At 39.8% G+C, this 144,179-nt stretch overlaps 3 protein-coding genes across 5 annotated transcripts; 1 reads left to right on the top strand and 2 right to left on the bottom strand.

Moving 5' to 3' along the window:
- Positions 1–1,115: 1,115 nt before the first annotated feature.
- On the bottom strand, positions 1,116–76,332 carry tars3 (threonyl-tRNA synthetase 3). The gene is made up of 19 exons (XM_057834327.1): positions 75,990–76,332; positions 67,306–67,377; positions 67,019–67,206; positions 59,265–59,388; positions 59,019–59,143; positions 58,811–58,928; positions 58,507–58,571; positions 58,353–58,431; positions 58,121–58,267; positions 53,731–53,829; positions 41,034–41,200; positions 40,796–40,958; positions 40,287–40,424; positions 29,382–29,459; positions 29,211–29,311; positions 27,267–27,371; positions 17,486–17,558; positions 10,550–10,664; positions 1,116–1,552 (listed from the first exon to the last, which is right to left on the bottom strand). Exons 1-19 carry the CDS (start codon positions 76,305–76,307, stop codon positions 1,404–1,406), a joined length of 2,424 nt encoding a protein of 807 aa, XP_057690310.1. The 5' UTR covers positions 76,308–76,332; the 3' UTR covers positions 1,116–1,403.
- Positions 76,333–77,914: 1,582 nt separating this feature from the next.
- On the top strand, positions 77,915–121,480 carry ulk3 (unc-51 like kinase 3). Of its 3 annotated transcripts, none has more exons than XM_057851283.1 (17): positions 77,916–78,414; positions 80,317–80,422; positions 80,494–80,634; positions 80,741–80,861; positions 80,939–81,034; positions 87,737–87,880; positions 90,692–90,774; positions 91,012–91,167; positions 91,231–91,336; positions 91,435–91,475; positions 93,930–94,032; positions 97,606–97,670; positions 97,826–97,904; positions 102,943–102,983; positions 107,161–107,208; positions 111,234–111,297; positions 115,904–121,480. In XM_057851283.1, the coding sequence occupies exons 2-17, from the start codon at positions 80,318–80,320 to the stop codon at positions 115,918–115,920; spliced, it is 1,410 nt and encodes a 469-aa protein (XP_057707266.1). In that variant the 5' UTR covers positions 77,916–78,414; position 80,317; the 3' UTR covers positions 115,921–121,480. The 3 variants fall into 3 exon arrangements, with proteins under 3 accessions (XP_057707267.1, XP_057707266.1, XP_057707265.1); XM_057851282.1 differs by having other exon boundaries at positions 77,923–78,414; positions 80,299–80,422; XM_057851284.1 differs by lacking the exon at positions 91,012–91,167 and having other exon boundaries at positions 77,915–78,414; positions 80,299–80,422.
- A 14,837-nt stretch (positions 121,481–136,317) lies between these two features.
- On the bottom strand, positions 136,318–141,626 carry si:ch1073-459b3.2 (growth arrest-specific protein 1). Its single transcript, XM_057854854.1, has 2 exons — positions 141,387–141,626; positions 136,318–141,257 (listed from the first exon to the last, which is right to left on the bottom strand). Exon 2 carries the CDS (start codon positions 141,199–141,201, stop codon positions 140,443–140,445), a length of 759 nt encoding a protein of 252 aa, XP_057710837.1. The 5' UTR covers positions 141,202–141,257; positions 141,387–141,626; the 3' UTR covers positions 136,318–140,442.
- Positions 141,627–144,179: the final 2,553 nt, after the last annotated feature.

A 144,179-nucleotide genomic window follows, 5' to 3' on the forward strand; every position in this document is an offset into this window, starting at 1 on the left:
TTATATTAATCTGATACTCAAACCCCTCTTAATGTTCTTGTTTTTATAAAATTTGAAAAATTAGTTTAACTAGTAGGTCACCATTGTTATTGACGACACACTGCAATCCACTCTGGGCGGTGACGTCATTGGGCAGCGATGGTTTGGGTTTACTAGCAACGAAGGGTTATACAAACTATCAAATGGCAGCAAGTCAGTATCTTGGAAATCCGCCTAGGATCATTTTAAAGACACTGCTGATGAGCTGGAATTGGATGCCGGTATGACGTTGGGAACTCATCACACAGCTCTGTAACAAAACAATCTGACCAGCAGCAGTATGTGACAACATCATGCCAGTCATCATACTAACTTCACTTGCTAGCTAGCACAGCTATTCTCCCTGTCTAGGTCAACTGCGTCATCACCCCGAGCGTGCAATGCACGCGTAAAACATGACGCCCTCCGTAGGTCCAAACATGTACGAAATATTAGATTTTTAAGTCAAGGGCAATAATATATGTGTTTCTCATAACATATTTTAGTAAAGGAGAACAATTGTGGCTTATTAGACCCTACAAGTCTTTAAATCCAAGGTTCACTTTAAGGTTACCATACAGTCAATCTCACCTTTTAACCCACACCAATTTAAAGGGATTATACAGGATTTTTGGAGTAAATTTAAAATGTTTCTACTCCACACATGCTCCACCAATGCCCTGACGTTTTAACAGAGACTACCCAAAAAAATGCCCTTTTATTTACATTCAATGGACTTCAGGCTGACCACTCTGGGCAAACATGCGCTCATGCACGTCCACGAATGCAGCAGTACTGTCTTTGCTTGGCAAAACCACTTTTTTAAATCACGTGAGATTTGCTACTAACAGCAAACGTGACATTTTCCATTTCTGGTGCTGATGATGGGCCAAATGCTCGTTGATTTATGTTCGAGCATAACACAGGCTGCAGATAAATTTTAGGTGGTAGTTGCGAGTAAAAAAAATTCCTTTAACAAATGACCTAATAGGAATTATCAAAATAACAAGTTCAGGGGAAAAAAAGCTAAATGAATGTAGGAAACAATGTAAATATTTCATGATGGAAATGCTAGGTGAATGTGGTTCTGACGTTTTCAAACACTCATTTATTAATTTTGTCTACATAAATCAAAAGAGCTGCACTTGAACGTGTTTTATTTTCTTTCCAAGAAAAGACAGGCCAATTACATCATCAGTCTTCATGATAACAATCGACGCACGTTCCTTCAAACCCTCAACCCTCTCTAATCAATCATAGTAAAAATTTGCACCTTTAACAACACATCCTCAGCACCAACTTTGATGAAATGAAAGTCCATGAAATATGGACCACTGTCATCTGGAGAAGACTGAATTACTCCAACATCCTCACGAAGCATTTTATCAGAACTCCTCTTCTGCATTTCTACAACGAGCCTGCTTGAGAAGACTCAGCCGCGCCAACGTCTCGGCCACTGATAGTTCGCCGTGAACTTTGTTGTCCCTGGTGCGCACGTTGACGCTGCTGGTCATCTTCTCCTTCTCACCGACCACTGCAGAGTCATGACAAGACCAACACCCGTTCATGTCAAATGAGGCAAATACCAATATCACTCATAGAAATAAATACATCTGTGAAAATTATTTACATGATCAGTTTACCTAAATTAATCCATAATGGCTCAACTCAAATACAGTGGGGCAAATAAGTATTTAGTCAACCACCAATTGTGCAAGTTCTCCTACTAGAAAAGATGAGAGAGGCCTGTAATTGTCAACATGGGTAAACCTCAACCATGAGACACAGAATGTGGAAAAAGAAATCACATTGTTTGATTTTTAAAGAATTTATTTCCAAATTAGAATGGAGAATAAGTATTTGGTCACCTACAAACAAGCAAGATTTCTGGCTGTCAAAGAGGTCTAACGTCTTCTAACGAGGTCTAACGAGGCTCCACTCGTTACCTGTATTAATGGCACTTGTCCAATGAACTGGACGAAACACTTAAATGTCACACTCCATCTCCATTTATAAGAAAAAAAAATGAACCTCCTTGCAATGTATGCTTAATATGCTGAGTCTTTGAAAGACATTAGTAAGGTATCACATGACAAATCCGAAGTAATCAGAATGTTGAAATTTTCCCAGAGTTAATTGTATGTATGTGTATGGGTGTGTGTACAGTGGGGCAAATAAGTATTTAGTCAACCACTAATTGTGCAAGTTCTCCCACTTGAAAATATTAGAGAGGCCTGTAATTGTCAACATGGGTAAACCTCAACCATGAGAGACAGAATGTGGGGGGAAAAAAAACAGAAAATAAAATCACATTGTTTGATTTTTAAAGAATTTATTTGCAAATCTTGGTGGAAAATACGTATTTGGTCAATATCAAAAGTTCATCTCAATACTTTGTTATGTACCCTTTGTTGGCAATAACGGAGGCCAAACATTTTCTGTAACTCTTCACAAGTTTTTCACACACTGTTGCTGGTATTTTGGCCCATTCCTCCATGCAGATGTCCTCTAGAGCAGTGATGTTTTGGGGCTGTCGTTGGGCAACACGGACTTTCAACTCCCTCCACAGATTTTCTATGGGGTTGAGATCTGGAGACTGGCTAGGCCATTCCAGGACCTTGAAATGCTTCTTACGAAGCCACTCCTTTGTTGCCCTGGCTGTGTGTTTGGGATCACTGTCATGCTGAAAGACCCAGCCACGTCTCATCTTCAATGCCCTTGCTGATGGAAGGGGATTTTCACTCAAAATTTCTCATTAGATGGCCTCATTCATTCTGTCATCCTGGTCCCTTTGCAGAAAAACAGCCCCAAAGCATGATGTTTCCACCCCCGTGCTTCACAGTGGGTATAGTGTTCTTCGGATGCAATTCAGTATTCTTTCTCCTCCAAACACAAGAACCTGTGTTTCTACCAAAAAGTTCTATTTTGGTTTCATCCGAACATAACACATTCTCCCAGTCCTCATCTGGATCATCCAAATGCTCTCTAGCGAACCGCAGACGGGCCTGGACGTGTTCTTTCTTCAGCAGGGGGACACGTCTGGCAGTGCAGGATTCGAGTCCCTGGCGGCACATTGTGTTACTGATAGTAGCCTTTGTTACTGTGGTCCCAGCTCTCTGTAGGTCATTCACTATGTCCCCCTGTGTGGATCTGGGATTTTTGCTCACCGTTCTTGTTATCATTTTGACGCCACGGGGTGATATCTTGCATGGAGCCCCAGATTGAGGGAGATTATCAGTGGTCTTGTATGTCTTCCATTTTGTAATAATTGCTCCCACAGTTGATTTCTTTACACCAAGCGTTTTACCCTTTGCAGATTCAGTCTTCCCAGCCTGGTGCAGGTCTACAATTTTGTCTCTGGTCTCCTTCGACAGCTCTTTGGTCTTGGCCATAGTGGAGTTTGGAGAGTGACTGACTGAGCCTGTGGACAGGTGTCTTTTATACCGATAATGAGTTAAATCAGGTGTCATTAATACAGGTCACGAGTGGAGCCTCGTTAGACCTCATTAGAAGAAGTTAGACCTCTTTGACAGCCAGAAATCTTTGTAGGTGACCAAATACTTATTTTCCACTCTAATTTGGAAATAAATTCTTTAAAAATCGAACAATGTGATTTTCTGTGTTTTTTTTTTCACATTCTGTCTCTCGTGGTTGAGGTTTACCCATGTTGACAAATACAGGCCTCTCTAACCTTTTCAAGAAGGAATACTTGCACAATTGGTGGTTGACTAAATACTTATTTGCCCCACTGTACACACACCCATGCACATACATACAGTTAACTCTGGAAAATTTCAACATTCTGAGTCATGTGAAACCTTAGTAATGTCATTCAAAGACTCAACATATTAAGCATACATTGCAAGGAGGTGAGTTTTCAGTTTTTTTTCTTAAAAATGGAGCTGGAGTGTGATTTTTTAAGTGTTTCGTCCAGTTCATTCCAGATCTGTGGTCCTCTGCACACAATAGCAAAACTTGTAAACTTTAGCCTTCTGTTTTTCCTAGTGATGTGATTTTTTTTTCTTCTGGAAGTCTATGTGTGTTGAGGAGTACAGCTTGGGATGAGATCACTTAATTTATGGTGTAGTTTATGGATGACCTGATACATTATGCAAGCATTTTGATAGTAGTTGTGTTCTTTTAGCCTCAGAAGGTGGTGGTGGTGGTGGTGAAATAGTAATTTAGTTGGAGCATTGAACCCGGACCATGTTATGACACGTATAACTTTTTTCTGTAGTGTTTCAAGTTTTTTAGATGAGTTGCAAATGTGTTGCACCATATGATATTACAATATTGTAAATGTCGTTCAAATAAAGATTGATACAGGGTGAGAAGTGCAGATAGTGGGATATGATGCCGAAGTTGAAAAAACAGAGCAGCATATTTCGACAGTTTATTTGTGAGCTCATCAAGATGTTTTTTTTTTTTTTTAATTGAAGTACTCATCAATATGGACCCCCAGGAATTTTGTAGAGCAGACTCTTTCAATGGTTTCTCCATTTATGTTTAAGCAGATTTGTTTGATGGGCTGTTTTTTATAGGAGCAAAACAATGTTATTTGTTTTACTGATATTTAGAGAGAGTTTATTACATTTAAACCATGTGTCTATTTTCTTTAGTTCACTATTTATGATTTGCTCAAGTGCAGAGGGATGTTCATGGGAAAAGAATGAATTTGTATCAACAAAACGGATGAGGAATTAACTAAGTCATTAATGTACAGGATGAAGAGGAGCGGCCCTAAGATGGAGCCCTGGGGGACTCCATGACTGATGATTTTGTATGATGATTCTGAGTTATTAATGTTGACATACTGATGTCTTCCAGATAGCTAGCTATGGAACCACTCTAGCGCTAGGACTCTAATCCCATAATGTTGTTAGTTTTTTAATTAGTATATCTGTCTTAATGGTGTCAAATGCTTTGGATAGGTCCAAAAAAATGCCGACTCCGTAGTCACCTTTGTCAATTGTATCGTGGATTTTTCCCGTTAGGTCAAGTACTGCCATATATGTCCTATTTTTCTTTCTGAATCCATACTGCAATGATACAATGTTGTCTAGCTTGTCTAGGTAGCTTGTCTAGGTAGTGATTGAGTTTGTTGCAGACTACTCTTTCCAATACCTTGGAAAGGGTAGGCAGAATAGATAAGTATTTGAACTTCTATCAGCTAGAATTGTGAGCCTCAAAAACCTTTTAGTCGCCTTTAAAAAGTCCACCTCCACTCCACTTATACTCACAAGTAAGTGGAGTGGAGGTGGACTTTTTGACCTGTTTGAGCCGTTTAGCTGCATATAAACACCTGCCCACCCCATACATCCCGAAGAGCTGTCCAAAGACACGATAGACAGAAGTGTAGATCTCTACAAGGCTGGAAAGAGTTACGGGGCAATTGCCAAGCAGCTTGATGATATACAGTCAAGTGAAAAAATTAGGACACCCCATGAAATATTCAGTTCTTTATTAAGAAATGTTCACTTATAAATGATCTTGTTTTTCTTTATCCCTGGAAAAGAAAATGATTTAATTGCAGGTAAACAACAAAAACTAACATTGTTTTACTCATTAAACCAAACATATCAACAAAAATGCATATTCTAACTGAGGAAAAGGTTAGGACACCCTACCACCTAATAGCTAGTGCTACCATCTTACTTCAGTGAGATGCTTTTTGTAGCCATTTACCAGTGTTTGACATTGGTCTGAAGAAAGTTTGCCCCACCCTTCAACGCAGAATTCTTTCAGTTGTGAGATGTTTGAGGGGTTTCTTGCGTGTACAGCCCGATTCAAGTTACCGAACAACATCTGAATGGGATTATTATCTGGTCTTTGACTCGGCCATTCCAGGACTCGCCATATCTTCCTTTTCAGCTAATCCTTGGTAGATTTACTGATATGTTTTGGTTCATTGTCATGTTGCAGGGTCCTGTTTCACTTCAGCTTTAATTTTTCAACAGATGATCTAACATGTTCCTCAAGCACTCTCTGATACACGACAGAATTCATGGTGGATTCTATGATGGTAAGCTGGCCAGGTCCTGCTGCAGCAAAAAATCCACAAACCATGACACTTTCACCACCATGCTTCACAGTTGGTATGAGGTTCTTTTCTTGGAATGCTGTATTGGGTTTACGCCAAACATGTCCTCTGTTTTGGTGTCCAAATTCAATTTTAGATTCATCTGTCCAAAGAACATTATTCCAGAAGTCCTCGTCTTTGTCTACATTCACTCTAGCAAACATCAGTCTGGCCTTCATGTTCTTCTTGAAGAGCAAAGATTTCCTCCTTGCACACCTCCCATGAAGATTAAACTTGTGAAGTCTCTTTCTGATTGTAGAGGCATGCACTTTCACATCAACAGTAGCAAGAGCCTGCTGCAGGTCCCGTCATGACATTTTAGGGTTTCTGGAGACTTCTTTTAGCATCTTGCGGTCTGCTCTCGGGGTGAACTTGCTTGGACGGCCTGACCTGGGCATGTTGGCAGTTGTTTTGAATGTCATCCACTTGAAGACTATTTTCCGGACAGTGGAATGGCTGATTTTATATTCTTTGGAGATCTTTTGAAATCCCTTACCAGACTCATAAGCGCCTACAATCTTCTTGCTGAAGGCCTCAGACAGCTCCTTTGATCTCACCATGGTGTTTTCTCTCACTTCAACAGTCAGGGGCACACCAAACAAAATAAAGGTTTAAATAAGGCAAGCCTCTTTCAAAACAGTGGGTAATGATGCTGTAATCATGTGCACCTGATGTGATACCCCTGTGTGTGATTTTAGTCATTTTAAGTGGGATTGAATGTGGGGGTGTCCTAATTTATTCCGCAACAGAAATTACATTTATTCAAAATGTAACAGAAAGTTATTAAAAAATATATATATTTTTTTTCAGTTTTAATTGTTTAGTTCTATTACTTGAATCCCTCAAGATTGTTAAAATTGATATTAAATATCCATACGACCAAATATTTTAGAATACACACAGGCTTTCATAGGGTGAAGTAATTTTTTCACATAACTGTAAGATCCACCATTGAAGCAAATATTAGAAAATGGAAGAAGCTAAACATGACTGTCAATCTCCCTCGGACTGGGGCTCCACGCAAGATCTACCTTGGAGGGTCTCAATGATCCTAAAAATGGAGAGGAATCAGCCAAGAACTACACAGGGGTAGCTGGGGAATGATCTGAAAGGAGTTGTGACCCCATTTCCAAGGTTACTGTTGGTAATGCACTAAAACGTCATGGTTTAAAATCATGCATGGCACGGAAGGTTCCTCTGCTTAAACCAGCACATGTCCAAGCCTGTTTTAAGTTTGCCAATGACCATTTGGATGATCCAGAGGAGTCATGGGAGAAAGTCATGTGGTTGTATAAAATCAAAATTGATCTTTTGGTCTTAATTCCACTCATAGTGTTTGGAGGAATTACCATCCCAAGAACACCATCCCTATTGTGAAGCATGGAGATGGTAGCAGAGGCGTAGCAAGGGTCCCCGGGGGCCCTAGGCAACAAGCAACATGGGGCCCCTCGAGTGTGTGCAAGTAAGGGGGACAGTTGGACTTCGAGCAATAGCAGATTTAATAAAAGTCAAATAACTTGTGACGTAGGACAATAACAGGACTGGTTGCTATGGGAACGTACGCATACCCAAGGAACCTTGCTAAAAAGAGTTAAAATTGCTAATAAAATCGTTTAGGATTATTTTAGATGCATATATGTTATATTGGCGGCACGGTGGCTGAGTGGTTAGCACGTCTGCCTCACAGTTCTGAGATCAAGGGTTCAATACCGGGCTTCGGCCTTCCTGTGTGGAGTTTGCATGTTCTCCCCGTGCCTGCGTGGGTTTCCTCCGGGAACTCCGGTTTCCTCCCACGTCCCAAAAACATGCGTAGTAGGCTGATTGAACACTCTAAATTGTCCGTAGGTATGAGTGTGTGAGTGGATGATTGTATGTCTCCTTGTGCCCTGCGAGTGGCTAGCAACCAGTTCAGGGTGTCCCCTGCCTACTGCCCGTAGTTAGCTGGGATACGCTCCAGCACCTCCGCGACCCTCGTGAGGAAAAGCGGCATGGAAAATGAATGAATGAATATGTTATATTTTTCTTATGGATTATTCGACGAGGAATACGATAGACCCATTAATAGACTTTTTCGGAAAAATCACAATTTCTTTAAGTGGTCACATGAATAATGAAGTGGCCTGTGAAAATCAACGTAAAACAACCCGCCAAGGACTTTCCAGAGAGTCACTCTTTAAACAATCATGTGTTATTAATACCTGATTGGACTTTCTTAAATGAAACATGTATAATCTACGTGACATGGTTAGTGCTGATTGGGTTTGATATAGAGCAGGGCGGTAAACCGAAAATTTACCGTCACCGAAATTCTTAACGATGACCGACGTAATTTTGACCATGTCGGTAAATTCGGTAAATTAATAAAACAAGAAAATATAGTCTTTTCATCCCGCTTTGATTCTGTGTTGTTCGTTTATGTTCATTCCCCTTTAAGAAAGCAGTCAATGGGCTTACGTAGAGAGTCACGTGATCATCAAGAAGCCAATCAAACAAAAGCCTGGTAAGCTAACGCTAGCAGCTAACGCTACAAGTAAAACGTGATGGAGTGTGGCTTAAGGGAGGTTCACCAAACTTTCACCCGACATTTAGTAGACTCATGGTGGCATCCAGACGGGCTTTCACCCGCTGTCCTCCCTTGTTCTCACGATTTCCAGAGATGGTGCTTTCAGTGCTTTCTACTGGTAGCCAGGCTAACGCTAGCTAGCGGCTAACGCTACAAATGAACGTGATGGAGTCGGATAGCGGCTCTAACTTTGTCGAAACGGCTGAATTTAATGAGTGGATTGGGCACGGACAGCATCTAGCAACTACTATGTGGCGTTATTTTGTATCTGTCTGTGTGTGATTCCTCTGATAGCTTTTGTGATGGTAAAGCATTCAGCATAAAGTACAATCCAACGGCGAAACTTATAATGACCGAGAAATGGCCCCAGCTATTTTTCTGTATGTGCTTATTTCTGTGTCATTATTGCTATCATAAAATCTTTATATAGCTTTAATTTGTGTGTGAGTGTCTCTGTTTGTTTGGGGGTTCATTTGTGCGTGCATTTATTAAAAAATGAACTGGGGGGGGGGGGCCCTGAAACCATAAAGTAAACACTTGTATTTAATAATTATGTCACAGCAGCCATTAACAATAAGTTGTCTTTTTTAAGTGTACTGTTCAAGCTGCAAGTCATTTGTGTTACAATGACATGTTTGCACAGGCATATTGATTTTGATAATGTACATTGTTCAAGTCATACACGCTGTTATAAATGTTCATACTTGAATTCTTATTGCTTACAATACATTTTTATAAACTTAATGTTTAGACTGCATGTACATTTGTTAAATACAGTATATGAAATTGAATGCCGGTAAATAAATCAACAACAAACAGTTAATCTGTATTTCATGCATTGATTCAGATTTTCAAATTATATAACAGTATGCTTGGGCGAATTTATCATCATTTATCGTTATCGAGATAAATCTGCTCAATTTATCGTGATACATGTTTAAGGCCATATCGCCCAGCCCTAGTTTGATAACAGAATAGTTAGATTATCTGCCAAATAATTACATGGTATTGACTGCACATGGGACTGGACAACTGCATTGTATTAAGGAGAGGCTGACCAGGGCCATGTATGCGAGATTTTGGGGAATAACATCCTCCCCTCACTTAGAGCATTGAAAATGGGTCGCGACTGGGTCTTCCAACATGACAACGGCCCGAAGCAGACAGCCAGAATAAACAAAGAGTGGCTTCATAAAAAGCAATCAAGGTCTCAGCAGTCTCCAGAACCTAACCCCAATAAGAAAATCTTTGAAGGAAGCGCAAACTCAGTTTTTGTCTGTGACAGCCCAGAAACCTGATTGATCTAGAGAAGATCTATGTAGAGCAGTGGTGCAAAACCTCCTGCGGCACTCTGTGCAAACCCGGTGAGAAGTTACAGGAAACGTTTGACCTCTGTAATTGTAAACAAAGGCTACTGTACCAAATATTGACTCGATTTTCTCAGGTGTTCAAATACGTATTTGCAGCATTAAAAAAATACACTAGGATTTCTGGATTTTTTTTAGAATGTCTTTCACATTGGACAAGCATACCTCCATCATTTTTAAGCGGGAGAACTTGCAAAATTGCAGGGTGTTCAAATACCTATTTTTTCTCACTGTATTTGGTGACAAATAAACAGGTCTTACCCAAACAAGATATAATTGCTATAAATGTGGGTTAAGTGGAACCCAAAAATAAAAAAATCAAACCAAAGAATTATAATCTTTGTTGATGTACAGTACAGTATTATTTTCCCATTTCCCAACTAATTAAGCTATTATAAAACAAACAAAATACACATTTTGTCAGTTGTCAAGGTAGAACTAGCACATCTGATTGAATAGCAATTAAATAGCAACAGATACACACAAATGAGAGTAAAAATCACAAAAAAAACCCCTCCTTACCCAGAATAAAGTTATATTGGGCTAGTTGAGCATTGCGGATTTTCTTATTCAAAAGGCACCCAGAGTCGAGGTCAGCGTCCGCCATCATGCCTGCATCTGTAAACTGCTTGCATACCTGAAAGCGAAGAAGGATGCTCAAGTGTTTTGACAGGAAGTGACTCCAAAATGCCTCAAAATCAACTAGGCGGATCTATCTATCTATCTATAACAGAGTGGTGTCCTAACAACTAGCGCAAATGTAGCACAAACAAATGGCACCCCTTCGGATCCATTTTGCAGTAAATGGGGGGCATGAGATATTAAAGCGGACGTTCAGAATTTTTGACATCAGTTAATCTTCAAGTTAGCAGGAGTTAAATTAGTCGCTGGAGTTTATTTCAACAAATTCCGTACAGTTTGTCAGTTATTTATTAATTTCAGGGGTCCGGAGTTGCTAAGCTAGCATGAGTCAATGGTCCCTTCCTAGCATGCCAATAAAAAAACGATATTAACAGCTCTAACAGTCAAATAAATTCAAAATGCAGATCGTTGTTCAAAATACCCCTGCGGCCAAAACAATGTCACACCAAACTGCCATAATTTATTAATTCCTGCAGGCTAATTTTTTAGATGCGTAACGCGACCACAATAGAGAGGACTGCTTCGGCCACCCGTGCTCATGCTGCATTCAAGGTAGGTGGGAAGTCAGACTTATCCCACTCAGATGGTACCAGTTGCGACCTCAAAGCATTCCAAGCATTTTTTATTTTGGCCATCAAAAGACATGTTGACTTCCAGCAAACATGGCTTATCGTAAGCCAGGGGTGTCCAAACTTTTTGCAAAGGGGGCCAGATTTGGTGTGGTAAAAATGTGGGGGGCCGACCTTGCCTGACGCCCAGAGGTTGCGCTAGACTTTTTCGTTGTCTGTCATTTTGACTGACAGGGTCATAAAAATCCGGTCATAATCTACTTTTACCCGTCACTTAAATTTTTAAAATGATAATAATGACATTGTGGTGACCCTTTGTTTGGCATATTTCACCTTCCGTACTTGTGTGTCCATTTGGCCGAGCGCATTACCGGCTACGACACAGTCACGTGACAGAGACACTTAAGAGCCGCGCGCGTTCCGGCTTGAATAGAGACTTCACAGAGAGCAGCAGAGCTACAGCGGCTGGACACAGCAATTCGAGCTAACAAGACTCTTAACATTGCATACCGCTTCAAAATATTCAATAGTATTTAGTTTTCATTCATTTTAAATTAATATTCTGTCCGAACAAGCTTAAAAGAGAATCCATACCGTGCCATCACACATCAAGCAGATGAATATGTAACTTTCTCCGCAGTGACAAAAACAGCTGACTGTGGCCCCAGTAGGTAGGCTACATATGGAACAATGAAATTAACAGTTCACCTGCTGTGGCCTGAACGCATTCTCACACCTTCCTCCTGGTGCGCATGGACTTGAATTGCATGCCCGCTTGTACAGTCCCTCTTTTATCAACACCATCGTCGTTTTGGGGCTTTTTGATGAAACTTCGGACACTCAGTTGCCTTGACATTTTTCCGAGTAAGGCCAACGACGTCATGCATCAAGAGAGACAATAACTAATTAATATGCTCACTCGCCACCCTGTGGTCTGGGGTGTGAATTGCAACCTGTCAAAATGACAGATGGACTTGTTTTTTCTGTCACCATTTTTAAAAATCGGTCAACGATGGAAAATATTCAGTTAACGCGACCCCTGCTGACGCCCTATACGTAGAACAATATATTTAAGCAAATTTTAGCAAGCCATTCTGTGTGTCACATTTGCTTTATTATTTATTAATTTATTTATTAATAATTTCAAGAATCTCGCAATTAGCCTTTGTGGCGTTCGACTCTTGAGATATTGCTTCTGTGAAATTAAACTAGCTTCAAGTTGCTTTAATTTCTCGCTGCGTATCTTCCCTGGAATCTTGTCGTACATGTCAGCGTGTCTTGTTTGGTAATATCGCCTCACATTGAACTCTTTAAAAACAGCGACTGTCTCTTTGCAAATGAGGCAGACACAGTTGTTGTGTATTTTAGTGAAGAAATAGTCCAATTTCCACCTATCCTCGCAGTCAACTTTTATTTTTTTGTTGATTGCTGCCATTTTAGAAAATTGGAAGTCTAGGCGTCACACGGGGTAACGTTGCTTAGAGTGCTGCTGCCTTTTAGTGGGTAAATGAGGAGCAGCATTTAATGTGTAAGCCACTTCATATGTTGGTAGCAGTACTGCTGACCAATTTATCAAGTCTGTGTGCGGGCCAGACGTTATTGATCTTATGACAGAGGCTGGGGGCCGGATGAAATTTGACCACGGGCCGCATTTGGCCCCCGGGCCACACTTTGGACATGTCTGTCGTAAACGATCAAATTGGAGGGAAAACGACAGCTAACGTAAATAGACCACACTGTAAACTGCCTTCTTTAATTTGACTATTGATGGTCTGCTTTTCGACAGGCAGCGCATTTTGTCAAGTGATGTCTAAAGTCGGGGTATTTCTTTTCCCGAACTGGCGACTAAGGCCTCCCATTTCGAGTGGCGTTCCAGCGATATTTTTGCTGGTCGGAGGTTTGAAAACTCAAACTTCCCACCTTCATCGAATGTAGCATCAGTCTATAGAGCAGGGGTGTCCAAACTTTTTGCAAAGGGGGCCAGATTTGGTGTGGTAAAAATGTGGGGGGCCGACCTTGGCTGACGTCCTTTACGTAGAACAATATATTCAAGCAAATTTTAGCAAGTGATTCTGTCCGTCACATTTGCTTTATTATTTTTTCAAATTAATAATTTCAATAATCTCGCAACTAGCCTTTGTGGCGTTCTTTCGACTCGGGCTCTTGCGAAATACTGCTGCAATAAATATTTAACTAGCTTCAAGTTGCTTCAATTTCTCACAACGTATCTTCCCTGTAATCTTGTCGTACATATCAGCATGTTTTGTTTGGTAATATTGCCTCACATTGAACTCTTTACAAAACAGTGACTGTCTCTTTGCAAATGACGCGGACACAGTTGTTGCGTATTTTAGTGAAGAAATAGTCCAATAGGGAATGGGACGTACTACGTCATTGTTTGGACGCGCCTCCATGCTGGCAATATGATTCACTTCCGGGTCGGCAGACTCAATGCGGATTGTAACGTGTGGTCGTGCTAAGCTAACTCTTTCGGTGTTTTAGAAAGAAATTATGGGTGTGTATTGTTGTGTTACCGGGTGCAACAGCTTCTCCTACGACTAAAAAAAGGGCGAGGAAAACTGGACTCACTTTTCACCGTTTTCCTGCATGGAGGACCAAATATCAGATCACGAAGGCACGACGGATGGCTGGGGCGCAGCGGTTCGTTGGAAAAGCATTTCTCTTGATCATATTTCTGCTGGAATGAGAGTGTATTCCCCTCATCTCTACTCTTGTAAGTTGAACGATTTATCCGTTTTGGTTTCAATACGTTTTTTTTTTGGTTTTTTTTACTGTTGTGTAAATCTGCCTCGGTAGCAATGCTAACCTTCTCCTCCTCCTCACCTACCTGTTGTGTTACTAGGAAAACCTGCATATGAAATGCTGACAACACATCCCGATTGGTCACCATATCTCTTCTTGGGTTATTCTGAGGTCAAGCGCACCACATCGGAGCGTTATGAGAGGTTGGAAAGGCGAAGAGTGCACGCTGAAACTTCAGTTTGCTCTGCTCTTACAAAGTGTTGTTGTGAAAAGTCAATAAAATATGAATACCAAAACATGACTTGAACAACTTCTTGACAAACTGTAACTGCTTGTTGTTTACTTCAGGTCTTCATAATAAACAGGTGTAATAATTACAAAGTCAGGTGACTTAATTTTGTTATTCTATTTGGAATATGCATTGACAATTTTTGGACAGTGTTGTAGACAAGAACTGGGACTGATAAGTTGCAATAGATTTATTTCAAGTAATGCAATTTCTCCAATACGATATTTGAATTGACAGTTTAAAATCTTTAAATTAGTGCAAACAAGGCCCACCCTCTGACGGTGGCAGCAAATATTATATAATTATAAGTAATACACAAATACAAGATCACAATAAACGTGTCTTTGTCAAAGCAGTTTAAAACACTATTTACTGGCCTTGGGTAAATTGCCAGACAGGATAAATATGTGCTTTAAAGTTCTTGCATTTCCATTTTAAGTATTGCAAGTACTAGTCTCCAACACAGTATTTGAACTGACAGTTTAAAATCCTTTTAGTACAAAATGGCCCACACTCTGGCAGGGGGCAGCAAATATTATAATACATAATAAATTATAAAAAGCTATATACTATATAAATACAAGATCACAACAAAACTTGTATTTTTTCAAAGCAGTTAAAAAACATCCAGTGGCCTTAGGTAAATAAAGGTGTATAAATATGTACTTTACAGTTCTTGCATTTCTATTTTAGGTATTGCAACTTTTCCAACACTATTTGAATTGACAGTCTAAAGTCTCCATAAGTGCAAATAAGAATATTATAATTTAAAAATAATAATAGAATATATAAATTCAACATTACAATGAAACGTGTCTTTGTCAAAGTGGTTAAAAAAAAAATATATATAATAATACGTCACTGGCCATAGTTAAATAGCCCGGCAGAATAAATATGTGCATTAAAGTTCTTGCATTTTCACAAGTTAAAAGCCCGCAGTTCATCGACGAGAAGGGCAGACCCAGATGGCGTCTGCTGCAGGGGCTTGTTTGAGTTCGACACAGGACAAATGGAACCACTCCATTGAACAAATTTTCTTTGTCAAATGATCCAAGAAGAGAGAGATGGTGACCAATCGGGATGTGTTGTCAGCAGGTTTACCTAGGAACACAACAGGTAGGTGAGTCGTAGTAGGCGAGCATTGCTACCGAGGCAGATTTACACAACGGTGTAAAAAAACAAAAACGTATTGAAACCAAAAGTGGATAAAGCGTTCAACTTACAAGAGTAGAGATGACAGGAACACACTCTCATTCCAGCAGAAATATGATCATAAATGCTTTTCCGACGAACCGCTGCAATCCAGCCATCCGTCGTACCTTCGTGATCTGATATTTAGTCCTCCATGCAGGAAAACGGTGAAAAGTGAGTTCATTTTTCCTAACCCCTTTTTTTGTCGTAGGAGACGCTGTTGCACCCGGTAACGCAACAATAAGCACCCATATTTTCTTTCTAAAACACCGAAAGAGTTAGCTTAGCACTACCACACGTAACAATCCGCATTGACTCTGCCGGCCCGGAAGTGAATCATATTGCCAGCATGGAGGCGCGTCCAAACAATGACGTAGTACGTCCCATTCCCTATTTCCACCTATCCTTGAAGCGTTGGCCAACGCAGTCAACTTTCTTTTTTTTTTGTTGCTTATCGCCATTTTAGAAAATTGGAAGGGTCATACGGGGTAATATTGCTTAGAGTGCTGCTGCCTTTTAGTGGGTAAATGAGGAGTATCATTTAGTGTGTAAGCTACTTCATATGCTGGTAGCAGTACTGCTGACCAATTTATTAAGTCTGTGTGCGGGCCAGCGTAATTGATTTTATGACAGAGGCGGGGGGCCGAATGAAATTTGTTCACGGGCCGCATTTGGCCCCCGGGCCGGACTTTGGACATGTCTGCTATAGAGTCTTGACTGATGAACAGCAACATAGTGAAACGCGCATTTAGAGACTGTGGAAACAGACAGAAGAAATGGGCAAATGACAGTTTCCAAATATTCCCTATGAAGAACGAGGAACAATACAAACTGTGGCTACTTGCTGCTGGCTACGACATTAACACACCTGTGGAAAAAATATCACTCCGCTCTGCAACCTGTTACCTACAGAGCTACTGGATTACAAATGTTGTTGTTCGTCCTGCAGTTATTGGCATGCATTGATAAGTTTTAATAACGTCATCCTGAAGTAGCCAATACTATTGATTGCATGGGTCATCGGTGATTTTCATGCGTGCATACGTTTTTTTTTTTTTATTGGCATGCTAGGTCGGGCTCATTGACTTGCGCTAGCTTAGCCACTCGGGAGCCCTCAAACTAATAAATTACTAACTGCACGGAATTTGTTAAAAATAAACCCCACCGACTAATTAAACCCTGCTAACTCAAAGATTAAGCTTAATGTAAAAAATTCTGAACTTCCCCTTTAATTTTGAGTGATAACATGACTCATAGCCCCAAGACAAATGACGAGTCAAATTTTCCGTCCAATGTCGAAAGGATTATATGTCGAGGTACTACTGTATTACTCCAATATTTTTTACACTTATTTTAAAAGGGTGAAAGATGGATGGCGTTCCAAAAGTTATACATTCAATTTTGCCATCGTTCAGGTGCACTTTAGTGCCACCCACTGCTCCATATCAGAGATGCAGTCCAATAATTCAGTAAGAGCAGTTCGTTCATCGGGAATCAAGGGAAAATAGATGAAAAAAGATTGTGTTTTTTTTTTTGTAAACAACCCCAAACGTAACAGGTGCAAACAGAACAAGCCCTAAAAGTGAACCTTGTGGAACCCCAGAAGAGAGAGATATCGGTGAGGAGCAAAATTCTCCAATCATTACCGAGAAGGTCCTGTGTTCCAGATACAACTTAAAACATGGCGAATCGAGGAAATGAATCGTACTTTTGACCAAACTTCAGAAATTTCAATAAGAACCGTTTTGCACTCCGACACTGTATTCAAGCAGATAGTCTGTAGCTCCCGCTTCATTCTCCTGATTGGCTAGAACATCAAATAACCAGGGAAGTGGCTGGAAAGTTGAGGTTTACAAGACAGTATTGTATGATGAATCCAGTACAGTCTCGCTGGAAAAGCTAATATTTTAATGTCATCCTAATATTCTTGAGAACATTCGGAAAGTTTTTTCTTTCTCCTTCAAATGTCAAACTCCCCTTTTGAAACGAAACGAAGGGGCTCACCTTCCTAGCATATTCCTCGCAGGTCGGGTTGACAGGCACCACCATCACCTGTCTGGGAGAGATCCAAAGAGGCCTGGTGATATGGAGGAATATCATAAAAAGTGTTAATATTGTGCTTTTTAAAAAAAATTTTTTTTACTACAGTTCGTGAAATGCAACTGGGTCATTTTTTTGAATAGGGTGCCATTTGAACGTAACAGAGTGGACACGAAAGTTAGCCCTCAACCTAGCTGTGCTAGCATAATATACAACATGACTTTGGATACTTGATGAGAAGTCTATAATTTTACAAATAAACTTTGTGGAATGATTCAATTCATTTCTTGGAAAAATGGTTTTAACACAGAGTGGACACAGTATGGTCAACCACTACTTCATAAAATGGCAAAGTCTGATTTTTAAAGCAACGCTAGGTAACTTTTCAATCTTTATATAGTATTTTCATAACATTTGTGATAATATGTCGACTGACAACCTTGTTTGTGTTTTGAGGGGGTCTGTATTGCTTTCACCGGCACTTCTTCAGGCAGTCATCTTTGTAAATCTCACTGGAACAGCACCAAACAAAAGTTCCAGCATCATCACCTTGTCCAATGCAGATTCTTGCCTCTTGACACGTTGTCCAATGCAGATTCTTGACTTGAAAAGGTGATTATGCTGGAACTTTGGTTTGGTGCTGTTCCAGTGAGATTTACAAAGATGACTGCCTGAAGAAAACATCAAAATTCCCTCAGTCCTTGATGATATGGGGCTACATGTCAGGCAAAGGCATTGGGGGGGATGGCTGTGGTTAAATCTTTAATAAATGCACAAGTTTACATTGAAATTTTAGATAGCTTTCTTATCCCTTCAATTGAAAATATGTTTTCATTTTCCAAGACGACAATGCATCATGCCACAGAGCTAAAACTGTTAAAGCAGTCCTTGGAGAAATAGCCCAGATCTCAACCCTATTGAAAACCTGTGGTCGAAATTGGAAATGGAAAAAAGTGGTCCACAGCATGGCTCCAACCTGTAGGGATGATCTGGCAACTGCAATCAAAGAAAGTTGGCACCAAAATTGATGATGAATACTCATCAAGTCCATGCCTCAGAGACTGCAAGCTATCATAAAAGCCAGAGGCAGTGCTACTAAAGATGTGTTTTGATTGTTATTTCTAAAGAGTTGCTAAAGAGTTGCACTTTTGAACTAATTATTTTTTCAAGCGTTTTATCTGAGTTTGTTCTACATAAAATGTCTGAGTGAGTGCTCGTCCGAGACTGGTGATTCCATACTTTTTGCTAGGGGTTGTAGCATTTATTTTACGTAAATATGTTGAAGTACGATGCTAGTCGGTCAGTCAATGTGGCAGCCACCATATGTAAACAGAGCTTTTCTAGTGAAAATTTTTGTGAAAAAAATACTTAAATCCCTGAATTCTTTATAGATTTGGACGTAAAACAGTCTAAATCTTGGTTAAAAGCAAAAAGCAAACAAACATGCAGTTAGCATTTATTTTACATAAATATGTCAAAGAATCATGCTAGTCTGTTAAAAATTGTGGCGGCAGCCTTATAACAGAGAGCTTTTTAAGTTGAAAAGTCTTGTGAAAAAACGAAAAATATCACTACCTTGAATCCTCGAACATATCACTCCTGAGACAATCCTTCCTGTTTTTATGCAGTACAGCTTTCGTACTTTTTCAACATAAATTCGGCGTCGGATCGCTGCATATGTCGCTGCGACCGACTTTGAATAACTGAAGCGGATTGGATGATGGTGTCCTACTTGAAGGCATGGCGCAGTGAAGGTCGAATCTTACCCGTCAATATCATTATGAAGTCTATGGTTATGGTATTATGAGTACATCACACATGTACATATAAAGACTAGGGCTGTCAAAATTATCGCGTTAACGGGCGCTAATTTTTAAATTAATCACGTGAAAATATTTGACGCAATTAACGCAGATACCCCGCTCAGACAGATTTAAATGACAGTACAGTGAAACGCTCACTTGTGTTTTATGGAGTTTTGCCGCCCTCTGCTGGCGCTTGGGTGCGACTGATTTTATAGGCTTCAGCACCCATGAGCATTGTGTAAGTAATTATTGACATCAACAATGGCGGGCTACTAGTTTATTTTTTTGATTGAAAATTTTACAAATTCTATTAAAACGAAAACATTAAGAGGGGTTTTAAATTTATAAAATTTCTATAACTTGTACTAACATTTTTCTTTTAAGAACTACAAGTCCCTCTATCCATTGATCGCTTTAACAGAATGTTAATGATGTTAATGCCATCTTGTTGATTTATTGTTATAATAAACAAATACAGTCCTTATGTACCATATGTTGAATGTATATATCCGTCTTGTGTCTTATCTTTCCATTCCAACAATAATTTACAGAAAAATATGGCATTTTTTATAGATGATTTGAATTGCGATTAATTCCGATTAATTACGATTAATTAATTTTTAAGCTGTAAATAACTCGATTAAAAGTTAATCGTTTGACAGCCCTAATAAAGACCAATAGCATGTCATTCTTTTTCATTGCAGCTACTGCTCACAATAAAACATTTGGACAACACGATTCCATTTCTTGTTTTATTTAAAACGATTGGTGCATGTGCAAGCAGGTCAATAAGTCACAATTTATAAAATTATCAGAAAAATATTAATGAAGGCGGAGCATAAATCCAGCCTCCCATGATCATCAAGGTAGGATGCATGTAGTCTCGATATACTGTATGTCAATCAACATAACTGTTGTTGTGAGGCACATCAAGTTCTCTTCCCTCGCCTAACAGTGTTTTCCACCTGTAAATAAACGAACAAAAAACGTGTAACACTTGCATTTATGAAATTAGGGTAAAAAGCCTGTGTATTACTTGTTGTAGATGAGTGTTTGTTTTCCATTTCTTTATTGTTGAATAGCTACAATTAGCAAAGCTAATGATGTCTCAGCTGCGACGAAACGCACAGAATTATAGTCAAATTAAACATAATTGTACCTGTTATTGCTTTTTAGTGGCGCTGTCTTGGTTCCCCATCTGCCTTCATGAACACAAAATTCCCATATTCATGTATAAGGACACAATTAAACTGGATGCTTCGGAGATTTTCAGGTCCCTGATTGTGTTTCCATCCACTGCCATTAAAGCAATAAAATGCAAAGATATTTTGGTTGTGGCAACTCTTAGATATTTCTTCATGTTGTCCTCAGATGTCGTGATGTCAGATGGATGCAGCATTTCCAAATGGTCTTTTTTGAGGTATTTTGACAAGTAATGCCACTCCAGCTCCATTGTTGTTTTGGTTAGAGAATGTGTAAAACAGAAGTCACGAGCAGAAATGCAGAAGAAAAGCGGAAGAACCTCGGAAACTTATGTCTATACAGAATAAACATTTGCCCGGCTTTTACTCGCTGGCATGACTCCCCGCCCCAATGAGTTCGGGTGGAATGGGGGGGCTAAGCCACACTAAGCTACACGGTTGCTAACAGTCATATGCTATTGTTTAGCCACAACCAGATTCATTACCTTATTATTATTCATCCCCCACACACCCGCTGGAAACAGAAATGTTGTTTATTCCATCTGCAAGCGACCAGGAGATCATGATTTTACGACACTGTGCGGGTGTGCGCTGGTCCTCATGGGAAACGCAATCTTCACTAAGGCAAAACACTACCGCATTTGTCCACCAGCGTTGCTGAAATTGACTAAAACTGAAAAGCTACCAAGTGTTGCTTTAAAAGACGTAAAAATTGCTTACCACAGTTGAATTTCCCACCTTTGGTGTGACCTTTTCCCAGAAGTCAATTAAATTAAAAATAGAATTTACAAGCCTATACTAGGAATTAGGGATGCAACTATTGATTATTTTAGTAGTCGATTAATCGATGAACTATTTAGTTCGAATAATTGAGTAAGCGGATAAGGAACATAAAAAATACCTGAGCTGAGCCTCAAACTGTATAAAAAAAAAAAAAAAAAAACAAAATGAGGATCAATGTACATTAAAACAACAATTGGCTAACTTAAATAGCAAAAGTCCGCTAGCTTAAATGCTATATAATGCTAACTTTTTTTTTTTTTTTACAATCCTCTTAACAAATGGTTCAGACACATATTCCAACAAAAAAACGGCTAAATAGACCTATAAACTAAAATACGAATGCATTTAAAAAACTTTAGCACAAACAAAAACTTAGCTTAGGTTGGTCTTAACAGGGAGCAGCTGGATTCAGCTATGTGAAATTAGGCAGACTAGAGGGCAGTGTATCCACCCAAATCAATAAAGCTAAATGCAAACATTTCCAAAACAAACCATTACAACGCCACTCTAATTAAACGAATACTCGAAGCAGCAAAATTTGAATATTTTTTTCCTAATCGAATACTCAATCGATTAATAATTGCACCACTACTAGGAATGTCCCGATCTGATCACGTGATCAGAAATTGGGCTGATCGCGCCATTTTTCAGAGGATTGGAATGGGGTGAAAAGGATCGGGTTTGTAATCAAAAAAATATATTAATGTTCTTCTGCTTCATGCTCGTACAGCACCACAACCGCTCACCCTCCCTCCTGCTAATCAGTGCGGCCAAACTGTCCAGCTTGCGTTTGGTACTTAAAGAGCAGCTGAAGAGCTTTTTGGATTTCGGTGTAATTTTACGAATATAGACTTTATACGAGTTTGTCAGAACAACCAAGTCATTTTTAACATGTAACTGCAAGGATGATTTGCATTTTTTTTTAGGTTTGTTTTGTGCACTCTGTTAATAGTACCTTCCCAAACTCGGAAGTGTGACGTAAATTCCCCAATGCAACAGAAGACTATCCTCAGCGAGCATAGCAGCAACAAAGATATCAGTGATATTTCCACCAAACGTAACCATTAAGGATCGCTCTTTCGTGACGCTAACAATGGTAAAGGCTCCCAGGAAAGATGATCTACAATTAATCCCTACATGTTTGAATCTGAGGCGTCAGATGACGACGATTTATTCTGCACAGCAGACGCTGGTGATGACGCCGGTTGGAAGCTCGACACTCACTCATCAAGAAAGAGTGATAGGCATCTAGCACCGTGATTTCTCTCTGAACCTTTCATTCCCCAGTCATTGTGTGACTTAATTATCAGTAATTGCAAAAAAAAAAAAAGAGTAGTTATATAGATCTAGTAAATATATCAAATTGACATGAATAGACAACCTGTCAGCTGTCTTATGACAGGCAAGCAACAACAACAACAACAAAAAAGGTCGCCATCAAGTAATAAATGTATCAAGTTGTCAGTAAGGGTTTACTTATGTTGTATCCTCCTAGACTAGTCTGTTAGGTCTCCCTGATTGCAGGCTGGAGGGCAAATGGGGGAACGAGGACAGCTGCTACCTATCACAATCAGCTGCCTTCATAAAGACAGCAAATGATGCATTCAGGCCAATTTAAAAGAGTAAAACGCTCATCCGAAAAGCTCTTCAGCTGCCCTTTAATGTCGATTGACAGGTTTGTAGCTTTGATCATGCCAGAGAAGTTTGGTAGTAGGGCTGCAACTAATGATTATTTTTAGGGTTGCTCCGATCATGTTTTTTTGCTCCCGATCTGAACCCTATCGTTTTAGTTTGAGTATCTGCCGATCCTGATATTTCCCGATCCGATTGCTTTTTTTTTGCTCCCAATTCCAATCATTCCCGATCATTTTTCCCGATCATATACATTTTGGCAATGCATTAAGTAAAAAATGAATAAAACTCGGACGAATATATACATTCAAAATACAGTACATAAGTACTGTATTTGTTTATTATGACAATAAATCCTCAAGATGGCATTTACATTATTAACATTCTTTCTGTGAGAGGGATCCACGGATAGAAAGACTTGTAATTCTTAAAGGACAAATGTGACTTTGTATATTGTGACTAAATATTGCCATCTAGTGTATTTGTTGAGCTTTTAGTAAATGATACTGTAGCCATGCCCAAATGCATGATGGGAAGTACAACCATGACTGTACGTAGTGCTACCAATTGATATATCTTCTCTGTGTTGGTAAATAACATAGGGTGTTAAGATAAAGATCAATTACTACCTCGCTTCCCCACATTGCTTCCCACGATATTTCTAATTGTAGGGAGAGGGATTGTAATGCTTTAGCCAATTAAAAAAGGCTCCAAAAGCTGCCAAAATTCACTCTACTTATTTTACGCTGCCTTTTAGCTCTCTATATAGGTAAAACGGCGGCATTTCAGATTAAGCGCAACAATGCGTGAATGGGTCGTGCAGGGCATGCATTAATTGAGTTAAATATTTTGACGTGATACATTTTTTAAAAAATTAATTACCGCCGTTATCGGGATAAATTTGATAACCCTACTTTAAGCCAAAACTAAAGACTCTGGATGAGTGTAACATATTATGTCTGTAACGTTAAATACAATTAGAAAACAATTTAATTAAAAAGTATATATATATATATATATATATATATTTAAAAAAGGTATGTCCGATATATTTTTGCCGATTCAGATACTTGGAAAATGACGTGATCGGACCCAATCAATCGGGATGCCGATCGATCGGGACATCTCTAATTATTTTCCTAATGGCTGGACGATTAAGTATTTGATTAGCCGGATAAATGTCACTTTTTTCAATTACCTTCACAATTTACCTTGAAATTGTTTTAGGTATGTTGTAAGTAACAATGAAGACAAAATGGATGACCATTTCCTTCAAAAATGATATTACAGCTTTCTGACTTAACTGCAGTCTTCAAATGTATCGATTATGAAATTCGTTGGCAACTAATGTAATAATCGATTTAACCGATTAGTTGTTGCAGCCTTATTAATAAGCTAGTTTAGACAGTAAGATGTCTGAAAATTGGCAAAAATGTGAATTGTTTTCCAAAGTAAAGGCAGATTTTTCTTCATGTCCTACTTGGACTTAATGAAAATATAATGAAGAAATCTGATAATATTTATAACTGAGACGTTGGATGTTATAATTTCAAGAAGTTTAAGGTGAACAAGGTCCTAAACGATTAATCGGTTATCAAAATAGTTGTCGATTAATTTGTTAATCGATTCGTTGACGATTTATCGATTAATTTTTGCACTTCCACTTGGTAGCTCTACGATCAAAGACATGAATGTGTCAATCATCGTTAAACTTGCCTAAGTGTTCTGTGGCAACTCATTATGGAAGTTAGAGGCTGTTCTCTGCAGCGTGAGTATTTTATAAAGCATTTAATAAAGACAAGCATGTTTCGACGTTATTCTGGTTTAAAAATAATCCACATTATGAAGGCGGCACAGTGGGACAGTAGCATGTTTGGCATTTTTGTTAAAAAAAAACAAAAACAAAAAACTTTTTTCGGATAAGGATTCGGCAGGGTTTCTCCTTCACATAAAAGATTGTGGCACACCGCCACACCAAAATAAAAGCCGCCACGCCTTGAAAATGAGATTTTTTTTTTTTAAAGGTCATTTCAAACTAGTGGCAGCCTAGTGTGGATGGTTCAGCAGCAACCTATTCATTGTGTATCCTAATGTCCGTTACTAAGCGCGACCCCCTTAAGAAACGATCGGAAAGGGGAGCTGTGATGTAGGGGTAAGCGAGTAGGAAGAATGGGAGAAGGGGCGAGATAGCGGTTGCTTGTCACGGCAGCCCGCTGTTATTTTGTTATTGTTTTTCTTGATTATTGTTGCCATAATAAAGTAGGTAAGCCAATACTGACCCCTTTCCTTCCCCCTATCCGGGGCATTACAGTATTTTGGATCAGACTTTTCGGTGAAAGTGAGCGGTGGACGGCCGTCTTGGACGGAACGGCAAGTTTGAATAATTTTGCGCTGAGAGGTGGAGCCCACAATAGAACCTTGCTCCGTTTTCAGTCAACAAGGTCAACAATGCATCCAATAGCAGAGGGGCAGGCAGGCGTACTTATATCTGTGCTATCAGGCTGTTACCGAGGACGGATATACGTAATCATGGCCGACAAAACCTTGATGAATGCGCTTATTTTCCAAGTTTCGCGATCTCTGGGACACTCGAGAAAGCCTGTTCGGTATAGGCAGATTATCAAAATCAGGTGACTCAGACTCTGATTCGGGCTAAAAAATATGCGATTGGGACATCCGTAACTGGCACCCTTGAATTTATAATCGATAAAATAATATATGTTGAATGACTACTTGTTCAACTTCAGTGAAAATATAACTTCATTTTATACTGGGGACACAAATGGCACTAAGAGTGTGACAATATCTCGATTCAGCGATATATCGCAATATTTTGCAACCCGGTTATCGATTAGCTCCCGCCAAGTATCGATACTTTTATTTAACATATTGGCCATACAATGGCGTATGGATGCTGTAAACTGCTCAATGTTTGTTGAGCAATTCCTTGGCGGTCCTCTAGGGGCGCTCAAGAGTGGCGGTGAAGGTAAAGTGCGCACAAGTCGTCTAGAGAAGAAGAGAGGAAGCTCCAAGTGGGTTGAAAAATTAAAGTTCGTGAGAACGGTGAAGGAAAAAATGAGAAAAACATTGCTACAAATCACACATGGGGACACACTTTAGATTTTACACAAACAAGAAAGGAAGTAAGGTGAACAAGAACTTTGCTGTATGCAAGAATTGTCTAACAAAAATAAGGTTCACTGGCAGCTGGTGACGAAGTGCACACCGGATTTCTTCACTGCTTCGCTTTCATCACTTGAGGTAAGAAAGTTTTGCAATGTAATTGATTTTTGATTTACACGTATTATTTTGACGACATTTGGTGTTGAATGATATAAAATAAACCAGGACCCTAAACTGGATGAAAATGAATATCGAACAAGCCCACATGAATTTACCGATTTATTTGATATTATTTGAGAACCACTTTTTATCTAGTTTACCACACAAACTGTAATTACTGCCATTTTGATACAATAAGCTATAAAAATGGTTTGAATAGCTTCCAAGATATATAAAGTGATGTGCATGATAATTAATGTAGCCTACATATTAAAAATAGGTAATTATTGCATTTTTCATTTCTATACATTCAATTCATATTTTTTTTAATTCACTCAAAAAAAAATCAGGATTTCAACTCAAAAGCTATTAAGTAGCTAATATTTTTTGTTTTATTTTGCTGTTTTTAAGGTGAGGAAGACTGTGACTGACCAAGTCTGACATCTCAAATGCTGAAGCAGATAGTGGAAGTGCTGAAACCAACGCTTTTGGCAACATAGGTCATATACGGCGAAAAGACCCACCAATTTTATCATTGCCCCACTCCAAGCTCAACTGCTGACACCTACAGCACAGTTTTTTTTTTAAAGATTTAAAACTTTAAAGAAATTATGGGTGCCATTCATCATGATCTCTCCAAGAGATATCAGTGGTTGTGGTTTGTTTCCTCTATATGTGCAGGTGCACAATTTGCAGTAGATTTATATTTTACAGCAATGTTGCACAGAAAAGGTGTCACTGTTTAATAAATGACTTAAACAGTATTTTTTTCTATTTTGAAATATTTTTTTCCCCGTAGAATATCATGTATCCAATTTCTGACCAATATATCGATAATCGCTGTATCGTGATATCGTGAGATAATCGTTATTGCGAGCCTTGTATCGCGAATCGTATCATATCGTGAGGTGACCTGAGGTTCCCACTCCTAGATGGCAAGGCAAGGCAAGGCAAGGCAAATTTATTTATATAGCACAATTCAACAAGGCAATTCAAAGTGCCCCCATTTAAAAAAAAAAAAAAAAAATGGACCCAACTTACCATTTCCCGGCGTAGTTTTCCGTCAGAATAGCAATCATTCGCTCTACGGAGCCCAAGATGGCACGATGGATGATAACTGGGCGAGCTTTATCATCACCATCCTTTCTGTGAAAAAGAATAAAGGTCTTAAGTCGCTTCCATACCTTCTAGTTCAAATGAATTGGACGTCTATCGCTTTCAATGGCAGCCAGTAAATTCATGTGGAAGAACTAGACTACCCTGCCAGCAGTAGGGATCCGTCTCCCGTTAAAAAAGTGAAAATATTACAAATGCAACCTGGATTCTTGAGCAACTGAAGCCGTACATCGAGCAAGAATGGGAGTCATTTATTCAGTGAGACTGTAATGAAGCCAATTATTGAATCAGAACGTCAGTCTGTCACTGAAGCGTTAATGGAGCTGATCAATCTTTTATCACAAATTACTCTGTAATTTGCGCTAGACATGTAGACGAGGAGTGTCAAACTCATTTTGGTTCGTGGGCCACATTAATGGCAATTTTATCTCATGTGGGCTGGACAAATTTATGTTTTGCCAAATAATCTTTATCATAGACGGGAGTTGCTGCCCCCGCTAGTCCAAATGGACTTGACATCTAGCGCCGTCAATGGCACTGAAATATGAGCATTTACAACCAGTCCTCCCAGCTCAAGTCAATTGGACGTCTATCATTGTCAGTGGAAGCCAAAGAGTTAATTTTGGGTCACTTCCTTGTAATTTTAGGGTACGTACGGGTCACTTCCTGTACATTTTGGGGTATCTAAGGCTACGTTCATACTACAGGTCTTAATGCACAAATCCGATTTTTTGTCATATCTGTTTTTTTGGCATGCCCGTTCAGACTGCCTTTGTCCATTGAGACCGTTCAAGTATTACACATGCGCACTAATTCGCAGTCCGACACGTGCTGAGCAAGACGACCCGCATGCGCAGAAGCATCAAAACAAATGACACACGTCTTCCGTCATTCCAGGGATATCATATTTTGCTTTTCAAAAGGAGGACACAAATAACAGACATAAATAATCCCCGTTTAGGCTTATATTCAAAGTTTATATGGATCGATAGCATGCACGCGCAGTCCGTGCACGTCACACACACATACGGGCAGTTTGCCCCGACTCTCGGCCGTGTAGGCAATGTTGAAATATTGCTCACTTGGAGCAGAGAGAAAACTGAGTATTCTCAGGCTTATCCTCAACCCATTTTTATTTTTTATGACTGTTGTCAAGCCCAGCCCTTCCCCAAAAGCCGTGTTCACTGCAAGCTAGGCGCTAATAACGCACAGCGGCACCGCTACGGTAAGCGTCTCTCTCGCTATTTGATGACTTAATTGCTGCATGAAATCCGATTTGGGAGAGTGGACAGTACAGACTGCCGCAACAGTCTGGAAAATTGTGGCCCAGATCGGATTTGAACCACATACGAAAGTGACCCACATCGGATTTGAAATGGTCCAGTTCTATGCGACTTGTCACGTTCAGACCGTCAAGTTAATGCCTCACTCGAGTCGGAAAAACACGAAAAAATCGGATTCGTGCATTAAGACCTGTAGTATGAACGTAGCCTAAGTGTCACCACCTGCTCATTTCAGGACATTTTCTCTTAATTTTAGGGCATTTCCAGGCCACTTCCTTTTCATTGGTCACTTCCTGTTGATATTGGGGCATTTCCGGGTTAATTCCTTTTGATTTCGGGGCATTTTCAGTCACTTCTTTGTTAATTGAGTGTCAAAATAAAAGCACGTGTTTCTGTATTTACAGTATGAATGAGCTACAACTTGCCTGTCAGGCAGAACAAGCCCCAGAGCTAAATTGGACCGTACGTTTGGTTAACGATGTTTGTGTACACCTTTTTTTCTTACGCGAGTAGATTTAAAGCTAACCCTCGCATTCAGTAAATCAAAGCATAAATGCCTTGACAGTGTTTCGATTACACGTCTTACCCCACAAAGGTCAGGTCGAAGCGGAGGGGAAGCTGAAAGTCCAGTTGAATGGTAGCACACTGGTGGTAACGACCTATGGCGTCCTTGATCTTAATGTCAATCTATAACGGCACATAAGGTGTAAGTGTATAATATCCAGATACATTTTTACCAACTGGTGCGTGAGCTGACCTTGGGTCCGTAGAAAGCGCCATCTCCGGGGTTGAGTTTCCACGGCTCGCCGAACTCAATGAGGCTGTTCTCCAATTGCTGGCAAAAATGAGTCAGCATTACACAATTTAAAAAGTGTCAGAGGAACGCTATGTGAAGACACCATAAACACGTTGATTTTAAGACTTAGGGCCCTTTTTACTAAATTCCCACAAGCGGGTGTTGTGAAAGTGTCATTCTCCGACTTAACTCCAGACATTCTAACCTCGGTTCTCACTGTGAATGTCCTTCTTCGTCCTAATTCCAATCATATTAGCCTCGACCAGTTGGAGCTGCGACTCCAGACTAAGTAACCATATCGTCATGGCACAATCCATCATAACTACAGTAACTGAGGCTGTAGATTTGGGATAAAATATAGTTTGGCGATATATCGCGATACAAAAGATCACGATGCACTTCAAGTTTTTCAAAAAATGTATCGCAATTTACTAACTCAGCAACTTTACCATGAGTAGCTACAAGTAGTGCTGCAACGATTACTAGAAAAAAGCTTCGAAAAGCTTTTGCTGCTTTGAGTATTCATTTATTTAGAGCGGCGTTCCAATGGTTTGTTTTGAAAGTGTTTGCATTTCGTTCTGTTGATTTGGGTGGATACACTGCCCTCTATTATAGGGTGACCAAACGTCCTCTTTTGCCCGCACAAGTCCTACTTTCACGTAGTATCCTCGTCGTCCGGGCGGGTTTTATAAATTCATAAAAATGTCCGGTTTTTATGATTTTTCACGGGACCAATTTGAAGAGAATCCCTCCGGGGCTGGGTGGCAGCGCCTGCCTGCGATGACGTGGCTCCTTGTAGTAGGGAGGGAAGGAGTAGTTCTTCTTGTTTTTGTTGGCAGTTTACCCCTATCATGAGGCATTACCACCATCTACTGAGTTGACGATTTGGCCACAACGCCTGCCCAGCTGTTAAGTTTTTTACGATAAATACGTATATAATGGCAACTGTTGACTTCTGTCGGAGCTTTGACTGTAAAATCCAGTTTGGTGTCGCATCGTTGCGCTGCCGATGATTGTAAACTTTTATCGCAAAGTTTTGCCTTAGCTAGCTATCAGTAAGCTAAACCACGCTAGGCATTATGGGAAACATAGTTTTGAAATTCTACGTTTGGAAACATGATGGTTGAATAGTTTGTCAGTTTATTTCAGTTATTGTTTGTGTGCAATCTAGAACATTGAATGAGAATATCAATTGAATGGGCATAACAATTCGTCAAGGACAATTGTCGTGATAGTAATTTATAAAAATGTTTAGTTGGCACATAGCCTACTGTGTGTATGTGTATTGACTGGACTACATTTCCATGGGTCTGCATTATATATTTATATATATATATATATTTTTTTTCCAAACTGCATTTTTCCATCCAGAGTGAGGGGGCACACTTTAAATATATTAAAGTGATATAGGCATCTTTGAGTGAACTTCGAGTAAAATTCAACTATCTTGAGGCCGGGCTGAGTGTCCACTTTTTTGGAAATCAAAATATGGTCACCCTACTCTATTAGCGACAGTGAGTATGATATCTCATTTAACATAGCTGAATCCAGCTGCTCACTATTAAGACCAACATAGTTTTTGTTTGAGCTAATATGTTTTTTTTTGTTTTTTTTTTAACAAATTCCTAATTTATTTTGTAGGTATATTTAGATGTTTTTTGCGGGAATATGTGTTTGAACGATTTGTTAAGAGCACGGTAAAAAAAAGTTAGCATTTAATAGCATTTATGCTAGTGGATGTTTGCTATGGAAATTAGCCATTTGCTCATTTGTTGTACTTAGATGCTCATTTATAATAATTTTGTAATACCGTTTGAGGCTAAACTGTGGTATTTTATATGTACTTTTAAACAAAAGTGCAATTCTGCATAGTTTGAAAGAACACAGGAATTTTATTCAAACTAACTGGTTGATAGATTGATTACTAATATAATCGATAGCTGCAGCCCTAGCTACACGCAAGCAAGGCAGATCAATTCCTGCTTATAATGTCTGAGAAGAAGAACTGGCCTTCTTGAACATGGACAAGCAACACGTCATTAAATCAAAGGTTATTCAGACCCACGGTTTCTAAACAAAACTAAAATGATCACATAACAACAAACTAAATAGCATAACTAGCAATTAATGAAACAACTGGAACAGTAACTGAAGAAATAATTAGCACAGAACATGAAGTTTCAATGTTATTTAATATGTGTAGCGCTGCAATGCATGCTGGGAGGTATAGGGCATGTTGATCCTGTCATGCTCTTTTCATCGTTTGCCTCTGTTTCAGGTCGTTCATGATGGAAGAGGTTAAATTGGAAGAACAAATGTAAAAGGGGGGGGGGGGTGTTGTCCGGTGTGTGTGTGTTGGTGGGGGAGGGCGGGGGGGGGGGGCACATAGATATTTTAAAACACTATATTACACGTCATTACAGCTCCGCGGATCATCTTATCATTCTGTTTGACCCTCGCCCACTTTACGCCCACAAACTGGGCCCCTTAGAGGCCTGGGCCTGGGTGCGGGCACACCCCCAGCCACCCCCCCGTTCCACCCCTGAGTTAGCTGCCTGTTTGTCAACAAAGCTTCAATAATACATTCAAAGACAACTTTTGTTTTCACCGGACAATGCTTTGTAAATGAAAATTGCCAAAATAATGGTGGTTTTAAGGAATCACATCATGTGACTAAATGGACCAATTACAAGACTAGATCTCTGCGGCATTTTGCGCGTAGCGGAGGTGGGTAAAAAAAAAAAAAAAAAGTTCAAAATAATATTACTAAAGTAAAAGTCGTCATCCTAAAACTTTTCAGAAGTACAAGTAAAAAAACATTCGGTGAAAAAAATACTCAATATGTACCAGCTTACAATAGCCACGTTTACATGCTGACTTTTATTCATACCGATTCAAATCATTCCGAATGGAAATTTCTCATCAGCTGTTTACATGTCACTTCATCTATTCCGATCCAGCGTTTACATGTGACTGCCTTTATTCCGAAAGGACGTTTGACAACTGCCGTCTGACATGCGCAGATTAATCAAAACAAAGCGTCACGTTGCAAAACATGGAGATCGATCGTCAGATCAGCTGGTGTTTTAACTTTCCGAGTGGAAACAAAACTTCAGAATGATACGCCGTTCATTTAAAAAGTTGTGTGGGTGCGCTGTGCGTGTGCTTGGAAGCCATGTTGCAAGTGACGTTACTTACGTCACCGACTGACGTCACCACGTCAGTACGGAGCATGCGCAGAAAGAATGCAACCAGACACCATTCCGCTTCCCTGTTTACATGATATAATTTTACTTCTAATCGGTTTGGGAAAAGGAATATTCCACCCCTGTGAATCGGAATGAAATTCCATTCGGTTTGGGCCTGTTCATTCTGAATGAGGTGTTTATATGGAACACATTTATTCGGTTTGAACAAATATTCCGATTGTAATTGGAATATTTGGCTCCATGTAAACGTGGCAACTGTTGTCTTTTTAAAAAAATAAATAAAAAAAAAAAAAAACAATTGTATATTTTTTTTCCTCAGCGCAACATCGTCTATATGAATGCTTATTATCATTGGTACTATAACGTATTACATGGCCATATTACACCCCCACACCCCCCAAAAAAATTTTTCCAACTAGCAAAATCTACAGAAACGAAACATCATTCGTCCAGAGAGCATTCGTGGCCTCTGGTGGAGAAAACATTCAATTAAAACAAACATATCTCCGGTTCAAACATAAACTCAAGTATAATGCAACTCCATACTGTAAATGTAACACGTTACTACCCACATCTGGCGTGTAGTGACAATTTGTGCTGTGTGTGTTCAAAGTGTTGCAAAGAGGCTTTAAGTAAATATCAGGTACTTTTGTCACATAGAAAAGTGCACTCTAGAGCTGTGAAGCACCAACGGAATAAAAGTGATGGCACTCCATTGAGTGCTATCGTAAATGAGTGGAACTATAACGTGACAATGGTTGACAACAACATCATTAAGCAATGGCGATGAGTCAGATTTCTAATACAACAAATTACATTGCAGGGTGCCCCCTCCTTCACAGAGCATAGAATCAAAGTTAACCATACCCTTTTCACCCACAGTAAATAAAGTAAAAGTACAATGTCAATATTTTGTCTCGGGATTATGTAATTGCTTATGTTGTATGTGGGACGCTTACTAACCCGAATGAGAACTCTGTACACATCTGTATTGTACGAAATGTTCCATACTAGGGGTCGGCAACCTGCAGCTTTCTGACCCTGTTCAGTTGTTTTTTTAAAGTGCCTGTGACACGAAAAAGCATGTTTATTTCATAATACACGCAGAATCTTATGCTCCTGAATGATATGGACCACTTGGATGTGTGAAGAAGCGATGGATATATTTATTCAATTTTTTTAAACCCGCGCTACGAAAATGACAGCTTCCGGCTTCGGTCTTGGCGCTGTGACGTGTACGGGAGAAGGAGTTCTCTTCACTATACAGCCGTACTGTTGTATGAGAAGGACTAAGGATTCAGCTGATTTTGCGGATTAATTTGTTTATTTTTCGCATCGTGCCAGCCAAACGGCTGCAGAAAAATCTTGCTGTAGGAGGGAGAGGCGTGTGCGCCTTTTTGGGGTTTCAAAAGGTTCCCATTCTCCGGTGGATATTGGCCATTACAAGCCCTACTACTGTGGGACCACTGGACTTACGAGAAAGTGAGTAAACATCGTGTTTTGTATTATGTTTAATACTGGGATCATTTTAATATGTAGGTGGCTTGCATTTTTTGGCTGACATGCTCCTTGTCCCTTCGGCCGACGACCGGCGGCTTGTCGCACATCCCTGTCGCACATCCCCCCGACGGAAGAGCACTACTAGTATACTCGACTTATTCCCCTCTTCAAGTGCCCGGTGTTCTGTCAAATTTTCCGACCGATCAGAAATTGCAACTTTGTGTTAAAAATAGCCGCGAATACAGCGATTACAAAGTAAACACTACAGACTTTCTTTAATTAAATAAAGGACTACTTACGTTTGATCATGGACGAGCATGTAAAAAGCTCTCCTCATACACATATTGTCATGTTAGCTGCATAACAACTGCAGCCGCCCTCCTATGAGTCTCTTGCTGTTTACGATTTCGCCGTGTTGTAAAGCATTATTTTGCCATATTCGTGTTAACCATTTGGCAGCTACGCGCTCCTCCTACATTGGCCGGTTTGTCCGGCGGTCATTGTCCAGCCGCTTCCCAGCAAACGAGCCCTCTGCCCTCAGCAGGGGAATGACGAGCTCAAACTTGTTCGCCGCCGGGCGGGTTCCTGATCGGCGAAGACAATCGACAACCCAGTCGTCATGTGAAATGATCCGGGCTATTTATGTGTGATTTTCCGCTTCGAAGACTTTGAAACACCACTCGGTTAGGCTTAGCATGTCGGCTAGCTGTCACGCCTCTTGGTTTGTTTACATTCTCCTAAGCCGGGGAAGGGAAATGACATAAGACTTAGTTGGCATAAAATATTGTTCGGGAGGTGCGACCGTAAAGGTGAAGTCGACAGTTTTGATCATTATGGAATAATTTTGCCATGTCGTCCTGAATAAATGCATTTTTATTATTTCATATTCCATTTAGCACAAGACTGTCATTTGTCATGACCATGCCATTCATTTAGCTATTGGGGAAAAACACTTGGATAAAAAGAATATCCTGTAAAAATATTGGAGTAGAGCGACTGAAACAATGACATTTTGCGTCTCTCTTTTTCGTGTTTTCCTCGTTCTGGATAATTCCCCCTCAATGGGCTGAATAAACCGATGAGCCCATTCGCCTGCTGACGTTATCCATCTGTTGGGGACGCTAGAGCCCTATAATGGTAGGCGTGGCTAACCGGCAGAATAAAAGACTAATCTCTTGTCATCTGAACTTTGCTAAATTGTTGTATATAGTCGAATCGTCTCAAAATATGATTCTAATTCACATAATAATGCTATTTAAGACTTTTTTTCTCCTGTCGTACACACTTTAAATAAATGAACCTTTGATTATTTTATTCTGGTGCTTGTGAGATTTAACAAAGACAATTAACTTCCCTTTAGTAGGCAGATCAAATGAGGCTCATTGTGTGTTTGTTAACAGAACACTCACGAATGTATGTTAAGTCACAGTCGTCACACGGATGGTGTACCCACAAGACGATATACAAGAAAGCCTGCCCGTCTCATCAGACCATTGGATATGGTTCCAGTAATCCATGTGCTTTGTTGACATGTCGTCAGCAAACTGTTTGCGGGCTTTCTTGTGTAACGTCTTCAGAAGAGGCTTCCTCCTGGGGTAACAGCCATGCACACCAATTTGATGTAGAGTGCGTCGTATGGTCTGAGCACTAACAGGCTGACCCCCCGCCTCTTCAATCTCTGCAGCAATGCTGACAGCACTCCTGTAATGAGTCACGTGACATTTTAGAGGGGAAATGACAAGCAGTACTCAATTTGGAAATTTAGGAATGTACGTTTTTTCAAAGGGATATTAGATATTAATGACTATATTTTGAGTTATTTTGAGGGGAAAATAAATCAATTCTATTATATAAGCTGCTGCACACACACTACTTTTCATTGTGTCAAAGTGTCATTTTGTCAGTGTTGTCCCATGAAAAGATATACTTAAATATCTCCAGAAATGCGAGGGTGTACTCACTTTTGTGATAGAGTGTAAGTTAGGGTGACCAAACATCCTCTTTTGCCCGGACAAGTCCTCTTATTACGTGCTCTCCGGAGCGTCCGGCCGGGTTTCATAAATTCATGAAAATGTCCGGTTTTTATGATTTTTCACGGGACCAATTTGAAGAGAATCCCTCCGGCCGCTAGGAGGCAGCGCCTGCCTGCGTTGACATGGCTCCGACTATTCGGGGCGGGAGAAGGAGTAGATCTTTTTGTTTTTTTGTTGGCAGTCTACCCTTTGTTTCATGGGGAATTACCACCATCTAATGACGGTTGACAGTTTGGCGAGAGATCGGACTACAGTAAGGACTTTTAAGACGTGGCTCCATACACCTTTCCGTAAGTTACTCTCCTGTTAATGTCGATCACGTGTCTTCTGTTCAGGGGTCGCGTTAACCGGATATTTTCCGTCGTTGACCGGTTTTTTAAAACGGTAACGGAAAAAACTGAAATCCGTCCGTCATTTTGACAGGTTGCAATTCACACCCCAGACCACAGGGTGGCGAGTCAGCATATTAGCTATTGTCTCTCTTAATGCATGACGTCGTTGGCTCTTCTGTCAGAATATTGTAGCGTCACCGGGGTCTGGCGGCGGCACCGTGATTGACACATCAACGCGAGGTTGTTATTGGTGCACCCGGTGTGCCAGTGCGTCATCCAATCACCCAATCACATGACGTCACAACTCCGCCCCCCTGACCGGAGCCGCCATATTGTGTGTCAGCTCGTCATATTTACACATTACCGCTACGTACATGCCTCCTATTACGCCGTGTTTTTCTGCTCGTTAATATTAATAATCAAAATGGTGAAGATGAGAGCGAGATGGACTGCTGTAATTCGACAAGAAGTCTGGGCACCAAACGATCACCACAGATTATATAGTAGTCTTTTTATATCTGGTAAGATGCATTTAATATATATTTAGAAGATTTTGGGCTGACAACCACAATTAAGATCATTGTGTGACGTTGGTGATTGGGGTCTATATCGTTGCCTCTTTTTCTCTGGGGGCGGAGTTGTTGGTAAGCAGAGTAAAAAGGGAGAAAAATACCACGACTTCCGTGTTTAATTTTTCGCCGCCAAGCAAGTGTTACAATATTAATTAAAAATGAATGAAAACTAAATACAGTGGTACCTCTACATACGATCACTTCGACACACGATCTTTTCGACATCCGACGTAAAATTTGAGCCGCCATTTGTTTCTACATCCGACGAGTTGCTCGAAATACAACGACATGACAGCACTGCAAACGAACGCACGGTGGATTTTCTTGTGTGAGAAATCAACACAGTTTTCAAAAAAAGTTGATAAAGTTGGAGAAACAAGGAAAAAAGTGATGCTTACCTTTGAAATGAAGATGCAAGTTATAGAAAAATATGAGCTTGGGGTGCGCGTCCCTGAACTGGCTCAACAATACAGCTCCATTGTCCTCTTCCGACCACCGTTCGCCACTATTTATAAGTTAAGGTGACAATTATTATTGTGGTAACATTGCCAAGGAAATCGCCAGCTTCGTCACGTTTTTATCATTTATTTAAGAACTTATCCAACACAAAACGCCCATTGTCTTAAGCAGTTGACTGCTCTCAAGAAAACGAAAGTATTATCTCTACCGCACCGACCTATCTCACTGAGACGTCAGCATTCGCGGTGCGTTCAGGGACAGTAAAAAGTGTCCGCCATATTAGAATCCGATTCGTTACATTATTTACAGGAATAATTATTAATTCTTCTTATTATTATTATATTATTCTGAATTATTTATTTATAACTTATTTGTTTTTCTATGTTTAATTGCCATTTGTAACAGTGCCAGCAGTATTTATTAAGAATTTAGTGTATGTTTTTAGGCTTTGGAACGAATTAATGGAATTATAATGTATTCCTATGGGAAAATCCTGCTCGACATACGACCAGTTCGACTTACAAACAAGGTCCTGGAACGAATTAAATTCGTATGTAGAGGTACCACTGTACTATTGAATATGTCATCATTATCATTTAAAAAATTTAAGTGACGGGTAAAAATAGACTATGACCGGATTTTTATGACCCTGTCAGTCAAAATGACAGACAACGAAAATGTCTAGCGCAACCTCTGCTTCTGTTGTATATTGTGTTATATGTGTACACAGAGATGCAGTATATTGTATTAAGTCTTGTATTAATTGTTCTGCGTTCGTGTATTTGGTTGAATGTTAGTATTATATTTTAAGTAAGAGCACCTGCCCAGTTAAGAGTTTTTTACGATAAATTTGTATATAATGGCAACTGTTAACTTTTGTCAGAGATTTGTACTGGCGTAATCTGTAAAATCCTGTTTGGTGTGGCATCGTTGTACTGCCGATGATTGTAAACTTCTATAGCAAATTTTTTGATTTTGTCTCGGGTCCCAGTACTCGCTAATAGGGTGGCTATCAGTGCAGCATTATGGGCAATGTAGTTTTGAACTGCTGCGTTTGGAAACAGGCTGGTTGAATACCTTGTCAGTTTATTTCGGTTATTGTTTGTGTACAATCTAGAACATTTAATCAGAATAAAAATTGAGTGGGAATGACAATTTGTCAACAACAATTGTCGTGATAGTAATATAAAATAATGTTGAGTTGGCACATAGCCTACTGTCTGTGTGTATTGACTGGACTACATTTCCATGGGTCTGCATTATATTCATTTTTTTTAAGCATTATTCATCTTTTTTTAAGGTTTGATTATTTTTTTAGGAAGAATAAAGCCTGTTGAGTAACCATTTAAGTAAAAAAATATTTCCATATAGTGTAGAATACATACTATACGGCAATAGGCTTTTCTTTTTTTAATAAAACTGAATTTTTCTATCCAGACGGAGGAGGCACACTTTAAATATATTAAAGTGATATAGGCATCTTTGAGTGAACTTTGAGTAAAATTCAAGTATCTCGAGCCCGGGCCGAGTGTCCTCTTTTTTGGAAATCAAAATATGGTCACCCTACTGTAAGTGTTAAAGGTTGCCGACTAAAACATTCTTAATAGTAATAGACCTTACTCACCTACGTCACAAAATGACGTGTCGCTGTATCCGGCCACCATATTGTCCGTATTTTTTAGACCTATTCTCATTGTTTTCAATTAGTCGTGCAAGTTATAGAGCAATTCATGGAAGCCCCGGTGTTATCTGACGCCGTAAACTCATTGGATGCGTTGCATAAAAGGCGTTATGTGGAAAGGCTTCAGTTTATCCATTCGCCAGATCCATATTTGATGCCTAAATCGATGTTTTTCGACCCGCTGTCTTCGCCTGACCCTGATATTTACAACTATCTTGACCACATAAAATCAGCCTATTCTCACGAAAGTTTGAAAAACTTTAAGCGCTTGGAGGCTTATAAATGCTACGTTGCTGGTTGGGTGAAACAGGTCCTCGTACACGAAAATTCGGCAGGAATCTTGTGCTCGGAAGGTGACTTACGAAATTTTCAATTCAATATCTTTTGTTCTTGCTAACATCCACTGTCAAGTCTAATGTATTTCATGTCATTCGTCAATGGAGCTAGGGCTTTTAATGTTTATATGATTTAGCGATAGCACTCTCACTACATACATATATAATATGTAATAAATATGAAGTGCGATAGCACTACTCCAGATTGTCCCTAGTTGAATTTATTTTTTAGCTTTTGACCTCAATAGTGAAATTGTAAATTAATTGTATGACAACTGTCTTATTATCCCCTTATAATTATATATTTTCAGGTAGTTCATTCACAACGTCTGAGTGTATGTTGTCGGCGATTAGCCTAGCAATGATCTTAATTGTGGTTGTCAGCCCAAAACCCTCTAAATATATATTAAATGCATCTTACCAGATATAAAATGACTACTACATAATCTGTGGTAGTCGTTTGGAGCCCAGTTTTCTCGTCGAATTGCAGCAGTCAATCTCGCTCTCCTCTCCGGGTCTCTCGGAATACGGTAAAACTTCAAGTCTCTCCGTCTATCTTCTCTGTTTTTGCAACCGACCGCCACACACGACTTCACCATTTTGATTATTAATGTTAACGAGCAGAAAAACACGCCATAATAGGAGGAATTTACGAAGCTCTAATGCATTAACATGACGAGTATACGGACAACATGGCGCGGGGGCGTGGCTGTGACGTCACGTGAGTAGGGTCTATACATGGTACCTTCTCAGCTTGGTTCCACACAGCAATGTCACCCAGGTACTTCTCAGGTCGAGTGGAGAGATGAAGCTGGAAGGAGAAACCGAACACACTGTACACACAGCGCAGGAAATCCAAGCAGCCCTTCATCTCAGTCTCGATCTGAGGGGAAAACATTGGAAATCAATCCAATTCAGTCAGACTGTGACATTTTGTACCAACTGATTAATATAGAAGCTGAGTGATAAAAGTTCTATGAAATAATACAACTTTTTTCAAATGATAGCAGCCCCTATTTTGGACTCAAATCTATTGAAAAAAAAGTGATAAAAAAGGCTTAATCATGAAATTAGATCCTACTGTACAGCCAGAATGAGCTGCAGATGCTAGCATGCTATCCATAAGCTTTCTATGCTCTTGTTGCCATTTTGTCAACATGTACTAGCTAGCACATCACTAGAAGGCTAGCCATGATCATCAGTTCTGGTTGCTAGTAAGTTCAAACAACTTTTTTTTGTCCCCCGTCAGTGTACCTGATCCATGGTACAAAAAATATGAGCATCATCCTGCTGGAAACGTCGCACTCTGGTCAACCCAGTGAGCGTTCCAGACAGCTCGTTACGGTGGAGGACCCCGAAGTCAGCCAACCTGAGGGGTAGTTCCCTCCACGAGCGAGGCCGGTGGCCAAACATCAAACTGGGGCGCGAGAACAAAGCAGAGAAAACAAATTAATCAAAAACGAAACCAAGAAAACCAAGTCGTCCCTCTTACCAGTGCCCGGGGCAGTTCATGGGTTTCAATGCGAAGGTCTCCTCTTCCACAGGGAACGAGAACATGTTTTCACTGTAGTGCTGCCAGTGGCCAGATGTCTCCCACAGCTTGCTGTTATAGATGTTGGGAGATGCCACTTCTTGGAAGCCTCTTCTCCAATACTCTTCCTTTAGGAGAAACACAGAAATATCATAGACTGACTGACTAGAAACTGCAATTTCTTGGGAAATAGCGATGGTAGCTTTGCTGTGATGGTGAATACAGCCATTGGAAATCAATAGGAAATTTTGGCCATTTGAAATGAGTAGGAAAGATTTTAGGAAATATTGGCAGAACTGTACGCTTTTTGGCAAAATCTGTGTACAGCTTTTGTGTCCCCTAGCTTACTGATTTTTTTTGATGAGTAAATTATGTGAATTGTACAAAAACTAAAAGTACCGTTTGGAAACTTCACCCCCCCCCCCCAAAAAAAACCTGCATTTTTTGGCAAACTAACTTTTCAACAAGATTTTCTTTCAAAACGGCTGACTATTCTTTTGCGTGAAAATAAGAATAACGACTTTATGAAAATGGGTTTCCAACACCCCTTGCCAACATCTACTGATGACATGTGCCTTGCAGGGGAAGTGATAAAAATGGTGGAAATGACGCACTCTCACACTGCGACAGACCGAAGCCTTGTGAGAATGATGACAGGAACGCCAGACCTTCTTGGCCTCATCTGGTGTCCTCATTTGGGCTGTGAAAGTTGTTAAGGAGAAGAAATATGGCAGGGACATGTTCTACTGACTGATGTGATTGGAAGTTTTGCAAGTCAGAAAGCCATTTCGCAATTGGGTACACTTGGAAAAAAAAAAAAAAAGCTTCGCAAAAAGTAGTGCTAACTTAAAATATTAAGTCAGCACAACTCATTCAATTTCTCGTCATTAACTTGTTATTTAGAGTATCGGTAACTCATCATTTAACACCACTTTGATAAAATGAGTTGTGCTAACTTGAATTTACCATCATGCTTCAGGCAAAACCTACTTTTCAGAAAAACAAATCCAGAAATCGCAGTTTATGATTTTTTTCCCACAATTTATTTGTATTCTACTGCTACAAATAAGTATTTGAACACCTGTCTATTAGCTAGACTTGATAGCCTGAAGGACCTGTAAGTCGCATTTAAAAAGTCCAATGAATAAGTGGAGTGGAGGTGTGTCTGACTTTTTGACCGGTTTGAGGCAGTTAGCGGCATATAAACACCTGTCCACCCCGTACAATCAGCAAGACTCTTATTCCTAAGATGGTCAAGACCAGACATGTCCAAAGTCCGGCCCGGGGGCCAAATGCGGCTCGTGGTCAAATTTCATCCGGCCCCCAGCCTCTGTCATAAAATCAATAACGTCCAGCCCGCACACAGACTTAATAAATTGAATGAAGTGGCTTATACACGAAATGTTGCTCCTCATTTAGCACTTTAACCATTTATTGCCAAATGTATCACATTTGATACACCTAAAATTTCATGATTTTGAGACTAATTTCGAATTTTGACATTTCTTTTTAAAAAAAAAAAAAATGGATGCAAGTCAACACATGCATCTGCAGGTTCCATGAGAAAAAAAACATGATTTAGCATGGGTTATAGATATTAGAGTGCTTATTACACATATTCATTTTGACTTTTCTTTTTACAAATTTGAAAAAAATGTTTCATTAGGACCTTATTTTTCAAATTTAGGGATTCTCTGATAATTGCTTCATGTTGCAGGTATTTAAGTGCTAAGCGACATTACCCCGTTTGACCCATTACTTCCATTTTCCTAAATTGGTCACACACAATCAACAAACAAAAAAAAGAAAGTTGACTGTGACGGCCGACGCTTCAAAAGATAGGTGGAAATTGGACTATTTCTTCACTAAAATAAGCAAAACCTGTGTCTGCCTCATTTGCAAAGAGACAGTCGCTGTTTTTAAAGATTTCAATGTGAAGCGATATTACCAAACAAGACACGCTGACATGTATAACAAGATTACAGGGAAGATACGCAGCGAGAAATTGAACCAACTTCAAACTAGTTTAATTTCACAGCAGCAGTATTTCACAAGAGCCCGAGAGTCGAAAGAGAACGCCACAAAGGCTAGTTGTGAGATTGTTGAAATTATTAATTGACTAACCCCATTAAAAAAATAATAATAAAGCAAATGTGACACACTGAATGGCTTGCTAAAATTTGCTTAAATATATTGTTCTACGTAAAGGACGTCAGCCAAGGTCGGCCCCCCACATTTTTACCACACCAAATATGGCCCCCTTTGCAAAAAGTTTGGACACCCCTGGTCAAGACCAAAGAGCTGTCCTAAGCAGTGTTGGGCACGTTACTTTAAAAAAGTAATTAGTTATAGTTACTCACTCCTTCTTCCAAAAACTGAGTAACTGAATTACTCTATAATAAAAGTAACTAGTTACCAGGGAAAGTAACTATTTCCGTTACTTTTAATAAGAAGTTGTTGTATGTCAAAGAATTTGAAATTTTCTGAGCAGTATTTGAGTCAGTTGAATAGAGAAGAACAGACAGGTAGTTGTGTTATAGAACCTTGTAATATTTATTGCACCTCACCAGCAACAGATTTATTCTACACTTGAAGCGCAACAAAAATAAACAGATTTGAATTGCTTACCACAGATGTCAACAAAAGCTTTGCCCCGGGACATAAATTACACTTTACATGCACGTTCTTTCCGTTAATTTCGACCAACTTGAAATAGTGTTTATATCTCCACCTCGTAAAGGACAAATTTTCCTCTGAATGCTCTGCCATCATATCCCTCTGCATCTGTTTTGAGTTGTGTGTTTGCCGCACGCGCTGTTCCGGTTTGTGTGTGAAAACACCGGCTCTGAAGTACGTGCGCTATTAGGCTCGAGCATTTACGCCACAGAATGGGGGATCACGTGAGATTTGACAACAACGCAGCCATATTGGAAGCAGGACTGGCTCACGGGACATTAAACTTTAACTTGCGAGTTCGATAAAGAGAAACTCGTTACTAAGGCGAAGAACAGATATGTGATCAAACTTAAGGATGTGAACAATGTTGACCCTTACGAGCAAGCCGAAGACAAATGGAGTAAAGATGTCGACGGGCTTCCACAATTACGCGAAATGGACATTCTGCTTTATTTATTGTTTGGTGTTTGTTACTACGGTAAACTCAACAGCGATTCCGAAGTTACAAATCGCTACAAAGCTACGAACATTTTTGTTGCGGGTGGGTGCAGAACCTGCACATTATGACCGTATCAAACGGCAACTCCATCTTTCTTGCAAAGGTAGGCTATGTGTGCTTACTAATTTCATTGCCATGAACCTGAACGCACCCCAAGTCTTGGATGACAAATAAACAGAGCAGAGTAGACTCGCTACGTAAGTAAGTAACTAACTCACCGCTTTTGACCGTCAGTAACGGTAACGGCGTTGTAACGGTGGAAAAAAATAATTAGATAACCCCGTTACTGAAAAAATAACGCCGTTATGTAACAGCGTTATTCATAACGGCGTTATTTCCAACACTGTTGGTAATACACGAAGATGTAATGGTTTAATCATGCATCGCACGAAGGCTTCCCCTGCTTAAACCAGCATATGTCCAGGCCCATTTTAAGTTTGCCGATGACCATTTGGATGATCCAGAGAAGTCATGGGAGAAAGTCATGTGCTCACATGAGATCAAAATGGAACAGTTTGGTCTTAATTCCACTGTTAGTGTTTGGAGGAAGTAGAATGATGGGTACACCATCCCTACTGTGAAGCATGGGGGGTGGTAGCATCATGCTTTGGGGGTGTTTTTCTGCATTTGGGTGGCTGCACTATAGTAAGGAGAGGATGATCAGGGCCATGTATTGTGAGATTTTGGGGAATAACCTCTTCCTTCAGTTAGAGCATTGAAAATGGGTCACGACTGGGTCTTCGAACATGACAATGCCCCGAAGCGGACAGCCAGAATAACCAAGGAGTGGTTTCGTAAAAAGCATATCATGGTCCTGGAGGGGCCTAGCCAGTCTCCAGACCTAAACCCAATAGAAAATCTTTGTTGGAAGCTCAAACTCCATGTTTCTCAAAGACAGCCCAGAAACCTGATTTATCTAGAGAAGATGTGTGGAGCAGTGGTGCGAAATCCCTGCTGCAAACGTTGGACCTCTGTAATTGTAATCACAGGCTACTGTACCAAATACTAACATTGATTTTCTCATGTGTTAAAATTAGGGCTGTCAAAATTATCACGTTAACGCGCGGTAATTAATTTTTTAAATTAATCACGTTAAAATATTTGACGTAATTAACGCACATGTCCAACTCAGACAGTATTCTGCCTTTTGGTAAGTTTTAAAGCAAGGTTTTTTGTGCTGTCTAACAGCGAACTCTTGTGGTCGCTTTGCGACATGGTTTATTGCTTTCTTGCCAGTTCAATATGGCTGCACGACATCTCGGGCTGACGCCTACGTGGTAATGTTGTGCTTATATGATCCTTGGACAAGATTTTTCCGTAAGTATGGTTGTTGTAAAGAATGTACATATTATGTTAGTAAGCGAAATGTTATATTTTTTGTATGAGAAGCTTTTTGTTTATGTTTAGTGAACCTGTATAGCGTGCTAAGCTAACGTTGTTGCTAATGCAATGCTTGTGTACTTTTTTTTTGGAGTTTTACTACGGTCTAAAGAGAACAATGGTTTGAGGCCATTTTATTAATAAATCAGATGAAAAAGGAAGAAGTCTCATTATTAAGGCGTCGTTCACTAGCTTTGGAAAAAGTAGACGCTTCGGAGTGAGGACAGCATAGACAGATTTAAATGACAGTAGAGTGAAATGCATACTACAGTCCTTATGTACTGTATGTTGAATATATATATCCATCTTGTGTCTTATCTTTCCATTCCAACATTTTACAGAATATATATATAATTTACGGAAAAATATGGCATATTTTATAGATGGTTTGAATTGCGATTCATTTTTAAGCTGTAATTAACGCGATTAAAAATTTTTATCGTTTGACAGCCCTAGTTAAAATACTTATTTGCAGCAGTGTAACATAAATAAATTTTAAAAATCATACACTGTGATTTTTGATTTTTTGTTTAGATTGCGTCTCAGAGTGGACATGCACCTACCATGAAAATTTCACCTACCATGAACATTTCATACCCACCCATTATTTATAAGTGGGAGAACTTGCAAAATTGCATGGTGTTCAAATACGGTCACTGTATAGACCCTACCCACGTGACGTCACAACTCCTTCCTCCTGACTGGTGCTGCCCAATTGTCCATCAACACATCATGTTTCCCTGTTACAGCTACGTACATTCCTCCTATTTACGACGTGTTTTTCTGCTCGTTAACATTAATAATCAAAATGGTGAAGGCGTGTGTGGCGGTCGGTTGCAATAACAGAGAAGATAGACGGAGAAGACTGAGAGACTTGAAGTTCTACCGGATTCCGAGAGACCCGGAGAGAAGAGAGCGAGATGGGCTGCTGCAATTCGACGAGAAAACTGGGCTCCAAACAATTACCACAGATTATGTAGTAGTCATTTTATATCTGGTAAGATGCATTTAATATATATTTAGAGGGTTTTGGGCTGACAACCACAATTAAGATCATTGCTAGGCTAATCGCCGACAACATACACGTATGTATGTAGTGAGAGTGCTATTGCTAAACCATATAAACATTAAAAGCCCTAACTCCATTGACAAACGACATGAAATACATTAGACTTGACAGTGGATGTTAGCAATAACAAAAGATTTTGAATTGAAAATTTCTTAACTCACCTTTCCAAGCACAAGATAGATTCCTGCCGAATTTTCGTGGACGAGGACCTGTTTCACCCAACCAGCAACGAAGTATTTATAAGCCTCCAAGCTCTTAAAGTTTTTCAAACTTTCGTGAGAATAGGCTGATTTTGTGTGGACAAGATAGTTGTACAGTTCAGGGTAGCTAGCAGATGTCAGGCAAATACGGTGGAGACAGCGGGTCGAAAAACATCGATTTAGGCATCAAATATGGATCTGGTGAATGGATAAACTGAAGCTTTTCCACATAACGCCTTTTATGCAACGCATCAAGTGAGTTTACGGCATCCGAAAGCACCGGGTCTTCCATGAAAGGCATTATAAATTGCTCGATCAATTGAGACCATTGATAATACAGACACAAAATGACGGACAAGTGGGCGGAACCATACAGCGAGCACGTGATTTTGTGACGTCGGTGGGTAGGGTCTATACCCATGTGTTGGTCGCAATTTTTTTAACCCGAATTTTTGCCCAAAAATGAGGGTGCGACCTATTTGCCCAATATGCTGACCATTGCCTAATTTAAACCATTGTAAAACAGAAAAAAAACATTCAACTAAGCATTAGCTACGCTAACTATACACACAAGTTATGCTCAAAATAAACTAGAAGTGTCTAAAATAAAAAATACAACATCTCATTAGACAACAAAAATATGTACTGTACTTTAGACACACAGTACTACAAAACCTGCCCAAGGAAGAAAAAAATGACCAAAATCACAGTCGAAGTTGCAACTGTGTACGTCGTGCAGCCATCTTGGCTTTCACAACAAACAATGTCACTAAGCGACCATAAGAAGGTGCTCTAAGAACGATCGTGATCATGATGTTGAAGAAGAATTTGAGGGCTTCCATCCATGATGATGGGGAAGAGTTACGGTAAGACAGTTAGGAAACAAAAGCTAGAAACTTAATGTAATCACCACATTGGCATTGTTTGTGTTGTATACTCAGTTGTTACTATTTATCTGAGTTGTTACCATATAAAAAAAACTCAATAAATAATCAAATGTACCAAGTTCAATGTTTCAGTCAAATCTGTTGCAAAAATTGTACATAATTGTACATTATACAAAGGTCAACCAAAAATACCTACTTGTTGAACCACAAACTAGGGGTGCAACCCATCTGTCGGAACGTCTGTGAAGTTTGCCCTCCATCAGACGCAAATTTATATAAAATGTCAATCGCTTGAGCTAGGTTCGTGCTGTAAAAAGTTTCATTTGCGCTGCTATCATTCTGAGATATTTACAATTCTTGCAAAGGTTAATCTGAGGTCAAACAGCCCCCCATTTTGATTAAAAATGGCAAAAAATTGTGTCAATTGTTTCTGCTGCAAGTTTTGTCGATATAATGTTTGTAATTTGTACTGATGACGTCACTCACAGCCCCTCATTTATGGCAAAATGGACCCAAAGTGGTGCCATTCGTTTGTGCTTCTATCGTGTTATGGCTATGGTTTCGAGTCCATCCGTAGCCTAACTACCGCGACTGACTGAGCGTACCAACTCTCTCAATAACAGAGGGGTGTCCTAACAACTAGCAGAAAGGTAGCACAAACAAACGGGTCCTTTTTGCAGTAAATGGGGGCTTGAATATACAGTGGTCCCTCGACATACGATTTAATCGACATACCATCCTTTTGACATCCGATGTAAAATTTGACTCGGAATTTGTTAACATTTGACGACATTCTCAAAATACGATGATTTATGACAGTGTCGCGACTTGCAACTTCATTGTTTTCCTGCAAGATGGACGCACGGAGATGTTCTTGTAAGAGAAATCAACATGGATCCCAAAAAGGTTCATGCTGCATAGTGCAGTTGGTGAAAAAAAAGAAAAAGGTGATGCTTACTATTGAAAACGAGAATGATAGAAAAATATGAGCGTCGTGCGCGAGAGTAAAATGGTTAGCTCACAGTTTCCTGTCCCCACCACCCTACACACCTGCTGTCTCATCCCTCCGTTCGCTAATAAGGTGACAAAAACGCTTTTGTTATTTATTATTTTTTCATAATTAGTTTTACATGGTCTTATTCAATGCATTTGTTAAATTAGAACACGGCTCACCGCATCCACATACCATATCCTCCCACCTCTGTTCGCCAGTCTCTATAAGGGGACAATAAAAACGCTTCTTTAAATTATTATTTTGATTTGTATTTATAATTCGTTTTGCTACGTGTATTTGCTATTAGTAATTGTACCTGCAATATTTATTAAGAATTTAGTGTAGGTTTTTGGGCTGTGGAACGAATAAATCGAATTATAATGTATTCTTACGGGAAAATCCCGACATATGACCATTTTGAATTACAAACCAGGTCCTGGAACGAATTAAATGCATATGTACAGGTACCGCTGTATTAATTTTGAGTGATGACATCACTCGCAGCCCCCTATTTACTGCAAAAGGACTCGAAGTGGTGCCATTCGTTTGTGCTAGTTGTTGGGGCTCCACTATGTTATTACTATGTTTGGACACTCAGTCAGCCACGGAAGTTGGAATACAGAAGGGCTGTGAGTGACGGATGCCATGACTCGAAATTGATATCTCCAGATCTATAAAACAAAAGCAGCACAAATGAAACTTTTCACGGCAGAAACTAGCACAAACGTTTGGCACCACTCCGGGTCCATTTAGCAGTAAATGGGGGGCTGTGTGACTGTCATCAATTCAGTACAAATTAAAAGCAATATACAGTGGGGCAAATAAGTACTTAGTCAACTACTAATTGTGCAAGTTCTCCCACTTGAAAATATTAGAGAGGCCAGTAATTGTCAACATGTGTAATCCTCAACCATGAGAGACAGAATGTGAAAAAAAAAAAAAAAAAAAAACAGAAAATCACATTGTTTGATTTTTAAAGAATTTATTTGCAAATCATGGTGGAAAATAACTATTTGGTCAATACCAAAAGTTCATCTCAATACTTTGTTATGTACCCTTTGTTGGCAATAACGGAGGCCAAACGTTTTCTGTCACTCTTCACAAGCTTTTCACACACTGTTGCTGTTTTTTGGCCCATTCCTCCATGCAGATCTCCTCTAGAGGAGTGATGTTTTGGGGCTGTCGTTGGGCAACACTGACTTTCAACTCCCTCCACAGATTTTCTATGGGGTTGATATCTGGAGACTGGCTAGGCCACTCCAGCACCTTGAAATGCTTCTTATGAAGCCACTCCTTTGTTGCCCTGGTTGTCTGTTTGGGATCATTGTAATGCTGAAAGACCCAGCCACGTCTCATCTTCAATGCCCTTGCTGATGGAGATTTTCACTCAAAATCTCTCGATACATGGCCCCATTTATTCTTTCCTTTACACAGATCAGTCGTCCTGGTCCCTTTGCAGAAAAACAGCCCCAAAGCATGATGTTTCCACCCCCATGCTTCACAGTGGGCATGGTGTTCTTCGGATGCAATTCAGTATTCTTTCTCCTCCAAACACGAGAACCTGTGTTTCTAGCAAAAAGTTCTATTTTGGTTTCATCTGACCATAACACATTCTCCCAGTCCTCTTCTGGATCATCCAAATGCTCTCTAGCGAACCGCAGACGGGCCTGGACGTGTACTGGCTTCAGCAGTGGGACACGTCTGGCAGTGCAGGATTTGAGTCCCTTGCGGCGCATTGTGTTACTGATAGTAGCCTTTGTTACTGTGGTCCCAGCTCTCTGTAGGTCATTCAACGAGGTCCCCCTGTGTGGTTCTGGGATTTTTGCTCACTGTTCTTGTTATCATTTTGACGCCACGTGGTGAGTTCTTGCATGGAGCCCCAGATCGAGGGAGAATATCAGTGGTCTTGTATGTCTTCCATTTTCTAATAATTGCTCCCACAGTTGATTTCTTTACACCAAGCGTTTTACCTTTTGCAGATTCAGTATTCCCAGCCTGGTGCAGGTCTACAATTTCGTCTCTGGTGTCCTTCGACAGCTCTTTGGTCTTGGCCATAGTGGAGTTTGGAGTGTGACTGACTGAGTTGCGGACATGTGTCTTTTATACCGATAATGAGTTTAAACATGTGCCATTAATACTAGTAACGAGTGGAGCCTCGTTAGACCTCGTTAGAAGAAGTTAGACATCTTTGATAGCCAGAAATCTTGCTTGTTTGTTGGTGACCAAATACTTTTCCACTCTAATTTGGAAATAAATTCTTTAAAAATCAAACAATGTGATTTTCTGTTTTTTTTCCACATTATGTCTCTCATGGTTGAGGTTTACCCATGTTGACAATTACAGGCTTCTCTAATCTTTTCAAGTAGGAGAACTTACACAATTGGTGATTGACTAAATACTTATTTGCCCCACTGTAGCTACAAAACCGTTGCAGCACAAACAAGACGATTTAAGCCATTTTTAATCAAAATGTGGTTGCCCTATAAAAGTGTATACATCTCAAAAACGATAGCAGCACAAACGAAACTTTTTACAGCACAAACATAGCATTAACGATTAACATAATTTGTTATGTAAACTTGCGTCGGTGGGGGCCAAGTTCACAGAGGTTCTGCTGGAGCGACCTATACGCCAGTATATACGGTATATTCTTAAATGTTTGGCTTACTTACCACAATTTTTTCATAACATGAGTTTATGTAGTTTATTTTACTACAAGTCCCCAGGTAGCTGATTGCACACAGTTTAGAGTTTGAGGCTGCAATTTAACAACAATGCAATCACTACAAGCAAATGTTTTAAACCTGTGCTGGCTGAACACATGATTGCAGGGTAGTGTTTGCTCTATTGTCACAAATTGTGGACTGACTGAGCTCATTTACTCAACTGCTGTTCTTTGGAATAACATTAAAACAAAGTTACAAGTAAATTAAATTTATTTATTTTCTTAATTTAAAACTAAATACAAAAAAAAAACACTCACTCACTTCGGATATAAATACAACCCCTGGCAAAAATAATGGAATCACCAGTCTCGGTGGATGTTCATGCAGTTGTTTAAATTTGGTAGGGGGGAAAAAAACAGATTACCGGCAGGACACAAAACTAGTCATTTGTGAAGGCAAGGCAAGGCAAATTTATTTATATAGCACAATTCAACACAAGGCAATTCAAAGTGCTTTACATCACATGAAGATCATAATGGAATGGAATGGAATGTGAATGGAAACTTTATGGCTTAACACCTAAACAGAAAAATCAAGTTCACAATGGGCTATGGAAAAGCAATGGTGGACTGTGGATGACTGGATTAAAGTCTTATTCAGTGATGAATCGCGAAACCTCACCCGTCAGATAAACATGAGTGCCCCCTAGTGGAGAAAACATTTCCTACCTTGAAATTAAAACGATCATATCTCCGATTTTCCTTGGTATGTTGGTGCCCAATAAAACTGGGAGAGAGGTTAAAATCCATGCTTCCGAGTAATGTTGGCTCTCTATCAAATAGCTATATTTTTATGGTACATTGAAGACACCACGAGATCGTAATAATAGGACTTCCGACTGCAAGCTTGTGTGTGGCTGTGTGACTGTATTGTTACATCTGATTGGTAAAATGGAGTCATGCGAGTACTGTTGTGACATCTCATTGACAGTGTTGGGAATAATGTCGTTATAAATAACGCTGTTACATAACGGCGTTATTTTTTCAGTAACGGGGTAATCTAACTGATTATTTTTTCCGCCGTTACCGTTACTGACGGTCAAAAGCGGTGCGTTACTCACTCTGAATAAATTGAAGAAACTACCAGCTGTAGGGAGTCTACTCTGCTCTGTTTATTTGTCATCCAAGACTTGGGGTGCATTCAGGTTCGAGAATAGCGCACGTACTTCTTATGACTCCAGACTGTTTGTCCCTGCTCATTCAATTAAACAATGCTTTCCAAAGCTTGCTAACGTTTTTGTGTTTGCTACACCTGAATGCTAGCGTCGTTCCCATCCCCCACTGTCAGCCAGCAAGAATGCTGCTTCCATCTTGAGGACGGCAGACGCTTTGAGGGTGACGGGAGGAGTAGGGGGACGAGGCTACCCGAATGCACTCCCTGGATGGATGCGATGGAAGTGATTGGCTGAGGGTTAGAGTCATGTGTCATGGTAAGCCAATCAGAGCCGGTGTTTTCACACACGAACCGGAACAGCGCGTGCGGCAAACACACACACGCAAAACAGATGCAGAGGGATATGATGGCAGAGCATTCAGAAGAAAATCTGTCCTTTACGAGGTGGAGATATAAACACTGTTTCAAGTTGGTCGAAATTGAAGGAAAGAACGTGCACGCAAACTGTAATTTATGTCCCGGGGCAAATAAATATAATTAAATAAATATTACAAGGTTCTAAAACACAACTACCGGTCTGTTCTCTATTCAACTAACTTGAATACTGCTCAGAAAATTTCAAATTCTTTGACATACAACAACTTCTTTTTAAAGTAACGGAAATAGTTACTTTCCCTGGTAACTAGTTACTTTTACTATAGAGTAATTCAGTTACTAAGTTACTTTTTGGAAGAAGTGGTAAGTAACTAATACTAATTACTTTTTTAAAGTATCGCGCCCAACACTGCTCATTGGTGAAACTGGTAGAGCCACTATGGGCATCTCTAGCAAAAGTAAAGTCAGATCTAAGAAAAAATGTAGCCCAAAGTAGTGGTGTAAGAGTAGTTTCTATTTCACAAATCTATACATGTAAAAGAAAAAAGTATGGTGTGGTGTTTTTTTATTCCTCTTTTAACTCATTCACTGCAATTAGTTTCTGTAGTTTTACCGTACTATTGTCAAAATAAAAGCATGTGATTCTGTGCATACAGGCAGAATAAGCCCACAGGCTGGATTGGCATCCGTGCCAGGCCGCTTCTGGCCCACAGGCTGTATGTTTATTTGTATTTCTTACCCTGATGAATTCAATGAGCGTGTTGTAAATGTAAGCTCCACGCGGCAGGAAGAAGCAACTCCCAGGACTGAGATCGTGGAAAAAGAACAACTCTTGGTCCTGTCAAACACACAAATACAACAAGCGCTAAGTCAAATGACATATACTGTATTAGGGATGGATTTTCGAGTATTCGCTGACTGGCATTGACAGCTATAGACATCCAACCCGTTTTGACTGGGAGGGCTACGTGAAGTATGGGGGTGGGTCAGTGATGCTGTGGGGCTGTTTCGCTTCCAAAGGCCGTGGGAACCTTGTTAGGGTGCATGGCCTCATGAATGCTTTGAAATACCAGGACATTTTAAATCAAAATCTGTTGCCCTCTGCCCGAAAGCTGAAGATGGGTCGTCACTGGGTCTTTCAGCAAGACAATGACCCTAAACATATGGCCAAATCTACACAGAAATGGTTCACCAGACACAAAATCAAGCTCCTCCCATGGCCATCTCAGTCCCCAGACCTCAACCCCATTGAAAACCTGTGGCGTGAGCTGAAGAGGAGAGTACAGAGGAGAGGACCCAGGTCTCTGGATGATTTAGAGAGATTCTGCAAAGAGGAATGACTGAAGATCCCTCTTTCTGTCTTTTCCCATCTTGTGAAACATTATAGAAGATTAGGTGCTGTTTTGTTGGCAAAAGGGGGTTGTACAAAGTATTAACACCAGGGGTGCTAATAATTGTGACAAACATTATTTAATGTCAAATAATTATTTCTTTATGTGGGATTTTTTCCCCACTGAATAAATGCACTTGTATTGAAGATTGGATTTTTCTTTTTTTTTTCCATTAAGGTCCCATATTATTTAGAAAAAAAAATATTAGAAGCTAAAAAACACATACTTATTATAAATCCAATAATTATGGAGGGCACTGTACATTATAAAATGTTGTATGTAGTCAATACATTTAAGGTTAGAAAAGAAATACAAGGTAAATACATTAAAAAGGTGGATGATCCACTTGTGCTGTTCGTCTGAATATAGAGGCACTGTTTGGATGGGCCCCTTTTGCCTGTGGGGTGAGCTGAAGAGGAGAGTAAAGAGGAGAGGACCCAGGTCTCTGGATGATATAGAGAGATTCTGCAATGAGGAATGGCTGAATTCCCATCTTGTGAAACATTATAGGAGAAGATTACCGTAATTTTCGGACTATAAGCCGCTACTTTTTTCCTTCATTTTGATACCTGTGGCTTATAGTCCAGTGCGGCTTATTCGTTGATTTTTTTTAGGTAACACTTTATTTGACAGCGGTGTCATAAGACTGTCATAAGATCATCAAAATTATGATATGACACTATCATGGACATTACTGAATGCTTATGTCATTAAGTGTCACTTGGCAAATTATGTCACTAACTCAATTTTTGTCCATCTTGGATCTTTTGCATCCATTCAAAAGTGAGATCATTTGCTGGATAACACTTAATTACATCTGTTATAAGCATTCATGAATGATCAGGAAAGAGACATGTCATAATTATGATTGTGTAATGACAGTCTTATGGCGCCACTGTCAAATAAAGTGTTAGAAAATACCATAACTATCAATTGATGAAACAATTGGAACAGTAACTGAAGAAATATTTAGCACAGAACATGATTTTTGATTGTTATTTACATCTGTAGCGCTGCAATGCATGCTATCAGGCATGTTGGATGACAACAGTCAACAGCAGGTGGCAGCAGAGGTTGACTGTCTCCCCCAAGGGAGCAGTGATGGCCAAATGAAGCTTCTTGAAGCAATAAAGCTTTGCAGTAATTGGTTCAAAGTTTAATGATGATTCATTTGGTCTTATGACAATCGGTCGTATGATGCCACTGTCAAATAAGGTTGTACCGCTTAATATCTTTTGGTGTAAATATCCCATGATACAGTGAGGACAGCTGCGGCTTACAGTCCAGTGCGGCCTATCTATGAACAGATGCCTTTTTCGTGCAAAATTCGGTGTGCTGCGGCTTATAGTCAGGTGCGCCTTATAGTGCGAAAATTAGGATAGGTGCTGTTTTGTTGGCAAAAGGGGGTTGTACAAAGTATTAACACCAGGGGTGCTAATAATTGTGACACATTATTTGATGCCAAATAATTATTTCTTTATGTGGGATATTTTTCCCCAACGAATAAATGCACTTGTATTGAAGGGTGGATTTTTCTCTTTTTTTCCATTAAGGTCCCATATTATTTAGAAAAAAAATATTAGAAGGTAAAAAACACATAATTATTATAAATCCAATAATTATGGAGGGCACTGTATGTGCTAAAGTAGCCACTTCTAATTAACATCGATCACATGACGGACCAATTTGAGAATTAATTTTTGCCAAAAGATATTTAGAAAGGTGGGACCTGTGTGCAATCTTGAACTGGATTAAGCAGTGCTTTGCACAGAATGAAGATGAATGGATTCTCCTCAGAACCTTTGCCCAGTCAGTTGTGCTAATAACAATGTCGAGATCCTTCTCCCATGCTTCTTTGATTTTGGACGTAGAATAGGAATTTAAATGGGAGAATGATGCCAGCATCATCGAGATTCCCTTTTTCTTGGTAGGGTTACAAGACATCAAACTATCAATTGCATTATTATGAGGTTTATCTGGGAACCCTGGGATGGAACTTGAGATGAAATGGCTTATCTGCAAATATCTAAAAAAGTTCGAGACCCGAAGGTGATATTTTTGGGACAGTTGCTGGAATGAGGCAAGCTTGTTCTCAATATAAAGGTCTCCAAAACTCATCAGCCCCTGTTGTCGCCAGACATGGAAGGTAGAATCCTGCATTGCGGTAGGAAAAAAGTTATTTGATGCTATTTGGCTTGATAGACTCATGTTATGGAGACCAAAATGCTTTCTAAACTGCATGTAAATTCTAACAGAATAATAAACAATAGGGTTGTGGCGTGGCAGATTCTGTGATTGAGAAATGGAAGTACCGACCACAGATGACAAGCATAGAGAACCATAGAGAACTTCCTGTTTATTTTGAGTTACAGAACACGAAGTGACCTGGGAATCACCCAAATGAATAGGCAGTGACTTAAATTCAACAGGACCTGTAAATGCCCCGAAAATCGGACAGAATGACTGCAAATGCTCTGGTGTCGAATGAAAGAACGTTCCTAGTCTAAAAGGATTGAAGTCGAGCACCGTCAATGGCAGCCTTCGAGTTAACTGAGACACTTTTATGGCGGAAGATTTTGATAGCAACTTGTTGGTTCCCTTTTTTTTTTTCCCCCAACATTGACACCTTTTTCAAACGATATCTCGATTCTTGGCAGGAGCATATCGATAACCTTTTGGGATACAATGTATCACGATATATCACCATTTCGATATTTTGTCACACCCCTAAAACAGAAAAATTCATAATGATAAAGCCACACCGGAACAAATTAATTTCATATCTTGAGGCACCACTGTTTGCAAGTTATCTTTTCAAATCTATGAATTCCACCAATACTGCTACTGTAATTTTCGGACTATAAGCCACTACTTTTTTCTTTCATTTTGATACCTGTGGCTTATAGTCCATTGCGGCTTATTTGTTGATTTTTTTAGATAACACTTAATTTGACAGCGGCGTCATAAGACAGTCTAAATTTTTACATGACACTATCATGGGCATTACTGAATGGTTATTTTATTAAGTGTCATTTGCAAATTATGTCACTAACTCCATTTATTTCCATCTTGGATCTCTTACATCCATTCAAAAGTGAGATCATTTGCCGGATAACACTTAATGACATCTGTTATAAGCATTCATGAATGCTCAGGACAGAGACGTGTCATAATTATGATTGTGTAATGACATTCTTATGGCACCACTGTCAAATAAAGTGTTAGCAAATACAATTGATGAAACAACTGGAACAGTAACTGAAGAAATATTTAGCACAGAACATGATTTTTTATTGTTATTTACACCTGTGGCGCTGCAGTGTATGCTAAGCGGCATGTTGGATGACAACAGTGTTGACAGCACGTGGCAGCAGAGGTTGACTGTCTCCCCCAAGGGAGCAATGATGGCCAAATGAAGCTTCTTGAAGCAATAAAGTTTTGCAGCCAATTGGTTCAAAGCTTCATGGTGCTTCATTTGGTCTTATGAGAGTCGTATGATGCCGCTGTCAAATAAAGTTTTACCGGTTATTATCTTTGGTGCAAATATCCCATGATACAGTGAGGACGGCAGCGGCTTATAGTCCAGTGCGGCTTATCTATGAACAAATGCCATTTTCGTGCCAAATTTGGTGGGCTGCGGCTTATAGTCAGGTGCGCCCTATAGTGCGAAAATTAGGCTAATTGCTAACAGTAGACATTAGTGGATCTTATTAATTGTCAGTTATAAACCAAACATACTTTGCCAATCTTACGATGGTCTCTATTCTTGGCCTCCTCCTGGAAGCGTTCCCACTCTTTGAGCATCTTGGAGTCAGGGAAAGAGATCCCATATATCCTTTGCAGGGTTTCCATGTCTGAGCGACCCTCCCAGTAGGTCGCAGAGTTCTAATGACAGAGATAGAAAAGATGCTAAAATTGTGCGTACATTGACGTCAATGACCGCGTCATGAAATTTAAATTAGAAGCGCACCTTGTAGATTTTCATGGCTTTGATCTTGCCTGTGTGCCTCACATGAGGACCTCGACAGAGGTCTATAAGGGGGCCGCACCTATTCATGATCGAAAACGGTTTGGTATTGAAGACGCAAGCAGGGTGTTAGAAATTGTATGTAAAACTAACTCACCTGTAAACTGTAGTCGTCGGTGTGGTGACCTTCTCATTTAGAATGCGGCACTTGAATTTGTTGTACTGGAAAATAAAAACACAAATCAGTACCGTATTTTCCACATCATAAGACACACTTTCAATGAATGGCCTATTTTAAAACATACATTTTATGTAACCAGTGCTGTTAATCTTACTTTTAAAAAGTAATTAATTACAGTTACAAATTACTTCTGCCAAATTACTTCTCCCTCTTTTGATTACTGCAAAAGATGTTCAAATTTGTGATTCGTAGAGAGGACTATTTTTAGCATCTTTCTCACTTTAAACATCTTCAGCAGTGTTTCCTTGGTAACCTCAAGCCTTTCAAAAGCTTGTTTCTCCTTCACTACCGTCTTGCACAAGGTCTCAAGTTCTCCAAACTCAGTGCTGGACACGCTCCTAGGAAAAACAAATGTTACTAAGGACGTCATCGTGTTCAATGTCGTTATTGACATCAACAGAATCACATGGATAAGCAAACAACCTTACTTTGTACCATCCAGAAACATGTCATAGTAGAAGCCATTTTCTATGGGGGGTCCGTAACATAAACAGCCACCATAGAAGCTTTCCATTGCTTCGCCCAGTATGTGAGCACTTGAGTGCCAGTACACCTTCAAGCAAAAACTATTGTGAAGTCAAAATTATAATCCCCTGTCATCAGTGGAATCCTAAAACTCCGCTCTTCATCTTCTATAATAATTTGAAAAATTCCAGAAAATGTGCATCACTTACTGCCTGGGCATCCTCATTATCAAAGCGCAAGATCTCCAATGAGCAATCACGCTCCAGGGGTCTGTCCAAGTCCCACAGCTCTCCGTTGACTCGAGATATCACTGCATTGTCAGCTAGACCCTGACTGCAGGTCAAAACAAAAAAGATCCACTTCAACGTTCTCATGAAGTACCGTATATACAGTGGTATGATAAAGTATCTGAACCTTTTCTCACATTTCTGCATTAAATCATCATCAAATGTGATCTGATCTTTGTCAAAATCACACAGGTGAAAAAAACAGTGCTTTTAACTAAAACCACCCAAACATTAATAGGTTTTAATATTTTAATGGGGATATTATGCAAACAATGACAGAAGGGGGAATAAGAAGTAAGTGAAACATCACATTTAATATTTTGTGGGCCACCCTTTTGGCAGCAATAACTTCAACCAGACACTTCCTGTAGCTGCTGATCAGTCTGGCACATCTATCAGGACTACCGTAATTTCCCGAATATAAGGCGCACCCGTGTATATTGCGCAACCCAAATTTACTTGTAAAATCTAGGGAAAATTATTGTACCAGTTTATAACGCGCACCCTAATTTTAGCACCAATAAACAGAAGAATACAAGAAAACAGAACTCGTGTACAGATACAGAAATGTCATTTTACTGACTGGTGAACCACAGCACAAGCATAGCACATTGGTCGTTCAAAACATTACCATAAACTGAAAATATTTACGATAATATTATGATTTGACAACTTCTCCAACTTACTAGAATCTAGGAGAAAACAAAACAGATGTGACTTTTCTTTTAAAAGCTGCTGTATAACTTGCTCGTTTCATCATGGTGAATAAATGTTTCTTCCATGGATTGATACGGTAAAATGAAAGTGAACGTAAGTCGGAAATCCTTGAGAGCTCATCGCTGTCAACACGACAGTAACAATGGGAACTATTGTTATTTGGGTTTGAGTTTCCTGAGGGACAGATATAGTTGACGGACACAGGAAGTCTGTGTGCTTACGTTTGTTATGGTCCGAGTTGCGGAGCTGCAATAAACTTTGACTCAAATGAGTTCAAGAAACTAAATTTTGTGCTCTATGAAGAGTGAAAAAGCAGAATTTAACACAGACTAAATCATTCGGCCGATTAGAGTGAAGTATTACCGAAACAAAATGGTGACGTCACGTACCGTAATGGTCGGCAACAGGTCGCCGCATACGTTTCTTCAAAACAACGTGGCCGTGTCAATAAAAACAAATCGGTTTATATTAGGGCTGTCAAAATTATCGCGTTAACGGGCGGTAATTAATTTTTTAATTTAATCACGTTAAAATATTTGACGCATTTAACGCACATGCCCCGCTCAGACAGATTTAAATGACAGTACAGTGAAATGCCCACGTTAATTGCGTTTTATGGAGTTTTGCCGCCCTCTGCTGGCGCTTGGGTGCGACTGATTTTATAGGCTTCAGCACCCATGAGCATTGTGTAAGTAATTATTGACATCAACAATGGCGGGCTACTAGTTTATTTTTTGATTGAAATTTTTAAAATTTTTCTCAAAACGAAAACATTAAGAGGGGTTTTAATATAAAATGTCTATAACTTGTATTAACATTTATCTTTTAAGAACTACAAGTCTTTCTATCCATGGATCGCTTTAACAGAATGTTAATAATGTTAATGCCATCTTGTTGATTTATTGTTATAATAAACAAATACAGTCCCTATGAACCGTATGTTGTATCTTGTGTCTTATCTTCCCATTCCAACAATAATTTACAGAAAAATATGGCATATTTTATAGATGGCTTGAATTGCGATTAATTGTGATTAATTACGATTAATTAATTTTTAAGCTGTAATCAACTCGATTAAAAATTTTAATCGTTTGACAGCCCTAGTTTATATATATATGTAATATATATATATATTTCTGTCTCCATCCATGTACCCGTTTATAATGCGCACCATGATTTTACAAGTTGATTTTGGGGAAAAAAAGTGCGCGTTACATTTGGGAAATTACGGTACTCTTGTCCCATTCTTCTCTACAAAACTGTTGCTCATCAGATTCCAGGAATGTCTGGCGTGAATCGCTGTTTTCAGGTCATGCCACAGCAACTCAAAGTCTGGACTTTGACTTGGCCACTCCAGAATGTGTATTTTGTTCTTCTGAAACCATTCTGAAGTAGATTCACTTCTGTGTTTAGATCATTGTCTTGTTGCACCATCCATCCTCTTTTTAGATTCAACTGTCTATCAGACAGCCTCAGCCTTTCCTGCAAAACATTCTGATAAACCTTTGAATTCATTCTTCCATTCATGATTGCAAGTTGTCCAGGCCCTGAGGCAGCAAAACAGCCCCAAATCATGATGCTACCTCCACCATGCCTTACGGTGGGGATGAGGTGTTGATGTTGGTGAGTTGTTCCATTTTTCTTCCACAAATGACGTTGTGTATTACTCCCAAACAATTCAACTTTGCTTTCATCAGTCCACAAAATATTTTGCAAAAACATCTGTGGAGTGTCCAAGCGCCTTTTTGCGAATATTGAATGGGCAACAATGTTTTTTTAGACAGCAGTGGCTTCCTCCGAGGCACCCTCACATGAAAACCATTCTTGGTCATAGGTTTACATAGATTACATAGTTGATGTATGCATACAGATATCGGACTGTGCCAGTGATTTCTGTAAGTCTTCAGCAGACACTCTCAGGTTCTTTTTTTATCTGTCTTGAGTATTCTGCGCAGAACTCGGCGTTATCTTTGGTGGACGGCCACTCCTTGAGAGAGAAGCAACAGTGCCAAACTCTCTCCATTTGTAGACAACTTCTCTGACTGTCGGTTGATTAACATCCAGACTTTTAGAGATGGCTCTGTATTCTTTTCCAGGGTTTAAACCACTCATCAGTGATTGGGCACACACCTGACTTAAATTGTATGGTAAAAATTGGTTTCAATTGCTCTTTAAGTCTCCTTAGGCAGAGGGTTCACTTATTTTTCCTCCTTCTGTCATTGTTTGGATGCTATCCTTATTAAAATATGAAAACCTATAAATGTTTGGGTGGTTTTGGTTAAGTGTTTTTTCATCTGTGTGGTTTTGACAAACGTCAACTCACATTTTATGGTTATTTCATGCAGAAATGTGAGAAATTCCAAAATGTTCAGATACTTTTTAATACTAATGTACTTGCAAGAACGTTCTAATGAAGTATCGTATATACTCGCGTATAGGTTGCGCCGGCAGATTAGGTCGCACCCCTAGTTTGTGCTTTAAAAAGTAGGTATTTTGGGGTTGACCTTTGTATGTCCCACAACAATATGGGAGATTCTGAGGTAAACCTCTGGACCAATTTTTGATACCAACATGACTGAAACAAATAAAACTTTGTACATTTTGTTATTTATTGACCGTATTCCTATTTAGGAACAATTTACATACATAGTATGGAACCCCAAAAGCGTCAAAATTAAATAAAAACATTTTGAAATACCCTTTGATAAAAAATAAATTGTGTAATATTGCCCTTAAATTGTAAAAGGTTATATTATGAAAAATATTTTACAAGATAAAAGGCGTTTTTCAGTTTCTTTAATTTTATTTCATAATGCCTTATTCCACAATAGCCTCTATTTCATAATGTCGTTTTTCAGCACAATGGGATTTTACAAGATAAGTGTTTTTCAAAGTAATTTTTTTTTCATAATGTCTTTTTCCACAATGGCCTTTTTATTTCATGATGTGTCGTTTTCCAGCACAATGAAGCGTGTGCTGTCAATCAAATACATAAGGCAGAGTAATTTAAGTGATTTGCTGGATGGATCGTGGAGTCTGGCTAGCTTCGATGAACTGTTTGCTAAACTTCCAGAAAGCATAAAATCAAAAACACACTGCAGCTGAATCCTTGCTCAGGCTGAGGTAAAAGCCTTTCACTACGATCCAAACTGTTCGCAACTTCTCTAAGTAACTTGAAAGCGACGCTACCAATTGCTAGCGCAGCTAGCCAGACTCCACGATCCATTTTCCAATTTTGACCCTTATGGGCATCCATAACAAACAACTAAGTACACAATACAAACCATGCTGATGTGGAAAAAATATTAAGTTTATAGTTTTTGTTTCTTAAATTTCTTAACTCTTTTACAGAAACTCTTCCTCATCATCATGAATGGAAGCACTCAACTCATTTTCATCATCACTATCGTTTTTTAGTGCGTTTCTAGAGTACCCTCTTGAGGTCTTTTGGCGACATTGCTAGTTGTGAAAGCCAATGTCTGTCTCTACAGAATTTTCAGGTAAAGACATGCCTCAATGGGAAAATATTGCCTCTTGAAATAAATTTTGGCCACATACCAAAATCCATTTTGCCACATACCAAAAGAAATACCAAATACCAAAATCAATTTTGCCACATGCCAAAATACATTTTTCCACATGGCAAAATACATTTTTCTACACCCCCCCCCCCCCCCCCCCCAAAAAAAAAACACATTCCAAAAAGCATTTGGCCACATACCAAAAAAATACCACGTGGCAATAAAAATGCCACATGCCTCAATGGGAAAAGATTGCCTCTTGGAAGAAATTTTGGCCACATACCATAATCGATTTTGCCACATGCCAAAATACATTTTGCCACACACCAAAATACATTTTTCCACATGGCAAAAAATGCCATATTGCAAAATCAATTTTGCTACATACAAAAAAAAAGCCCACATGCCAAAATCAATTTTGCCACATACCAAAAAATGCCACATCGTCCAAAAAACAGCCACATGCCAAAATCAATTCTGCCACATACCAAATACCACTTTTCGTTCTCAGCCCTGCTGCACAGTACACAGTTGCAGCTTTGGCCATGGTGTTGGTCTTTATTTCTTCTTTGGACAAGTTTTGTTTGTAAGTACTGTTTGTCTAAGTACAGTGCATATTTTTGTTGTTTTACAAGATGTATTTCTATGAGACATTTGTAGATGACTTTGAGTGTAACCGTATAGTTAGTGTCTGTACAGTTAGCATATGTAGCTAATGTTTAGTTGTATGCTTTTCAATTTTTCGACATTCTAAATTGGGCAATAGTCAGAGTGAGGACAGGATATTTGGTGTATAGGTCGCTCCCGCATTTTGGGGAAAAATTTTACGTAAAAAAAACAGCGACCTATACGCGAGTATACAATGTATCACAAAAGTGAGTACACCCCTCGCATTTCTGCAGATATTTGATTGAAAAGTAGTCCGTGTGCAGCCTATATAATAGAGTTAATTTATTTCCCCCTCAAAATAACTTAAAATATAGCCATTAACCCTTTAAGGTCTGGGCCTATTTTGTCTTATTTTGCATGCCTTTGAAGTTGCCTTTATATTTCAAAGAAAGAATTGTTTACGATGGCCTGGTTTGGTCCCTTTTTTTGTGACACCTTGAACTTCATGTCCAAACTGTTGTTTCCTTCACTGACCAATTATAAATCATCATTGTGGGCCCAAAAAGACCAAAAATTCCAAAATCGTTTTGTCAAAATTTTTAATATTGATGTCCAATTGACAACCAAACATGCGTAACGAACCGTTTTGAAACTTTGTAATATTTATTCAACATGTTAGGATGAACATTCAACCAAAAAAACTTAGAATAAATAGTCTTATATTTGACAATTCAACATAAACAACAGGTATAGCCATAGGCGTTTTTTGCCTTTATACATGCTCTAGTCAAAACAGGTTACATACAGCAGACCAAACAGTGAAGAACAGTGAAAAAATATACCATCTAACACAAAAAGTGTTTAGAGGCCATCTCTATATGAGTTTAGGTATTGCGGCCCATCACCTGATGAAAACTATGTACACACAATCAAGCTTCTTGAACACACATTTATATACACAAATTGAGAAGACTGATTGTGGGAAAAAATATATATATATAACATTGGGAAAAAAAGTATTTTCAAAAATATTTACAATAAATAAGTTAAATTTTTTTCAGGCATGCCACTCCGAAAAGCAGTTTCGTCCTGGAATTAGACACAGGGCTACGTCACGCAGCCCACACTTCCATGGGGGGTCGGTCCTCTTTCCACCCTTCCATTTTCATTTCACTTTACTTTCATTGTCACTATAAATGTACATGAAAAAAAAGTCAGTATTTATGAAAATAATAAAGTATAAAATAAAAATATATACAGAAATAAATAATAATGGAAATCTATATGTATGACAATAGAAAGAATACCATAGCTGAATATGTGCTACATCCCTAATCTTCATATAGAAGGAAGACCACAAATTATACTTTGATCCGATATGCACATTTTATTATTATATACACAAACACACACTTATATTGCATCAAAATTAACTTTGTCTTGCAATATCAAAAGAAACTTTCAAAAGAAACTTTTTCAGCAGCATAAAAAAAAAAAAGTGGGTTGGCTTACCTCTGCTCGTCGATGGCGTCACCCACGTGTTCAAATCCGCCACTATCTTCACTCGAGGACTCTTCCGAAGAAGACGATGATGACGAATTTGGACCATCCTCTTCCTCACGTTGATCAAAAAGCACAATTGCTTGCGCTAAATGTAGTTATCCGTTCATTCTCAAAGTCACACAAAGTCGCTCGCTCGCTCGATTCAAACGGCCGTCGGTCGCCACCTCGCTGCTTCAGAACACTCCTCCCTCTCGTTCGGTGGAACCTCGCACGGCAGTTATATTTATTTAAAAAAAAAAAAACAACGCATGTTGTGCTTCCACTGTGACTTCGAAAGGGTTCGTTTGATTTGTGTTTTTTTCATGGAGCTTCCGTTTTGAAAAAGGACAAGAAATGATGGAAACATAGGCATAAACAAATTATCCATGCAGCGTTTTAATGTTTTTTTGAGAGGACAATAAAACTATAAAACTTAAATGACAATATCTCACGTTTTAGTTGGTCGATGGACTTCAAATAACAACGAGAGTAAACCGCAACTTCCGCACTTTAAAACGAGACCAACCAACGGCATGTGGGTGACGTAATTAAAACGCGAGGGCGCTTCAAAGACGACGTGCGCTGAGGACGCGCCGGCGCGTCCTTCGACTCTCAAGGGTTAATATCTAAACCCCTCGCCGCAAAAGTGAGTACACCCCTTTGAAAAAAAACGTACATCCCTAAATGTCCAAATTGAGTACTGCTTGTCATTTTCCCTCCAAAATGTCACGTGACTCATTACAGGAGTGCTGTCAGCATTGCTGCAGAGATTGAAAGAGGTGGGGGTGTCAGCCTGTTAGTGCTCAGATCATATGCCGCACTCTACATCAAATTGGTGTGCATGGCTGTCACCCCAGGTGGAAGCCTCTTCTGAAGACGGTACACAAGAAAGCCCGCTAACAGTTTGCTGAAGACATATCAACAAATCAGAAACTCTGCAGCAATGCTGACAGCACACCTGTAACGAGTCACATGACATTTTGGAGGGAAAATGACAAGCAGTGCTCAATTTGGACATTTAGGGATGTACGTAGTTCCAATGCGGTGTACTCACTTTTGCTACCAGGGGTTTAGGCTATATTTTGAGTTATTTTGAGGGGAAAATAAATAAACTCTACTATATAAGCTGGACATAGACTACTTTTCATTGTGTCAAAGTGTCACTTTGTCAGTGTTGTCCCATGAAAAGATATATAGTACTTAAATATCTGCAGAAATGCGAGGGGTGTACTCACTTTTGTGATACACTGGATACGGTATTTCTTTTTCATCAACAAAACCTTTTACCTGATGTCGCAAGCAAGTTGGTACGGGGTGGTGATCCAGGACGTGCCCGTGACCTGACGTCCGTCGGGCAGCTCCACATTGATAGGCTTACCGTCCAAAGCTTTCTTTGCCTGGAGGGCGTCACTCTCCTTCTTCAGTTCTTCATACAGTCTGAGGCGTTCGTCAACAAATGAGGGCCAACCCTTCAACTGCCAAAAAGAACATCTTTATTTTAATAGCGATAATGTAAAACCTTGCAGATTTGTGGCTTGAAATCTGCAGAGAACAAATTAAATGGTATAAATCACCTCTTTCACAGTTCCATCTGATTGTTCTTTTGTTTGCTTCTTTTCCTTGTTCTTAGACTCAAGGCTGCTCAGCTGCATTACAAAGAGGAACATTAAGTCAAAGAATATGTTTTTTTTCCTCTTCATTATAAAACAGTTCCCAGGCAACTTAGCTTCATAACACAATTCATTTCCAAAAGGTGGGTTTTTGACACTAAGAAAAGTGCACTGGAACACCACTCAAGTCATCAAAACCGTTTTACAGAGTGGTTTCAAGCTCACGTCACTCGACAATAGTGACCACAGGAGACATGTTCCTGATGAAAAAATACAACTACAATGAATACTGTAATTTTCAGACAATAAGCAGCTACTTTCCCCCCCTTAGTTTGAATCCTGTGGCTTATAGTCCAGTGCATTTAATTTGTCGATTTATTTGGATTAATAGCAGAGGTGGGTCGAGTAGCCAAAAATTGTACTTAAGTAAGAGTAGCGTTACATCAAAATAAGATTACTCAAGTAGTCATCCAAAAAAATGTTCTCAAGTACCGGTAGAAAAGTACTTGGTGAATACTCAAGTAATGAGTAACGTTGCGAGTAACTTCTTAAGATGTTTAAAGTATATGTTTTTTTTGAACAATGGTATTTTTTCTCAGCACAGTTATCAATATGAATATTATACCGAACTATAACCTATTATATAACCACATTAAGCTAAAAAAAATACATATACCGTAATTTTCGGACTATAAGCCGCTACTTTTTTCCTTCAGTTTGAATTCTGCGGCTTATATTCCAGTGCGGCTTATTTGAAGATTTATTTGGGTTAATAGGTAACAATTTATTACAAAGCGCCATCATAACATTGTCATAAGACCGTCATTCATACTTATGACATGACAGTATCATGGGAATCACTGAATGCTTATGTTGTGAAGTGACATCCGGCAAATTATGTCAATAACTCACTTTATGTCCAGCTTGGATCTTTTACATCCATTCAAAAGTGAGATAATTTGCCGGATACCACTAAATGACATCTGTTATAAGCATTCATAAATGCTCATGACAGTGTCATGTCATAATTATGACAGTCTTATGGCACCAGTGTCTAATAAAGTGTTACCAAATACCATAACTAGCTATTAATGAAACAACTGGAACAGTAACTGAAGAAATTATTAGCACACGACATGAATTTTGATTGTATATACATCTGTAGCTCTGCAATGCATGCTCGGAGGCATGTTGGAAAACAACAGTGTTGACAGCAGGTGGCAGAAGAGGTTGACTGTTTGACAGTGATGCCCAAATTAAACTTCTTGAAGCAATGAAGCTTTGCAGCCAATTGGTTCAAAGTAATTGGTATGACGCCGATGTCAAATAAAGTATTACTGGTTAATATCCTTTTCGTGTAAATATCCCATAATACATACATACATACATACTACAGGACAGCTGCGGCTTATAGTCCAGTGCGGCTTATCTATGAACAATTGCTGTTTTCGTGCCAAATTTGGTGGAGGGCGGCTTATAGTCTGGTGCGCCTTATAGTGCAAAAATTAGGGTATATAAAAAATAAAACAAATAAATTTCGACAAGTGGGAAAAAATGTTGCATAAATGAAGCATAATTCGTCCAAAGAGCATGAGTGCCCTTCAGTGGATAAAACATTTTCTATTATGAAAATAAAAAGGATCATATTTCCGGTTTTCCGTGGTCAATCGGAGCCAAGTAAAAACTGTGAGAGAGTAAAATCACTTTCGAGTCAACGTCTGCGCTCTATGTCGAATAATACTAAAGTGCTTTTTTACGGTTCTTTAAAGATGCTACGTGATAGAACAGGAGCAGCGTGATCATAGAACAGCAAGCTTGAGTCTGATTGGTATAATGGAGTCATGTGATTATTGTGACATCTCATTGGTGAATCTGGTAGAGCCATTGTTTGCATCATCTCTGGCAAAAAAATAAAGGTTAAATCTAATATGTAGAATAAAGAGGCAAAATGTAACGACTAGTGTAGATCAAAGTAGCGGACTAAGACTAGCGTTTCTTCTACACAAATCTTCTCAAGTAAAAAGTATGGCTTAGTAAACTACTCTTAGAAGTACATTTTTCACAAAAAGCTACTCAAGTAAATGTAACCGAGTAAATGTAACGTGTTACTACCCACCTCTGGTTAATAGGCAACACTTTATTAGACAGCGGCGTTATAAGACTTTCATAAGACAATCATAATTATGACATGACACTGTCATGGGCTTTAATGAATTCTTATGAAAGATGTCATTGAGTGTCATCCGGCAAATTTAGTCACAAACTCCATTTTTGTTTAGCTCTTATCACTTCGATCCATTCAAAAGTGAGATAATTTGATGGATGACACTAAATGACATCTCATGCTTGTGACAGTGTCATGCTTGTGACAGTGTCATGTCATTTTTATGACGGTCTTATGACACCGCTGTCAAAAAAAATGTCCTACCGTGTAATATCTTTTGGTGTAAATATCCTATAATACAGTGAGGACAGCTGTGGCTGATAGTCCGGTGCGGTTTATCTATGAACAAGTGCCGTTTTTGTGTGTGAAAATTACAGTACTTATGTAACATGACTTCAGAAGGTGCATTAACTGCATAAGCAGTTATGCCACTATCTCCTAGTATAAAGCTATTTGGTGAAATGTATGCATTGGTTACAAGATATTTGATGTATATACTAGTAGTTTGATTCAGGGGCAGAACTTAGTGGGTTGCTGGGAACGTGCCTCTAAGGCTAGGTTCATACTACAGGTCTTAATGCACGAATCCGATTTTTTCGTGTTTTTCCGACTCGAGTCAGGCATTAACTTGACGGTCTGAACGGGACAAGTCGCATAGAAGTGGACCATTTCAAATCCGATCTGAGTCACTTTCGTATGTGGTTCAAATCCGATCTGGGCCACATTTTTTTCAGAACGTGACTGGCGGTCTGAACTGTCAACACTCCTGAATCAGAATTCATGCAGCAATTACGTCCTCAAAGAGCAAGAGGCACTGAGGATGGCAGCCATGTAGGCATTTGGGCCCAGCTTGAACTCTGCTTTTAAGGATGAAGTGGGCTTGACCACAGTCATAAAAAAAATAAAATGAAGAAAAGAATAAGCCTTACAATTTTCGATTTTCATTCTGTGCGCCGAATGAGCAATATTTCATTATTGCACACATGGCCGAGTCGGGGCAAACTGACGCACCCACGTCATTTCACGCACACATGTCAAGGCTCATGTGTGTCCGTGTATGCGCTCTATCAGTCCATATAAACTTTGAATAGAAGACTAAACGGGGATTATTAATGTCCGTTATTTGTGTCTTCTTTTTGGAAATCAAAATATGATCAGCCTGGAATGGCATACATGTAGCATGTGCAATTTGTTTTGATGCTTCTGCGCATGCGGGTCTCTTTGCTGAGCGCATCTCGGACTGTGAATTAGTGCGCATGCATGATACTTGAAAGGTCTCAATGGACAAAGGCAGTCTGAACGGGCACGCCAAAAAAACAGATATGGCAAAAAAATCGGATTTGTGCATTAAGACCTGTAGTATGAAGCTAGCCCAAGATGCTCAGTTTGCAGGCGTAAAGTGGGCGTGGTTAGGCGAGTGGAGGTTCAAACAGAAATGTAAGATGGGCAGAGCTGTAATAGAGTGTTTATAGTGTTTAAAATATCTCTGCTAGCCGCTTGACGGGTTGTCTGGAAGGCCCTGCAAAACTACTTTAACACATCCAATATAAAATGAATAGCATTTAAATCATAGTTTAGGAAAATAAGTATAATACTAGGCCTGCAAGCAGGACTGAACGGGCCCTCGCAATCTAGCGCAACTCGGACGTCACGCAACTCTGACAGTGTGCAGGTCAGGGTGGTGGCAGATCGTCCTCTCTAATCATCTCATTGGAACCTAACATGCTCGAAAGTCGCCTCTTTACATTCACACACCTAAGAGATAAAAACCCCTATTGGAGAGAGTACTACAAAAAAGGAGCGAATAAAGGGTCGTCACGGCAACAGACAGAGACATGTGGACATGGGCCGTAAAATAAGTATTTCAAAAGGTCTTGAAACTACAATGATCAACCTGAAAAGACCTGGACATATATTAGAAAAATGAGTGACTTTCTATTGCCACTAGTTGGCGCTGTAGGGTTGATGCAAATGACCCCCTACAGGACCCTTCAGAGTATGACTCAACAAGCACGAGATGTTTGGCGCAGATATGTTGTAGAAGTTATGACCGTTCAAAACTTGTGGTGAGACGAAATGGCTTCAGTCATTTTCACTTCTCCTGTTGGACTCTTCTGCTTCAACCAAACCTCAGTATTTTTCATCAGGCACCTGAACACATGTCTTATGGCTCCCCTGATGCAGGTTTCAGGTGAATATATTTTTTTCCTTGGAGGAGGAGCCTGTTTAGTAAAAAAAGGCATTTCCTGTTCCCACTAGGGGGCGCTAGGCCTAATGGGCAATGTTTCAATGCACTCATGTTAAGGGTGGGCTCCAGCACATACATGCCAGATATGAAAAAGATTGAACGTTGTGTCAAGGAGCTATTAGTCTTTTACTGAATTTGTCATTTTGCCGAAAAAATGGCCGACTTTGGCACCACGCCCAGGTCAGACCCATGAATGAAAACGCACCATTCTGAAAATTGTAGATCTCCTATGTCTCCTGAATAGTCTCACCAATTTTGAAGATGATCCAACTAACTGCCTCTGTGACAAGGTCTCAAATGTGCACCCTGTTAATTGATAAAAATTTCACATTCGATCCAAAATACCCGATTTCCTGTTGTGTTTGGAATATGGGTTCAAGAGACTTTTTGGAGCAGTTTTGCACAAGGTATCGACTCCCCAAATTTCATTTCTCTACGTTAAAAAAAACGCCTTTTTGAAAAATTCAAGGGGGTGCCACTGAGCCCTTTTGTTACATTTTTTTGTAACGTCGCAAGATTATCGAAATACACGCAAAGCCGCATGTATGTGCAAAATTTGGTGAGTTTTCGTGCATGTTCAGGTCTCCAAATGTAAACTGTACTACAAATGGATAAAAATTTCACATTCGATCCAAAATACCCGATTTTCTGTTGGATTTGGAAAATGGGTGCAAGAGACTTTTTGGAGCAGTTTTACATAAGGTATGGACTCCCCAAATTTGATTGCTCTACGTTGAAAAAAAACAATAGGAAAGGCCTTTTTTAAAACTCTTTTCTGTTGCCACTAGTTGGCACTGTAGAGTTGATGCAAATGACCCCTACAAGACCCTTCAGGGTATGACTCTCAACAAGCACGGGAAGTTTGGCGCAGATATGTTGTTTATCTGCTGAGTTATGACTGTTCAAAGTTTTTTGCGTGACAAATCGTTGACGGTCATTTTCACTTTCCTGTTTGGACCCCTCCGCCTCAACGAAACCTCAATATTTTTCATCAGGCACCTGAACACAGGTCTTAAGGCTCCCCTTATGCAGGTTTGAGGTCAACAGATTTTTTTCCGAGATGTTTGGCGCAGATATGTTGTAGAAGTTATGACCGTTCAAAACTTGTGGTGAGACGAAATGGCTTCAGTCATTTTCACTTCTCCTGTTGGACTCTTCTGCTTCAACCAAACCTCAGTATTTTTCATCAGGCACCTGAACACATGTCTTATGGCTCCCCTGATGCAGGTTTCAGGTGAATATATTTTTTTCCTTGGAGGAGGAGCCTGTTTAGTAAAAAAAGGCATTTCCTGTTCTCACTAGAGGGCGCTAGGCCTAATGGGTAATATTTCAATGCACTCGTGTTAAGGGTGGGATACCGCACATACATGCCAAATATGAAAAAGATTGAACGTTGTGTCAAGGAACTATTAGTCATTTACTGAATTTGTCATTTTGCCGAAAAAATGGCCGACTTTGGTACCACGCCCAGGTCAGACCAGTGAATGAAAATAAAATTTAAAAAAAATTTTTTTTAAATAATAATATTAATACTTTGCAAAACAATAGGGCCTTCGCACGCTTAGTGCTCGGGCCCTAATAATTCAATTATGAGTAGTTGGACTTGGAGCAATTGGAATTTGCAGCGCCAGGACAACGGGCAGATAAGGGCGATAACAACTACAGGACTCCTGCTGACTAGGGAAGCCCAATGCGCGCTTCATACAGCTGACTGAGCGAGATTGATGCTGATGGAGCGAGACAAGCAGGTGACGGCCAAGACATCTACAAACCCACGTCTGGACGACCAAATCCCACCATCAGCTCTTCTGGTAACCAACAATGGACAGTCCAGAACAATGAAAGGACATCCTCTCCTCCCACAAGGAACATCTGATAATGGAGGAACCCGCGACTGAGAAGTGGACACTCAACACTCGCATGGTGCTGCGGATGGTAAAATCCTCACCTCTAGTTGACAACAGTAATGCCCGAATTCTCCTGTCCAATCCCCAACAGACAATAACCCTAAACAACGCCCGTACACACCCTACTTTCGGACCACAGCCCGCCTCCCAAGAGCTTTTAAAAGACCGAATGTTTAACTAATCATGGTCATTTTGCTCAGGAATCTTTTGTTGATTTGGTGACCCTGGAGCTAGCCTTCCTCTTCGATTGGGTCTCTTTGCAGTTTTTGCCTTGGAGTCTAATTTGCTGTCGACTTGGAATAAATTGTCAACTTGTGTCTCAAAGCCGTCTTCCAGCTTTTAAAATAGTATTTAAGGGGTTAAAGAGGTGAAAGCGTGGAGTTTGGCCTTTTGGCCAGGTTGTCGGGGCGGCGCTGCCCCGGGTCTTTGGAATTGTACTAGCGTGGTTCCGGTGGTTTGGCTGGCGTGATTCTGGCAAAAAGGTCAAATTCCAACATATCACACAAACACCGGACAATCGTCTAGAGGGGCCAGCAAATAATTGTCAACGAACACCCCCTCTCCTTGGACAGTCCACTCGGCGGGTCCCGTTTATGCTTATCGCACTTGTGCCCTGTTCACATTTGTTCCGCCACTGTATAGGTAGCAATGAATCTTCGAACTCTGCTCGAAAAGACTAATTTTGGTTAAATAAGCATCAGTGGGACTCACCAAATAAATGAATTTCAAAAATTGGTTGTGTTATTTATTTCAAATAGGGCACTCCTGAAACACACCTATTTGTATACACATCCAAATTCAAAATTTTCCATTAATATTTCAGTTGGACTTGAAAACAGTGGTGCCACCAGGGGGTGGCCAGGGGTGGCCACGGCCACCCCTATAAATTGGTTGGCCACCCCACTGGCCACCCCGCTTGCCAGTATATCCTTAGATTATTGTAGCATCAGTTATGCATTTCATCACAAATGAATGCATTTATTTTGTTTTGTCAAATTTATCGCGTTAATGGGAGGTAATTAATTTTATTTAATTAATCACGTGAAAATATTTATCGCAATTAACGCATTCGCGGTAGGACTCATTCACGCATTGCCGGAAAACAGCCTACAATGGCTCCGTTTTACTTATATACAGAGATAAGAGGCAGTGTCAAGTGAGTGGAGTAGAGACAAGCATTCATTGGGGCCGTGCTTTTAATTGGCAAAAGCTTTGTCATCACTCCCACAGCAACTATAAATATTGTGGGAAAGGACATGGGGAAGAATGACAGGAGTTGATCTTTTTCTTAACACCATGTAGTGTACCCAACGCAGAGAAGATATAGCATTTGCAGCCACCACACACAGTCATGTTTGCGCCACTTCCCATCATGCATTTGGGCAGAACAGTTAAGTCGCTACAATATCATTTACTGAAAGCTCAACAAATACACTAGATGGCAATATTTAGTCACAATATACAAACTCACATTTATCCTTTAAGAATTACAAGTCTTTCTATGCGTGGATCCCTTTCACAGAAATAATGTTAATAATGTTAATGCCATCTTGTGGATTTATTGTTATAATAAACAAATACAGTACTTATGTATAGTATGTTGAATGTATATATCCGTCTTATCTTTCCATTCCAACAATAATTTACAGAAAAATATGGCATATTTTAGAGATGGTTTGAATTGTGATTAATTACGATTAATTCATTTTTAAGCTGTGATTAACTCGATTAAAAATTGTAATCGTTTGACAGCCCTGGTTAAATGTACACCTTATGCCTAATATATACATAGCACAATAAAACAGAATTGTTGTGGAACTCAAAATGTTGACTGGACAGTTATGGACTATGCACATTAAATCATTAGTAACATCAAATATTACACAATACACCAAAGTATATCAGTAGCTGTGTCCTTAAGTCTTTCTGATAGTTTTCCCCTGACCTTTTTACTGCAATAATATAATGAAAACCTGAAATTATGGCTTTTAGTTTTGGCCACCCCAAGATTTTAAGTGGCCCCATCTGGCCACCCCTATGAAAAAATTCTGGAGGCGCCACTGCTTGAAAATAACAAATATTCAGCCAGCTAACAATGTTGGGTAAATTATTCCATTTGTGACATCATTAACTGTCAAAATCTCGAAATGATTTCTCACTAAAATATTTTGTGAAACAGGCAGATCTCAAAATATTTCGTTGTGTAATTTCTTGTAGTTATTATTACACGAGCTATACTAAAAAATACTATTCCTTTAATATGGACTCTGATTAAATAACGGTTGCAATTTGGCTCACTACAATTCCAAATCGAAGTATGATTCGGCACCTTTTTAGTCGCTTTGTTGTTCGCCTGTCCTCCCTTGACGACGATGCCCCCGGTTGCTTTGGCACACTCGCCCCCTGCCTGTGAACTCTTGCCCTGCTCGAGCTCCAGCTCTGCCCGCAGACCCCGGCGGAGGTGCAGTAGCCGGTACTTGAGCTTTTCATTCTCTGACTTCAGCTCCTCCAGCTGCGAGGACACCCCCGCGTCCCCTGCAGGGCCTAAATCTCGGTTTATCCCGTCACGAAGGACGGATATTTCGCCGGCGAGGAGCAGAATTTGCTCCTCCTGGGCAGCCAAGCGTGCAGCCAGGCAGTCCGCCATCTTTAAATGACCATAGGAGGTATGAAAGCGGACTTCCGGTGACGTTTTTGTTAGCCACAAGCTAATAAATGATTTGTTTTTAAAAAAACAGTTTAAAATAGAAACTGTTTTTATAGTTAATTTGTAAATTTTTAGCGCTAAATTATTTATTCACAAATGCAGATATAGCACTCTGATACCTTTTTTCAAACATTTTTTTAAGACACGGTCTTTCTACTTTTTTTTTCATCATTAAAGACTGAACACAAAAGGCTCGTGAAACGTTAAATATTGTTTTAAAAATAAATAAATAAATAATAGATTTTAAAAATGCGTATATTTTATAGCGACTGACCCCCCCCCCCCCCCGGCATCTATTTTTGTTATGTCATATTGCTTGTTGTGTGTTGTTTGTCATTAAATTAAAAAAACTAATTGTTGTAAAAATTCGTATTTCGTGTAGTACTATAAAATAAATGAATCACATTTCATTAGGGTCAGGATTAGCGTTGTTTGTGCGTTTTTTTATTTCCATTTTTTAATTACGTAAACGGTTCAATTAAAAATACCATAGATGTGATATTCTGAGGCTAGATGTCTAAAAGCGGAGTCGGCGACGTGAGTGAATAGCGACCACCTTGCTTCGGAAGACATCTCCGGAGGACTTTACTGCAGAACGCGTGAAGCGAGCGATTTTCTCCACTGAAATACTCTTAACTCGCAGAATTAATCATGAAATTACAAAGGTTTGGTTTACAACAAATTTTATAAAGGTGGCTATGTTTCAGGTTGAATATATATTTTTAAAAATCGTAATTTTTGCACTATAAGGCGCACCTGACTATAAGCCGCCACCCACCAAATTTGTCACGGAAACGGCATTTTCTTCATCGATAAGCCGCACTAGACTATAAGCCGCAGCTGTCCTCACTGTATTATGGAATATTTGCACCAAAACATTTTAACAGAGAACACTTTATTTGACAGCGGCATCATAAGACTGTCATAAGAGCAAATTAACCACCATGAAGCTTTGAACCAATTCGTTGCGAAGCTTCATTGATCCAAGAAGCTTCATTTGGCCGTCAATGCGCCCTTGGGGGAGACAGAACCTCTGCTGCCACCTGCTGTCAACACTGCTGTTGTCCAGTATGCCTCCTAGCATGCATTGCGGTGCTATAGATGTAAATAACAATCAAAATTCATGTTTTGTGCTAATTATTTCTTCAATTACTGTTCCAGTTGTTTCATTAATTGCCAGTTATGGTATTTGGGAACACTTTCTTTGCCAGTGCCGCCATAAGACTGTCATTAGACAATAATAATTATGACATGACCCCGTCATGGGCATTAATGAATGCTTATAACAGATGTCATTTGGTGTTGTCCGGCAAATTATCTCACTTTTGAATGGATGTAAAAGATCCAAGCTGGACATGAATGGAGTTAGTGACATAATTTGCCAGATGACACTTAATGACATCTGTCATAAGCGTTCAGTAATGTCCATGATAGTGTCATGTCATAGTTATGACTGTCTTATGACAGTCTTATGACGCCGCTGTCAAATAAAGTGTTACTTATTAACCCAAATAAATCAACAAATAAGCGGCACTGGACTATAAGCCGCTGGACTCAAAATGAAGGGGAAAAAGCAGCAGGCTTATAGTCCGAAAATCACGGTATACAATTAGTTTTAAGTTTGCAGTAAATTTACGGCATCTGTTTAGTGTATAAAATTCGAAGCCATTTGAAAATAGATTGTGAATTAAGCAATCTATACCTAGTTCAAAGTACCCTCTCCTTTGACAATAATGTTATGTTTATTAATTGGCTCTGACCCAAAATGGCCAACAAGTCACGAAGCCCGTTCCCTTTGGCTCACAGCGCAAATCATCTAGCCTTTTATAAATATATTAACGTGATATACAGTATATGTGACATCTATATAAAATATAGCAACTGCTATCCAGCAGTGCAGTACTGCTTTCGAACGATAGAAGGCGATGTCATGTTGTACTTCAGGTTCCAAGTCACGTGATCAGTGAAGTCAAAGTGCATCCCGACTGACAGCGAAGTAAACATTCCCCAATGCCACCCCGCCTGTCATGGATTAACTACAGTAAAGGTAAAAATGTAGTTTGAATAAAATAGTAACTAGTCGACTGACGGACTTTTGACTGCTTACTGTCCAGATACTCCATCATTATGCTACGGTGGTTGACGTGTCGCTAGCTAGAAGTTTCAAACTGCACGATGCTAAATGAAGTTAATCAGACGTCCTAATGGTTGTTTTATTGCTCGTCTTGCTCCCCTGTTAAGCCGAAATTTATCCGTATTTAATAGTTGAGTCAGCCCAGGAGAAGAACTGAGTAATCCATTCACGTCATGAAGTCCTTCCTGTTTGGAAGGTTCATTCATTGTCATTATTAGAGTCAGGAATAATGAATAGCAGTTTGAATGATGCAAATGATCTGCAGCTGTTAATTTTGCTACTCTATTATATTGTTAATTTTCGAGTGTTTGTTTTCTGAAGAAACGTTGCCTGATTTAACACCATGAATATTAAGCAATGACAATGGTGCCAATGTTTACTGGGGAAAATCTGTTGAGTTAGATTTTATGATGATTAAAATTATAAGTGAAAGGGATAATGGATAAGGGAAAATGCAACAGGGACAAAATTAAATACAATTAAGTGATAATTACGGGGTAGATAGCTGTGACCTATTTACAGACACTATTTTTTTCATTGTGAAGTATTTTCTTTAAAAGGTTACAATATGCGAGTGAATAATTTTTTAAAGTCGTTTTCTTTTTCAACTAAATATTAGACATCAATTGATGATGAAGCTAAAAATGATAGACATTTTGAATAATAAATATAATTACTTAGTTTTTATGGCTGAGTTTAAACAAAAGCGGTTGCACGGTGTCTGTAAACGGGGGTCTCCAGGGTAAAACTAACACATAAAAAATAGTTCGCGCGGCGTCTCCGCTCGTCTGCGTGGCTGTCGCGTGTTTGGTGGGGCTCGCGGGCGGCTGAATGTGATTGGGCGCACTCGGGTGGGGGGCCCCGGTTCCGGGATTGGCGATGGGGCGGCGTAGGGTCGGTTGCCGACGGGCTTATACTCACAAGTGAGTCACACGATTACTGGTTTCTAGATCACAGAGCTGATTTGTGTACACTCCACCCCTCCCAATCACTTATTCTATAGACTCCCCCACCCCCCTCCCCTTCTTTCCCTGGTCAACAGGCCCCCCACATGGTGTCAACCGGAAATACATCTAGCTGATGGTGGCACTGACATGTTCGTGGTTAGTGTAGGCGTTGTATCAATGTATTTCTTGTTGTTGTTTGTGTTTCTTTTCTTTCTTCTGATGTGTTTGTTTTCTTTTCTTCTGTTCCCCTATAACCCCTTCCTGTTAGTTGCTTTGTCATAATAAACGAGGTATGTTGAATGATCACAATGGGAGTATGCCATACTCTCAATGTGAAACATTAAAATTGTTCAGACCAACCGGACACTTAGACTTCCATTCTCTGTGTCAAACAGCTGTGCAGGACAGGTTTAAAATAAATAAATAAATAAATAAATAAATAAAAATAATTTATGTTTTTTACAATACCCTTAAATAATTGTTCAAACACATGTTGCTGTAAAAACAGCTAAAAATACAAATAAACTAAATTACAAATGCATAAAAACAAAACATTAGCTTATGTTGGTCTTAACAGGGAGCAGCTGGATTCAGCCATGATAAATGAGTAATGTCATATTCGTTGTTGCCGCCAGAGGGCAGTGTATCCGTCCAAATCTATAAAACTAAATGCAAACACTTAAAAAAAAAAAAAAAAAAAAAAAAAAAAACAGTATGGTCAAAAAAGGAAAAGTTAAAAAAATCCCTAAAAGGAAAACAATGTTTAAATGGGATTTTTTGGAAAAACAATCTGACGTTTTGTTTGAAAGCAAAAGCCCACATAAGCAAGCTCAATATTGTTACATTACAGCCAATAACATTTGCTCAGCATGGCGTCGTCCTCCAGCTTCGCCCCTCCGAAACTGGACGACTTCATCCTGACGGAGCGGCTGGGTAGCGGTACGTACGCGACAGTTTACAAGGCCTATCGAAAAGTAAGACATTCCCGCCGTCTTCCCCCTTCTGTGATGCAAAACGTCTTCCTCATTGATTGCGAACTTTGCAGGGGGATAGTCGAGAGGCAGTAGCTGTGAAGGTGGTTGCCAAGAAGACACTGAACAAGGCCTCTACAGAGAACTTGCTCACCGAGATAGAGATCCTCAAAACCGTGCGACATCCTCATATTGTTCAGCTGAAAGACTTTGTGGTAAGCTCACATGAATACGAACTAGCCACTTGTTTTATTCACCCATTGTGTATCTCAAATGTGAGCGTGCTGTAATTCCATTGTGTAAAGACTATTCTACCTTCAGTGGGATTCTGAGAACATCTACTTGATCCTGGAATGGTGTTCCGGCGGAGATCTGTCCCGTTTCATCCGCAGTCGTCGGATTTTGCCGGAGGGAATCGCGCGGCGTTTTCTGCAGCAGATAGGTGACTCGGTTCGCCGTCTTTTTGTGTAATTTCAAACGCCCATATCAGCAGCCCATCTATCTTGCTTGTCCCCGCAGCCTGTGCTCTCCAGTTCCTACATGATCGAAACATTTCCCACCTGGATCTGAAACCGCAGAACATCTTGCTGTGTGGCTCGGTCCTGAAGCTAGCAGGTAACAAGAGTGTGTTATTGAAACAAGTACAGTGGTACCTCGACATACGAACGCTATTGTTAACGGAATACTGTAATTTCCCGAATATAACGCGCACCCTTTTTTCCCCAAAATTTACTTGTAAAATCATGGGTGCGCGTTATTCACGGGTATAGGGACGGAGACAGAAAAAAATTCATCATGATTCATGTTCCATTGTAAGCATGGACCAGCACAATATTACCTAATCTGAACGACAGCGATATAATAATCAAGTTTCATGTGGTAAATAATTGTTTTCATGATATTTTTCACATCTAATAACATTAAAATGTTTTTTTGTACTATTCGTTTATTATTTACCGGTACATTTTTCTAACCTTTGCGTTTCAACATTCCGGCACACGGTGATGTTGTCTTGAAGAGAACGTATACGGCGATCCGTTTTGTATAAATGTTGACCGTGGGCGAGCTAGGACAGGAGTCTGAGGAAGAGTGTCGAACCACTGAGCCAAGCCGCGTTGTTTTATTTACATTGAAACTCACAAAGTAACAACGTACGTCTTGCACGCAAATCACAGGACATTTGTTTACTTCCGGCTGTTCCTTTAACTAAACTCTTCCCCAGGGGTGAAAGTGGGTAGAATTTCTTGCCGGAACTCCCCGACGTGAAGGTCGCCACGGAGCCAGAAATTTTATTTATTTATTTATTTATTTGTTTATTTTGTACTTTTTTTTTGGGGGGGGGGGGGTGTCAAACCTCATTAACTACTGAAATGCAAATAAAACTGTTTAGCACAGTTATTTATATAACACATATAAAAAATGATTTTCATTCAAAATTGTATTTTTTTCAATGATTTGCAAAATAAAAGTTAACAAAAACAGCAATAACCCCAATCTCCATCTCATAATTTTTTCCCCCTCATTTTATCACATACTAAATTCCAAATATCATCTCTTAAGAACATAAGACGTATATTAAAATTGAAGTTAATGTAAACATTTACTTTTTTTTTTTTTTATTATTATAACAAAGATACAGTGGTACCTTTACATACGAATTTAATTCGTTCCAGGACCTTGTTTGTAAGTCGAAATGGTCGTATGTCGAGCAGGATTTTCCCATAGGAATACATTATAATTCCATTAATTCGTTCCAAAGCCTAAAAACATACACTAAATTCCTAATAAATACTGCTGGCACTGTTACAAATGGCAATTAAACATAGGAAAACAAATAAGTTATAAATAAATCAGAATAATATAATAATAATAAGAATAATTAATAATTATTCCTGTAAATAATGTAACGAATCGGATTCTAATATGGCGGACACTTTTTACTGTCCCTGAACGCACCGCGAAGCTGACGTCTCAGTGAGATAGGTCGGTGTGGTAGAGATAATACTTTCGTTTTCTTGAGAGCAGTCAACTGCTTAAGACAATGGGCGTTTTGTGTTGGATAAGTTCTTAAATAAATGATAAAAACGTGACGAAGCTGGCGATTTCCTTGGCAATGTTACCACAATAATAATTGTCACCTTAACTTATAAATAGTGGCGAACGGTGGTCGGAAGAGGACCATGGAGCTGTATTGTTGAGCCAGTTCAGGGACGCGCACACCAAGCTCATATTTTTCTATAACTTGCATCTTCATTTCAAAGGTAAGCATCACTTTTTTCCTTGTTTCTCCAACTGTATCAACTTTTTTTGAAAACTGTGTTGATTTCTCACACAAGAAAATCCACCGTGCGTTCGTTTGCAGTGCTGTCATGTCGTCGTATTTCGAGCAACTCGTCGGATGTAGAAACAAATGGCGGCTCAAATTTTACGTCGGATGTCGAAAAGATCGTGTGTCGAAGTGATCGTATGTAGAGGTACCACTGTATAAGTAATATACAGTGCCTTGCAAAAGTATTCGGCCCCCTTGAACCTTGCAACCTTTCGCCACATTTCAGGCTTCAAACATAAAGATATAAAATTTTAATTTTTTTGTCAAGAATCAACAACAAGTGGGACACAATCGTGAAGTGGAACAAAATTTATTGGATAATTTAAACTTTTTTAACAAATAAAAAACTGAAAAGTGGGGCGTGCAATATTATTCGGCCCCCTTGCGTTAATACATTGTAGCGCCACCTTTTGCTCCAATTACAGCTGCAAGTCGCTTGGGGTATGTTTCTGTCAGTTTTGCACATCGAGAGACTGACATTCTTGCCCATTCTTCCTTGCAAAACAGCTCGAGCTCAGTGAGGTTGGATGGAGAGTGTTTGTGAACAGCAGTCTTCAGCTCTTTCCACAGATTCTCGATTGGATTCAGGTCTGGACTTTGACTTGGCCATTCTAACACCTGGATACGTTTATTTTTGAACCATTCTATTGTAGATTTGGCTTTATGTTTTGGATCATTGTCCTGTTGGAAGATAAATCTCCGTCCCAGTCTCAGGTCTTGTGCAGATACCAACAGGTTTTCTTCCAGAATGTTCCTGTATTTGGCTGCATCCATTTTCCCGTCAATTTTACCCATCTTCCCTGTCCCTGCTGAAGAAAAGCAGGCCCAAACCATGATGCTGCCACCACCATGTTTGACAGTGGGGATGGTGTGTTCAGGGTGATGAGCTGTGTTGCTTTTACGCCAAACATATCGTTTTGCATTGTGGCCAAAAAGTTCAATTTTGGTTTCATCTGACCAGAGCACCTTCTTCCACATGTTTGGTGTGTCTCCCAGGTGGCTTGTGGCAAACTTTAAACGAGACTTTTTATGGATATCTTTGAGAAATGGCTTTCTTCTTGCCACTCTTCCATAAAGGCCAGATTTGTGCAGTGTACGACTGATTGTTGTCCTATGGACAGACTCTCCCTCCTCAGCTGTAGATCTCTGCAGTTCATCCAGAGTGATCATGGGCCTCTTGGCTGCATCTCTGATCAGTTTTCTCCTTGTTTGAGAAGAAAGTTTGGAAGGACGGCCGGGTCTTGGTAGATTTGCAGTGGTCTGATGCTCCTTCCATTTCAGTATGATGGCTTGCACAGTGCTCCTTGAGATGTTTAAAGCTTGGGAAATCTTTTTGTATCCAAATCCGGCTTTAAACGTCTCCACAACAGTATCTCGGACCTGCCTGGTGTGTTCCTTGGTTTTCATAATGCTCTCTGCACTTTAAACAGAACCCTGAGACTGTCACAGAGCAGGTGCATTTATACGGAGACTTGATTACACACAGGTGGATACTATTTATCATCATCGGTCATTTAGGACAACATTGGATCATTCAGAGATCCTCACTGAACTTCTGGAGTGAGTTTGCTGCACTGAAAGTAAAGGGGCCGAATAATATTGCACGCCCCACTTTTCAGTTTTTTATTTGTTAAAAAAGTTTAAATTATCCAATAAATGTTGTTCCACTTCACGATTGTGTCCCACTTGTTGTTGATTCTTGACAAAAAAATTAAATTTCATATCTTTATGTTTGAAGCCTGAAATGTGGCGAAAGGTTGCAAGATTCAAGGGGGGCGAATACTTTTGCAAGGCACTGTATATTCAGAAAAATAAGTACAAATGAGTTATATTATGCAGAGTGAAATGGAATATATCTTGAAGATCACGCAAACATTGACTTTTTTAAATCATAAGAAAATGAATAAGTAGCCTAACATATATAAACAAATATAAGTCCAATGTGCACATTGACAGCTAAGTTGTTCTGAACCTAAATTAACTAAATATGATAAATAAGCCTCATCAACTCTTTCGCGCTCTTAAAGATTTGATCCTTTTTATGTTGCATTGCCTTTTTTTGTCGCATCAATTCAACAACTTGTTTTTTTTTTTGCTGTTCCACAAAACATGCACATTTGAACCAATCAGAGGTTGCTGATCACATGTCAGTATGTCAGCCAATTGAACAGATAAATGAGTCCAGGTGTTTTGCTTTGCTGCGTACATTCGCACATTGATGTGACGCATCATCGTCAAATTCGGATAACTGCAGCAGCTGGGGAAACCTCTATGCCGTCCTTGGAATAAAATAAATGATAAATATTGGTGGAAACGGATTACGCTACACAAGCACTTTATTACGCTTGTTGTTAACACTTGTAAATCTGATGTTGGTAGATTGTTTTCTTCTTGGAGATGAAATACATGTGTAGCAGCTTAGCTTTTTTTTTTTTTTTTTTTTTTTACATAGCGTTTTGACAGTTGCCGTCATATTTTCGGAATCAAAGCACCGTGAACCGGAACAGCATTCCGGCCCTGAATCTTATACCGCAACTGCGTTCCTGACCGTTCTGGCCCACTTTCACCCCTGCTCTTCCCCCCGGAACTACACAACTTGCCAACATTAGTTCCGCTGGTGAATTCTGTTAAAACTCGCTACCACTCCTTACTTTGTGAAAATTGTTATTGTATACTGTGAGCAATTTTACCACAGAAAATTAATATTGTACTGTTTTAAAAAAAAAAATGACAAAAGGATTAAAAAATGCTGCAACCGCGTACTTTATAAAAGTTCGAGACACGAGACTCATATTTATTGTTGCTAAAATTAGGGTGCGCTTTATACACGTGTACAATCATTTTCCCTAGATTTTAATGGGGTACATGTTATACACGGGTGCGCATTATATTCGGGAAATTACGGTATTTTTCGAAATATTCAAAACACGAAAGATACTATGTCCTGGAACGGTACGTAATTTCCGCGCGCAGAAAAATTTTTAAGTCGTGCAGTAAATGCACCTGTACTGTCCTCGTTAAGATGTCAGTGCTCAGTCTGAGCTAGACTGCGAGCTAAATTCCCAAAGGATGATGCCAGAAGTCTGTGCGTTTTGCTGCCTTTACTGAGCTCTTCTTAACACCGACGCTTTGCAGTGTGAAAAAATTTTTTAATAAATCAGTGTCGTTCTTAATGACAGACATATTCAAAGCCAACGTAAATCCACAATTATAATTACCGCAGTTGCTAATACAGCAGTAACACCTATGCAAACGGTTAGCATGCATTAGCTAGCGTTCGCACATCGTCCAAACCCATGTAAATAAGTCTACTGATGCCTCTGGATACATCTTTAGTGATGTTCCTGGAATCATCGGGTGTTTCTGATCTTTCAACATCATATACTCTCCTCCAGGTGACCCAACCAAGGGTGATTAGACACCGGCTTGTGTCTACGACTATTAATATTATTTAATCTACTAAGGGATGTTCCTTGCATTTATTCAATGTTTTCAGTAAAAATACAGTCATGTGAAAAAATTTGGATAACCCATGAAATTTTCAGTTCTTTATTAATAAAGGTTCACATAAAAAATGATTTAATTGTGGGTAAACAACAAAAATTAACGTTGGTTTACCCATTAAATCAAATATATCAACAAAAATGCATATTCTAACAGAGGAAAAGTTAGGATACCCTTCCACCTAATAGCTAGTATTACCCCTTTTGGCTGAAATAACTTCAGTGAGACGCTTTTTGTTGCCATCTACCAGTCTTTGACATCGGTCTGAAGAAAGTTTGCCCCACTCCTCAACGCAGAATACTTTCAGCTGGGAGAAGTTTGAAGGATTTCTTGCATGTACAGCCCGTTTGTAGTCACCCTACAGCATCTCAATGGGATTAAAATCTGGGCTTTGACTCGGCCATTCCAGGAATCTCCATTACTTCCTTTTCAGCCAGTCCTTGGTGGATTTACTGGTATGTTATGAGTAATTGTCATGTTGCAGGGTCCAGTTTCGCTTCAGCATTAGTTTTTTCACAGATGATCTCACATGTTCCTCAAACACCCGCTGATACGCGATAGAATTCATGGTGGATTCTTTGATGGTGAACTGGCCAGGTCCTACTGTAGCAAAGCATCCCCAAACCATGACACTTCCACCTCCATGCTTCACAGTATGAGGTTCTTTTCCTGAAATGCTGTAATGGGTTTACACCGAACATTTCCTCTGTTCTGGTGTCCAAATAATTCAATTTTAGATGCATCTGTCCAAAGAACATTATTCCTGAAGTCGAGGTCTTTGTCTACATTCACTCGGCAAACTTCAGTCTGGCCTTCATCTTCTTCTTGGAGAGCAAAGGTTTCCTCCTTGCACACCTCCCGTGAATGTTAAACTTGTGAAGTCTCTTTCTGACTGTAGAAGCATGCAATTTCACATCAACAGTAGCAAGAGCCTGCTGTAGGTTCTGTGATGACATTTTAGGGTTTTTAGAGACATCTTTTAGCATCTTGCAGTCTGCTCTCGGGCTGAACTTGCTTGGACGGCCAGACCTGGGCATGTTGGCAGTTTTTTTTAATGTCCTCCACTTGTAGACTATTTTAAGTTTAAATAAGTCAAGCCTCTTTCAAAACACTGGGTAATGATGATCTAATCATGTGCACCTGATGTGATACTCCTCTGTTTATTTAGGCATTAAGTGGGATTTGAATGTTGGGGTGTCCTAATTTATTCCTCAACAGAAATTGCATTTATTTAAAATTACATTTTACAGAAAGTTATTTAAAAAAAAAAATCTTTTTTTTTCAATTTTAATTGTTTAGTTCTATTACTTGAATCTCTCAGAATTTGATATTAAATATCTATATGACCAAATATGTTAGAAAACACACAGGCTTCTTTGTGATTACTGGTATGTCAGCTCCTGGTCAAGTACAGCTAGTTAGTAGTTCGAATTCAATTCTGCTTCTGATAATATCAAATGCCGGATTCTAATTCAATGTCACAGACTTTGGCTTCGCCCAGTACATGTCACCGTGGGACGAAAAGAGCGTGCTGAGAGGCTCTCCTCTGTACATGGCTCCCGAGATGGTGTGTCGACGCCAGTACGACTCCAGAGTGGATCTCTGGTCAGTGGGAGTTATTCTTTATGGTGAGTGTTGGCTTCTTTTAAGAAAAGGAGATCATTGTAAACTTAAGAGCTACAGTGCCCTCCATAATTATTGGATTTATAATAATTATGTGTTTTTTAGCTTCTAATAATTTTTTCTTTTCTAAATAATATGGGACCTAAATGGAAAAAAAGAGAAAAATCCACCCTTCAATACAAGTGCATTTATTCAGTGGGGAAAAAATCCCACATAAAGAAATAATTATTTGACATTACATAATGTGTGTCACAATTATTAGCACCCCTAGTGTTAATGAATGAATGAATGAATGAAATTTATTGTCATTGTGCTTTTCAGCATGCGCATCTGTCGTGGCACGCCAGACCCACTTAGAGTGTTTGTTGCCAAAAAGCTCAATCTTGGTCTCATCTGACCAAAGCACATGGTCCCAGTTGAAGCCCCAATACCGCTTGCCGAACTCTAGACGTTTGCGTTTATTATGTTGAGTGAGGAAAGGTTTTCTCCGTGCATGCCTCACAAACAGCTTGTTGGTGTGTAGACAGCACCTCATACCCACTGTGAAGTATGGGGGTGGGTCAGTGATGCTGTGGGGCTGGTTCGCTTCCAAAGGCCCTGGGAACCTTGTTAGGGTGCAGGGCATCATGAACAGTGTTGTTAATCTTACTGAAAAAAAGTAATTAATTATAGTTACAAATTACTTCTCCCAAAAAGTAATTGCGTTAGTAACTCAATTACCTGAATGTAAGAGTAATTAGTTACTTGGCAAAGTAATTGGTGATAATTACTTTTTTTTTTTCCCCTCAAAAAAAAAAAAAAAAAAAAAAAATTGGCCACACTGTGAAGTTTTTTGTGAAGGTTTTTGGTACAATTGGCCCGAGCCCAATTCTTTACCCTAATTTACCCTTTACCCTGAATCAACTGTTAAAAGTTGTTAAAATTGCTCCCATTATTGCATTTGTTCCCTTCTCTCTACTTTCGACATATGAAAGTTTTAAAACTGTTTCATCATTTAAAGATAGATTCAAGTCAAGATTTTGCCGATTTAGAAGTATTTTAGATAAAAAGTTACTTAGGTTCGCTAGGAAGGTTCTCTACAACAGAGCCGTCCTAAAAAGTCTACTGCTTTAAGACGGCGGCTGTCTACTAACGCATTTAGTGCCATGCAGTGTTGTTAATTTTACTTTAAAAAAGTAATTAATTACAGTTACAAATTACTTCTCCCAAAAAGTAATTGCGTTAGTTACTCAGTTACCTGAATGTAAGAGTAATTAGTTACTTGGCAAAGTAACTAGTGATATATATTTCTTTTTCTCAAAAAAAAAAAAAAAAAAAAAAAACAGGTCACACAATGTGAAGCTTAAAGGGTTTGGGGGACAATTGGCCCTAGCCCAATTCTTTACCCTCAACTTAACTAGACAAAAGGGTATTGCGATAACTAGCTAGTAACCTTTGCTATGTGTGGAAGTGATTTAAAGTTGTGAATCAATCGTTAAAGTTGTTAAAATTTCTCCCGTTATTGCATTAGTTCCCTTCTGTCTACTTTAAACATGTGTAAGTTTTAAAACTGTTTCATCATTTAAAGATAGATTTAAGTTAAGATTTTGCCGATTTAGGAGCATTTTAGATTAAAAAAAAAATTACTTAGGTTCGCTAGGAAGGATCTCTACATCAGGGCCTTCCTGAGAGGTCTACTGCTTTAAGATGGCGAATGTTTACAAACGCATGTAGTCCTTAAAACATGTTGGCAATGCAGCAGTGTCTGTCATTTGCATCTAGTTCTATAATATGATATCTACCGTGTCATGTGGGTGTAGTTTGTCGGCTATGGCTGCATTCAGGTATTATTGGAGCCACCTAGCATCGCGGTTGCAACGGCGTCTTCCCCACTCCTGCTCTGCTCTCGTCCCCGTGAGTCCGTTTCTCTCAGACTTTTTTTTATTCAACCAACTTAGTAACGCATAGTAACGCACGCCTTTCCCGCCTCAGTAACGGTAACGGCGTTGCCAAGATGAGAAAAGTAATTAATTAGATTACTCATTACTGAAAAAAATAACGCCGTTAGTAACGCCGTTATATTGTAACGCCGTTATTAACAACACTGATCATGAATGCTTTGAAATACCAGGACATTTTAAATCAAAATCTGTTGCCCTCTGTCCGAAAGCTGAAGATGGGTCGTCACTGGGTCTTTCAGCAAGACAATGACCCTGAACATATGGCCAAATCTACACAGAAATGGTTCACCAGACACAAAATCAAGGTCCTCCCATGGCCATCTCAGTCCCCAGACCTCAACCCCATTGAAAACCTGTGGCGTGAGCTGAAGAGGAGAGTACAGAGGAGAGGACCCAGGTCTCTGGATGATTTAGAGAGATTCTGCAAAGAGGAATGACTGAAGATCCCTCTTTCTGTCTTTTCCCATCTTGTGAAACATTATAGGAGAAGATTAGGTGCTGTTTTGTTGGCAAAAGGGGGTTGTACAAAGTATTAACACCAGGGGTGCTAATAATTGTGACAAACATTATTGTGACAAACATTATTTGATGTCAAATAATTATTTCTTTATGTGGGATTTTTTTCCCCACTGAATAAATGCACTTGTATTGAAGGTTGGATTTTTCTCTTTTTTCCCATTAAGGTCCCATATTATTTAGAAAAAAAAAATATTAGAAGCTAAAAAACACATAATTATTATAAATCCAATAATTATGGAGGGCACTTTACATTATATAATGTTGTATGTAGTCAATACATTTAAGGTTAGAAAAGAAATACAAGGTAAATACATTAAAAAGGTGGATGATCCACTTGTGCTGTTCGTCTGAATATAGAGGCACTGTTTGGACGGGCCCCTTTTGCATCAAGGTCGTTTTCAGAATTGGAAGAGAAGATTCGGAGCAACCAGCCTATTGATGTAAGTGCCCCAAGTTTCAGATGACATAATTATTTCTGTACATTTGAATCACTTGGCCCACTTTGTTAGCTGAATGGTACTTTTTAGCTTGTTCCACTCAGCTTCACCATCATTTTCTTTTTCTTGGGGTTGCCACAGAAAAATCATCTTTCAATTTTCTGTTTTTAATTAGTGGTCTTTGGTAACATTCTTCTGACCTTTCGAATATATTGTTCCGATTGTGTTGCTGTACATCAGCTCCCTCCAGGGGCCAAGGTCTCCAAGCAGTGCCGTGACCTCCTATTGCGTCTCCTTGAGAGAAACCCGGATGCGCGGATCACCTTCGCCGAGTTCTTCACGCATCCCTTTGTGGATATGGAGCACATGCCGAGTGCCGAGAGCTTGGGGAAGGCAGTAAGAGACGAAGGGATTGTTCATAGCGTGTTTACGGTGATGTCAATTTCTGCTTCTTTTCAGAAAGAACTGGTCCTGCAGGCGGTCCAGAAGGACCAGGATGGCGAGAGGTCCGCTGCACTCTCTTTTTACTGTAGCGCCCTGGAGCATTTTGTCCCTGCTATTTATTGTAAGAGCACATACTTTTTTCCACTAAGCACTTTATGAAACCGTATTGTTTTGTAAATAAATAAATACAAATATCACCATGTCTTTTCTCTTCTTCAGATGAGACTGACAGACAGCGAAAAGATATCCTTAGGCAAAAGGTGAGTTTGAAAACAAGTGCCATATTAATATTGTGTGAATCAGATTTCTATTTTAAGCCAAAGAAATGGCAAAAAAGTTGCACTTACCCAATTTTCGGACTATAAACCACTACTTTTCTTACTTACTTACTTATATCATTTTGAATCCTGTGGCTTATAGTCCAGTGCGGCTTACTTGTTTATTTATTTGGGTTAATAATACTGTCATAAGACCGTCGTAATTGTGACATGACACTATCATGGGCATTACCGAATGCTAATGATAGAAGTGTCATCAGGCAAATTATGTCACTAACTCCATTTATGTCCAGCTTGGATCTTTTACATCCTTTCAAAAGTGAGATAATTTGCCCGATGACACTAAATGACATCTGTTATAAGCATTTATTAAAGCTCATGTCATGACAGTGTCATATCATAGTTCTGATAATGATTTTGACATGCTCTCCATTTCAAAGCACCTTTAAATTAACTCTAAAAATCCCATATAGTCCCTTTAAACTATTGATTTACGTCATGTTTATTCAAATGCTAAAACAAGAATTCATTCTCGTTTTTCTTTTTTTTCTCATAATTTTATTTCATTAACCAATTGAAAAAAAATGCAATTTTCATTGTAACTACTATTTACATTTTGCATTTTAATCCTAAAAAATCAACCAGGTTAATTGGGTAAATTACAGTGGGGCAAATACGTATTTAGTCAACCACTAATTGTGCAAGTTCTCGCACTTGAAAATATTAGAGAGGCCTGTAATTTTCAACATGGGTAAACCTCAACCATGAGAGACAGAATGTGGAAAAAAAAAAGAAAATCACATTGTTTGATTTTTAAAGAATTTATTTGCAAATCATGGTGGGAAATAAGTATTTGGTCAATACCAAAAGTTCATCTCAATACTTTGTTATGTACCCTTTGTTGGCAATAACTGAGGCCAAAGGTTTTCTGTAACTCTTCACAAGCTTTTCACACACTGTTGCTGGTATTTTGGCCCATTCCTCCATGCAGATATCCTCTAGAGCAGTGATGTTTGGGGGCTGTCATTGGGCAACACGGACTTTCAACTCCCTCCACAGATTTTCTATGGGTTTGAGATCTGGAGACTGGCTAGACTGGCTCCAGGACCTTGAAATGCTTCTTACGAAGCCACTCCTTTGTTGCCCTGGCTGTGTGTTTGGGGATCATTGTCATGCTGAAAGACCCAGCCACGTCTCATCTTCAATGCCCTTGCTGATGGAAGGAGATTTTCACTCAAAATCTCTACATACATGGCCCCATTCACTCTTTCCTTTACACAGATAAGTCATCCTGGTCCCTTTGCAGAAAAACAGCCCCAAAGCATGATGTTTCCACCCCCATGCTTCACAGTGGTATGGTGTTCTTCGGATGCAATTCAGTATTCTTTGTCCTCCAAACACGGGAACCTGTGTTTCTACCAAAAGTGCTATTTTGGTTCCATCAGACCATAACACATTCTCCCAGTCCTCTTCTGGATCATCCAAATGCTCTCTAGCAAACCGCAGACGGGCCTGGACGTGTACTTTCTTCAGCAGGGGGACACGTCTGGCAGTGCAGGATTTGAGTCCCTGGCGGCGCATTGTGTTACTGATAGGAGCCTTTGTTACTGTGGTCCCAGTTCTCTGTAGGTCATTTACTTGGTCCACACGTGTAGTTCTGGGATTTTTGCTCACCGTTCTTGTTATCATTTTGACGCCACGGGGTGAGATCTTGCATGGAGCCCCAGATCAAGGGAGATTATCATTGGTCTTGTATGTCTTCCATTTTGTAATAATTGCTCCCACAGTTGATTTCTTTACACCAAGCGTTTTACCTATTGCATATTGAGTCTACCCAGCCTGGTGCAGGTCTACAATTTTGTCTCTGGTGTCCTTCGACAGCTCTTTGGTCTTGGCCATAGTGGAGTTTGAAGTGTAACTGACGGAGTTGTGGACAGGTGTCTTTTATACCGATAATGAGTTAAAAGAGGTGCCATTAATACAGGTAACGAGTGGAGCCTCGTTAGACCTCATTAGAAGAAGTTAGACCTCTTTTACAGCCAGAAATCTTGCTTGTTTGTAGGTGACCCAATACTTATTTTCCACTCTAATAATTCGGAAATAAATTTTTTTTTAAATCAAACAATCTGATTTTCTGTTTTTTTCCACATTCTGTCTCTCATGGTTGAGGTTTACCCATGTTGACAATTACAGGCCTCTCTAATCTTTTCAAGTAGGAGAACTTGCACAATTGGTGGTTGACTAAATACTTGTTCGCTCCACTGTATATTTTTTAAAAGGTGAATGAATACATTTTAAGTGAACAATTTTAGTTGATTTAATCAAATATTACAGCACTGTTGATAATGGATGTGCAAGGTGGGCCATATTAAATATAAACTGAGGTCTACCATACCTCTTATGAATTATTACAACACGGTGAACATTTCCCTGCAGGTCCGCCAATATGCGTCACGAGCAGAAGAGCTGAAGGCCCTGGTAGCCTCAGACAACAAGTTAATGTTTGAGGAGGCGCGCACTTCCAGGGACATTCTCCGAGGTACGAAATATCGCAGAGGCAGGTCAGTAGTGCATCTGCAATATGTCCATTCGAGTCCTGGAATAGCAGCTAGTTGGCCGTTTGGTATACAAGTGAAATACTCTCTATGGCTGTCAATGGCAGCCAATGCCAGGCAATGAGTTAATTTTGGGGCGTTAGATGTCATTTTCTGTTGATTTTCGGTCACGTTTCCTTTTGGGGTATTTACAGGTCACATCCTTTTAATTTTATGTTACTGAACAGAAAATGACTCGAGAACGTTCCCAAATGAATGGGAAATGACTTGAGAATGTCCTGAAATGAATAGGAAGTGACTCGAAATCAACACGAAGTAACCTGTAAATCAGACATGTCCAAAGTGTGGCCCGGGGGCCAAATGCGGCCCGTGGTCAAATTTCATCCGGCCCCGAGCCTCTGTGATAAGATCAATAACGTCTGGCCGCACACAGACTTAATAAATTGGTCAGCAGTACTGCAACCAGCATATGAAGTAGCTTAAACACTACTTAAAAAATGCTGCTCCTCATTTACACCAGCACTCTAAGCAACATTACCTCGTGTGACCCTTGACTTCTAATTTTCTAAAATGGCGACAATCAACAACAACAACAAAAAAAAGAAAGTTGACTGCGATGGCCGACGCTTCAAGGAAAGGTGGAAATTGGACTATTTCTTCACTAAAATACGCAACAACTGTGTCTGCCTCATTTGCAAAGAGACAGTCGCTGTTTTTAAAGAATTCAATGTGAGGCAATATTACCAAACAAGACATGCTTACATGTACGACAAGATTACAGGGAAGATACGCAGGGAGAAATTGAAGAAACTTTTGAAACTAGATTAATTTCACAGCAGCAGTATTTCGCAAGAGCCCGAGAGTCGAAAGAGAACAGTAGTTGGAGACTGTTGAAATTATTAATTAAAAAATAATAATAAAACAAATGCGACACACAGAATGGTTTGCTAAAATTTGCTTATTGTTCTACGTAAAGGACGTCAGCCAAGGTCGGCCCCCTACATTTTTACCACACCAAATTTGGCCCCCTTTGCAAAAAGTTTGGACACCCCTGCTGTAAATGCTCTATAGTGAACAGGAAGTGACCTGTAAATGGCCACAAAATCGGGAAGACTGGCTATGAATTGACAGCGCAAGGCGTCCAATCCAGTCCAAATGAATTGGATATCTAGCACCGTCAATGGCAGCCAGTGAGCTCATGGAGACACTATTTTAATGTAATATTTTGGTAGCAACCTGTTAGTTCCCTTTAAAAAAAATAAAAAAATAAAAAACAATGACTTGACATTGATGTTTTTTAAAACGATATAGATTTTTGGCGGGAGCATATCAACAACCTTGTGGGCTATGGCGATATATCACATTTTCCATATACTGTCACCAGTTTTGTTTTCGTCAACGATGACTATAACGAAAATATTTTGTCGACGAACAATTTTTTCATGACGATGACACGAGCTAAAAACGTGTCTTGTAAGACTAAAACATAATAACACGAATGCCAGTTTTTGTCTGACGAGACGAGAACAAGACGAAAATGCGCCATTGTTTCTGTCACATGTTCACAATCTGTGACATTTTATGTGTACTTAGCATGCCTGGTTGTGTTACTCATGTGTCATGCTGCGCCACCCCAACTCACCCGCTACTCTAGTGTCCTCTCCAGTCTCCTCACTGCTTGTTTTGAGACACAAGCGGTAATATTATTATTCTTATCTCGGTAAGAGAGAATATGCAATGGTAGCTTTAGCCTTTAAAGGTCTGTGCTGAGTGATCATCGCATGCTAAATGTAACTCGTAGTGTTAGCATTGCATTCACGTTAGGGAGACAGAATGTGGGGGAAAAAAAACAGAAAAACACATTGTTCGATTTTTAAAGAATTTATTTGCAAATCATGGTGGAAAATAAGTATTTGGTCACCTACAAACAAGCAAGACTTCTGGCTGTCAAATAGATCTAACTTCTTCTAACGAGGTGTAACGAAGTCTAACGAGGCTTCACTCGTTACCTGTACTAAAGGCACCTGTTTTAACTCATTATCGGTATAAAAGACACCTGTCCACAAGTTCAGTCAGTCACACTCCAAACTCCACTATGGCTAACACCAAAGTGCTGTCGAAGGACACCAGAGACAAAATTGTAGATCTGCACCAGGCTGGGAAGACTGAATCTCTATGCAAGATCTCACCCCGTGGCGTCAAAATGATAACAAGAACGGTGAGCAAAAATCCCAGAACCACACGGGGGACCTAGTGAATGACCTACAGAGAGCTGGGACCACAGTAACAAAGGCTACTATCAGTAACGCAATGCGCCGCCAGGGACTCAAATCCTGCACTGCCACACGTGTCCCCCTGCTGAAGAAAGTACACATCCAGGCCCGTCTGCGGTTTGCTAGAGAGCATTTGGATGATCCAGAAGAGGACTGGGAGAATGTGTTATGGTCAGAGTTATGGTCAGATGAAACCAAAATAGAACCTTTTGGTAGAAACACAGGTTATCGTGTTTTGAGGAGAAAGAATACTGAATTGCATCCGAAGAACACCATACCCACTGTGAAGCCTGGGGGTGGAAACATCATGCTTTGGGGCTGTTTTTCTGCAAAGGGACCAGGACGACTGATCTGTGTAAAGGAAAGAATAAATGGGGCCATGTATGGAGAGATGAAGGGCATTGAAGATGAGACGTGGCTGGGTCTTTCAGCAATGATCCCAAACACACAGCCAGGGCAACAAAGGAGTGGCTTTGTAAGAAGCATTCCAAGGTCCTGGAGTGGCCTAGCCAGTCTCCAGATCTCAACCGCATAGAAAATCTGTGGAGGGAGTTGAAAGTCGGTGTTGCCCAACGACAGCCCAAACATCACTGCTCTAGAGGAGATCTGCATGGAGGAATGGGCCAAAATACCGGCAACAGTGTGTGAAAAGCTTGTGAAGAGTTGCAGAAAACGTTTGGCCTCCGTTATTGCCAACAAAGGGTACATAACAAAGTATTGAGATGAACTTTTGGTATTGACCAAATACTTATTTTCCACCATGATTTGCAAATAAATTCTTTAAAAATCAAACAATGTGATTTTCTGTTTTTTTTTTTTTCACATTTTGTCTCTCATGGTCGAGGTTTACCCATGTTGACAATTACAGGCCTCTGTAATATTTTCAAGTGGGAAAACTTGCACAATTAGTGGTTGACTAAATACTTATTTGCCCCTCTGTAATGTAGCATGCTGTTTTCCTGCTGAGTGTGTGTTGTCACGTGATAGATTTGTAGATGTTACAATATATGCTCGTCTGTCAACGTAAATGCCGACTAAAACTAGATGAATTGAGTTTTCGTCCCTAAAAACACGAGACAAACACATTTTGATATTACTAAAATATGACTAAGACTAATAAATATTACCGTCCAAAAGACTACGACTAAGACCAAAAACAGCACTGATTGTTACACTACTCGTTGTTAATCAATAGTATATGGTCTGTGATAATAGCTAATCTTATCTTCGACCCTAATGAGGACTAGCGCACAGTTTGAAATTTTTCTTACCTTCCCCTCACAGAAATGTCTCGTGAGCAACCACGCTTGCTGGCAGCGCTGGAGATGGCTTCAGACATCATCGCTAAGGTCAGCCTGGGCAGGAAAGCATGATAAAAAAATGAATGACTTTTATTATTTTTTGAGGGGTGTTTTAATGATTTGTGGACAGCAACTCGTAGGTACCCTCGTTACTTCCAGGCACCTGCAGATAACCAAGTGTTGTCTTGGTGTTTTTGCTGTAGGAGCAAATTGGAATGGACGAAAATGAGGCCTTGGATGAATACCAGAAGTGTTTAGGAGAACTCCTATTGGCGCTTGCAGGTAAATCAGCTCCTTCCAAAACTGTCTTTTAGTCAATTATATTACCGTTCATTGAGCATTTTTTAACATCCAGATACTGTACTGTAAAAATGAGTCACAGATGGCCATCAATTAGGTTCTTTACATTATACTACACTGATTTTGAGCATGTATCCTGTAAGCGGAAATCATTGCTATGTTCGCGTTGTGGTTAGTCCGCCTTAGAGAGCATCCTGATTGGGAGAGTGGCTGCTTCAAGCACTCATCAACTGGAGATAAAGCATTTTGTGTTTGCAGCGAGGCCTAAATGGGAAGCAGATGGCGGGGCTCCCATACCGCACGCAGGGGCCCTGGCAGGCGCTGGGTCCCATCATCTCAGCCCCAAAAAAGCCTCACTACCGGAGTGGTTCTAACATGAGAGAGCATGAGCTCATTGCCTTGTGCTAGGACACAGTTACTCAATGGCCTTCTGTGTTGCCTAACAGCCCCACCTACTCACTCTCACTTTCCCTCCATCTTTATTCAGGCAATGACAACTACATGCAAATATGCTAGCATCTGATGGGATCTTTTTAGTGACCTACCGAAGGTTTACGCTGGATTTTGAACCATTAAGTAAATGAGTCATTGTTACTCCGTTGTATCGACATTTAAAACATGGAAATCGACGAAGGCTGGATGAAGTTACCCAGTTCTAATTTTTTTTTTTTAGGTTATCTGACTTATGTGAGATATTTTCTTGACTGAATGGTCCAATCCGCAAAGCATCGTTGTTTTCGCTAAAAATGACGATTAAAGATGTCCCGATCACTTCATTTTCAAAGTATCGGAATCAGCAAAAAAATATCGGACATGCCTTTTTTTAATATATATGTATATATATACAGTATATTTTTTAATTAAATCGTTTTCTATTTGTATTTAACATTACAGACAAAATGTCTTAACACTCATCCAGAGTCTTTAGTTTTGGCTTAAATTAGGGCTATCAAATTTATCGCGTTAACTGTGGTAATTAAATTTTTAAAAATTAATCACATTAAAATATTTAACGCAATTAACGCATGCGCTGCATGACCTACTCACGCATTGTCGCGTTCAATCTATAATGGCGCCGTTTTACCTATTAATAGAGCTAAGAGGCAGCGTAAAATGAGTAGAGTGAATTTTGGCAGTCTTTGAAGCCTTTTTTTAATTGGCTAAAGCCTTACAATCCCTCTCTCATCAATTAGAAATATCGTGGGAAGCAATGTGGGGAAGCAAGGTAGTAGTTGATCTTTTTCTTAACACCCTATGTTATTTCCCAACGCAGAGAAGATACAGTGGGGAGAACAAGCATTTGCTCCCCACTGTATATCCATTGGTGCCACTACGCACAGTCATGGTTGCACTTCCCATCATGCATTTGGGCAGAACAGTTAAATGGCTACAGTATCATTTACTGAAAGCTCAACAAATAACCTAGATGGCAATATTTAGTCACAATATACAAAGTCACATTTATCCTTTAAGAATTACAAGTCTTTCTATCCGTGGATCCCTCTCACAGAAAGAATGTTAATAATGTAAATGCCATCTTGAGGATTTATTGTCATAATAAACAAATACAGTACTTATGTACTGTATGTTGAATGTATATATTCGTCCGAGTTTTATTGATTTTTTTCTTAGTGCATTGCCAAAATGTATATGATCGGGAAAAATTATCGGGAATGATTGGAATTGAACCGGGGGAAAAAAAAAAAAGCAATTGGATCGGGAAATATCGGGATCGGCAGATACTTAAACTAAAACGATCGGGATTGGCTCGGGAGCAAAAAAACATGATCGGAACAACCCTAATGACAATAACGAAAATACTTTGTCGACGACATTTTTTTTCATGATGATGATGTGACATTAACGAGCTAAAAAATTGTTTTTGTATACTAAAACACAACGAGACGAATGCTAGTTTTTGTCTGAAGAGACGAAAATCCGCCATCGTCATATTTAAACATGCGTGACATGTTTTATTGTACGTATGTTTAGTTAGCTAGTCAGCCTACATTGTAGTGTCCTGCACCCCCGCCCCCCTTACACCTCAACGGTTTCCTCTTCAGGCTCCAGGCTTGCTTGTTTTTAAACACATGGTAAGATTTGCTGTCTTATCTTGCCAAGAGAAAATATGTAATGCTGCCTTTAAAAGTCTATGCTCAGTGGTCAGCACACATTAAATGTAACTTGTAATGTTAGCATAATGTTCACGTGAGCATTAGCATCAACTTTAGCGTGGCGATCATCCTCTTAAACGCTCAACTTACATACAGATCGTGGCATCCAGGTGCCAAATGAACAGTTTACAGTCTCCACTTCCAAGTGTTTTATGTGGAAAAAAAAAAGTAACTTTGAAGACCTCACGTGATTGATCACGCAGGCTTGATCATAGGACTCGTAAGGGTTAATATACAAAGTGGAACATTTTGTGCAGTAGGAAAAGTTCAAACATAAAAAATAATAATAACTAGGCCTGCAAGCAGGACTGAACAGGCCCTCGCAGTTTGGCACAACTCGGACGTCACGCAACTCAGGGTAGTAGCATAACGTCCCGCTCGTATCATTTCATGATAAACTAATATGCTTGAAACTCGCCTCTTTTTTGGGGATTGGAAATTCACACACCTAGGAGGAAAAAACCCTATTTGAGAGGGTCCTACTAAAAAGGAGGCGCCACTGAGCCCTGCAGCTACGCATTTATTCAAAACCGAAATGAATCTTCTAATTTGGCCAATTTGACCAAGTGTGACAATTTTTGTGGCTCTATAAGCTGCCTAACATAATAAATAATAATTATCTGGGTCTTTGAAAAAGACCCAGATAGTGTTATTCTGTTTTTGTTTTTTTTTTTTGAATGGGATTCCTTCGGCGCGCCACGCAGCCCGAACCGCTTGACCGATCGGCACCGTTCAAGTATCGACACGTCCGGAATTTTGGCGCGACGCAGGGAATTTTTCAAACGGCTCCGAAAAAATTTCGGTTGCGCCACAAACGACAATTTTCCGAAAAAAAAAAAGCAATTTTCAAAACGTATCTAGTCCTACAATTTTTTTGCCCAAATTACATAATTTAGGTATCAAAAATTCCAGGACGGTGAGGGGCATAAAAGTTGTATACAGAATTTGGAAAAAATTTACGGTTCCCCGGAAATTTGACAAAAACTTGCCCATTCATTTTTAATGAGAAAAAAAAATTCAAACTGTATCTAGTCCTACAATTTTTGACCAAATCACACAATTTGACCATCAAAAATTCCAGGATGGTGAGGGGCATAAACGTTATGCACAGAATTTGGAAAACATTTACGGTTCCCTGGAAATTTGCCCAAAACTTGCTCATTCATTTTGAATGGGAAAAAAAGAGAAGTTTCAAAGTGTATCTACTCCTTCAATTTTTGACCAAGTCACACGATTAGGGCATCAAAAATTCCGCGACGGCAAGGGGAATAAAAGTGACAGAGGAAAATTTTTTTGAAAAAATGTACGGTCTCCCGGATATTTGACAAAAACTTGCCCATTCATTTTTAATGGGAAAAAAGTAAAGTTTCAAGTGACATATGCTGCTGTGTTGTCTACCAACCAGTGAGATAAGCGGGATTTTGTATTGTCGTTGTGATACCTCTCTGCGCATTGGTAACAAAGCAGGAGAGGCGGGAAATACGTTTGCATGCATATTTTTAAAAAGGACCCTACCAGTATTTGTTCTACAAAGCAGACAGTATTTTCGAGTTTCATGATAATATGAGACAAAGCCTGTCCATTGTAAGTAGAGGTGTCCGATAATGAATTTTTAAGTTATATCCCAATAATGTCCAACACCAAAAATTGTATTCCGATATCAAACAGTTACCGATATATGGGGACGTGGGCTTAACATATCATGGCTAATTGTATTGAAATGCCCTACTTAATGCTTTAATAATGATAAATGTAACAACTTCAAAGTTTTCCCAAATAATCATTCTGTGAAAAATAAGAGAACAACCGCAACTGAAGTTATGGGAGAGTGCCTATATTACACATGTATGTATATTGTTGAAATGAAAATAGTGCAAACATTAGTTTTTTGGGAACAAGTGCTAGTGCAAAGCGCCAATATTCTGTCCTTAATCTGTGTGTGAGTACACAAATGCACAGATAACGAACAAATCAGGCTTTAAAGTGAAGTCAGACGCGGAAGAAAGTTGAATTGGATTTACTGTGGTCATCTTTATCTTGACAAGAGAACTGATGCTTTTTTGTAAAACTAAAAACAACAAAACATTGTGGCAATGATTTGAAATAAAGTCACAAAATAAAGCAAAGTATACACCACGTGTCAATTTGAATAGCAACTGGTAGTACAGCTTGCAAGATATGAAATAATGCAACCACAGTCTACCACAAATGCAAACAAAACGAAATATACACATCTCCAATATATTGAACAACCCTCATGAATACTGCTATGGTACACTCAGACTGGTTGTAGACGTTAGCTAGTCTGTTTAGCTCTCTCTATTCATAATGTGCTCTCGTCGACATATGATCACGTCAGCAGAAAGAGCAGGAACTTATCAAATCTAATTACACCTAAGCGCCAGCAGAGGGCAACAAAACACCAGAAGCGCAGGCAATAAGTGGACATTACAGCACTGCTACATGCATATTGGCCACAAAAAACAATAATAAAAACTTAACTTGCGTACTTTTGTTTCTGAATACGAGACGATTCTGTTTTGCAAGTGTTGGTTGGCGACCCTAGTTGCTATTCATGTTTAATATTCAGGAAATACTTAGTTATATTTAGGCAAATTGAAACCCCTAATAAGTAATTACACAGCTGCCAAGCGAGCTATTAATGAAAATAATTGTGAAAGAATGTTTTCTTTTTATGTTGTAAGAACACTATTTCCTTGTTCGTAGTTGATGACAAAGTAATGGGTGTTGCCATTATGATTTAGCTTGTGGCGATGTAGACTGTTCCATTAGTGACTCAAATAGTGTACAACAATGAGCTCATTATTCTCTTTTGTCCCTCCTAGCTGAGCCGCAGGGCCGCCGACGTGAGCTGCTCCACGTTGAGGTGAGTTTTGCCATTGTAGCCCCGACCAATCACATCTCTGTTAGCCTCACACCCCCTCACACACACGCAAACAGTCAGCTGAATATTTTTCTAGGTAAAAGCCAAATAATGCTGTAATCCATCATCTGCTGCTTACTTCACTATGCTTATTGGTATACATATATCACTGTCTCGCTTATAACTAGAGAAGTAATTTGATTCTAGTTTTTGTACCCGAGCACAGTAAAATAGATGACATCATCACATAAATAGAAAAGATGACTGATCCCATCACATGATGTCAAGGTCATAACGTGACAAAATGATCTAAAGCTACAAAGATCTTGTCGAATGGAACATAAATAGCTTAGTTTTAAAGTATAGAAAGTACCCCAAATGCGAAACAATATCTCTCTATATATCTCTCTATATTTGATGAATACTTTTTAAAACCCAGGGATGATTTTTTAATTTAAAAAAAATATATATTTATTAATATTGAGTTCATTTTGTCTAAACTAATAGATTAGTTGAATTTTCAGACAATTGATTTAGGTTGTTTTTATCACCTGACATGTTTCAGCGACTACTTCCGCAATTGTCTGTTTATTTTAAATTTGAAAAAAAAAAAGTATATATTCTCAGATTTTGTAGTCTTTGATCTTTTGTCAAGGACAACAGAAATTTTTAGAGTTGTCTGATAATAACTTTTTAACCGATATCCCGATATTGTCCTACTCCAAAAAACTTTTCAACTTTTCTAAAATATTTTCATAAGATTTGTAACATATGTCGACTAAAAACTAATTGAATAACACCTCTTTTATATCTTGAGGGCGTCCGTATCGCTTTCACCTGCACTAATGAACTTTGAGGAGGGTGGCAGGAACCCTGCCACACAAAAAAACTACAAATGTGCTAAATGCTTTACGGCATACGTCACTTCCCCCATTCCCCATTTATTATGAAGAGGGACGTTGATGCAAATGTTTTAGTGCAAATTCTGCAAAGATGGCATAGCAAAAAAGAGACAAAAAAAATAAATTTAAAGGGAGGGCTACCAGGATAATAGGACACTCGACAATAAACATTTGCCCGGCTTTCACTCTCTGGCGTGAACTTGTCAGCGCTGACGACTTTGGTGGCGGTTGGCAGGCCGGTGGGGGAATACGGTACAAAATCAAACGTTTCTCATGGTCAACATCATCAAATGCTATTGTTTAGCCACAAGTGGATTCATTACCTCATTACTATTCATCCTTCACACTGCCGCCGGAAACAGAAATGTCGTTAAATCCAGCAACAGGCGACTGGTAGGTCAGGACGCTGTGCGCAGGTCCTCATGGGAAATGCAGTATTCCTTACGGGCAAAACACTAATGCTTTTGCCTACCTGCGTCGCTAAAATCGACCAAAACTGAGAAGTTACCTAGAGTTGCTTTGACATCTTATGTCTAATGGCGTAGCGCAAGCAACACGTCACTTTTGCTCATTAATATTCATGACGTTAGCAATTGTTGCTAGGCGGGTCAACCTCCCGTTTGTCCCCAATAGTAAATGAATGGAAAGAGTGTACGAACGAGATGTTTACTGAGCTAAACCTACCAATTCTGTCTGAAAATGATGTCCGTGGTGCCAAATTCACTGGTAAAGGTGTCGAAGAACCTACAAATGTTCAGTTAAAGACATGGCTTGGAGGTTGAGGGCTGAAAAAGAGCCGACCTGATGCAGAAGTAGCTTTTTTATCAACACCTTTTTCTTGTGTCCATTGCCTTACGCCACTGACAATGATATTTTCCTGTTTCAACAATCTATCCTTTATCACCATATGCCCTGTCTTTCTTATATATTATACCCTCTAGTTGTCTTACATCTCTGACCGTTATTGGGGGAAATTTACATTGATATTTTTGTGTAGCGGTCGCAAATGCTACTCAGAGACAGCCAACGAACACTTTTAATTTTTTGATTAATAATAAATGTTAATTTTATAATTTATTTACACTTTCTCCTTACTAAAGTTTTTTTTTTTTTTTACAACAGAAAAGGTAACAGTGGCAGTCGAATACCATTTTAATTTTTTCATGTCATTCATTGTCAGACGGAAGCAGCACGGCAAAACGCCACACTAAAAAATAACTAAAAATATCAAAATGGTTTACCTTTTCATCCTCTGTAGGACCATGGTGCCCAACAAAATGTTTACTGCATATGAAATGTGAATGGCTTTACCTTGCTGGCGTTAAACAGGTCTTTTGGACGTCCGCGCAAGTTGATCCATTCTTCACATTTTTCCCTCCGAGTTTTTGGTTTTGGGAAATGTATGAAGAAAACATCCTTGATATGTCATAATGTCTAGAGTCGTTTCTACAAGTTCCATAGCAGCAGTGTTCGATCGGCATGTTCTTTTTTTTGGAAAGATTACGGAGAAAACAAGCAGAAATGACATGGGTTGTATGCGAGGGCGTATCTATAATGTCCCACTTCTGCGTTACGATGGCGACGTCACGGTCTAAAAATAGCATTCGTGCGATACGCTATTGTATTGTGATGCCCATCTGGATGCTTTAATAATGATGAATGTAACAACTTCAAGGTTTTCCAAATAATCATTCTGTGAAAAATAAGAGAACTTCAACTGAAGTTGTAGAAAATACATGTCTCTTATAAATAATGTAAATTAAAATTAGCCAATGTCCATAGTTAAATAAAAGGAATCATTCACAATTAAATCACATTTACAGTAGTTACTGTACCTCATAGAGTCACTAGGAGGTGACCAAAGCATTACAAATATGGGCAGGCAATCATAGGACATGCCAATCCAATGACATTTTCCAAGATGCATTTTGCTGGGCTTTTGCACAGATTTTTGTATTTTATTAGTTTTCTCTATGACTTTTTTTTGGGGGGTAACGCAGTAGTTATATGTAATAAGTTTATAATTCATTATTTTTCAATCATTTAGTATTTGTTTATTTTTTACACCATGAATGCAAATGGTCTGCTCATATAACAAATTCCAAGCATCTTAGTTTGGCGACATCTAATGGTCAATAAGCATAACCGTTGTACTAAGCTGTGACCACCCCTTTTACAAAGTTAAAAGACTTCTACATTCACTTTGAAGGCAACTTAGATATTGGCTTGAAACCCATAATGAAAAAAAGATGTCAATATTCTCCGATATCATTTAAAATACTTATATCAACCGATAAAAGCAATAAAGTCAATGCACATAATTTTGGCAGGCAGGCCAGATATGTTCCCTAAGCCCTTAGTGTGCGACCTGTGATTTAGTGACAGAAACGATAAGTGACAAACCTTGCTTGAGAAAAAAAACTAAATGTTTATTTAACTAATTCCTCAGTACATAATAATGTGGAACACTTTGTAAAAGCGCCCAACCACAAACATTTCCAGACAACAATGAATCAAAAACAGCTTTAACATGTCCAACGAGTCCAAGTCTCCCTCTATTGTTGACTGTGATCCTAATTTTAATGTATTCCCGACAACTACAGCAACTTAAACATCGAGAAAGTGCAACCTATGCAAAGTTCCTTCATGTTTATGACGCACGCTGATTAAAGGCTTGCGGTTCGAGGGTAGAATTAAAAAAAAAACTGTGGTCAAGATGATAATTTGCTGCACTGGGGGAAGTATGGAGACTAACCATGGAGGTCTCCTCATTGTGTAAAAGTGCACTAGTAGAGGTCTGGGTTCCTTTTTCCTAATCTGAGGCCCCTGACTTTAAAAGCACACGTGTCCCTTCTGAAATGTTTTCCCAATTTCCCTCCTCGAGCAAATTTGGCACTACACTTCCGTGAGCTTGGAGGTCTCACCGGAGAGTTAAAAAAATAATAAGGCACATTCCACACTGCTGCAGCAGAGACTCAGACATCCTGTCTTGTGCTGCAGGTCAGAAAAACACTGTACTGTACCCATAATGCAACTGAATGGCAGCTTTCGTTTATGTCCAACGTATTTGTTCCTGCTGCCTCTATATTACTGTACTGTAATACTGTAAGAGTTTGATTGATTTTGATCGACTAAAACTAGACAAACACATTTTGAAATACTAAAATATGACGAAGACTATAAGTATTTTCGTCCAAAAGACTAAGACGAAAATTAAAATGTCTGCCAAAAACAACACTGACTAATAAAAGGTGATTTTTGTCTTTTTTTCTGTCAAGATTAAAAGCCTTATGAGCAGAGCTGAGTACCTCAAGAAGAACATCAAGGTGAGGATGATTTGCGTTCAGGTTAGGCAGTTTGAAAATTCCTTTTTATATTATTTTGTGTTAGATAGTGAAATAATTCTAAGGTTTTTCATTTACACTGTATATGAAATGGTAGAAGTCTAACAATTTCACTTGAACAATGGCAGCGGAGTATGCAGACCACTGGTGCTAAACACCCTGGCAAACTTAGAAATTTAAATATGGCCCACAAATTTGATCATGCAAGTGAATATAACTCATTTAATCCAGCTCACAACATTAAAGATACTATATGGAATTTGTAAAGGCCCAGATATAAATAAATAAAGCCCAGACTGTAAAATTCCTTTTTATTTTTTTTAATGGCGTTTCTTTGGCACGCCGCACAGCCCAAACTGTTTGACAAACTGTCACTGTTCCAATAACAAAATGACTGGAATTTTCGCGCCTCTCAGGGAATTCTTCAAATGAACCCCAACTATTTTCCGTTCCCCTGTAAATGCAGGTATCTGGAAAAAAAAAATGTTCAAAATGTGTTTAGTCCTTCAACCTTTGACCAAATCGCATAAATTTCACATTAAAAAATTAAAGGACGGTAAATGGCATAAAAGTTGCATACAGAATATGCCAAAAAAAACTTGTCCCCCAAATTTCACCAAAAACTTGCCCATTCAGATGCCATTGAAGGCAGTTCAATGAAGACATTCCAATCATTTCGAATGGCAAATGGAATTTCCCCCTCCTTTTCAATGCCAGGAAAACATACAGTGGTATGAAAAAGTATCTGAACTTTTTGGAATTTCTGCATAAAATCAGCATCAAATGAGATCTGAGCCTTGTCAAAATCACAGAGATGAAAAAACAGTTTCTGCTTTCACTAAAACCATATACATTCCCTCCATAATTATTGGCACCCCTGAAAAAGATGTTATTTTTAGCTTCTAATATTTTTTTTAATTCAAATAATATGGGACCTTAATGGAAAAAAAGAGAAAAATCCAACCTTCAATACAAGTGCATTCATTCAGTGGGGAAAAAAATCCCACATAAAGAAAAAAATTTTTGACATCAAATAATGTGTGTCACAATTATTAGCACCCCTGGTGTTAATACTTTGTACAACCCCCTTTTGCCAACAAAACAAGGTCTGGGGACTGAGATGGCCATGGGAGGAGCTTGATTTTGTGTCTGGTGAACCAATTCTGTGTAGATTTGGCCATATGTTTATGGTCATTGTCTTGCTGAAAGACCCAGTGACGACCCATCTTCAGCTTTCCGGCAGAGGGCAACAGATTTTGATTTAAAATGTCCTGGTAATTCAAAGCATTCATGATCCCATGCACCCTAACAAAGTTCCCAGGGCCTTTGGAAGCGAAACAGCCCCACAGCATCACTGACCCACCCCCTTACTTCACAGTGGGTATGAGGTGCTTTTCAGCATGCGCATTTTTCGTGGCACGCCAGACCCACTTAGAGTGTTTTTTGCCAAAAAGCTCAATCTTGGTCTTACACAAAAATACACACGGTCCCATGCTTTAACTGGGACCGTGTGCTTTGGTCAGATGAGATTTTTTCTTTGTGTGGGATTTTTTTCCCCACTGAATGAATGCACTTGTATTGAAGGTTGGATTTTTCTCTTTTTTTCCATTAAGGTCCCATATTATTTGAATTAAAAAAAATTATTAGAAGCTAAAAAACACATCTTTTTCAGGGGTGCCAATAATTACGGAGGGCACTGTATTCATACATACATTACTTCATACATTCATATACATTCATATTTCAATGAGGAAAGTATGCAAACAATGACAGAAGGGGGAAAATAAGTGAAGCATCACATTTAATATTTTGTGGCCCCACCTTTGGCAGCAATAACTTCAACTAGACGCTTCCTGTAGCTCCAGATCAATCTGGCACATCGATCAGGACTAATCTTGGCCCATTCTTCTCTTCAAAACTGCTGTAGTTCAGTCAGATTTCTGGGATGCCTGGCATGAATCACTGTCTTTAGGTCATGCCACAGCATCTCAATGGGGTTCGAGTCTGGACTTTGACTTGGCCACTCCAGAATGTGTATTTTTTTCTTCTGAAACCATTCTGAAGTTGATTTAGATTGATTTTGGATCATTGTTTTGTTGCAGCATCCATCCTCTTTTTAGCTTCAACTGTCTGAAAGATGGCCTCAGGTATTCCTGCAAAACATTCTGAAAAACTTTTGAATTCATTCTTCCATCATTCATGATGATTGCAAGTTGTCCAGGCCCTGAGGCAGGAAAACGGCCCCAAATTATGATGTTCCTTCCACCATGCTTCAGGGTGGGGATGAGGTGTTGATGTTGATGAGCTGTTACATTTCTCCTACACACATGACGTTGTGTGTTACTCCCAAACAATTCAACTTTGGTTTCATCAGTCCACAAAATATTTTGCTAAAACTTCTGTGGAGTATCCAAATGCCTTTTTGCGAACATTAAACGAGCAACAATGTTTTGTTTTGGGTTTTTTTTGCCAGCAGTGGCTTCCTCCGTGGAGTACTCTCATGAACACAATTCTCATCCATACTTTTACAAATAGTTGATGTGTGCAGAGATATTGGACAGTGCCAGTGATTTCTGTAAGTCTTGAGCAGACAGACTAGGATTCTTTTTTTTACCTCTCTGAGTATTCTGCACTGAACTCTTGGCATCATCTTTGGTGGACGGCCACTCCTTGGGAGAGAAGCAACAGTGCGTAACTCTCTCCATTTGTAGACAACTTTTCTGACTATCGGTTGATGAATATCCAGACTTCTAAAGATGGTTTTGTATCCTTTCCCAGCTTTATACAAATCAACAATCCTTGATCGCAGGTCTTAAGACGGCTCTTTTGACCGAGCCATGATGCACATCAGACAATGCTTCTTATCAAGACAATTCTTACCAGGTGTGTGTTTTATAGTGGGCAGGGCAGATTTAAACCACTCATCAGTGATTAGGCACACACCTGACTTAAATTGTTTGGTAAAAATTGCTTTCAATTGCTCTTTAAGTCTCTTTAGGCAGACGGTTCACTTACTTATTTTCCCCCTTCTGTCATTGTTTGCATGTTATCCTCATTAAAATATGAAAACCTACAAATGTTTGGGTGGTTTTAGGGGCCATTTACATGGTGACTCTCCGAGAATACGAAAAATTTCAAATTTGCATTTGCATTTGCGTGTCCATTTGAACAATGTCGCGATTCCACATGAAAACGATGTAGTATTCGTGCCAGGCCCTAGGGGGCAGTGCAGATTTACTGGGCGCCAGAGAATGATGCACTTTGACGCCACCAAGCTCCCTCAACCCGGAAAAAAATATCCCCGCCCACTCGAAGCAATGTCATTTTTCTTTTGTTAAAAAAGGCACAAAAATTGAAACGTTCAACATATTTAATTTATAAATATTAATAAAACAGTTAATTAAAGCCGACATTCCGCCATATTTGCTGTTTTTAATGTTTAGTAGCACCGCTGCGCACGCCCAATGTGACGTGTACGAGTGCTGATGTTGACAGCGCGGTCTCGCGCCCCAGGAGCCTTTGATATGCATGCCGAGGAAGCCCCCCTCAACCCCCCGCAATCGGATTCTTCCACTTTGGAGGCAGGATTCAGAATTTTTCGTCTTCGACACCATATGCACGTGAGGCGAGTCCGCAACTCAGTCATTGCGTCTTTGTGTCACAGAGTCGCCATGTAAATTGGCCCTTAGTTAAAGCAGACACTATATTTTCATCTGTGTGATTTTGACAAAGATTAGATCACATTTGATGGTGATTTTATGCAGAAATGTGAGAAATTCCAAAAGGTTCAGATACTTTTTCATACCACTGTACATGTACCTAAAGTGCATAGCGGTTTACCCTATGTAATAGTACGACTTTTTTTCCTTGTTGTACCAGTACGAATTGAATCTCATAGTCCTTTTTTTCCTACTCCTTTATTTGGCCCTAATCCTCCGTCGTATAATCATTGACTAAATACAGTTAATAAATTTGAATGACTCATCTTAGACTTTTACTTGTTCCAGATGCAGGAGGCTGAGAGAGATGTGTCACTGGATCGGGAACCCTTAGCGGACTCGGTCAGAAGTTGTGAGTATTTTATAATATTGTCAAGCGATTTGCAGTGCGTCGCCATTTTCTCTTTCTCCCTATCTATATACTAACCACAGTATGTGGAAAAAAATACCCAACCTACATACACCCCCTTTCTATGCTGTCCTCCGAGATGGATAGTGAACTCTTAAAGCCTGTACAATATCCTGCGCTTAGTGAGAAATTCCTGTGGAATTATAGATCCCTTTTTTTTTCTCGCGGCGTTCACTGGAGAGGCAGCTCAAATTTCCCAAAGTACGTGGCTTCTTCTTATTCCCGCTGAAGTTATTTTAATAAAAACCACGCGGTGGCAGCTAGCCACAGTAGGCTGGAGTGCGGCCAATTGCAGCCGCGACTTGTGAGCTAACGATGATTTCTTGGTAAGAGCATATGTACACATGCACTATGAAGAAAATAAGTATCCGGCTATATGTTCATTCAGCCTAGAAATGGTGTTCAGATTTTGCTGTTGTAGTCCATTTCACAGGAGTTTGATATCTTATAATGAATTTCGTCGACAGAAAACTTATTTAACATGCTATTATGGACCTTGCAAATGGCCTTCCCAAACTATAAAAAGGCTTAAAATTGTATTAAATGCCTGTTTGACGAATAATGAGTGTTTGAGGTCTGAGTTCTGTACCCATTATATGTATAATAAAAAAATCATATTCAATATTTTTGCCATTTTAATGCTTAGTATTATTCACTTTGATATAACTAACAAAAATCATAATATTATATAATCAGTATATAAATTTCAAACAACATGTGCAAATTCATAAATTACTGTAACCTTAACATTGGCGATGATAATAATGTTAGAGAGAAAAATATTAATCCTAAGAATATGAAGAAAATATGTTCGTTTAAAAAAAAAGTGATAACATGTAAGCTATTAGCAACATTTTCCTTCATTATTTAATGAGTGTATACAGTGTTTTCCCAGTGCTTTTGAAGCCTGGCGGGCTACCAGGCTAAAACAATGCAACCAAAAAAGTATAAAAGGTATAAGTTTATTTGCAATGATGACATCTTATGGTCGATGTGAACAAGCCTGTCGCAACTCTCTGTCATTGCACTGAATTGCGTAGTAATTTTGTTTGTTTGTTAAAGCTGTATTTTAAGAGTACTTTTAAGTATTGTTAGTAAATACCTTATGAGTGCTATTTGACATCATAACATAACATAACAGAAAAAAACACGTAGCTTACTCACTTCCTTGTAAGTCCAATGGTCCCACAGTTGTCGGACTTGTTTTGCCCATTCTTCGCGGTGAACAGGATCTCACACGCCTCTCCCTGGTGCAGCAACAAAAGCCTGCAGCACATTGGGCTGGCGTGATGCAAATAATAAACAAATTAATCGGCAAAATCAGCTGAATCCGCGGTCCTTCTGCATAATGGCTGTATTGCGAAGAGGATCAGTCCGCTGAAATCCCATTCGCCTTCTTCCTCAATCCAGACTCTGTCCGGAAATCACTCATTTTCATGGCGCAGGATTAATAAAATTGTATAAACAGGGTACCCGCGGGTTATTAAAAGTATTAAAAAAGCATTGAATTTAGTTTTCCATTATTAAAGGTATTAAAAGTATTAAATTAGCTGTCGTAAGTCTGGAATTTTTTCACCGATGTTTTAATTTTGAAGAACATCTCAGTGCAACCTAAATTATATCCTTGACAAAGTTTTTTTTTTTTTTTTTTTAAATCCATAACGAAGATGACGCGTAGAATTTTTACGATACACTGCACTACAAATCATAATGCACCTCGTGCGTGCGTGCTGTTAGCATCATTAGCATCAACATCACAACAGCAGGCAATCGCACAGTACTGTGTGCTAACGTAAGGAACTGCTCAGATTCCTTAGTTGTTATGTTCGACGAAAGCCTCAACAAGACAACCAAGTCCAAACAGTTGGACCAGCATGTGAGGTATTGGATCGGCGACCAAGTCGCATCCAGATACTTTGGGTCGCAGTTTATCGGTCATGCGAAGGCAGTGGACCTGCTTAACATTTCAAAGTAAGTTGCCAATTTCTCCAATTAAAATGTGTTAGATGCAATAATGTATTTCTGCACGGTTTGCCTTTCGAATTAATGTGAATTTCGTAGTTTTAACTCAAGAGTTAGCCATGTTCAATGGGGTATTGGCAGGTGCACTAGCCTTAGCATGGATAAACCGGAGTCGTAGATCCACCATCATGCTCAGATACACAACACGGTTGACACTATTATTGGAACGAGTGCGGGGTAACGTTGATCTGAATAACATGGCATGGTGATAGGCAAATTATAATGTAGGTGATAGTAAAACACCTCCTGGTATATTTAAATGTTTTTCTTGATTGAATAAGAGTATGGATTTTCTCTATCTGATTAAAAGAAATGTCTTCAATAGCTAACAAAGGATTAACATGTGTTTTGTATAATTCTTGTAATGTGATTAGAAAAAAACAATTACCAAGGGAAATGGTCATGTGTAGCTTTTTTATTTTGTGGTAATTAATGGTAAACTACTGCCATTTAGTGGCTGTTTTTTTTAACTTTCACTGCCAATTGCAAGATTTTCCCAAGCACTTTACAGTTAAGGTGACCAACTTGACAATCACCAGTTAAGGTGACCAACTTGACAACAACCTACCACCTTGACTAGGTCCTCTTAAAAGGGAAACCTGTTGTATTGCAAATGTAATATCTGAAGTTGCTTTGCAAAAATAGTGTAAAATCCATTTTATCCTGGGGAAAAAAAATCTAAAAGACCTTATATTTAAATGTGTTTTAATTGTATTTTCAGTAAATGTGTATTTGTCAAACACACTTAGTAATTGAGGTTAAATTTGATGTTCAGTGCTTTATTTTTTTAATATGATTCAATATTATCTAAATAATGGGTGCGAGAAAAGTATTAATTTTCAGTTGAAATGGCATTAAAAAAGGTCTTAAAAGTCTTGAATTTAGATATATCAATCCTGGGGGGACCCTGATAAATATGTTGATCACTTCCACACACATCCAAGCGGTCCATTTCATTCAGGAGCATAAAATACCACGTGAAATATGAAATAAGCTTGCTTTTTGCTGTCATAGGCACTGTGCTGAGTGACCATCACACACTAAATGTAACTTGTAGCATTAGCATAGCATTCACGTTAGCTTAAGTGTAGCAAGCGTTCTCTTAATACACCTATTAATACACCTTTTTATGGGATTAGCGCCCCACAAACAGTGCAGGAGAGATTAGGAATTAATGGCTGCCAGCCGGGAACCTGGCAGCCACAGTAATAGGGTGGTAGGTGGGTCCCACACTTTTTCTCTATGGCGTGGCTCCCGGGGCGTGGCCTCCCCTCTGCCTGGGCTGCCGACCGCGGGAGTGGGGGGAGGTCGGGGCTCTGATCTCGCGTAGCCCCGCGGTGGCTCCTCGACATCCTCCTGCCTACGCCTTCCGCTCTCTTCTCTTACTGGGTATCCACCCTGTGCTCCGTCGTGGATCGCTGGCTGGGCGCCGGTGTATCGGCTGGATGTTGCCTGCTCCGGCGGGGCACCCTGCCATGCCCTGGGCTTGGTGGGCCCTTGGGTGTCCCGTGGCGTACCGGTTGGGGGGCTGCAGCTGTGGCTCATGGGCAGGGTGGGCGGACAAGGGTGGGCGTTGGGTTTTTGGTGCGCCCCCGGTCGATGGGTGCGCGGGTGGCCCGGGGGACCACCCTGAATCCCGGGGGGGACGATGGCTCCTTTGCTGGGCTGCGGGAGGAGGGGTGGGTTGCGCTGAACCCTACCCCCTCCCTCCCCGGGCTGGCTGGGGGCTGTGGCCCTGGGCTGGCGGCCGCGGGGCGTCTCCGCTCGTCTACGTGGCTGTTGCGCGCTTGGTGGGGCTCGCGTGCTACTGGGTGTGATAGGGCGCGCTCGGGTGGGGGGTCCCGGTGCCGGGATTGGCGATGGGGCGGTGTAGGGTCGGTCGCCAACAGGCTTACACTCACAAGGGATTCACACGGTTACTGGGGTCTAGATCACAGAGCTGATTTTTTGCACACTCTACTCCTTTCAACCACTTAGCTTATAGACTCCCCAACCCCCGTCCCCCTCTTTCCCTGGTCAACAGGCCCCCCACATGGTGTCAACCGGAAATCCATATAGCACCAACATATTAATAGTTAGTGTAGACGTTCAATGTATTTCTTGTTGTTGTTTGTGTTTCTTTTCTTTCTTCTCTTGTGTTCCTTATCTTCTGTTCCCCCATAACCCCTTCTTGTTCGCTGCGAGGTATGTTGAATGATCACAGTGGGAGTATGTCATACTCTCAATGTGAAACATTAAAACTGTTCAGACCAACCGGGCAGTTAGACTTCCATTCTCCGTGTCAAACAGCTGAACAGGACAGGTTTTAAAAAAAAAAAAGAGAGAGATTAGGAATTAGTGGTGACAACAGGTTAAATCCATTATGTATTTTATGTATTTTATAAGAAAATATCAATACTTGCCGTCAGTCTATTGATTATTTATTGTGACAGAGAGCGCAACAATTTATTGCAATATCTTTTTTTTTTTTTTTTTTGCCCCCACCACTACAGTAACTACTAATAATTTTGTCTTTTTGTCCTGTCAGCATGCTGTGTGCAGTAACCCTGAAGGGCCACAGTGGGAAAACAGCTGGCTTGGACTCTTGGACGTCATACCGAGCCGAAGCCTTCACCCTAATGGCACTCTGTGCTCCATGCCAAATCAAACCTGCATCCCTAACTCACCTCCCACACATCTAGGCTTGGACTTGCCAGCAGCGATCCATGTTTCAGTTGTTGCTGTTGGTGAGGTAGCATGTAAAGACAGCAGAGCTTGAGCTTGTCAAGCTGGTCAAATACGACAACACACTTGTTTTATAGCTCACAATGTGTACCCCGAGAAAAAAAAACTGTTTACAACATTTAACCTACAAAGCTGGATTTACACTGCATGGTACAAGGGGTGCCATTCTGTTTTTTTTTTTTTTACTATGTGGGTTGAGCAGGGTAGACTGAAGCCAACTAAAGAAAATGTCGTGACATATTCTCCGCTAGCATTTAAGACTGATCGTAAACATTAGCTGCTGTGCTTTATCACCCACCCTATGCACTGCCCGGAATGTAATGGATTCTTACACACTTCTTTTGACCACCACTAGTAACTCCTGTCAACAAGTGAAAGGGATTTAATTCAAAGGAATTTATGGAAAACTGTGAAAATGTGGATACTTAATTACTGAATCGATTGTACTGTAGGTTATGCTAATGTGTGCATATAGTTGGACCTTTAAGGTCAACACAATGCTTCCTGTGATGCTAAACTTGAATTGTTGTTGGGAATTTATAAACAAATTCCCTGTACAAAAAGTGGAAAAAGGGTAGCACTGCTGCAAAATATAACACCTATTTAAAAAACATATAATAAGTTATTTTTTTAAGATCAAAGATCAAAATTTAGGTTGATCTCGGTGATCATCTGTGACATACCGTATTTAATCGGCCATATGTACCGTATTTTTCCGCACAATAAGGCGCACCTAGAAGCCTTCAATTTTCTCAATACTTCATCTTATATATAGATCAATATTGCTTAAATATGGCATTCCCTTTAGCGCAACTCCATCTGGTGGATGCATAACGCAACCCTAACCACTACTACGACTACTACTACTGCGCCTTTTAATGCGGTGCATCCTAAATATGAAAACAGTTTAAACATTCATTGAAGGTGCGTCCTAAACTTTGATGTGCCTTATAGTGCGGAAAATACGGTATATGCATTATTCAAACTAACAAACTAACTAACTTTGACAGATTGGATAGCAGTCAATGATGATAGTTTTCAAGTGGTTTATTACATTCCCAAGTGAGGTAAACTGTAAAGCTCTAGAAACATAACAAACAAAATAGCATATTATACACTGAAATACAAAATCAATAATAGATTACTGGCAGTTTTTGCCAAAAATATGCAATTCGGCCAAAATTTGCCTACTTATTAAGTGCTAATGGTGAAACTTTCCCATTCGTTTCCAATAACCCTATTCGCCATACATTTCAATGGCACAAAAACTTTCATTCACGCCGATTGATTTCCAACCCAACTGACTTATATGCCCCAAAATCAGCATGAAATGACCCCATATCAACAGGAGGTAACCTCAAAATACCCCCATATCAACAGGAACTGAACCTGAAATGCCTGAAAATCAACAGGAAGTGACACAATATACCCTATTTTCGTGACCCTAGGGCGCACCGTATTAAAAGGTGCAGGCTGATTTTCGGGTGTAATTTTTGTATTTAACACACAGACAAAGCGCGCTATTGGGCGCATGATAAACATACACCAGTATGCGCGCTAGTATACACGCTAGCATACTTAAAAAAGGCAAGTGGAGCAAAACTGAGTTAAATTGCACTTTATTAAAGAATTAAACAAAGTACAGGTATTTCCCAGGTTACGGGGGACTGGACTTGCGCGATTTGGACTTTATGACGCCGAAGTCTCATCCGCCATTGTGTCCAGTTGTTTTTTTTTTTTTTTTTTTTTTTTTTTTATTAAGTTGTGTAAACAGTACCTTATTGTACCACACAGTATCTTATTTTCAACTTTATAAACTTTATTAACTAACATGTTCTGTTCTCACTAAATGTGAAGTTCAGCTTGACAAACAGCAAACAAGGCAAATGTGCTTTTTGGAGGTTTTCTTTCACTTTTGACCATTTGTAAAGCTGTAACACATGTATGTACACTTATGCTCAAAACGACACACATTTTCAATACAAAACACCTGACACAACGCAATTAGTGTTCAAATGTCCATCTCGTCTGATCAAAATGTAAATTTAGTAGATTAAATTAGCCTAATTTGCCTAGCAAAAGTCTGCTAGCTTTAACTGTACAATGGTACCGCGACATACGATCACTCCGACACACGATCTTTTCGACATCCGACGTAAAATTTGTTTCTACATCCGACAACATGCTCTAAATACGACGAACTATGATAGCACCGCAGTTTCATTGTTTTGCCGCATGACCAATGCATGGCAGATTTTTTTGTGAGAGAGATCAACATGTGGTTGAAAAAAAGGAAAAAAGGTGATCCTTACCATTACCATTAACAAGAAGACAGATATGATAGAAAAAAATGAGCGTGGGGTGTGCATCCGTCATAGCTCGCTCAACAATACAGACGTAGACGGTCTATGACGGTCCTCCTCCGTACGCTAGTCTTTATAAGTTCAGGTGGCAATTATTATTGTGGTAACATTGCCAAAGAAATCATCAGCTTCGTCAGGTTTCTAATAATTTATTATTCCATCAACTTGTGCCTAGTGTCCACCGCTGCAAGTAAACAAGGTGAAAGTGAAACTAAGTCAGCCATGCGATGCGTTCAGGTACACCACGAAAACACATTCGCCACATTAGAACCTGGTTTGTTACATTAGTACAAGTATTATTATTATTATTATTATTGCTATTATTATATTATTATTCCGATTTTTATTCATAATGTATTTGTTTTGCTCTTTGTAATTGATATTTGCAATAGTAACATCAATATTGAGAATTTAGTGTAGGTTTTTGGGCTGTGGAACGAATTAATGGAATGATAGTGCATTCTTATGGGAAAATCCTGTTTGACATACGACCATTTCGACTTAAAAACAAGCTCCTGGAACGAAATAACTTCGTATGTAGAGGTACCACTGTATTTCCAATTCTCATAGCAAATCGCTCACACATAACTCCACAAACTGTAGCTCTGAACTTAATTACAAATGCATACACAAACATATATTAGCTAAAAAAAAAACAACTTCCAGCCTTATGTGGGCCAAACGAGAGGGAAGCTAAGGGCGTAACATAAAACGAGCCACACAAGTTTACAAGTGGCACAAATGTATTTACTAAAGATGCACCGATACCGATACTAGTATCGGCAGGGGGCGCCGATCCGGGCCGAAATGGTGGTATCGGTATCGGCGAGTACCAACAAAGACGGCGGCGATACCATTTACCGGTCCATTATTATAACATTTGACCACAGCCTTTTTCTCCTTCTGGCGCTCACTACACTCTGTCTCTGTGTTGTGTGATGACACGTGAACACCAAGCAGCTATCGCTATTGGCCTGCTCCAGACCAATGAGAGCGGGCCAATAGCCACTCCTGACCAATCAAAAGGGGGCTTTTTCATATGGACGAAAAACAAACCAGGAAATATGGCGGCGCGGCGGCGCGGCGGCGGTCGGGAAATCTTTCCAAATAGAAATCCTGTTGATTAAAATCAATGGCTGCATGCAAGATTTGCGGTCTGAAAGTTTGGAGATGTGGAGTTAAATCGGCCAGTTTCAATACCTCGAACTTGATAAAACATTTGAAGACGAAACGTGAACGAACACAACGAGTTTGAGCCTGCAAGAGCAGGACTGCTATCCAGAGGAAGAAGGCCGCTGGACCGGAGAAACAATTTCTGGTCAGTTCACTTCGTCTACTTTACTTTTATTGTCTTTTACTGAAAGAAACACCGCAGTAATTTGGGAAGTGTTTCCAAAGTATTGTTGCCACCTTTCAGAAATAGAAATAAGGGACTCCCACCTCCCGAAAAAAAGGAGAGGCGGGATGCTGTGGTCAATTATTATTACTTATAATTGTTAGCGTCCGCAAATGCGGAAACAAGGTTGAACCTCGAAGCAGACAACAAGCGGGGGATACATAAAAGGGTTTAATGATTGCAAACAAAAAATAACACGCGATCGCGGGACAGTAGAAATAACAAAAGGAGTCCGTGACAGCAGGTCGACGGACAAACTAAGATGATAGGCAGCGGTTACAAACGAGAGCAGCACACTAACAGAAAAACCCAATGCAGGGGGATAACAAGCAAATGTAGCGAGATTATTGTGCCAGATGTCAAATAGCGATCAGCAAGGCAAATATCTCGGCAGCCTTCTCTGAGCTCACCCGTGCTTAAATGCTGCGTTGATGAGCCTGTATTGGATTCAAGTGCCACGCCCCCACGCCCAGCAACAAAACACAATCTAACCAGCAGCAGAATGTGACAATAATTTCATGAAAGTTGCACTGTTTGGACTTTGAGAGGTTTTAAAAAGTTTATTCAGTTCATTCAGAGTTTATTATTATGAATTTATTTTTACTTTCTTACTGTTGGACTAGTATTATACATGTTTTATTAATTTCACAAATTTAGCACTATTTTTGGCCTTTGAGAGCGGAAGGTTTATTCAACTATTGTCTACTAGGGTTTAGTGTACTTTTTCCTATTTTGCAAAGGTAAGCAACAGCCTGACAAAGCCTTGATAGCAATGATTTCACATCCAATTATGTAGCTCTTTGGAAAAAAAAAATTAAGAAAAAAAATATATATATATACATATATATATATATAATCGGGGTGGTATCGGTATGGTATCGGTATCGGCCGATACTGCACAGCCAGGTATCGGTATCGGGGCCAAAAATGGTATCGGTGCAACACTAGTATTTACACAGTCAAACTCGCAATGAACAAAATATACAAAATGTGGATGAAGCGCGACTCCAGGGTAAGCCCAGGCCAAAATAACAAAAGGTATGATTAAACCCCACACGCTAACTAAACCCTGATCGTGAAAAAGAACAAAGAAAAGACAGCCGCTAACCTAGCTTCTTACGCTAAACAAAACAGGAGAAAACAGGTTGAACAGAAATGGCAGCTTACCCCTACTGCTTCAGTGCTCTTATTTAAAGTGGTGAACAAAAACGATCCAATAATGAATAAACACAAAAGACCTCATCGAAAAAGCGGGAGTGTATCAAACTAGCGATCAAAGCACACGAGAGTGGATGGCGAGCAAACAGCTGGCAAGGAGGACCGCGACACGAATCCTGTCAAATGCGACCTCAGCTGTCAGTTGACAGCTTCTGACTTTTCAAGCTTGGCGCCCTTTTTCGTGGCCAATCAGCGGCGGCGATGTCGTCTGTCCATCTGGCGTCGATCAGCTTACGTCATGTTGGGAGGGGAGGCAGCCAGCTGGCGGAGGCGACGATCAACTGACTGAAAGTCTCGAAAAACAATAATTAAACGGCCAGGCCTGTCACAGTCTTCCTCTTAAAAGTCACCATAGGTGGCAGTTTCTTTTTCTTTCGTGTAGGTACAGGTTCTCCCACTTGAAAATATTAGAGAGGCCTGTAATTGTCAATATGGGTAAACCTCAACCATGAGAGACAGAATGTGGAAAAAGAACAGAAAATCACATTGTTTGATTTTTAAAGAATTTATTTGCAAATCATTGTGGAAAATAAGTATTTGGTCAATACCAAAAGTTCATCTCAATACTTTGTTATGTACCCTTTGTTGGCAATAACGGAGCCCAAACGTTTTCTGTAACTCTTCACAAGCTTTTCACACACTGTTGCTGGTATTTTGACCCATTCCTCCATGCAGCTCTCCTCTAGAGCAGTGATGTTTTGGGGCTGTCGTTGGGCAACACGGACTTTCAACTCCCTCCACAGATTTTCTATGGGGTTGCGATCTGGAGACTGGCTAGGCCACTCCAGGACCTTGAAATGCTTCTTACGAAGCCACTCCTTTGTTGCACTGGCTGTGTGTTTGGGATTGTTGTCATGCTGAAAGACCCAGCCACGTCTCATCTTCAATGCCCTTGCTGATGGAAGGAGATTTTCACTCAAAATCTCTCGATACATGGCCCCATTCATTCTTTCCTTTACACAGATCAGTCGTCCTTGTCCCTTTGCAGAAAAACCGCTCCAAAGCATGATATTTCCACCCCCATGCTTCACAGTGGGTATGGTGTTCTTCAGATGCAATTCAGTATTCTTTCTCCTCCAAACACGAGAGCCTGTGTTTCTAGCAAAAAGTTCTATTTTGGTTTCATCTGACCATAACACATTCTCCCAGTCCTCTTCTGGATCATCCAAATGCTCTCTAGCGAACCGCAGACGGGCCTGGATGTGTACTGGCTTCAGCAGGGGGACACGTCTGGCAGTGCAGGATTTGAGACTCTGGCGGCGCATTGTGTTACTGATAGTACTGTAGCCTTTGTTACTGTGGTCCCAGCTCTCTGTAGGTCATTCACTAGGTCTCCCCGTGTGGTTCTGGGATTTTTCCTCACCGTTCTTGTTATCATTTTGACGCCACGGGGTGAGATCTTGCATGGAGCCCCAGATCGAGGGAGATTATCAGTGGTCTTGTATGTCTTCCATTTTCTAATAATTGCTCCCACAGTTGATTTCTTTACACCAAGCATTTTACCTATTGCAGATTCAGTCTTCCCAGCCTGGTGCACGTCTGGTGTCCTTCAACAGCTCTTTGGTCTTGGCCATAGTGGAGTTTGGAGTGTGACTGACTGAGTTTGTGGACAGGTGTCTTTTATACCGATAATGAGTTAAAACAGGTGCCGTTAATACAGGTAACGAGTGGAGCCTCGTTAGACCTCGTTGGAAGAAGTTAGACCTCTTTGACAGCCAGAAATCTTGCTTGTTTGTAGGTGACCAAATACTTATTTTCCACTCTAATTTGGAAATAAATTCTTTAAAAATCAAGCAATGTTATTTTCTGTTTTTTTTTCCTCCACATTCTGTCTCTCATGGTTGAGGTTTACCCATGTTGACAATTACAGGCCTCTCTAATCTTTTCAAGTAGGAGAACTTGCACAATTGGTGGGTGACTAAATACTTATTTGCCCCACTGTAATAGCCTTGAGTTTGAACTGAGCTTCGTAAACGTGTCTCTTCCCAGTAGATGCCATTTTTGAGGGTCCTTCGGCAAGCCATTGTTGTTTAGCCGAACGCACACACTCGAACGTTACAGTTACTTGGGGCACGCAACCTTCTACCTTTCAGGTTCTCATGTGACTCTCACGTCCGACTTTTTAAAAATTGCTCAGTCAGGCCGACACATTTTGGTACTCAGTCCACACAATAGGCACACTAGTACTGTTTGGTCCATTTTAAACAGACCAGTGTTGTTTTTTCTCAGATAGTCCTTTTCGTTTTGAAAATGTGAACGCGCATCCGAACCTTTTTTTTTGTTGTTGTTGTTGTAAATCAGACCTTTCTTGGGGTCTATTCCAGAACATTTTTTGTCAGATTCCAAAGTCTACTTCATTGAACTTTCGAGGCTTCACTGTAGTTCACACTCCCCCTTTGCACGCCTCCACTGTGGCTTGACCGCAGGCTCGCCATGTCCTCTCCACTGATGGACGCCGTTCCCACCGCCATGAAAGAAGAGCCGGAGAGGTGCGGCCCAGGCCTTGTTTACTCAGTAACTGCAGGTTTGGCCAGTGCGCACGTGTCTCACACAGGACACACTGGGTTTAAACGAAAGGCTTTAAGGCTGATAATCCTCACCGTTGGAGGTCCGGGCACGCTGTTTTTATTTCAAACACATGCTGTAATATTCGAAAAGAGCTTTAGTTTTTGAGGGGGAAAAAAAGATGAAAGTATAAATATGTTTGTTGGCCGCATCTGCACGCCGCTCTGTTGTTTAATTCAGTGTTTTTGAATGTTGACTCAGCTGTCATTTTAATGATTGCCATGTATTTATTGAAGGAGAAGAAGCCAGGTGAGAAATAAAATGACTGTTTGAAGCCACCGTCTTCTCAAGACATTTTCTCAACATCATGCTAACAAGCCGGTGCTCATCTTTGTCCAGAAGTTGTCGTCAGGAGGAAAGAAACATGAAGGCTTGGTGAGGGAGAGTAAGGACTTTTTATAATTATATGATTCCTACGCGAGAATGTGACTGTTTCACATGAGAACCACACTTAGAAAAGCTAAGGATTTGTTTATTTTTTTCTTTTGCTTACTGCACGTAGCATGCTTGCCTGACAGTTTTTATAGGAGTTGACACCTTTGCGCTGTGGTAACCTCAAGTGGTCATAAAAGCTTCTCTAAACATAACGACAATTTACAACCAATTAAAAAATGTCAGGGAAAGTTACTCAAACATGCAGCTTCGAGCTGTTTACTGCGGGTACTGCAGTACTACTACTAAGGGTGTGACAATACAGGTCTTTCTCAAAAAACTAGCATGTTGTGATAAAGTTAATTATTTTCTGTAATTTACTGATAAACATCAGACTTTCATATATTTTAGATTCATTACACACAACTGAAGTAGTTCAAGCCTTTTATTGTTTAAATATTGATGATTTTGGCAAAAAAGTCAAAAAACTAAAATCCCTACCTCAAAAAATTAGCATATCATGAAAAGGTACTCTAAAGAAGCTAGTAACCTAATCATCTGAATCAAAAAAATTAACTCAAAACCCCTGCGAAAGATTCCTGAGGCTTTTAAAAAACTCCCAGCCTGGTTCATTACTCAAAACCGCAATCATGGGCAAGACTGCCAACCTGACTGCTGTCCAGAAGGCCATCATTGACACCCTCAAGCATTAGGCTAAGACACAGAAAGAAATTTCTGAGCAAATAGGCTGTTCCCAGAGTGCTGTATCAAGGCACCTCAGTGGGAAGGAAAAAGTGTGGCAGGAAACGCTGCCCAACCAGAAGAGCTGACCACACCCTGAGAAAGATTGTGGAGACGGGCCGATTCCAGACCTTGGGGGACCTGCAGAAGCAGTGGACTGAGTCCGGAGTAGAAATATCCAGAGCCACCGTGCCGCATTCCCCAGGTCAAGCCACTTTTGAACCTGAAACAGCGGCAGAAGCATCTGACCTGGGCTACAGAGAAGCAGCACTGGACTGTTGCTCAGTGGTCCAAAATATTTTTTTTCAGATGAAAGCAAATTTTGCATGTCATTCGGAAATCAAGGTGCCAGAGTTTGGAAGAAGACTGGGGAGAAGGAAATGCCAAAATGCCTGAAGCCCAGGGTCAGGTACCCACAGTCAGTGATGGTCTGGGTGCCATGTCAGCTGCTGGTGTTGGTCTTCTGTGTTTTATCAAGTGCAGGGTCAATGCAGCTAGCTATCAAGAGATTTTGGAGCACTTCATGCTTCCATCTGCTGAAAAGATTTATGGAGATGAAGATTTCATTTTTCAGCACGACCTGGCACCTGCTCAAAGTGCCAAAACCACTGGTAAATGGTTTACTGACCATGGCATTACTGTGCTCAATTGGCCTGCCAACTCTGCTGACCTGAACCCCATAGAGAATCTGTGGGATATTGTGAAGAGGAAGTTGAGAGACACCAGACCCAACACTGTGGATGATCTTAAGGCCGCTATCGAAGCATCCTGGGCCTCCATAACACCTCAGCAGCGCCACAGGCTGATGGCCTCCATGCCACGCCGCATTGAAGCAGTCATTTCTGCAAAAGGATTCCCGACCAAGTATTGCGTGCATAGCTGATATAATTAATTGAAGGTTCACTTTTTTGTATTGAAAAACACTTTTTTTGTATTGGTCGGATGAAATATGCTAATTTTTTGAGATAGTGATTTTTGGTTTTCTTGACTTTTTTGCCAAAATCATCAATATTAAAACAATAAAAGGCTTGAACTGCTTCAGTTGTGTGTAATGAATCTAAAATATATGAATGTCTCATGTTTGTCAGTACATTACAGAAAATAATGAACTTCATCACAATATGCTAATTTTTTGAGAAGGACTAGTATATCGAACTAGATGAGCATTGTGGTTTTCGTTCCGGCCGTGGAACAGTGGCCAAGCTCTACATCCTTGGGGGTGCATGGGAGTTCGCCCAACTGCATACCTGTCAAGTTGTACGGTTTCGGCGTAATTTGTACAAGTGAGCACTGATTATTAAATGCGCACGCCATACGTTCAAAGTCTGTACATTATTCGAGCATTACGTTTTTTTTTCTCTGTTCGGATTTTGTCACCGTTAAGGCAACGAGACTATGCGTTACCACGTTGGTTGAATGACGCGAGAAAAGTCAGAGACACTAGCCACGTTTACATGCTGACTTTTATTCATACCGATTCAAATCATTCCGAATGGAAATTTCACATCAGCTGTTTACATGTCAATTCATCTATTCCGATCCAGCGTTTACATGTGACTGCCTTTATTCTGAAAGGACGTTTGACAACTGCCGTCTGACATGCGCAGATTAATCAAAACAAAGCGTCACGTTGCAAAACATGGAGATCGATCGTCAGATCAGCTGCTGTTTTAACTTTTCGAGTGGAAACAAAACTTCAGAATGATACGCCGTTCATTTAAAAAGTTGTGTGGGTGCGCTGTGCGTGTGCTTGGAAGCCATGTTGCAAGTGACGTTACTTACGTCACCAAGTGACGTCACCACGTCAGTACGGAGCATGCGCAGAAAGAACGCAACCAGACACCATTCCGCTTCCCTGTTTACATGAAATAATTTTACTTCTAATCGGTTTGGGAAAAGGAATATTCCACCCCTGTGAATCGGAATGAAATTCCATTCGGTTTGGGCCTGTTCATTCCGAATGAGGTGTTTATATGGAACACATTTATTCGGTTTGAACAAATATTCCGATTGTAATTGGAATATTTGGCTCCATGTAAACGTGGCAACTGAGAGCGAAATGTTTGTTGTGACGCTGTTGCAAACGCAATGCCAGGCTAGGTGGCTCCATTTTTTCCTGACTGTTGCCTACAGCCTACAATCTACGCCTAGATATCTCATGCATATGGAACTACATGCGAAATGACAGACGCGGTGGCGTTAGTAAACAGCCGCCATTTTAGAGCAGTATACTTCTCAGAAAGGCTCTGTTGTAGTGAACCTTCCTTGCAAACCTAAGTAACTTTTTATCTAAAATACTCCTAAATCGGCAAAATCTTGACTTGAATCTATCTTTAAATGATGAAACAGTTTTAAAACTTTCACGTAGAAATGAAATAATAAATAAATGACTTCCAAACATGGCAAAGGTTACTATGTTTTTTTGTTTTGTTTTTTTTAAATGGAAAAAAAAAACATGAAAGGTAACACCAGTTACCACCAGTCCAACCAGAACCCTCAGATCAGCTGACCACCTGCTTCTAGTAGTCCCAAGATCAAGGCTGAAGCTTAGGGGTGACCGTGCATTTGCGGTGATGGCGCCCAGGCTGTGGAACCAATTACCACTTACTATTAGACAGGCCCCCTCACTTACGGATTTTAAATCACGTCTTAAAACATTTTATTTTTCTTCAGCTTTTAATGTGCAATGACAGTTTATGACCTCGTCTTTTATTTATTTTATTTTATGTGTTTGTTTTATCTTTCAAAGTTGACTTATTTTGCTGTGTTTTGCTATGTAAAGCACTTTGGTCTCCTTGGCGGATTTTTAAATGTGCTATACAAATAAAGTTGATTGATTGATTGATTGACCAGTTACTTTGCCAAGTTACTAATTACTCTTACATTCAGGTAACTGAGTTACTAACTCAATTACTTTTTGGGAGAAGATTTGTAACTAATTAATTACTTTTTAAAAGTAAGATTAACAACACAGGTCATATAGATGAAGTCTGTAGAATGAAAAGTGACGAAAGCGTTGATTTTATTCTGCCAATTTATTGCCGAACACAATTTGCCTGCAACTATTGCTGATCACTTCTCAGAACTAGCAAAAGAAATGTTCCCTGACTCAAAGATTGCATCGGTAAGTTAATTTAATCAATTGACCTTCCTAATTTATAATTGGACACCTTTAAGTCAAACTGAATTGCGAGCTGAAGTGCCATGAAATGCAGCTATCAAGACATGATAGAAATTGCTAAAAGTGCTAAATACAATTATAACAAAAGTCACTGTTAAATTTTATTAATCATGATGTAGCTGAAGATATTGATTGTTCTTTGATTGCACCAGGTTATATGTTACAGTATTATCAATAAATTCATATTTTTTAAATATCATTTTAAAAATTGAGTTTTATTTTTGTTTCATATTGAACGCTATATACAACGTTGTAAGATTAGTCACCAATTTGTAAGGGCATATGTCACTATTTGTAAGACTGCCAACGGCCTCAGGTTGACAGGTATGCAACTGTGTTTTGTGGTTTTGAAGAAAGTGTTCGAACGTGTCCCTCGGGGAGTACTTTGGGGGGTACTTCAGGAGTACTGGGTACCCAGCCCCTTGGTAAGGGTTGTTCGGTCCCTGTACGACTGGTGTCAGAGTTTAGTCCGCATGCCGGCAGTAAGTCGAATCCGTTCCCAGCGAGGGTTGGACTCCGCCAAGGTTGCCCTTTGTCACCAATTCTGTTCATAACTCTCAGTGAAGAAAACAACATGAACATGATTTGGACATGAAGGTTATAGTGGATCCAACCAGGCCATTGTGAACATATTTTCTTTGAAATATACAGTGGGGCAAATAAGTATTTAGTCAACCACTAATTGTGCAAGTTCTCCCACTTGAAAATATTAGAGAAGCCTGTAATTGTCAACATGGGTAAACCTCAACCATGAGAGACAGAATGTGGAAAAAAAAACTAGAAAATTACATTGTTTGATTTTTAAAGAAATTATTTGCAAATCATGGTGAAAAATAAGTATTTGGTCAATACCAAAAGTTCATCTCAATACTTTGTTTTGTACCCTTTGTTGGCAATAACGGAGGCCAAACGTTTTCTGTAACTCTTCACAAGCTTTTCACATACTGTTGCTGGTATTTTGGCCCATTCCTCCATGCAGATCTCCTCTAGAGCAGTGATGTTTTGGGGCTGTCGTCAGGCAACACCGACTTTCAACTCCCTCCACAGATTTTCTATGAGGTTGAGATCTGGAGACTGGCTTGGCCACTCCAGGACCTTGAAATGCTTCTTACAAAGCCACTCCTTTGTTGCCCTGGCTGTGTGTTTGGGATCATAGTCATGCTGAAAGACCCAGCCATGTCTCATCTTAAATGTCCTTGCTGATGGAAGGAGGTTTTCACTCCAAATCTCTCGCTACATGGCCCCATTCTTCTTTCCTTTACACGGATCAGTCGTCCTGGTCCCTATGCAGAAAAACAGCCCCAAAGCATGATGTTTCCACCCCCATGCTTCACAGTGGGTATGGTGCAATTCAGTTTTCTTTTTCCTCCAAAGATGAGAACCTGTGTTTCCACCAAAAAGTTCTATTTTGGTTTCATCTGACCATAACACATTCTCAGTCCTCTTCTGGATCAACCAAATGCTCTCTAGCAAACCGCAGACGGGCCGGACGTGTACTTTCTTCAGCAGGGGGACACGTCTGGCAGTGCAGGATTTTGAGTCCCTGGCGGGCCTTTGTTACTGTGGTCCCAGCTCTCTGTAGGTCCTTCACTAGGTCCTCCCGTGTGGTTCTGGGATTTTTGCTCACCATTCTTGTTATCATTTTGACGCCATGGGGTGAGGAGGGAGTTGAAAGTCCGTGTTGCCCAACGACAGCCCCAAAACATCACTGCTCTAGAGGAGATCTGCATGGAGGAATAGGCCAAAATACCAGCAACAGTGTGTGAAAAGCTTGTGAAGAGTTACAGAAATTGTTTGACCTCCGTTATTGCCAACAAAGGAGACATAACAAAGTATTGAGATGAACTTTTGGTATTGACCAAATACTTATTTTCCACCATGGTTTGCAAATAAATTCTTAAAAAATCAAACAATGTGATCCCCAACACACACACATTCTATCTCTCGTGGTTGAGGTTTACCCATGTTGACTATTACATGCCTCTCTAATATTTTCAAGTGGGAAAACTTGCACAGTAAGTGGTTGACTAAATACTTATTCACCCCACTGTAAAGGCAACATCAGAGACAGGCAAATTCGGACAAAATAGGTCCAGGTCTTAAAGGGTTAATGGAATGATTCCTTCATAAGTAAGTTAATCATGTTGTGCTGGCATTTTTTAAAAATCCATTTTTGTATTGTGGAGTTGATTTTGCATGGACTTGTGAAAGTTGAAGCACATGTGTGTATGTCAGGTTTTCAACATGTCATTGCCAGGCTACTTGCTCAGCTTTTTTTTTCACCCTTGACATCTGACTGCCGAACTTTTCCGTCGTGACCCGGGGGGGTCAGAATGTTGGGTTTTGTGGGTTTTGGGGGGGGTGCTTGACACAGCCCAACCCCCTTGCACTGACACCATAGAGCAGGTTGGTCGTTCACTGCGGCTGGATGGTTATCATGAATGGAACATTGTACCTCTGAGAGACAAGAGCCTTCTAAATCCTGGGGGTCCCCTCCCTTTTTGGCCCAGTGTAGAGCGCGCGGGGGTCGGGATTGAGTGTTACGGCAGGGTAAGGGAGGTTGTTTCGGAGAAATGCTGAATGCAGATAATTTAGAAAATGGGCTGTGGCAAAGCTCTGTAACCCCCTTGTGCACGTTAGCGTGGACATTTTACCCCTGAAGCCGTTCTACTAATGTTTGTTTTGATTTTACTCCCAGAAAATGGGGAAGGGGCGGGGCAGTCGTCTGGGAGGAATTTAAGATGCATGGTAGAGGTCCAAAGTGCTGCACTCAAGGCAATCTGGCTAAAAGGCAAAAAGGGAGGGGGCTTTGCTGTATTTCAGCTTCTTTTGTTGCATACCACATGGATGTTAGGGGGGTTGAAATGTGCTTTTTGGGGGGAGGGACTTGGGGCAGATTTGTATCACAATACTGTACTATTGTTCTACTAGCATTTTACGAGCCAAAGGTTGATTAAGCCAGGGGTCGAGGGTTGTAAGCAGCCCGTCAGGCAGTGCCGGTTTTAGGATTTTTCTGAAACGGGCCAAGAATGGGCCACATGTAACCATCAGGGGCCAAGTGTCGTTGCCATGTTTGTTCAATGTTTGTTTTGGTCAACAAGGCAATCCGCGTATTATCCTGCGTGAGGCGGTAAAAATATCTGGTATAAACTACTACTGGTAAAAACCCAGTAAAGTTTGTAATTATTTGCTATAGGGCTATCAAATTTATCGCGTTAACAGGCGGTAATTATTGTTTTAAATTAATCACGTTAAAATATTTGACGCAATTAACGCATGCACGGAATGACCGGTTCATGCGTTGCCTCAAACGGTTTACAATGAAGCCGTTTTAGCACATCTAGAGCAAAAAGGCAGAGAAATGCGAGTGGACATAGGCGTTTATTGGACCGCGCCTTTTATTGGCTTAAGCTTTGGCAACCATTACTCAGAGTCATGGTTGCCCAACTTCCCATCATGCATTTGGGCAGATCATGAGACGATCTTTTTCTTAACACGCCTAATTGAACACAACGCAGAACATACTGCTATTACTGTATACCATTTGCAGCCACCACTGACAGTCATGGTTGCCCAACTTCCCATCATGCATTTGGGCGGAGCAGGAGGCGTTCTTTTTCTTAATACGCCTGATTGAACACAATGCAGAACATACTGTATACCATTTGCAGCCAGCACTGACAGTATGGTTGCCCAACTTCCCATCATGCATTTGGGCGGAACAGTTAAGTCGCTACAGTATCGTTTAGTGAAAGCACAACAAAAATAATATTCGTATCTCTCTCTCAAAAAAAAAAATGTTCACGAAAAGAAAAGCGCTCAATACAAAGAGAACTGGCATTCCCAATCGAATAGATATGCAAAATACGCATAAAACTTACTCAGACTTTGCCTTGGCTAGATCTCTAATTAATTTAAAACTCGCTATTGACACCTTTTGGTGTATTTCAATCACTACCTTACGTAGTTAAAGACACTGTGGAAGAACGGCAGGGAGCCCGATGTGACGTCACCGCTCGGCGACGTCAACAATGGCGAGCTATTAGTTTATTTTTTGATTGAAAATTTTACAAATTTTATTAAAACAAAAACTTTAAGAGGGGTTTTAATATAAAATTACTATAACTTGTACTCAAATTTATCTTTTAAGAACTACAAGTCTTTCTATCCGTGGATCCCTTTAAAAGAAAGAATGTTAATAATGTTAATGCCATCTTGTGGATTTATTGTTATAGTAAACAAATACAGTACTCATGTACAGTATGTTGAATTTTTATGTCCGTCTTGTGCAGTGTTGGGAATAACGTCGTTAGAAATAACGCCCTTACATAACAGTAACGGGGTAATCTAATTTATTATTTTTTCCGCCGTAACAACGTCGTTACCGTTACTGACGGTCAAAAGCGGTGCGTTACTTACTCTGAATAAATTGAAGAAACGACCAGCCGTAGCGAGTCTACTCTGCTCTATTTATTTGTCATCCAAGACTTGGGGTGCATTCAGGCTCGAGAATAGCGCACGTGTTTTGTGCTTTTTCTTAGCAAAGATATACCACACTAGACGTGCTGGCACTCTGTTTCTTTAATAGCACATATAACTTCAACATTAACACAAACGTACGGCTCTCGGCAGGCCGTGTCTCTAACTCACTCCCGCATCATGTGGGCAAAACAATATTGGTGCCGTGTGCACTTTAGGGTGCCTCGGATAATTCTGTATCAGAATACTACAGCACGTACTTCTTATGACTCCAGGCTGTTTGTCCCTACTCATTCAATTAGACAATGCTTTTCAAAGCTTGCTAACGTTTCTGTTTTTGCTACACCTGAATGCTAGCCTCGTTCCCATCCCCCACTGTCAGCCAGCAAGAATGCTGCTTCCATCTTGACGGGAGGAGTAAGGGGACGAGGCTACCTGAATGCACCACCTGGATAGATGCGATGGAAGTGATTGTGATTGGCTGAGGGTTAGAGTCATATGTCATGGTAAGCCAATCAGAGCCGGTGTTTCCACACACAAACCGGAACAGCGCGTGCACACGCAAAACAGATGCAGGGATATGATGGCAGAGCATTCAGAGGAAAATTTGTCCTTTACGAGGTGGAGATATAAACACTATTTCAAGTCAAAATACTTCAAGTACAGTAGGCTATGTCTACTTGAACAGTTGTCTCAGGTTGTGAGAGTTAGATTAATTGATTAAACTCACTTTATATTGTTTACTGCTGTTTGTTAGTTAAACTGGACTACCGGGAGAAATCCCAGGGAGGCACAGGAAGAACATGCTAACTCCACACAGGAAGGTCGGTGCACGGATACGCAACCATGACCTCTAAACTGTGAGGCGCTTGTGTGGACCGGTTGTCCACCGTGCCATGTTAAAAAATCAAAAAGACTTTTTAAAAAATGAGTTATAGTCACTTCATGCTTGGTGCTAATACACGCTATATTGAAATAAACATTTGAGCTCACATTATAAAACCATTTTATTTTTAAAAAATCTGCACAAATATCAGTCATGGCTTCCAACTTGTTTATTACACTGGCTTATTTCACCTCATATAATCGCATAATACTGTCAAATACTATATATACATTCGTCTTCATATTCTGGCTTCATAATTTAACATTTATCAACATTCTTTTCTGTGAAAATAAACATAGAATTCCTGCTGGCACACTTGTTTAAAAAACATTTTTATAGCATGTTGAGTGTTAGCAAAATGTAAACAGTGTTATTTGTTATTTGTGCAGTGTTAGTTCCTACTATTATTAAAGTTCTAGTTTCAAGTTTCCTCATTGAGACTTGTATAATCCCCAAATATATTGATTTAGCTTCTTCCATCATTTGTATTCAAACAACACAATCTAAAAGAACTGATTACATTTTTAGCTATGATGTTAGCATGTTAGCAGTTAGCATTTGACGTTTACATTTCAAAAATAGCGCTTCCTTCACATAATGGAATTCCCCCTCGTAAATTCAATGTTGGAAAAACTTTTAACGCTTCAAATCCGTGTATAGTATCGTAGAACAATAGGAGGATACAAGTAAAGGTTCATTGTAGTTGCGTATGGTTAGCGGTCATTAGCTTTGCATTATAGGGATGTCCCGATGCAGATTTTTGGACTTCCGATCTGATTGTTTTTCAAGATGTTTTGCCGAGACGATCCAATACTTTTAGACCATATTTTTTTTGTATTAGACCAAGCTCCTCTGGTGAGAGGTGGGAACTAGAGTTGTCCAATGATAACTTTGTGACTGATTACCAATATCCCAATGTTGTCCAACTTCAAAAACACGATACCGATATCAAACCGATACGATGCAGTCTTTGACTTAACATATTATGGATAATTATATTGTGATGCTTCAATGGATGCTTTAATAATGGTAAATGTAACAACTTTAAAGTTTTCCAAATTAAGATTCTGTGAAAAATAATAAAACAAAATATACATTTTGTGTATTTGTGAGTTTATTTCTGGCAATGCAGTAGTTACATGTGATGAGTTTATAAATAATTATTTTTCATTTATTGGTCATTTTATTTGTGCACCATGAATATAAATAGTCTAATCCCAAGCATCTTAGTATGGAGACATCTAAAGGTCATTCTGAGCATAGCTACTGTGCTAAGCTGTGACCAGCCCATGTACAAAGGCTGCAGGCTTGTACATTAACTTTTAAGACGACATACTGTACCTAGTGCTGCAACGATTAATCGATTAACTCGAGTAATTCGATTAGAAAAAAGATTTGATTTAAATTTTGCTGCTTCGAGTATTCGTTTGAATTAAAATGGTGTTGTAATGGTTTGTTTTGAAGGTGTTTGCATTTAGTTTTATTGATTTAGGTGGATACTTTGCCCTCTAGTGGCAATAGCGAATATGACTTAACTTATTTCACATGGGTGAATCCAGCTGCTCCCTGTTGAGACCAACATAAGCTATGTTTTTTTTGTGAGCTAATGTTTGTTAATGCATTTGTAATTTAGTTTATAGGCATATTTAGCCATTTTTTTTGTGGAAACACGTGTTTGAACCATTTGTTAAGAGCATTGTAAAAAAAAAAAATATATATATATATATTTTAAATGCATTTTATAGCATTTAAGCTAGAGGACCTATGCTATGTAAGTTAGCCAATTATTCTTTTGTAGTACTTATATCCTAATTTTTTTTTTTTTTTTTTTTTTTTATGCCATTTGAGGCTCAGCTCAGGTATTTTAATATTTTGTTCCTTATCCGATTACTTGATTATTCGAATTAACTAGTTCATCGATTAATCGACTACTAAAATAATTGATAGCTGCAGCCCTACTGTACATATTGGCGCAAAACCGATGCCGATATTATTTTAAATGCTTTTATCGGTCGATATTATCGCCCACCCGATAATATCGGACAACTATAGTGGAAACCTCTGGGTAGCTCAGGATTTGCGAGACACTTCTCACGATATGACGATATAACAATTATCAATACAGGGGTCAGGAATTCATTTTACTATATTTTACAATACACCGAATAAACCGAAAAACAACATCTTTTCATGCTTTCACTGTCCAATCGATTTGAAGAGGACGGGTGGCACCGTTCGTTCCTTTGCTGCCATCCCTCCCACTTCAAACAGATTGGCTGTCTATGGCCATTAGGCTTAGGCTTCCTGTTGATTTTGGAGCATTTATGGGTCACTTCCTGTTTATTTTTGGGAATTGCTGGGTAATATCCTGTTAATTCTGGGTTAGTGAACAAGAAGTGACTCGGGAATGTTCCAAAATCAATTGGAAGTGACTCAAAATGAGCAGTAAGTGCCTGAGTAACTGCGAAGACTGGCTGTGAATGCTTTGGTTTCAATGCCATTGACGGCGCTAGATGTCCAATCCAGTCAAAATGGATTATTGGCCCGAATACAAGACGATGTTTTTTGCATTGAAATAAGACTGAAAAAGTGGGGGTCGTCTTATATTCACGGTCTAGACGTTAAACCCATTCACGACTCTAGATGGCGCCAGATATCATTGAAGCGATGTTCTGTCATGACAGATCTCAGCTACTCTCCCCATTCACGACGCTAGATGGCGCCAGATATCACTGAATCGATGTTCTGTCATGACAGATCTCAGCTACTCCCAAGTTTAACCAGTTTGCATTATTTTATTGCAATGTTTTTCCTTATTCAGATTTGTTTCAAGTTACAGTTACAGTTAGACTTCACTTTGATGATTAATGCAGATATTGCAATTTTGTTGTTTAATCACAACAGATTGGTTTATTTACATTTCAAAAACCAGAAGCCATTTATTTATGAATGTCATTGCACTTTATTTTACATATTCAAATGTTCAGATATTAAGATTTGAATGAGGCAAAATAACTCTCTCAAATATATTGTTATAATCATTTGTTTCAGATGTAATGTAATTATTTTCTGTATAAAAATTAATTTGGTGTTCAAAAAGTCTTTTTTCAAACTTCAGTCTTGAAAATTGGGGGTCGTCTTATAATCAGGGCCGTCTTATATTCGGGCCAATACAGTAGATGTCTAACGCCGTCAATGGCAGCCAGTGAGCTAATATACACACTATTCTATTGGAAGAATTTGATGGCAACCTGTTGGTTCCTTTTTTTGTTATTATTTTAAAACAGTGACACCTTTTCAAAACGATATATTGATTCTTGTCGGGACCCAACCTTTTGGGCTAAAATATATCACCTTTTCGATATACTGTCACACTCCTAATGGTCTGTAACTATCATTAGTTTCTAAAGCAGGGGTCCCCAACTACAGCCCGCGGGCCGTATACGGCCCGCCTCCACATTTGGTGAGACAGAGAGCATTTTGAATGTTTTTTTTTTTTTCTCAATAGTGTTATTTATTTCCTGCCCTTTTTCTGTGAAGAACTCAGAGATGGTTATTTGGTTATTATCTATTTAATTAATAGTGTTATTATCATATCATATCATATCATATATCATATATCATATCATATATCATATCATATATCATATCATATCATATCATATCATATCATATCATATCATATCATATCATATTTGTTCCGTAAAGAAGCCAGAAACTTTTGTTCCGGGAAGAATCCAGAAAGGGTTATTTGATTGTGGCTTTCTGAAAAACAAAATTGTTTTTACATTTAGGCACTCCTGCAATCGTCACACTTTTTCTGTTACAAACTGACCCAGGCCCCTCATCAGAGAAGGGAAAAGTTATGTGGCCCTCACAGGAAAAAGTTTGGGGACCCCTGTTCTAAAGAGCTGTAGTCTAATTTACACTTTGATTTACAGCAGCCAAAAAGCACGCTGGGACTGAAAACATGCGACTACTGGATCGGATCCAATCTTGTTAGCAAATCCGATATTGTCCGATACTTCAAAAATAGCTGTACGGTTCGTAAATATCGAATCGGGACACCCCTACTTTGCAAAAGCACCATTTTAGATGACAAGTATTGGATATAATGCTCAAAACCGAGAGAGCGAAAAAAAGAATATAATGTGAGCAAACAAAAGAGTTAGCCGTAATAAAATGAGGTGTCATAGAGGCATGAAGTCAGGAGAAGGAAAAGGGGCGTTGTGTGTTCTAAGAGGAAAAGTGCTATAAAACAACCTCACGCCGAAGGTGGGAGCCGGAGGGGGCTTCTGCACAAAAACTTGTGTGGAGGGTACTACTTCACTTAATTTAAGCACTTGATTCTGTCCCCCCCTGCAAATATTTGAAGTGTGGTGGTTACCGTGACAAAAGTAGAAGAGTAAACAGACCTGGACAGGGAGAGGCCCAGTATTTATCTAAGGTCTTAATAAAGCAACACTCCAAGTACTATTGACACCAAGAGCAAACAAGCGGAAGCCGCCAGCGAGTAGACGATGCCCGGCCACTTATTTTAAGTCTGGAAAGTCCAGTTTTCCCACGGTTGGGAGTTCAAGGTGACAATTTTATGAACTGATTCGCAAATTCAGTTGTAATCCACAAAGGTTGTGGAAATTAACAAGGGTTCCAAATGTGTTTGGTGAGTGTTTAGCTCTAATAAAGACACATGAAACATGAGTTTCTAAGGATGAGGTTGTAAGACAGTCTCAGGATCTAGATGTAATCCTAAACCAGAATCAAATGTTGAATGGTTTAGTCCTCAAAAGTATTTTCCATCTCCTTGAAGTGGGTTTACAGTTCTCCCCAAGTGTCTAGATTACCACAGCATATGGCGCGGTGGAGCAGGGGTGTCAAAGGCACGTTGTATCTCTTTCAAACTGTTAATGCAAAATCATATGCTTATACGTATTTGTTCATTCGCCCCCCTCTCCTAGGTCAAAATGAATTGCACGTCTAGTGCTGTCAATGGCAGCCAATGAGTTGACAAGGAAGTGACGCAAAAATGCACACAAAAAAAAAACCCCAACAAGAAGTCAGCTGGAAGTGCTCCAAAATCAACAAGAAGCAGCCTAGAAATGACCAGAAAATGAACAGGAAGTTACCTGTAAGCATTTTAAAATTACAAGGAAGTGAAGACAAATTAACTCATTGCCTGCCTTTGACAGCAATAGACGTTCAGTTCACTTAAACTGAAAGCATCGGCTGTGAATGCTCACCGAGAGACAGCAAGAACCAAAAGTGGTATTTGGTTTGTGGCAAAATGGATTTTGCCATGTGGCATTTTATTTTTTTTCATTGGGCAAAACTAATTTTGCCATTTGGTTTTTCTTTTTTTTTTTTGCATGTGCAATTTTTTTTGCCATGTGGCATTTCTGCCATTTAAAAGGAATGGAAAATTTGGATGTTCATAGCCGTCAATGGCATAGCCTTATTTGGGTGCCAGTAGATTGTCAATGTGCTGTAATGTAAAGTGTATGGTCAAAAATCACAAACACATGTTTTTTTTTGCCATTCAAAATGAATGTAAAATTTGGACGTTCATAGCCGTCAATGGAATAGCCTGACTTGGGTGCCAACTGAATGTCAGTTCGCTGTAATGGTAACTGTATGGTCAAAAATCACAGCCACACATGTCTTTCTGCCATTTAAAATGAATGGAAAATTTGGACGTTCATAGCTGTCAATGGCAGAGCCTTACTTAGGTGCCGGTTGAATGTCAATGTGCTGTAATGGTAAGTGTGTGGTCAAACATCACAGCAACACATGTTTTTGTGCCATTTAAATGAATGAAAAATTTGGACGTGCAGAGCTGTCAATGGCATGGGCATGGATGGCCTGCAAAAATGCAATATACCAAAATAAAAAATGCCACATACCAAAAACAATGCCACATTGCAAAATCCATTTGGCCACATTCCCAAAAAAATTCCAAATGTCAAAATACATTTTGCCATATGGCAAAAATGCCACATGGCAAAATCAATTTTACACATGGCGAAAAAAAAAGCCATATGGCAAAAAAATGCCACATGGCAAAAGCAATTTTGCCACATGGCAAAAAAATGCCACATGGCAAAATCAATTTTGACACATGCCAAATACCACTTTTCATTCTCGGCCCTGCTGCATCTTTTAGTGCTATTGACGTCAGGCACCGTCAATGGCAGCCATTGAGTAAACAAGGAATTGATCCAAAAATGCTCCAAAACTATCAGGAAGTGGCACCAAATCAAGAGGAAGTCACTTGAAAGTGCTCCAAAATCAACAAAAAATACCTAAAAAAATCATCAGGAAATGATCCAAAATTTACAAGAAGTGACCCGTAAGCATTGAAAAATTACAGGGAAGTGACGCAAAATGAACTCAATGCCTGCCATTGACAAGGATAGACGTCCAATTCATTTTAAAGTGGAAGGACTTGCTCTTATTTGGCCAAAAATAAGCTAGTCCAGTCGACATGAAATCTAAGACCTTGTTCAGACTGGCAGCAAAAATCTGACTTTTAGCCCATCCAGATTGAAACTGGATTGCTTCTTGCAGTCTGAACAGTCACAATCACAGAAATCTGATTTTTGCCAAACGGATTGAAACCACATAGTTTCATATCAGATATGGACAAGATGCTTCTCGGTATGAACAGTTAAGATTGGTTTTGACTGTCCGTGATGTCCCTATACGCTGGATGACCCTGTGAGATGGATCAATAATGTGGCGCAGAATACTTGCTAAAAATCTGATTGGAATCAGATATGCCAGCTGTCTGAACAGAGACTAACTGCCATAAATGAGTTTGACACCCCTGCTGTAGAGGATGAGTGGACCTTCATTTGGCACACCCCTGGACTGGGAGATTAAAATGTCCTGTCCCGAGAAGATAAAGGCCAAAATGGTGGGTTTTCACAGTTTCTCCAGGATATCCCGCTGTATACAGTCGACAAAACCCGAAAGAACATTCTTCATAATTGGAAATTCTTAAAGATTTCCAGATTCATATGCCATATGCTGATATAGAAGAAAATTGAACCCTCCGCGGAAGTAATCCAAAGTGTTCTCCGCAAGGATGAAAACCAGCATCCCTTCATCCAGTTGTCCCGGTTTTCTGGAATAAATCCAACTGTCACAAGCAGATTAATCCCAGAGGGAGCACCAAGAGCATCCCAAATGTAGACAACCACCTGGGAGCCGCCGAGTGCTCGCCGTAGACGTCTTCTCTGTCCTGCCTGGCGTCATAGTCCTCATCCTCGTACATGTCGTCCACATCCGGCTGATCGGCATTGATGCCGTGGTGGTTCCCGATGGAACAGAGCTTGCTCATATTCTCCTTGACCACCTCGCAGAAAGGCCTCTCCACACCGTCGCAAACGCAGCGGTTGAGAAGTGCCCCGTCAGGGATGAAAAGCATCTGTTGGATCGTGGCTTTGCACTTGGTGGAGCATTTGCGTCCGTTGAACAGCTGTCCGCAGTAGGACAGGTACGCGGCCAGGGAAGCGTGGCAGTGGCTGTCCTCCTCGCAACGTCTGCGGGCCTCCATGCAACCGATCCCCCCGTCGCCGTCGTCCGGGTACTGACGTGGTAGACACGGCTCAATGGCGCGTTTGGCCCCCAGGCACTCTGCGTCCTGGGCGCACTCGCATCTTTCCAGGTCTGGCCCGCTGCGGGTGTGGTTGAGGCGGATTAGCGCGTTGATGCAGTGGCTGGGGCACTGCCTCCTCGTGCCCCGCAGGTTGCCCTCACAGGCAGCCAAGTACTGGCTGTAGGCGAGTTCGCACTCGGGCTCGGCGTGGCAGCGTAGGAGGGCCTGCCAGCAGATGAGCTGGGCCTCCAAGGCCACCAGCATCCACGGGAGCAGTGCCAGGGCACCGCACCAACATCTCATTCTTAGGGGTTAACTCGAACCCTTCTTCCTGCAGCACATCATCAAACCTCACTGGGCTATGAAGTAGACAAAAATACCTCGTAAATTCCCGGAAAACACGTCATGAAGCCACCGCGCGTGGGTGTTAAAGCAGAGTGCGTGAACACACTCAAGCTTTCAATTCTCTAGTTCCAACTCTTACGTACTTGGTGCGTTCAGGGACCAACCGCGTGCAAGCGCACGAATGTCCATCTTATCGCGTCCCGCAAAAAGCTGTGAAAAGTTTGTTGTTCCTTGCAAAAAAAAGCTGGAAAAAGTATCCCAACTGCTTGGTTGTGTCTCCTGTGCCTTCTTTCTTCTTTGTCCTCTCTCGTCTGTGCTGTTACGCTTCGCGCTCCACAGAGCTTTGCTCACAACACCCCTCCCCCAAGAAAGAAAAGTTTTTTTTACTTGCTCTCTCTTTCGCTCTCTCTAGCTCTCTTTCTCTCTCTCCTGTCCTGGCAGCTGATTGGTCGCCAATGAGCAGATCTACAGCAGCTCTGGTTGTGCATGCACATCCTCTCATGACTCTAGTGAGAGCAGAGCCAGTCATGTATGCTCGGACGCCCCCAAAACATTTACTTTAGTCAGTATAAAACACACACCACATATACCAAAAATATATTTAAATCTCAATCACTGCAACTGATGGCAACAGACGTCCGATCCATTTGGCATAATACATATTTAACCAGTAGTGTTCGTCTGCGTTGTGTACTAATAATGATATTGGCGATATATCATTGTCTATTGTACATCACTACTTGACTGTAACATAAGATCTGTATAAACTATCCACCATTATGCAACTTTTTTCTTCTTCACATAATTGAAATAAGTTTGGTTTATTTCTCCTGGAGTACACAGTCCTCTCCTTATCCCTTTTGACCAAACCTTCACAATGACCTCATTGCTGAAGGTCTTCTAGAGCTCTAATTGCCACCCGCACCCTCCTCTCTCAGCTGCCACTGCTGTCTCACATTCCTCAGCCTTGTAGAATAGTATTTTCTGGCCCGTTTCACCGCCATTGTGTCCAATTGGCCATGCGTCGGCGCAGCATCTCCCTATGAGGAGGCCAGTCCACAAAACGTGTCATTCAATTGAGATTGCCTTGTAGAGCAAAGTAATTTACAGCTCTCCAATCTTACACTGCACTCGAAAACTAGCAATAGCTCTGAGATTACGGGCGCTTCCACGTGAAGGGAATAGTATCTTTTCTCCTATTTACCGATCAACTGTTTGTATTTCTCTAACACACCCAATATAAAATAAATAGGACTTACACCATAGTTTAAATGAAACAAGCAGAGTATAGACCCTACTCACATGACGTCACAACCACGCCCCCGCGCCATATTGTCCGTCAACTCGTCATGTTGATGCATTACCGCTACGTAAATTCCTCCTATTATGGCGTGTTTTTCTGCTCGTTAACATTAATAATCAAAATGGTGAAGGCGTGTGTGGCGGTTGGTTGCAATAACAGAGAAGACAGACGGAGAGACTTGAAGTTCTACTGTATTCCGAGAGACCCGGAGAGGAGAGCGAGATGGACTGCTGCAATTTGACGAGAAAACTGGGCTCCAAACGATTACCACAGATTATGTAGTAGTCATTTTATATCTGGTAAGAAGCATTTAATATATATTTAGAGGGTTTTGGGTTGACAACCACAATTAAGATCATTGCTAGGCTAATCGCCGACAACATACCGTTTCAAATTCAAGATGCTTACAAGGTGACCCAAAAAAAAGTTTACACTGCCATAATACAACTTAAAATGCCATGTTTATTCAGCTTAGAATTGGAATTTAATCACAAATTATACCTTATTGTAAAGAACATGTACAGTACACTCTATTTTTCAATGTGTCCTCCCTTAAGTGTCACAACAGCCTCCAGGCGCCAGCGGAACGCTTGACAGGTCTTCTTTATGTAGGATGCTGTCATCTTTTCCCAAGATCTAACAATGGACCTCTCCAAGGCTGCCACAGAAGTTTGTGGCTTCTTACAGGCACTGTCCTCCACAGTTGCCCATATGCTATAATCCAGGGGATTGAGATCGGGACTCTGGGGTGGCCACATATCACCTTGTCAATCAACTTTTTGGTCTGCACAGATCCGCACTTCCAGACCCAGGTTTTCGTGAGGCTGTTCCAGTATCTTTCAGCTTCTTTTTAACTTTGTAGACTGCACATCTGGATATTCTCAGATTTGCTGCAATCTCAGTAGGTGTCAGACCAGCACGCAGCAGTTCAGGTACAGCTAAAGTTTTCTTCATTTTCAGCAGAAGCACAGGAATTGTAGAGACGAGAGATTACCAGCTGCATTGAGTGACCTTAATAAATCACTTAAGCATGACAACCTATTTAGATATGTTTCAATGGCTTTTAAACAAGCAGTCAACTGAGTGTAAACTTTTTTTTTGGTCACCCTGTATTTCTTCCACCATCTTTATTTTTTGAATAATATTTAGCTGGTAACAAGTGAAAGAAGCTGGCCTCGTCTACGGATCACCGGTTAAACAGCGGTGTCCAAACTTTTTGCAAAGGGGGCCAGATTTGGTGTGGTAAAAATGTGGGGGGCTACCTTGGCTGATTTACGTAGAACAATACATTTAAAGAAATTTTAGCAAGCCCTTCTGTGTGTCACATTTGCTTTATTATTATTATTATTTTTAATTCATAATTTCAACAATCTCGCCTCTGTGGCGTTCTCTTTTGACCCTCGGGCTCTTGCGAAATACTGCTGCTGTGAAATTAAATTAGCTTCAAGTTGCTTTAATTTGTCGTTGCGTATCTTCCGCGACTGTCTCTTTGCAAATGAGGCAGACACAGTTGTGTATTTTATTGAAGAAATAGTCCAATATGCACCTATCCTTGACGCGTCGCAGTCAACTTTTTTTTTTTTTATTGATTGCCGCCATTTTAGAAAATTGGAAGTAAAGGGTCACACGGGGT

This window comes from Corythoichthys intestinalis, chromosome 1, assembly GCF_030265065.1.
Source record: "Corythoichthys intestinalis isolate RoL2023-P3 chromosome 1, ASM3026506v1, whole genome shotgun sequence".
In the NCBI taxonomy this organism is placed as follows: domain Eukaryota; kingdom Metazoa; phylum Chordata; class Actinopteri; order Syngnathiformes; family Syngnathidae; genus Corythoichthys; species Corythoichthys intestinalis.

What these genes read in the sequence shown, in the direction of transcription:
- tars3 (XM_057834327.1), bottom strand. Translation starts at nt 76,307, where the DNA reads ATGGCGGACTGCCTGGCTGCACGCTTGGCTGCCCAGGAGGAGCAAATT. An exon ending in CAACTTGCTTGCGACATCAG is followed by an intron (nt 59,389 to 67,018) that starts GTAAAAGGTTTT and finishes TTTGACCTGCAG; the next exon opens with TCAGGGTCTAGCTGACAATG. An exon ending in ATGTTTCTGGATGGTACAAA is followed by an intron (nt 58,929 to 59,018) that starts GTAAGGTTGTTT and finishes TGTTTTTCCTAG; the next exon opens with GAGCGTGTCCAGCACTGAGT.
- ulk3 (XM_057851283.1), top strand. Translation starts at nt 80,318, where the DNA reads ATGGCGTCGTCCTCCAGCTTCGCCCCTCCGAAACTGGACGACTTCATC. An exon ending in GCGTTTTCTGCAGCAGATAG is followed by an intron (nt 80,862 to 80,938) that starts GTGACTCGGTTC and finishes TTGTCCCCGCAG; the next exon opens with CCTGTGCTCTCCAGTTCCTA. An exon ending in CTCGGTCCTGAAGCTAGCAG is followed by an intron (nt 81,035 to 87,736) that starts GTAACAAGAGTG and finishes TCAATGTCACAG; the next exon opens with ACTTTGGCTTCGCCCAGTAC.
- si:ch1073-459b3.2 (XM_057854854.1), bottom strand. Translation starts at nt 141,201, where the DNA reads ATGAGATGTTGGTGCGGTGCCCTGGCACTGCTCCCGTGGATGCTGGTG.